At 43.1% G+C, this 144,179-nt stretch overlaps 1 protein-coding gene across 2 annotated transcripts; it reads right to left on the bottom strand.

Annotated features, from left to right (window-relative positions):
• Positions 1-25,768: 25,768 nt before the first annotated feature.
• FIP37 (FKBP12 interacting protein 37) lies at positions 25,769-120,528 on the bottom strand. 2 transcript variants are annotated; one of them, XM_086814533.1, is made up of 15 exons: positions 120,442-120,528; positions 120,273-120,324; positions 98,257-98,318; positions 89,305-89,372; positions 89,047-89,083; positions 88,240-88,327; positions 88,005-88,069; positions 87,206-87,283; positions 77,297-77,344; positions 58,944-58,997; positions 47,622-47,783; positions 44,310-44,379; positions 27,149-27,204; positions 26,486-26,703; positions 25,769-26,390 (listed from the first exon to the last, which is right to left on the bottom strand). In XM_086814533.1, the coding sequence occupies exons 1-14, from the start codon at positions 120,460-120,462 to the stop codon at positions 26,515-26,517; spliced, it is 1,050 nt and encodes a 349-aa protein (XP_086670659.1). In that variant the 5' UTR covers positions 120,463-120,528; the 3' UTR covers positions 25,769-26,390; positions 26,486-26,514. The 2 variants fall into 2 exon arrangements, with proteins under 2 accessions (XP_086670659.1, XP_086670658.1); XM_086814532.1 differs by having other exon boundaries at positions 120,273-120,467.
• Positions 120,529-144,179: the final 23,651 nt, after the last annotated feature.

Raw genomic sequence — 144,179 nt, 5'->3', positions numbered from 1 at the left:
TTGGCAAATAATAATGGGTGGCTTATAGATACCAAAGACAAAAGAGAGAAGAGCAGATTACCCATGCTTTAGAAGAAAAGGAAGCTAGGATGGTGGAGCTCCAACAAAGCCTATCGGAGACAAAGAAACTGATAATGCCCACAAAACCAAACGATGTAACAAAAAAGTTGATGGAAAGGGCAGCACTATTGATAGACCTTCTAATAACCCCTCAGGCCCCTCTTCTGAAAAACTTCACAATGTTTCTTGCTTCACTAAACCTCTGCTAATTTAACCTTAACACCACTGAGGAATCAACTTGGGGGGATATAGCATTAATAAAACAAAACACTACTAGATACACTAACCCCACTATTATAACAGACATATTCCATGGAGATTTAGGACTAAAAGAGCATGAGGCCATATACCATTACTCCCTCCATCCCATAGTATTAAATTTCAGATGGTTTGCATTCCACTAGTGAGCCTAGAGTGAATGCAAAGAGGGCTGGTATGATTCTTGGGATACACACCAACACCTTTTAATGCACAATAGCACTATATGTATAACATGTAGGGCATACTTAATCTATTCGATACCATTACTATGAATCTGAAAGCTCTAGGTACTATACTAGGATATTTCTAAAGAGGATGACGTGCATGCCATACATGATATATTTATCTCTACAAGACCACATGTAACCAAGATGAAGAGGGAGAAGATAAAGAGCCAAAAGAATAGACCTTTTAGTCTAATCATTTCCTTAAATCAAGAAAGCCTAGAAGCCAAGAAGGGGGAGAAGATAAAGATCCAAAAGAATACACCTACCCCCTCTTTAGGCCAATCATTTCCTTAACTCAAGAAAGCCTAGAAGCCAAGCAAGGGGAGGCTATTAATGAACAAAGAGATACTAAACCTTCTTCTTCTTCTTTCCCAACTTTTGATTTCCCCACTAACACTCTAGACCCCAAGGAGTTGCCCGAAAGCTATGCCAACCATTATGACTAATCCACAACAAGAGGAGGCTCCATCTAAAGATCCAACAACTGTCTAGGGAACCACATATGTCATACTTAACATGCCTACAAGTTATTATGAGCTAATGATCTAACCTAGGTGATCTTTTAGAAATGAAGGTCATGACATCTAGATGATTAAATATTGTTACAAAAGATGGCATAGAAAGTACCTTGTGGAGCATAGGGGAGGATATGAAGAGATAAAGCCAAATATTAATGATAAGTATATGGCAACACCTATGGTATTCAGCTAACATGGTGTATGCACTTGCTCAAAATATAGGAGCATTTACAAAAGATCACCACCACGAGCACTTCGAGTAGGTAGTCCAAGTAGATCCTCTGTACATACAAATAAAAAGGAGGTTGACTTAAGTAGAGTTTAAACCTCCTAGGGATAGAGATTCCCATTACTGCTTCAATTTTCCCTTCTTTGAACATAGAAGCTTTGTTACATTTTGAACCTACATAGGTTGACAATAGCCAAAGCTTGGTGAAACATACCAGATCTAGTAGTAGTCATTCATGATAGTAGTCAGATTCTTCAAGTTTCTAATCGTCCTAATCGATCAATAAGAGGATTACATATACACGTTTAATAGAGAACGTATGAAGTTTGATTTTAACAAAGGGCCATGAGAGGATGTTGTCATGTATTATTACCATAAGCCTAGATGTATGCCATCTTACATACATGCTACATTTGAAGACATGATCGACACAAGGTTTTAGATGCCTTTTTATTATCTTTGGTGAACCCTAAGGCAGATACCAACTCGAAGGTCCAAATACAAAGTCTTTTTAGGATTAGATATGTACCTTTAAGAAATAAAGATTCCAAGTATATAATCTACATCAGGTAGGGGAGGATGTTAACCCCATTTTGGGTTTTAACTCAATGTCTCTTCTCTATATATGAGAGGTTGCTTACAATAAGTGTCATGAACGACACTATAAAGGGTTGTATTATAAGAAAAGCTAGCCAATGACCAATTTTGTAATAATTTTTTAGTTGCCCAAGTGTGAATAAGGACCAGTTGTATATAAGTGACTTTTTCTCATAATTTAAGGATAATTCCCCTTTGTGCCAATTGAGTCTTGCTTGTCTAGTAGCTCTCTTGTATTCTAATCTTATAAGAGAGAGAGAGAGAGTAGAGTGTGGGATTTTGGGTGCATGTGCCTTATTTATTGTGTTAGAGTGACCAACAATGAGAGAAGTGAGAGTCCTTTTGTGGGTGCAAGCAGAGCTCCTTGTGTGATGAGACAAGAGGGAGAGGAATTCGAAGTAGAAGAATCTAGCACCAACTAGTGGATCTTGGACTCTTCAAGAGACAAGGGCTCAAGAATCGATAAGTCCCCACAACAAGTTCAGGTGAGCATAGCTTAGTCGTTTGAGAAATATTGAAAAGGGCTATGTACATAACAATGACCAAACTTTGGAGTGTAATTACACAACATCGGCACTGAGTATGTATTACTTATTATCCTTTCTTATTGAAAGAAACTTTTAGAATATTGACCTTTATTGTTGTCCTTTATCTTGATATCATACTGGTATGGGATGCTATAGATGGTAAAAAAATTCAAAAATAATGATTCATTGTGTTTTTTAAATTTCTATTATCATTCTAGTATGGGATTGGTAATGATGTTGAGGAATTCGACAATCGTGATGTTCAAATGGACAAATTCAACACTTGACCATAGTTCTCATGACTTTATTTCACTAAGACCAATTAGATATTTATAATTGAGAGTCAATACTCTCCATCCATACATTTGATTAAACCTTCTCTCTATACATTTTATTGCACCTTCACTCTAAATGATCTTTGGTGCATGTGTGAGCGGTTTTTTCACAGATTTCATTGGCTCATATAAGTAAACACACAACCGAGGTCAGTTACAACCTAAGTAAGAGCGATGTTAGATATTCCACTCTATGGTTGATTGGGGATGCATGAGATATCATTATACCATGTTGGTAGTTTTGGTATCATGGGTGATACCACACTAACATTGATGGTGGGCTAGTGTTATTGGTATATGCATTTGGGGCCAAACTAGTGTTATTGGTATTGTTGGTGATCATCGTGTATTCAATTCTAAGGTAACATATACTTTCAAGCAAATTCATGGGCTTTTATGTGTATCCAGTTCTTAGAAGCCTTCTGGATACAAGTCTTTGAAGAGATTTTTTCATTTGAGTTCATCCTCTTAGCCTATAACTTTGTGTTTTCACCCACAACAATGGAAAACCACTCCAACAGTCAAAGATACTACAACACTTTCACATGATGAGTTCATTACAAAGATAACCTAAAGATTCTATCATTGACAAATCCTAGTACCAAGGATAAAAGTAGGTATGAGAGGAAGGGGTAGTTGTTCAAACATTCCATACATTTGAAATCCCCACCTCTAGCCTGAGAGTATTTCACATGTATGGCTGCGGCCCTAATGATGTAATAAAAACCAGCTATAAGCCTTGTATATACGAGTAAAGATAGGCAATGGGCACCCACTTAAGTTGGGTGGTCTGGCAAAGCCCTTGTGTATATATACAACTTTTAAGAATGTAAAGAAGGAGAATTAGTCATTTCTTAAGTGCAAAGCTTTCTCCTTCTCTTGTGCTCTTACCTTTTCCTTGCTTATGGTGTGCATGCTTGTTGGTAGCTTGAGTGAGGGAGTGATTGGGCTATAGTGGAAAGGAGAGTGATTCAAGCTTTCTAGCTTATCCATTTCCTTTTAAAAGGATTACCTTAGAGGATTGAGCGTATATAAAGGGCTTAAATAAGAGGGATTGACACACCTCTTGGCCTCTTTTGCCTCTCCTATTGGGACTTCCATCCGGGATAAGTGGTTTAGCCACTATCACTATGATTTCTTGGTATCATTTCTTAAGTGCAAAGCTTTCTCCTTCTCTTGTGCTCTTACCTTTTCCTTGCTTGTGGTGTGCATGCTTGGTAGCTTGAGTGAGGGAGTGATTGGGCTATAGTGGAAAGGAGAGTGATTCAAGCTTTCTACCTTATCCATTTCCTTTTATTAAAAGGATTACCTTAGAGGATTGAGCGTATATAAAGGGCTTAAATAAGAGGGATTGAGCATATATAAAGGGCTTAAATAAGAGGGATTGACACACCTCTTGGCATTTTTTGCCTCTCCTATTGGGACTTCCATCCAGGATAAGTGGTTTAGCCACTATCACTATGATTCCTTGGTAAGAGAGTAAGAAGGTTCTTGACATGGACATAGAGCCTTTGCTCTCAAAGAGTTCCTTGTGTTCCTTGTTGTGATGCACAAAAAGTTAAGACCTTACTACCCACAAGTAAATGGCCAAGCTGAAAGCACAAACAAGACATTGTGCACCATTCTCACCAATATAAAAGAGGCATTAAGGAATGATTAGGATCAAAAGCTGTGCTCTAGTCGATGGGCCTACCACACCCCATATAAGTTGGCTATCAATATCACACCTTTTCATCTTGCATTTAGGCTTGACACAGTCATGTCAATGGAATACTTGTTTTCAAGCCTTTGAACTACAACAAGCATTTCAAGCCTTTGAATTACAATAAGTAATAACCTCAAGGGGAACCCTCTCACACCCACAGAGAGGTTAGTTGCCTTAGAGCAACTAAGCAAACAAAGATTTACAATTTGCATATGGATTGATGGGGTTGAAAAACTACGACACAAGTAGTGATTTGATAATAACTCAAGGATAAGTGCATGAAAGTAGGACACATGGTAGTTATATCCAATGTCAAGAATACCAAACAAAAACTCAAAGAGACTAGGGTCCCTCTCGAGTCGCCAAAATTTCTCCTCAAGGTGTAGTAAAGGTAGAGACCATGGATAGGGTTAAGATGGAAGGATATTTCAATGGTAGTAGGAAGATGAAAAACTACTATGGACCTCCCACCAAGGACCTGCTTTATCAAATCCATAAAGAAAAGGAGGAGAGATGAGACGCTAATAACAACAAATGGAGGGCACATATTAAACATTGGATTAAAAAACAACCAAAGATGCCACATGCCCCTAAGTGTACATATCTTTGTACATTAATTCAACCATCACATGATGGGGCTGAGACAAAGAACAATGATAAAACTTTCTCACCTTTAGCTAGAGTTCCCCTAGAAAGAAAACCTAGCTACATGGCCACCCTTGGGGCACATGGGGCTAGTCATAATGGTTTACCTTGAGAGACATGGACCACCTCATTAGGCCATCCGCCCCTCACACCATCCGTATAGCTCCCATCACTGTAAAATAATTTCCAATCTATAACCGTCACTCACAGCTGTTTTGAAGCTGAATTTTATATTAGAACTAAACTTGTACCTTGTAAGTTTTATGTGACCACCATAGGTACTATGAAAGAGAGCATCATCCTAAGAGGGCATGGATTATGACCAGTGATTGTGTAGTTAATTGGCAGAAAAGATCTGCAACAATCAAGATTCCTTATGTGGTGGGGTTATTGTACCCTTGGTGGTGGGTAAGGACACCATGAACCTATCAACATTCCAAGCCTTGTTGACTTTCAAATTCAGGTCATCACCTCAAGTCACCCCTAACACCCAATAATTCTCTTGCCTTGCCTCAATAAGTCATCATCACCCTTTCTAACCATAATGGAGATCCAAAATCTCACTGACAGAGATAAAGAGCATAGCCTCAACAAACCCTCAGGGGAGGTACTAAGAATAAGTGGGTACCCAAGAGTACCCTGGCTAGACAAGGTAGGTATGACACTATAGCAAAGACCTGGCATATCCACCTTTTGGTCTGAAGTTCACATTTGTGAGAAAAAATCTACCAAGTGGGATGATCCTCAAGAAAAGGTGTGGTAATTTTAACCTAAGTCCCTCAAGCAAAGGTGGGGTACTCTTAACTTAAGCCCTGATGGATCTTGCTGCTAGAAGGCTCAAGGCTTCTACAAGCAAAGATCCTAGTCAAGCTACTAGAAGCTCAAGGCTTCTACAAGGAAAAACCCTTTTGTGTGTGGGTCCCTAAAACTTATCATCTGAACCATAAACCCCTAAAGCCAAAAAGAGTTAAGTCGATAGCCCCAGTACCCAATGCCACCTCACGCACCTCAATAGGTAACACTTCGATGGGACACTTTAATGAATACTAACAAAGTTGTTTGGAACCTCAAGTCTTCTACAAAAAGGGAACCCCTACACTCGTGTGCCAAGATCAAAGAAAATTGTACTCAAAGTCTCTACAAACATAGCCTCAAACGTCAAATCTAAGCGGGTCTAGAGACCCAAAGCCATGCTTGTCATGCTTCCTATACCACCCCTAAAATTTAAGTAAGAGACAAGAGTAGTGGCTAGGCCCTCCTCCACTCACGTGTTGGAGCCCCTAGCTAAGCACTTAGAAGAATCCATGGATGTTTTACCAATTCCATACACACTAGTCACCCCCGCCGTTAATCAAAATTAAAGAGGAACCACCGTGGTACCTGAAAAGATGCAGGGGGGAAGAGAGCTTGAGATCTTGCAAGCACACACACACTCACACAAACCCTAGAAGAGAACACACAAGGTGAGAGGCTAAAAATTCTTCTTCTTCTTCACACAACAAAAGAGGTCTACAAAGAAGATAAAGTGACTAACACACATAATAGAGTATATACAAGTGGTCCATAATGTGAACACGCTAAGAGGAGTAGGCAGATGTGGACTAGTTATTAGTGTAGTCCAGCTATAGAATCTCTGGCAAAGATATGTCGGTGTCAGAGCTACCAAACCCGCCAGTGATGTAAATGTCGAACGGTCATGCAGGCGCCTCGCGAGTGTCAGCTCATGTTGAGCTTGACATCTCAACACTCCCTCAAGCTCAACTCCAGCTCATGAACTCCAAGCATATCTTGAAATCTACGGAGCTTCTTAGCTCCCAAGGCCTTCATGAAGATGTCAGCAACCTGATCTTGTGTGCTGATGTAGGCCAAGTCGATGTCGCCTATTATCATGACTCTCTCCTTGATGAAGTGGTAATGTACCTCAATGTGTTTCATCCGTGCATGGAAAACTGGGTTCCTGGCCAATTTTATACTGCTAACATTATCACAATATATGACAATTTTTCTCTCCAATGCAACCCCAAATCAGCAAAGTAGCTTGCGTAACCAAGCTACCTCACACGATGCCATCGCAGCTCCTTTGTACTCGACAAGGCAACTGTGGGCTGCTTCTTACTGCTCCATGTCACAGCAGCACTCCCCAATGAAAACATAAATCCACTGGTAGATCTCCTATCTAAGATGCTACCTGCTCAATCTGCATTTATATACCCATATAGCTCCAATGGTACGCCTGCTGCATAAAACAAAACAATGCATTGTTGATTATGCATAAAACAATGCATAATCAACAATGGCCCTCAAATACCGAAGCGTGCATTGCACACTGTCAAGATGTGGTTTGCACGGAACCTGCATAAACTGGGTCTCTAAGCTAACTTTGTAACTCAAATCCAGCCTCTTGATCGTGACATAGATCAAACTCCTCACAATCTTCATGTACATAGTGGGATCCTCCAACACATAACCTACATCCACACTAAGCTTGCCATTTTGATCTAATGGCACTAAGATTGGCTTACAATCAGCCATCCTATACTTGGGCAACATGTCCAATACATATTGTCTCTGCTCGACAATCAAATACCCTCGGGTGTGCGAATGATCTCAATTTCCAAAAAATAGCGCAGATCTCCCAAATCCTTCATCTCAAGCTTCCTTTTGAGAAGACTTTTCACATGCTCAATCTCATCCAAGTTGTCACTCCCAACAATAACATCATCTACATATATGGTGAAGATCACAATACCCTTATCACTCTTACGCACATAAAAAAGAGTGATCTGCATCTGCCATATGAAAACCAATAGTGACAAGATACTTAGCAATCTTGTCATGAAAACCAATAGTGACAAGATACTCAGCAATCTTGTCATGCCATGCTTGTGGAGCTTACTTCAGCCCATACAAAGCCTTACAAAGCTTACATACATACTATGGGTGACCTGTATCCTCAAAACCTGGTGGATGATTCATATACAACTCTTCTTACAAGTCACCATGCAAGAACGCATTTTTTACATCCATCTGATGTAAAAACCAGCCTTTAGCTGCAGCCACCGCAATCACAACTCTCACAATTACCATCTTTGGAACTGGAAAAATGTCTCCTCATAATCAATCCCTCGTGTTTGCGCATATCCTTTGGCTACCAATCTAGCCTTGTACGTGCTTATTCACCTTATACACCCACTTACACCAATAGATTTCTTGCTTTCAGGCAATGGCACCAAATCCCAAGTCTCATTTCCATACAATACATCCATCTCCTCATCCATAGCATTATCCCAACACACATTTCTAATAACTTCATCAAAACATGTGGGTTCTATAACCTACACAACTTCTGCCATATAAGCATACTGATGTGCCACATAACCATCATAAGTCAAACTCTACACAAGGTTTTTGACTCTTCCAGATCTTCGTAGCTTTACATTCATGGTTTCCATAGCCTTCTTCACACCAAGTGTCCTCATTGAATCCCAAGCTCCTCATCATCAAGGCTCATCTTCGAGTCACTAAGATCTCCATCAATAAGAGAATGCCCTAAAAAAATATCAGGCATACCAAGGGACTCAACCACTTTCTCTTTGCCTTTATGTGATGTACCAACTACATTTTTCAGAACCGATATTATGATGGAGCCTTTGCCACTCCATGGTCTATCAACAAAACTGTTGGATGCGGACTCTCCTGGTCCGGTCAATTACTGTGATTGCTGACTTGCATTTTGTGTGCAACCACATTTCCACTTACATCGGCCCTAACAACATCTTTTTCAGCAGCATACTAGCTACTCATCTTATCAAATACAACATCCCTGGTTACCCTCAATTCACCTTGTGTAGCAAGATTATAACATCTATATCCCTTTTGCTCAAGGGAATAATATGTTGGAAGTTCTAGCTCCTGCAAGGTTTCTTCCTCCCGTATATAATAACAATTGTACATTGCATGCAGGAGTGTTCAAGGTGGGAATACCCAATAAACACACATTTTTTTTGCTTTTGGATCCGGCTTAGTACGCAACTCATCTGGCACATACACATATGCAATACATCCAAAAACTTTCAAGTGAGATAAATCAGGTTTCTTGCCAGTAAACTTCTCCTCTGGTGTTACATCGTGTATGTGCAGTAGAAATCCTGTTCATGATATAAACTGTTGTAGACACAGCCTCGGTCCAATAGCTATGCAGCATATTCTTCTCTGCCATCAATGCTCGTGCTATCTCTGTAATGTGTATGCTTTTCCGCTCAGCAACTCCATTTTGTTGCGAAATGTATCTACATGTAAATTATCTCTGAATGCCATTCTTTTGCAAGAATTCAAAGAACTCATTGGAGAAGTATTCTCCCCCTCCATCTGACCTTAGGCACTTTACATATTTTCCTGTCTGTTTTTCAATCACTCTGAAATTCTAAAAATGAGTGAACACTTCACTCTTCTCCTTCATGAAATACACCTACACTTCCCTCGTGTGGTCATCAATGAATGTTACGTAGTACCTGTTGCCACCCATAGACATAGTCTTCATTGCAGGACCACACTTTCCTCATGTGGTCATGAATGAATGTTATGTAGTACATGCTGCCACCCATAGACATAGTCTTTGCAGAACCCCATACATCTCAATGCACAACATCTAGTACATTCATGCTCACATCTCTGTCATGTGGAAATACATGTTTTGTTTGCTTTCCAAATTGACATGCTTCACAAACTTTTTGCAGCCCTGTCACAATTTCTTTAGTCTCTACATAGACTTCATTTTTTGCACATTTACATGTCCAATTCTCTTATGCCAAATGTATGTATCTGTAAATGACTCCTAAACCATTTGTAGACATTGCAGCACTCACTTCAGGCATATTTACATTCAATGTAGACATTATTTTATCCCACTCTGTTGCCTTTTACAACCAACCTACACTTATCTTTAAAGTCTTCTACATAGTAGCCATTAGGATTAAACCAGACCTGCAAACCCTGCTCAATCATCTGACCAACAGAAACCAGATTCTTTGTAATGTTTGGAACATGAAGTATAGCTGCAAGGTACTTCACCTTAGCATCCTACATAGACAATGGCACATCTCCAACATGGGCAATCAGATGAGCAATGTCATCCTCTGTTTCAACAAAACCTGGTCTTTCAAGACTCTTCATTTCCTTGAACCACTCACCCCCATGACTTGTCATCATGTGGTTCGAAGAAGCACCTGAATTAATATACCATACATCATCCTTACATGCTACTACATCATTTCCAGACATAGCATTAACCACATGTTGCATAATAAACAACCTCTCATTATCCTCATTACTTCTACTAGAGGATGCATAGTTATTTTGTTGCACTTTTCCATTTTGCATCACTCTGCTTCTTATAGCAATCTTCCTGCACATGTCCAGGCTTACCACATTAAAAACAACCTTGTGTATCATTATGCTACCTTTGCCAATTACCATGACCTCTTTGATTCCCCCTGCCTCTAAAGTGGCCTCTTCCACTTGTGTGTTGTTGTTGTGAATCCTGGGACTATTTGTTGCTGGGCTACTGACCATAATTCTAATTACCTATTCGGCCACCACCTTGGCCACATCCATGACCTCTACCTCGTCCCCTACCTGCACTTGTGTAGTAGAAGGCCTGCTGCTTTAAATTGTTTTTGTTTTGTGAAGACTGTTGATCTTCACCCAAGTTCTTCTCTTCAATGATCTACATTGATACCAAATCTGTGAAAATGGGAATATTCTCCCGAGTCTAAATAAACGTCTTGAACACCTTGTATTGTGGCCTGAGACCACGTAGACACGCTTCCACCTTATCATCATCATCAACAAAAACACCAATTGATGCAAGGGATTCCACAATGCCCTTGATCTTCAAGGCATAATCATTCACAGACGTATTTTTCTTCTCTATAGTATGAAGCTCATTCTTTAACTGAATCTTTCGTACCTTGGTGTTGGTTTTATACAGCTTCACCAAGGTGTCCCATTGTAATGAAGCGGTGGACACATAATTGTGGATACAACTTGTACATATGAGCCCAAGGGCCAAGCATAAGTGTATTGGGTTAAAGGACCAAATGTAATTGAGGGGCATAGATTTATGATGGACCAAAGACCAAGTGGGGGTGGACACTAATAAGTGTGTGTGAAAAGGGGACCATGGTATATAGGCCAATGTGAATAGCTAATCACAATTAACTCATACTAATCAAATTTACAAGCTAATCAGCTTTCATGGCAATCTTACCCTTCTCCATACTCCTGGATGGTGCTCCTACACCCATGTTGTCACTCCATGCTTTGAGTGGCCATAGCTAGTTCTTTGCAGTGGTATCAGAGCTTTGTCTTTGAAACAAATTTCTTAAAATTTTTTAAAATTTGTGCATTTTCTTACTTTTCTTGATCTTCTTGGAGTTTCTTGGAAATTTTCTTGATTTTGCTTGATTTCTTGATCAAGGAATGGGGCATGGGGAGTGTGGGATGTGGAAATCTCCTTGAATTTTAAATTGATTAATGTTATGGGGGGGGGCTATGGATCACTGTGGAGTAAAAATTGGGACAGCTGCTCCAAAATTTGAGAGACATGACCAAAATTGGAGGAAATTTGAACTAATCATGATTATTGGACTAATCCAAAACATTTATGATTTTTCCTTCTTCTCCATATGTTTGATTCTGAGGGAAAATAGGGTTTCATCCTCTTGCCATTAAGCAGCATTGACTTAGGTTTTTGAAGGAGCATTTCTTGAACTTTCCAATGAGCTATCAATTTGGCATTTTCACATTTTCTTCCATGGAGGTTCATAGCCCTATTAGCGCACATTTTTCAAAGTATTAGCAGCCATTTACACTATTTCTGTTGTCACACAAATGCCATTTTTTGTTGTGTGTGGACGTGTGAAGAGGCCATGAAGGAAGGCGTTTCAGGCTGCGATTTCACATGATTGGGATCATCTTCTTCAAGCTTTCAACCATCCAGCAACTATGCATAGAGTAAGGTTTCATCTATGCATTTGAATGCCATGGATTAAAGCATTGTATGATGGCATTTCAAGCTAATTGAACACTATGGTTTCAAGCCTTTTGAAAACTTCTCTTCAAGCTATTTGAATACCATGGATTGAAGATTTGATTGCCAATGCTCCAAACATTTACATGCTACATGCAATGGTGGTATTCCCATGATATTTGGAAGCTTTTGCATGGCCATTATATCTACCATTGAGGTGAAATTGGAATGCATTGATTGGCATTGAAGGCATGAATCAATACTTGTAATGGCACATGGTATGCTTATGTGAATGCCTAATACACATGTACATGGCCATTATATTTACCATTGAGGTGAAATTGGAATGCATTGATTGGCATGAATCAATACTTGTAATGGCACATGGTATGCTTATGTGAATGCCTAATACACATGTACATGGAGGTGTTGATTGTCCATGTGTTTGACATGCCTATATAAGAGGCATACATGTGTTTTGATTGATACTTTTGGAGCCATATGGTGTTGTGGAAGACATTGGACATGAGGGGATTGATATTATGATATTGTGCATGAGTTCATGCAAAACATTGTACGTCATGCTACCCATACTTTTAAAGTTCAAATCACACCTCACATCACTTTGTACTCACATCTAAATTCTTAGTACTCAAGTGATGTGTGAGGGTACCTCGACAATTGGAGGAGAAGCCAAGGGGAGCATGTCTTGAATCTTCCTTGCCGTGAGTGCCGTGGTGGTAAAGTGGTAAGGAAGAGGATTAGGTACCCGGAGTAAAGAATTGGCCCCAACTCTTTCCATCGGACTCTAAACTTTGGTAAAAGGGTGGGAAGGCTTGGCTAGGAGATTAGCAAGCAAAGCTCTCCATCAACCAATCAATCTTCATCACATCAGCTCATGCCATTGGTCAATGCATTATGCAATGAAGATATGCCTTGATCCTATGCCAAGTGCCAACAGAACATTGGTTGTGGTTTGAGTATATCAGAAATTTGAGATTTTGGTCACTACTAATACAAAGGAGACCATGCAAAAAAAAAAATCAAAATTTACATGCATGGTTGGGATTGAGGAAAATTGTGGACATATAAGTTGCTTTTGGATGCCAAAGATGCTTAGAAACAAAGGGTAGTACATGTGGAACATGTGGAAGGCAAATGGGTACCAAAGGAGCTTTTGAAAAAGCAGATTCACAAAATCCTAATTCAGTAAAATTACATTAGGGCTAGAGTTTGGGTGATTATATAGGCTCTTAGTACTCCCTTATACCTTCCCAATAAGCCTTAAACATCTCCCTTCCAACATCATTTGGATCCCCAACTTGCCATTTTTCATTTGAGGTCAAACTTATGCCCAATCAAAAACAACAAGCTATTTGGGACAAATTACATCATAGGATGCATTAGGGCTTCCCAACAATCCATAGTACACCACCCGAATCCAATGTTGTTTGGGGGTCAACCCATATGGTTGACTTTGATCAAAAAGTCAAAACAAAGGATATCTGCACTTTGACTTTGTTCAAACCCTCTTAGGCATAGTTAGTTCTTGTCATCACAAGCCTACACATCAAATCTCATCCAAATCCAATGACTTTTGAGTACTCTATAGCCTAATTTTGATTTTCAATAGTGTTGTAAAAAACCTAAAACAAAGAATATTAAGGCTATTCAAAAAAAATTTGTTCTTGAATATTTGCACTCTATACATCAAGAGCTTTCAATAGAGCCCTAGATCATTCAATTCCAACATCATTCAAGCCTTCTACTAGCCAATTCCCATTTTCAGCCATTATGTCAAGGGGACGTCCATCTAAGCAAGCAATGGAGCTTCATGAGATAAGAGAAGATAGGGAAATGGTGAATGAGGATCGTGTAGAAGAGATTGGTGATGATGGTGTGAATCTACAAGATGACAACATTGCAAATGCGACACATAGAGTCAATCATGTGCAAATTGGGCCAAGTTTTACAAATGTGGTCAATGCATCAAATCATGTGGGAGAAGCAAATGCACAAGCAATGCCCACAATGACAAATGATATGTCACAAATGATGAGATGATGAGATGAGAAGCATGATGCAACCTCTTATGGAGGAAAACATGATGCAACCACATATGCAAGAGAGATAAGGGGCATGCGTGATGAGATGAAGACCAAGGATGAAGACAAGGGTGGATTGTCTCACAAGGTTTGACAAACTCATGTTGAGGACAAGGAGAACTACCACCCAAATTTTCATTCTACTCATGGTGCTATGCGCAACCCAATGTTTACACACTCACCCAATGATGCCAAAGGCAAAGGTCATGCATCTCCAAATTAAGGTTCAAGAGTCCCAAGGAGTTATTGTCTCACGTTCCATTCAAAGGGAATACTCATCGAGGTGGTGCTTCAAGACCTCATGTTAAGGAATATTTTTTTGGTGAGTTTGAGAGTTACAATCATTATGTGGTGACCATCATGGCAATGGAGATGAATTCAAAGGTGTGAAGGATAAGATCATCCCCTCAAAGTTTAGTGGTGATGGGCCTATGCATAGGCGTGGTGACCATCATGGCAATGGAGATGAATTCAAAGGTGTGAAGGATAAGATCATCCCCTCAAAGTTTAGTGGTGAAGGCACTAATAATGATGTCTTTGAGGAGTGGGTCAACAAATTGGATCTCTATTTTGAGATGAAACCTCGAAATGAAAAAGCTATGGTTTACTTCGCGACTTTACACTTGGAAGGGTATGCTCATGCATGGTGGAGGCATCTCCAATCACAAGGTTATGAGACCACAAGTTGGGATGCTTTCAAAGAAGATGATATGAGGGACACATTCACTTCCAAGATGCACAAGGACAAAATGGTTTGTGAATGGGATAATCTACAACAAAGATAGATGAGTGTGAAAGAGTATACACATAAGTTTCTCAAACTTATGCTTCATGTTGAAGGTATTAGTAAAGAATTCAAAATAGTCAAGTACATCAAGGGCTTAAAGAATGCAATTGGAGGACGAATGTGAAGGCACAAAGACCAACAAATGTCAAGGATGCAATGATCTTGGCTAAAGTAAATGAAGAAAAGTATGCAAATACTTGGGTGAATAGTCGGCCAGATTATGGGTCAAATCCTACCACTCCAAATGTACCCAGAACTATACAATGCAGGTGCTTTCAAGGGTGGAAATACTTCTCAAAAGCCTTCACAAAAGCGGGTGCAAAGCCAACTAATGATGGGGTCACCAAGATCAAATTTATGAAGGAAGACCGCATTAATGAGATGAGGGACAAAAACCTATGCTATAAATGTGGTGGGAAGTATAGCAAGGATCATTGGAAAAGGAGTGCAAAGCCCGCAATGTCAAGATAGATGACACTAATGACAAAGAATTGGAGCCATTTGAAGAGCCATGTGAGTTTGTGGATGCTGACTATTCTTTAGATCCGAATGGAGAGTTTACTTTTGACCTCGGTGGCTCTCTTGGTGATCTTCACAATTATGATGATGGCTTACCTCATACTTCGGGTGCTACAAATGCATATGAACACAATACTTCTCTTTTTTCCATATCCAATTAATCTTATGCCCGTTGCAAAGGAGCACATACATTGAGATTCACGGCTAAGGTCAAGGGAAGAGATGCATTTGTGTTGGTGGGACACCGGTAGCACACATAGTTTTGTGAACTACAAATCATTGGGAAATCTAAAATTATACCCAGATGCATTGGCAATGAAAAGAAAAGTTGAAGTAGCAAATAGGAATAGCATGGATTACACAATGATTTGTAGAAATGTGGAATTGATGCTCTCAAAAGAGTACACTTGTTGTGCAAAGCTAAATTGTTGGTGCTCGATATGGGACCCATTGATATGGTTTTGGGGTGTGATTGGCTATCAACTCTTGAAACCTTTTCCATGAATTTGAAGCAAGGATTTTTGAGGTTTATGCATGGGAAGAAGACCATTACATTGCATGGTTTTGGCACCTCAAAGTTAACCTTGATCCATAGCACACAACTCAAGAGGAAATTGAAGAAGAGTGGTTATATATGTATGTTTTACACCTTTGTAAGGATGAAGACAATGAAAAAGAGAGCAAAGTTACACATGAGAGCATGAAGAAGTTACTTTAAAGAGTATGAAGATGTGTTTCATATGCCCAAGTGCTTGCCACCAATGAGGGAGATTGATCATGCAATTGAGTTGGAGCCAAATGCAAGGCCGGTCAACAAACCTCCATACAGGTTGTCAAAAGTGAAAAAGGATGAAGTGGCAAAGCAAAGTTAAAGAGCTCATTGATATTGGTTGGGTGGAACCAAGTCAATCGCCATTTGTATTGCCTATTTCATTGGTGAAGAAGAAGGATGGGACTTTTAGAATGTGCATTGATTATCGAGATGTTAACAAAATCACCATCAAGAATAGGTACCCAATCCCAAGAATTGATGATCTTTTGGATGAATTGCAGGGTGCCAAGTTCTTCACCAAGATTGACTTACGGTCCCCACCAAATAAGAATGAAAAGTGGGAATGAGCACAAGATGGCATTTCATACCGAAAGAGGTCTCTATCATTTCATGGTGATGCCATTTGGTTTATGTAATGCATTGGCCACTTTTCAAGCATTGATGAACAAAGTGCTACAACCATTCCTCTTCAAGTTTGTGCTGGTGTTTTTCGATGATATCTTGGTGTATAGCAAAAGTGAAGAGGAGCACTTGGTTCATGGGAAGGAGATATTTGATGCTTTGAGAGCCAACCACTTATATGCCAAAGAAACCAAGTGTACATTCATGACAAAAGAGGTGGAATACCTTGGTCACATTGTGAGCATTGATGGCATAAGATGGACCCCAAAGAAGGTGGAATGTGTGAAGAATTCACCTACTCCTACCAATCTCACTCAAGTGAGGGGATTCTTAGGTCTCTCATCATTCTATTGCGGATTCATTGAGAGGTATACACATGTAGTGGCTCCTTTGATGGATAAGTTGAAGAAAGAGGCATTCTTTTGGGATGCAACATCACAAAAGAGTTTTGATGAGCTTAAAAGAATGCTTACTTCAGCACCTATCTTGGTATGCCCGGATTTCTCCAAGCCTTTCACTATTAGAGTAGATGCATGTGGAAGAGACATTAGTGCGGTGTTGTATCAAGATCATGGAGTCATTGCTTATGAAAGCCGTAAACTTGATGACAAAGAGATGGAGATGCATGTATATTATTAAGAGATGATTGCCATTTTGCACGCAATCAAGAAGTGGCGTCACTATCTTTATGGAAGCAAATTCTATGTGTGTGAAGTGACCATAGGGTTCTTCAATTCTTCCTATCTCAATCAAACCTCTCACCTAAGCAAAGAAGATGGTTGTGGGCATGCTCTCTATCAGCCACATCACAAAAGTGCATAATGATTGGGTTGAGAAGATTCAAGAGGAATATATACTTGATGATGAGGCTTCACAAATAGTGCAAAAATTACAGCATGGTGTTTGTGATGATTTATCTCATTTTCGATTGCACAATGGTCTCCTCTATTATAAGGAAAGGGTGTATCTTGTACCCCATTCTTCCTATCTCAATCAAACCTCTCACCTAAGCAAAGAAGATGGTTGGCTACCCTTCAACAATATGATTTTGAGATCATATCTACGAAGGGAAAGGAGAATGTAGTGGTAGATTCACTCTCTAGAATGTGGGCATGCTCTCTATCAGCCATCACAAAAGTGCATAATGATTGGGTTGAGAAGATTCAAGAGGAATATATACTTGATGATGAGGCTTCACAAATAGTGCAAAAATTACAGCATGGTGTTTGTGATGATTTATCTCATTTTCGATTGCACAATGGTCTCCTCTATTATAAGGAAAGGGTGTATCTTGTACCCCACTCATCCTTCAAGAAAAAGGTTATAGATGAGATGCATTCTACTCCCATGGTGGCATGACATTTGGGTTTGTTCAAAACCTATGATGCCATAAGAAAAAGTTTCCATTAGAAAGGCCTATGGAGGGAAGTCAAAGACTATGTTGCTAAGTGTATGCCTTGTCAACTCAACAAGGATCCCACACACAAGCCCGGTGGTTTGCTTCAGCCTTTACCCATTCCATAAAGAGTAAATGGATGCATATTACTATGGATTTCATTACCGGCTTGCCTTCTACCAAAGAAGGGATGGGATAGCATCTATGTGGTGGTTGACCGATTGACAAAAGCTGTCCATTTTGTACCAACAAAAGTGAAACACTTGGCATCTATGGTGGCACACCAATTCATGAAAAATGTGTTCAAGTTGCATGGTATGCCGCAGAGCAAATAGTGAGTGATCAAGATGTGAAGTTTATGGGCACATTTTGGCGTACATTATTTGATAGCATGGGCATTAAGTTGACTCCTAGTATGGCCTATCATCCAAAAATCGATGGTCAAACTGAAAGGATCAATAAGTGGCTTGAGACTTACTGGAGGCATTATTTCTATGAAACACAACATGCATGGGATGATTGGTTGCGTTTGGCAGAGTTTGCCTACAATAGCAGCTATCGAGTTTGCCTATAATAACACCTATCATAATAGTATTGGAATGTCGCCTTTTGAGGCTATGTATGGCTATAAGGTGCATTCACCGATTGTAGCATTCAAGCAAGAGAATGCAAATCCACATGCAAGAGATGAAGTGAAAAGAATGCAAACTCTTTTTCAAACATGCAAAGAGAACATCAAGAAGTCTCAAGAGAAGATGAAGCATTATGAAGATGTACATCGAAGGCCATTGGAATTCAAAGGAGGAGACTGTATTCTTGAGGATACCTAAGACTCGATATGGATCTCTCAAAGATAGTACTTATCAATTGCTACTTCCATCTACTATAAGAATACATGATGTCTTTCACGTATCACATTTGAAGGCATATGTTGGGCTTGAAATAATGCAAGTATTGGATGAGCTTCCACTCATAAGTGAAGATGACATGGTGGAGAATATACGCGAGAGAAGGTGTTGGAAGAAAGAGAGAAGGTGTTACGCAATCGCACTTTGCGTGAATACCTTGTCAACAAGCGGAAAGATTTACCTCAAGATGAAACAACATGGCAGCCCACCTCTATGTTGGAGGGGATGGAACACCTTTTTGATGCATCATCCGAGGTGCATTCTTGAGCCAAAACAGAAAAAACAGCTTGTTGTAATCTACTGTTATGATGCATAAAAGAGGCTCAAATGGATGCAATTGACATATATTCTTCTTACCCGTGATTAGAAATGTGTTGGGGAGCATTTTATGAAGTTTTAGAGGTCTCAAAGGCTCAAATGATGCTCTTTTGGACAGCTTTGGGTGGCAAAGAAGATTCATGTTAATGCTTATGCAAACCATCCATGCTATGGTTCTACTTTGACCATATTTCAAGAAGACGAAACATATTTGGGACGGGATGGTTTGTAATGAAGCAATAGACACATAATTGTGGATACAACTTCTACATATGAGCCCAGGGACCAATCATAAGTGTATTGGACCAAAGGGCCAATTGTAATTGAGGGCCATAGGTTTATGATGGACCAAAGGCCAAGTGGGGATGGACACTAATAAGTGTGTGTGAAAAGGGGACCATAGTATTATAGGCCATTGTGAATAGCTAATCACAATTAACTACTAATCAAATTTACAAGCTAATCAGCTTTCATGGCAATCTTACCCTTCTCCATACTCATGGATAGTGCTCCTACACCCATGTTGTCACTCCATGCTTTGAGTGGCCATAGCTAGTTCTTTGCACCCATGCCTCCTTAGGTGACTTGGCATCCTGTATATGCCTAATCATAGTGTCCTATTATATACTGATAGAAAGCCAATACATAAATTTCGTAGATCCTTGATTCCAATCCTTGAACTACATCTACAACAGTTGGATTAATCTCTGGTATCTCCGGTGCCTCCTCATGTTCACCTTCAATGTAGTCCCAGTAACCTTTTCCCATCAGAAAATTTGTCAATCTAAACCTCCAAGCATGGAAGTTATTCTTATCAAGCTTCTCTACAACAATTTGGTTAATTCCATCATTCGACATCTTTTTTGCAGCACACAAATTTACCAAAAACAACACTCTTGTTTGACCTGCACAAACTGATATATTCTCTGCAGGCGATACTATACTACACCCAAACTGTCACAACCAGTGACCTCAATTTACATACATACACCCAATGACAACTTTGAGACCTCTTTGCAGTACACACAGTGTCTGCATAACTAATCGCCCTTCCTACAGTTCCAAAAAACAGAGTTCTGCAAAGAATCAAAACTTACCCGTAGTGCCTGTGAACGCCTACGAACTGAAAAACGAAGATCCAAACACACCCAAAATGCATTTTCGACCTGAAATTTTCACCTAATGGATCTTATAGATGTCCTATAGCTTTGCTACCACGCAAAGAAAGATCCTCAATTGGAGTTCGTTTGCCGGTGCCTCCTGATAAAGAGCTCCCGCGACGACAAGGGTATAGTAGCCAACACAAAGGGAGAAGAGTAGATGAAGTTCTTACCCTCGTACCACTTCATGTACTTCTCTTACTTACCGCTCAGCCCTTAGCATGAAACATGCTCTGATACCATGAAAAGATGCAGGGGAGAAGAGAGCTTGAGCTCTTGCAAGCACACACACACTCACACAAACCCTAGAAGAGAACACACAAGGTGAGGCTAAAAATTCTTCTTCTTCTTCACACAACAAAAGAGGTCTACAAAGAAGATAAAGTGACTAACACACATAATAGAGTATATATAAGTGGTCTATAATGTGAACACGCCAAGAGGAGTGGGTAGATGTGGACTAGTTGATGTAGTCTAGCTGTAAAATCTCTAGCAAAGATATGTCGGTGCTAGCTACCAAACCCGCCAGTGATGTAAATGTCAAACGATCATGCAGGCGCCTCGTGAGTGTTAGCTCATGTTGAACTTGACATCTCAACTTAGCCGAGATGCATGTTAACTCTACTTAGCATCTCTTCTCAACTTATGAGAGACTTCTTAACAATTGCATGAATGACATTCTAAAATGTTGCATTATGAGAAAAGTTGGCCAACGACTAATCTTATGATAGGTTTTGGGGTGCCCATGTTAATAAGGATCAACTGAATATACGTGACTTTTTCTCATAATCTAAGGGCAATCCCCCTTTGTGCTAATTAAGTCTTGCTTGTCTACTTGCTCTCTTATATTCTATTATTGTGTGTGTGAGAGAGAGATTTAAGAGTAAAGTGTAGGATTCTTGTTGCATGGGCCTCTTGTTTATTGTGTGAGAGTGACCAAGAGTGGGAGAAGTGAGTCCTTAAGAGGAAAATGAGGACTTGAAGTAAGAGTATGATCATCGCCCTAAAGCAAAACATTTGAAACTATTCAAAAAAGTGGACAAGCTATTTGCTCAAAATATCCAGTTGTCCAAATAAGTGGAAGAGCGACAAGGAATAAAATCACCAACCACTCGCTCAAAGGAAATGGTAAGAAAAGGCACTAAGCAGTAGTAGATGAAGGCAAAATAGACACAATTACAACCTAAAACTTACAAGATCTCAAAACATTCAAATAAAACAATCAATACAAAAGAAGCTACAAAACATGCAGCAGATAGTGAAAACCTAAACCAAAGAAGCTGTTGACATATTTGGAAAATTGGAACAGGTCAAAAAATAGCTTAAATAAAGACAAGACAATTGCTAAAAGCAGTCTCGAAGGAGCTCATCCACATGCGCTAATAGATACTATTTTAAAAAAAAGGAACCAGGCAAAATAGCAATCACACAAACACACAGCTCCTTTTACGATGATAAGAAAGGGATTCGAAGGAAAAGAAGCTAGCACCAACTAGTAAAACCACACCAACTAGTGGAGCTTGGTGTCTTCAAGTGATACGAGCTCAGGAATCTACAAGTCCTTATGACAAGTTAAGATGAGCATAGCTTAGTATTTGAGAAATTTTGCAAAGAGTTCTGTAAGCTATAACCTTTTTGGCATCGTTGTTGCTACTGAAGAGGCAATCAATTCTTTTTTTACTCCTTTTTAAGTCTCCATTACCCTTAAGTCCCTTTTCCCAAAACATGGCTTCTTAAAGTTCATGTATGTGGTAAGAGAAGAGGATAAGGTTGGATAATAGGGGAGAAAAAGAAGAGAAAATCATTGTTTTTAGTATTTTTAATCGATGTTTTTTTTATTTGTATGCATTAAACAAGCAAAGAAAACCACCCAAAAAAAACTTCATTTTTGTTCATTTTTTCATTACAAGACCTACAAAATCATGTCACGATTATGTAGGAATCACGGTGTGTAGAGTTGATCTAAGGATTAATATTGAATTTTCTAACACAATCAGCTAATCATGTGATAGCATTATCTTATCTCATCCTAATCACTATGATTAGTGGATGTGATATCATATGATCACGGTCATGAATTACCGATCATGCCTATCAAAAATCAACTAGTAATAACAAAGACTAATAATGATACATATCCTTTTGACCCCAGCATAAGTGTGAGGAAGAGCTTCATTGCTTATAATTTTCTAATGAGTATGTCTGGTTCGAATTCATTTCCATATGATCCAAGTGGATGATATACGTTTATGCATCTACATATGGGATCAATGAATTTCCTTTTGACCTGGGCATTTTTTGTGGCTATCTTTCTTTAGTTGGGGGACGGTGTGGATTTAGGTTTGATCCGGAAATAAGACATTCCACATGATGAATGTGTTTGAGGGATCAAATGGTGATTAAAAACAGTGAAATGAATTTGTGAAAATCACTCTTTGGACAACCCCATACCTTTTAGTGTTGGATGCAAAATGTGTGAAAGCTTCACGATGTTCTAATGCCATTATGGAGAATGTGATATGGCTTGATTTGAGGACACTCGGTGCAGTTTACAGCCATATATATATGTTTTTTCGACTCTCAACATACATGGCTCACGCATGAGCATGGTACTTGACTGAGTCCTTGATAGTATTCTACATTCATGCGAGATTCTATATATACATACCTCAGGTTTCAAGAGCGAAACCTCTTGGGTGGAAATGGTTTGTAACAAAGTTAAAAGGGGCTTGAGTCAATTTAAACATAAGACTAAGGGACAAGGGTATGTGAAAGGTGCCAAGGGTTAGGACTAGTTTTGGGCATGCCCATGGACACTTAAGTGTAGTGTGAAAGAGCGACCTAGTAGAGAAGGCAATATGGATCCTAATCTGTTGTTAACACTTTACAAATGATCACCATGTCTTTCACTAATCATCTTAAGCTAGGCTAATCCATGCTAAGCCAAGTAATCTAGGCTAATTATGTAGCTAGCTTTCTTTCAGCTAAGCAAACTTTAATGGAAAATTGTGTCAAAAGGAAAAAATTCATGGTACAACAAGAAGCATGGTGCATCAATTTCTAGTATCACAAAAAATATTAAGGAAAAACAGGACCAAAAAATGCTACCTATACATGTTCTTATAATGTATGGTTTTGAGGATTTTGATCTATCAATGATGGTCAACCTCTTCATCGTTCTAGTCCAACAAATCGTCCACATCTTCATCTCTAACCACATCTAATGCTTCAACTTAGAAAGGTGCATCCACACCCATAAAATTTAGTCCAAATAAGTTGTTAAAACGCTTAAACAATAGTAAAATGGATTACCCATTCATGATAGAACCCGGGCAACCAATAAACAAACCATTAGTGAGGTTTATTATACATTAATGAATAATATTTTCCACAATGTAGAGCCTCGAACAATATGAGCAAGCAAAGGAGAATGCCCAATGGGAAGTTGCCATGTAGAAAGTGTTCTTGAAAACTAGTAGATGCACCAGACGGCAAGAACATCGTGGGTAGCCAAATGGATCTTTAATACCTAAAAACATGCAAACAATACACTTGATAACATACAAGCCATCTTGTAGCAAAGGAAAATGCACAAGAAGCGATTGATTATGGAGAAACTTATGCTCCTTCAACCAAGATGACAACCATCTAGACGCTTATATGCATTGTAGCTTATCATGGCTAGAAAATGTATCGAATGGATGTCAAAACTACATGCTTGATTGATGATCTCAAGGAAGAGGTCTACATGAAGCAATCACAAGGTTTTCAAGTTTTGGGGACAAAAAAAAAAAAAAAAGGTAAGGTATACACTTTATGGACACAAGCAAGCTCCAGGATCTTGGTACCAAAAGATGCATACTTTTTGTCGAAGGGATTCACCAATATCCCCATATATTGAGTCTACAAACTATGGGATTGTGCAATTATGGGGCTCATCATTCTTTATATGGATGGCGCTATTTTCTCTAGCAATAATGAAGAAAAAATTGCAATAACAAAGGACGATTTGTCTTCTATTTTTGAGATGACATATTTGGGTCTAATGCATTATTTCTTGCAAATTGAATTTTGGCAAACCAAGGAATGTATATTCATGTCCCAAACAAAGTATACGAAAGAAATATTTCTTAATCTCAACATGTAAAATTGCAAATCAATGGCAACACCTATAGAAATTGGTGTTAAAGCTTCATGAAGAAAAGATGAAAGCATTGGCAAATGCAACTCTTAAAAGGCAAAAGCTGTCAACAACCTTATTAATCTTTACAATACAAGGCCATACCTTTCCTATACAACTATGGCTTGCGTAGCCAACCCATGAGCAACCAAAGAGTCTCTTACTAAATAGCGATTAAGCGAGTTTTTAGGTATCGACAACGTACAATGCAGTATAATTAGCAAGACAAGAAGTGGATGATTTACATGTGCTTGCTTACTCAGATTTAGATTAGGTATGTGATATAGACACTAGAAGGTCTACAATTGGGTGATGTTTCTTACTAGGCTATGCTTGTGTTTCATGAATTAGAAAAAATCAACGCGCTCATCTCACAAAGCTAAATACCACATAACCACTATGACTCATACAAAAATGCATTTGGCTTCACAAGTTCATGCGTAACTTTGAGCATACATAGAAAGTAGTAATCCTAATTTTTTGTGATATAGTCAGGGTGCTAGGTTGTCATGCTAGAACCAAGCACATCTAAGCCCACTATTAGTACATCATAGAAAGGTTACAAGCAGATGATGACATCAACATTATTTATTATCCTACTGCACATCTTCACCAAAAACCTCTCTAAGAGTAATTTACTACTCTCAGATAAGCTTTGGATGTAGGGAAACCTAACGGGCAAGTTTTTAAGAGAATAGAATACATGAAAATTTGGCAGTTTTTATCCACATTTATATTAAGAGGAGAATAAAGAACATTCTAATGTAAATGTGGTTACGTGAACCCTACTAAACTACATTATTATGGCCACCCCAGTTAACGATAATCATAATAGGTTGGATTACAAACTCATCACCCAGGTTGGCAGCTTATGCTTAGCATGATATTTAAGCTAATTACATCAAAAATCTAGTGGGCTCATTGAACTCACCGCATAGTACTCAGTGAGTCTTGTTCAACTTCATTGATCCTTGTGCTGATTTGATTCAATACATTCTATTAGTGTGATTCCACACTTCCACCTTGTCACTTTCTTTGAAAGTGTAATGATCTTGTTGCAAGAAATGATTGAACTTGACGCTAGATGCACATAAACACTATGATTCCCACACCAGGTCCAATCAGCAATAGTGATTACATACATTAACTGCTCATAAGTCTCTACAAGTCAGAAGGTCCATCAGATGTAGGTACTCGCATCTCAAGCTTCATCTTGTCTCATCTTATCAAAATGACTATGCCACCTATTTTCATAATATCAAAGCTGTACTAGCTCTTATTAGAACAGCTCTGCTCCTTGTGTGCTTGATGCTTTCCTTGAGTAGCTAGACTCAACAGGAAGCTTTCACCACACACAAAGACGGAAATCCCGTATATAATGATGCAGAAATGACTGACTTTAAATTAAGCCCTCTCTGACAAGCACAAAAGAGTGCACAAATCGTGTCATGCCATGTATAATACAAAGTTTAACAATTGTGAAGATTTTTAGATTTAACCCCACCCCTTACTTAGGGGGTGGGAGGAAGGGGCTGGGCATTGAACTTATGGCCAATGGATAGAACACAAACACTCTATCCGCTAGGCTATCTTCCCCACCCTAAAGGGATTGTTTTGGGTTCAGCATACATACCTTTCTAATCCAAAAATTGTACACTTGGGTCCCGACAGCCCGTGCATCTTTGGACAATTTTCCATGAAAATTTCAGCTGTAAAGAATCCTTGCAATTGTCAGACCTCTTATCATGGGCAGCAACCAGACTAAACACAAAAGGTAGTTTCTTGGACGAAAGGAAATGCAAACCTAAAGATAACACCATGACATCCACGTAATTAATCACTCTGTTCAATTTTGCCTCCTGACTCATCATGTTCAGTGCCTTCAATTCCATCTTCTGGCTTTTGGCGTTTAGCTTCCACCATATTATCTTCTTTGTGGAAGACTTCTTTGCCATTAATCATCTCAAGCTGTTGTTGCAAAAGCTGCTCTTTTCGCTTGAGTTGCCTTTGGAGAATACTAACCTGCTAGTTAGCTTGTACTTAGCCTCTAAATGGAAGTATCAGCATAAAAAACCCTATACCCTTAGAAATCCATGCTCTAAGGGCTCTAAAACAAACAACATAAAGTTTTCTAGCTTGGCACCAAAATATTTTTTACATTTCCATTAAATATATTCTGTGAGATTTTCAAAAATAAGAGTGTTTTTCTAGGGTTTCATTTTAGTATGTAATGATTAATGCTTGAAAAAGTAAATGAAATGAGAACCCTCCATATGCTTTCTTAGAGGGAGGAGGTGGCCGTGGGAGAACTCATGCCTAAGGTTGTATTAATTAAATGCCACGTCAGTGGCATTTAATTACTACAGTACAAAAAATTTGTCTGAATATATTATAATATATATTATCATAAAGTTTTCTAGCTTAGCAGATATGAAAGGAAGTAGGAGTTTTCAGTCATAAAATATACCAACTCGTGTGATCGTTCTGCCTCTTCACTTACTTCTTCCACGTACTCATAAAGCTCTAAGCCAAACACAAAAAAAATAAAACAGACAACTTAAATAGTCAATACATTTTTTTGCCACAAAGCCAAGATAATCTGTACCATACTCAGGCGGTTGTTCTAGGATGCAGACACTAGCTATGCATAATCGTTTTAAGGTGTTACACAACCCTCGGGGATTTATTTTGTCAACTGGACCACCACACCTGGTGCATGGTGGTGTGGGCGATAAAAGTGGGTCTGGCGAGGAGGATAGCACAGGCCTGGCTCTTCATCTACCACAGGATACATCAGCAGATTTCCATCATAGTGTGCCCAGGCCTGGCTCCTCACTTGTCACATCAGCAGATATCTGTCATGGCGTCACACCAGGTTGCCTATCGCCCCTACTCCCCCTGACTCTCACTGGCAGTTCATCGCATGGAAGATCTGGAGAGCATGCTGCCACGAAGCCATCAAGGCAGTAAAACTCCCCACAGAGGCCCTCCGAGCTATCTAGACCAATCCTCATCCATAATCTCCAGGGCCACTGGAAGCACATGCATGGCAGCTCCCCAGCCATGCAGGAGAGGCAGTTCCTTTTTGAGCCCTGGCCTTTTTTTGTCCAGCAGCAAGGAAAGAATCTTTTGGCACTACCGAGCCCATTGTGGCTTCCCTTCCCTCCCTCTCTCGGATCATAGATGTAGTCTCCTACTCAGAGCGGCCAGCCATGGAAGACAACCCCCCCCCCACCCAAAAAAAAAAAAAAACCAAACCAAACCAGCCATTTCCCCACAAAAGGATTTTGTTTCCTTTTGACAACAAAAGATAAACAGCAATTTGTTTTGTCAATCCATTATCCTGCAAGCTGTAACTATAACACAATACACACCAGCCCGTACAGCCTGAAAGGAGAGACTGGCAGATGGCGAGATTAAAAACCTAAAAGGTTGTGCTTCTCTATATAGTTGCAGAATCAAAGAGATGCACTCAAAACCTGCTCCTCTACCTCCTGCACAACTTACATACCTATGTAATACAATCCATATTTCACAACTTAGTTTGTCCACGCAAGATTTGGAAGGCCTATGATCCCCTTTAACAGCAGCCCATGCATGAGCCTATGAGAACCTCTTTTTTAACTCACTCCTCACGCTGGCTGGCTATCATTTTGTGCAGTAGACCTCGCATCACTAGACTGGAGTTCAATAGAGATTGGTGCACGGATGGCTTGAACCAAGCAAACCCTCCATCCTCAGGCACATGATTCTGGAAGAGTTAGCACATGCATGACTCGGTTCAGCTACTTAAATACAAGAGACCACCCACTATACAGACACCAAACAACTACTTCCATGGCTGACCTCTTTGGACTTAGCATCAAGCGTGCAACATGCATGAGGAGATTCTTTGATACAAAACATACTATGAGATCAGAGGCCGTTACCATTGCCTCTTCAGATAGGGATATAGACCCACCTCCCTTGTACACAGCAACCCCTCCAGCCAGCACCACAACATTCTGCATAGTTTGCAGCCGGCCCACTCAACATACAAGCCTCATCTCAGCTCATGATATAAAAAAAAAAAGAGGTAAATCAGTAAAGAGAGACAGCATAGAGAAACCAACTGCTCCATGACTTCCTCTATCTTGATGCCCGCCCTTTGCAACATGGGATAGACAACTGCTGGTACGCACATGGCTTCTCTGAATATACACTAACAACATTTTTGTACTCCTTGCAGCCCCATGCATACCAAGGCAGGAATTGCACAAAGTTAGCTGACACAAACCCCTAATTTCTCAGGACATGTGGAGCATGTAAGACCTGAGCATGGAGGCCTTCAGGGAGCAGGAGAGGAGCCTACGGAGGAGTTTAGCGTCCCTCCAGAGACTCCAGGAGAGAGATCCTCTGAGTCCTTGGATCTCTGAGCAGATGGAGACAGCTCGCACTGAGATCAGATCCATCGAGGAGAGGCGGGTGGAGTTCCGATTCCATGCTCGGTCTTCTTTTTGGACTCAGGCTGGAGATAGAGTGACTCGGGATTTCTTTGAGGCGACTGGGCCTCGCTTCAGACGAGAGGGTCTCAGGCGGCTTCGTCAGGCTGATGGCCAGGTTGTGGTGGATCCCCCCAGGGTGCGGGCGATAGCCACAGATTTTTACAGGGTTCTTCTCTCTGCTGAGCCGGCAGACGACAGGGTGAGAGAGGCTAGGGAGGCAGTCTGGAGCTTCACGAGACCGGTTGTGCCGGCCCATCTACAGCACTCCCTTCTCTCCCCCTTCTCGGATACGGAGCTGGAGGAGGCTCTTCAGGCATTACCGCGGGGCAAATGCCCAGGAGAGGACGGTCTTTCAGTGGCTTTCTTCCAGAGGTACTGGGGCCTCCTTCATAGGGGCTTCAGATTGGCATTCCAGGAGATTATGGAGACGGGAGTCATGCCGGATAGCATTGCAGAGGGGTTGATTCACTTGATCCCCAAAGAGGGCGGAGACAGACTGGAGATTAGACAGTGGAGACCGATCACCTTGCTAGGCACGGCCTACAAGGTCCTAGCTAAGGCGATCAGCAGGCGGCTTCAGCCTCACCTTCCGGACATCATCCACTCCACGCAGACAGGCTTCATCCAGGATCGGAGCATTCTGGATAACATTTTCTCTTTCTGGGAGGCTACGGCCTTGGCTAGATTTCGGCAGGAGGATTTGGCGGTGCTCCTTCTCGACTTCGAGAAGGCATATGATCGGGTGGACTGGGCCTTCTTGGAAGGCACTATGGAGAGGATGGGCTTCCCCCCTCAGTGGATCCGTGGGGTATCTGCACTCTACACTTCGGCTCATAGCCAGGTGCTGATACAGGGTGTGTGCGGAGAGAGGTTCCAGCTTTCGCGCTCGGTGCGGCAGGGGTGCCCCTTGGCGCCCTTTCTTTTTCTTTTTGTGGCGGAGGCCATGAGCACCTTCTTGACGGCACAGGATACAGGTTTGAGGGGCCTCCAGCTTCCCATCCGGACCTCGGAGGAGCTCCTAGACTCGGAGTTTGCGGATGACACTGCTGTCTATCTTCAGGGAGGTGAGGAGAACCTCCGCCGCTTCGCCTCAGCCATGGACAGGTTTTGCAGAGCCTCGGGCGCTTTGATCAACTGGCACAAGTCGTGTGGGCTGTGGGTCAGTTCTATGCCCCCCCCGACTTGGAGGCCAGTTGATGGTTTTCAGTGGCTGCCCCCCAGCACTACAGTGCGTTATTTGGGCTGCTATGTGGGCATTGATATTTCTCCGGAGCAGCAGATAGCCCCCCTTCTTCTGAGCATTCGGAAGAAGCTTCTGTATTGGAGTACTGCTCGTTTATCTCTGGCTGGCCGCGTAGTGGTGGCCAACCAGGTTCTGCTCGCTACCATGTGGTACATCACTTCCTGCTGGGCCTTCTCTCGGGCGTGCATTGGCCAGGTGCAGAGGCTCATCAGGAACTTTCTTTGGTCCGGAGGCGATGGGCGACCCGCTAGGGCAAAGGTGGCATGGGCTGTGATCACTCAGCCGAGGGAGAGAGGCGGCCTGGGCATTGTAGATCCTATTTGCCAAAGCCGAGCTTTGCTTGGCAAGCTGGTAGTTCGTGGTCTCCTGCCAGGTGTTGAGCCGTGGAAGGAGCTTCTTGTTTCCAGGATGCTCAGCCGCACTCCGTCTCTTAGCGGCCCCTGGAACCCCAGCATCAGGTGGATCTTTACGGAGCAGCGCTCCAGAGGAGTGGGCCTTGGCTTCGAGGAGCGTTTTGCAGCCAGCCTTCTGAGGGCCTGGGCGCATCTGAGGCCGGCACTCTTCCAGACTCCCCCGGGCACCGATGAGGAGCGCCTGAGGCAGCCATTGATCTGGAACCCCTTGATTCGTCTCCCCAGTGGCCATATGGTTGGCTCGCGGTGTCACGTGTCGTGGGGCCCGTTGAGCTCCGGCCCAGCCCAATCCCTAGACGACTGGATATGTTTTCAGCAGCTGCCTCCAGAGGCTCAAGAGAGGAGACTCAGTGGGATGAGGGGCAGAGAGTTGATGAGACAGGATATTGAGGCGGCCATCCCCCGGGAGTGGAGGACCCCAGTACAGGACCCTTCACCTCCACAGTGGATGGGTGTCTTTACTCGGCATGAGATCCTCCTAGCGGTCTGCGGCACAGCGGAGAGAGTCGCCCCACTCACTTTCGAGGTGGGAGAGGGTGGCCAGCTTCAGAGGTCACGACTAGATTTGGATGGGTTCCAGGGTTGTATCCTTCAGAGGGTTCGGGTGGTCGGCTTTCATCAGAGACAGTGGTATGTAGACCCCTCACCGGCCTCGATAGGGGAGGATTGTTCTTGGAGACTCTGGGCTTGGGACAGCAAGCCTCTTGTTCGCCTTCAGTGGGACCCAGGGGAGTGGTTTTGGCGAGATCCCTACTCGGCCCCTACCAGCCCTGCCATTCCCTTTTTTCAGTACACAGCGAGGCTGGGGCGGCGGATTCAGAGACACAGGATAGAGAGCACCCCGGCAGCGGCCGAGCATTGGCGGCGACAGGGGCTCTCCCCTGCCTTTCTTAGGGACTTCTGGCAGCGCCTTTGGGCCAGCTTCCGTCCCCGGAAGGTGACACTTTTTCTCTGGCTCACAGCGCATAGAGGATTGGCTGTGGGGGCTTGGCTTGCTTTTGGTAGACACCCAGCGTCCTGCCCTCGGTGCGATCATGCACAGGAGTCACAGCGGCACTGCTTATGGGATTGCCCACAGGCACAGCAGGTCTGGCAGCGCGCTCTCAGGATGGTTTTTGCAGGTTCTCCAGGGGAGATGTTGGTGACATGGGGTGCGGTAGCTTGGGCCACGGATAGCGGCCCTGCACTTGGATATGAGGACGCTCCTGGCAGTGTGACCATCCAGGTCTCTGACAGGGCGATGGCGGTGGTTCCGACGCCAGACTTCTCCTCGGCAGCCTCTCAGGAGGGGGTCGGGCAGAGATGGGAGTTGATCAGCAGCATGACGGCCTGGCACATATGGAGAGCCCGATGCAGGGAGGCCATTGACCACCAGACGACTCCACCGGCGGAGGTCATACAGGCCCTCTGGGTGGACATCATCCACACCTTGAGAGGACACTGGGGGAAACTCCAGGGAGACTCGGATCGCATGAGAGGGCGCCGCAAGGCTTTCCTCCGCACTTGGCAGCCTGGCCCTTTCCTCACCGCGAGGGACGAGGATGTCATTTGGCACTATCGGCCGCCAGTTTGGCTTTTCTCACCTCCTTCATGTATTACTAGGTAGCCCCCCCCAGAGAGCGGCCAGCCACGGGGGGGAGCTCAGGTGTTCATTGTGTTTTATCCCTCCTTGCGAGGTGAGCTTTGTAGCCATATGGCGTTTTCTCATTAACTAATAGAAGGATCTTTTTTCCGGAAAAAAAAAATGTAAGACCTGAGCATGCGTATGGATCATACGGGCAACGCCCATATGGAGTCCAAGAGCATCCCATATGGAATCCAAGGGCATGGCAGGATATTTTTCGCTTTCGGGTGAAGCCCGTATGGATATCTAGTCTTGTGAAAGCGAGGTGATATCCATGTGAAAATTCCGGCCAGGTACACTCGGTGTACTCTGATGGCAGGCAGAATTGTTGTAAGTACAAGAAAGAAAATGGGTGATTCTCCAAGCTCACATGTGCATATGCAAACTTGTGCATGTTTTGACCTTTCTTTTTATTTCTGTGACATTGTTTAGCTGTCTGGATAATGCCTGGCATTAATGCTTGTGTTTGTCCATGGGGCCGAGGACTCCTAGGCACCTTGAGGACGCGGGTGTGCACAACTTGTTTGGCCTTAAAGCATTGTCTTATGGGTTTTGCAGGTGGCAAGTGCCCACAAAACTTAACTTACAGCTTTTGGTATTTTATTACTAAGATTTATGGTTGACAAGTCCACCCTTCATTAAAAGAGGCCAGACAACTTATAAAGTGTTCAACACTGGATCAGTTTTTTAAACACCTTAACAACTCATAGCGAGGGCGCCTGGACAAGTAGACACTGCATGAGGGGCCCCTCGAACCGTGCATGTAGCACATCTGGACACCCCGAAATTGATGAGGATCAAGGGTGCTTTTGGCACTTCTGACCTAGGCGCATGCGGAAGAGGAGAGCAAGGAGCTTGTCGAGCATTCAAAACATCTATGCGTTTTTGGTGGTGCCTTTGAAGTTTGGCCTCACTCACCAATGCCCCTGCCAACTTAACATATTGATGGACAATGTATTCAAGAAGCACTGAAAGTTCACAAACACTTTTTTTGATGACATAATAGTGTTCTCAAAAAATGAAGCCGAACACCATGAGCATCTTGCCATTGTTTTTGAAGAGCTCAAAAGGCATACGCTCTCTATCAATGGTAAAAAGAGAGTTCTTTCTTTCAGATAGATAACGTACCCCTGGATCTCACAAAGATCCAAGCCACATAGGATTGGCTAGAGTGCGAAGCTTCATTGGCTTATGCACTTATTACACATGATTTTGATAGGTGCAGCTTTATTCCACGACGATAAGCAGCACCTTTGCTGCTTATCGTGGATCCAAGTAAACCTTTTGTGGCTGGGATGGATGCCAACGATTTTGATAGGTGCAACTTTATTCCAAGATGAGAGACCCACGGCTTTTGAAAGCAAGAAACTTTTAGATGCACAGATGTGGCATCCTACTCAAGAAAAGGACTTCTGACAGTTGCTTCATGCACTGAAGATCTGGAGGCACTTTTTGGATGGTTGGACGGACCACCATTCGTTGAAGTATGTTTGTGATCTGCCTGACCTGAGGGGTTGGAAGGCCAAATGGATTGAACTCATGCAAGAGTTCAACTTTGAGATCCGTTACCAAACGGGGACAGCTAATCGGGTTGTGGATGCCCTTAGTAGGATTCCCTAGGTCAATGCTATTTCCTTCACGGAGGTATCGACTTGACTTTTATCTGTCTCTCAAAGGGCATTGCCAAGATGATTCCTACTTCGGTAGAATCTATCAATTGGTCCAAGCTAGTAGCAACCCATGCAATCTTAGCGTTCCGGATGCTCAAATGAGAGCTGCAGAGAGAGAGAGATCGACAAAGCCTTCCATTCGAGGTGGATTACTATTTAGGACTAGCAAGGTTTGTGTGCCCAACGATATGGACTTTTTAAACTAAGATATTGTTGTATGAGTGCCATGACGCACATAAAGCAAAGCACCCGGATATACAAAGAACCTTGGCCTTGGTTGGCCGGCATTTCTATTGGCCACATATGAAATCTCCTATAGAGAATTATGTGCGGAAGTGTGCCTAGTGCCAGCTCAATAAAGCAAAGAGGCTTAGTGCTGAGGGTATGTTGTATCCACTGCAAATTCGTGAGAACAAGTAGCAAAGTATCTTGATGGATTTTGTAGTGGGCTTACCTTAGACTAGTAGGGGCCATGATTCATTGTAGAGCGATTGATGGCTAGGTTTATCCTTATAAAGTCAAGGTAAAGGGCCACGAGTTGGCTCAGCTCTTTCTGAAATGGTTATATATGCTCTATGGGTTGCTTGAGGAGACTGCCAATGACCAAGATCCCAAATTCACTACACAATTCTGGCATCAGTGTTTTTTTAGTTGGAAAGGCGCTTGAGCATGTCATCCCAAGTCAAATAGTCGTACAGAAAGGACTAACAAAACTATGGAGGATATGTTGGGGCATATGTCTCCAAGAGACAGTTTGAGTGGGAGAAATATCTCCAACAAATTGAGTTTGCTTATAAAAGTAGTAACTTTGCGGCTACTGGTTTCAGCCCATTTATGCATATGTACGGTGATCATCCGAAGTCACCTATAGCCATAGGACTAAGGAAGACAAGTTGCAATCAGCATTGGATTTCTTGTAAGAGATGCAAGATATGCTTGCAAGGAAGAGTGAAGAGAGTACTCGAGATCGCGCTGAATATATATTACGTTAACCGACGATGGACGTTGAGTATCTTATAGGAGGGTATGTGGGTATACCTGAAAGTTCCAAAGAACTCTTAAGACAATGAGGACTTCTAAGTGTTACAAGTTGTCTTCTCAGTGTTGTGGTCCTTATAAATCACAAAGTAGATACGTGATGTAGCTTAACGGTTGGCACTACCTCCTAGAATCAAGATTCACCCTGTGTTTCATGTCAGCCGTTTGAAAGAACGTCTGGGTGAGAGTGATGAGATTGTGCCAATGGAGGAGATCCTTAACCTTGAGGACATGACTAGGTATATTACAATGGAACCTGGATCAACATACTAGATGGTCTTGGAATATCATATATCATGAGTACTTGATCAAGTGGAAAGACTGGTCTAAGAACGAGGCTATGTGGGAATCAATGCATAGTCTAAAGTGTGGTTTCCACATATTCATTAATGGTTCTTTAGGGGGAAAGTATGTTTCATCCCAAGGCCCTAGCGAGAATCATCAATGGTTTCCACATATTCATTGATGAGGATATCAATGGTTCTTTAGGGGGAAAGTATGTTACATCCCAAGACCCTAGCAAGGTTCACACGCTGAATTTCAAGTTAGGTTAACAAGGAATTAGGGGTTTGACATCTAACGGGGAGGTTAGGAGTATTTGTGAGACACGGGCTATTTATGGCTCTTGGTTTATAGGAGGCCTATATAAGTGACTTTTGGAATCATCTTGAGGGAAAGCTCCTTAGACCTAGACTCAAGGCTCATGAGACTGATCCATTAGTACACTGGAGGGGTGTGTCTTGGTGGGTATGGGACAACAGAGCTTTACACATGGAGCCATGTCTTTGATGCTTCTAACCTCCATGCTCAGGGGTGAGCTTGATTGGCTCTACAGTTGGGTGGTGCGCTAGATGCTAGTGCCTTTATGTTTCCTTTGAATTGCTTAACTGTGAGTGTCTGCTACAGAAGGGTCTTACAAGTATGGACTGATTTACAGGAGGGTACGGCTGTCCCCTCTTACTCTATAAGGGATGGCTATCTCATGATGTAGAATCACATCTGTGTGGTGAATATTGTCATATATGCTATGACTTATGCCACTTATGATATGAGTAGTGCCACATGTGAACATGGGCTAACCAAGGGCACTTTTCTCCCTTGGATATTAGGTGTGAAAGGACACCACACTTATTATGTGTATTTTGATATTGTGGAGTCAACTCACTTGCTCCACATCTTTGTATCCTATCTTCTTTGAGCATCTAATCAATCACCATCTCTCTCTCACTCTTGAGAGCTTGCTGCTGTGTACATCTCCTTGTGTTCTCTACTTCTCTGAAACCCTAACCCCAACAGTGGTATCAGAGCTTGGTTGCAGCCCGTGGAGTTCCCAACTTCCTGCGACCTTCCGTTCGTTGGCGCCTGCACAGTCCATCCAGCACACTGCATTTCCATCCGTCACTGTGAATTTCCGTCTGTCGCTGCCTACCGCCCGTTCTCTGCCCACCTGGCCCTTCCGCCGCCCATTTCAGCCTCCAAAAGGGGTAGACCGAGTTTCATCAGCTAACTGATTTTTTGTTGGATCTAGGGGCTTTTGTGAATTTATTGCTTTGTTGCAAAATTCAAGTGCAGGCAACAAGGCAGGCAACAAGGCAGGGCAACATTAGAGTGCAGGACATAGAGAAAATTTGGGGATTTGTCAGATTTTGGAGATTTTGAGAAAATTTGTGCTTAATTGCACAATTGCAGTTGCTTCCAAAATGTGTGTACCAATGAGCTTTAAGCACTGATTTTAAGAAAGCCCCAAAATTTTGTGTCATGCAATGCATTCTGTTTGGAGATATATCTGACGAATGGACTCTCCGTTGGTCAGTACGTCAAGGTTGTCCTCTCAGTGCATTGTTATATGCAATTGCTACACATCCGATGCTTCAATACATGGATCACCTTATTGCTACAAGTAGTTTACATGGCTTGGAGATACATGGAAGAAAGACTATGATTGCACAAGCTTATGCTGATGACTCTTGGTCTCATAGGTCATTATGGCCTTTTGAAGACGTTAATATAACATTTCATTTCATTTCATTTCTTCACACCCAAGAACATGGAAGAGGATCTTTCGCACCTCATGAATGCTTTATCGTTGTATGGTCTGGTAGCTGGCCTGCGAGTGAATTTTTCAGAAATCTAGGCTTCTGCCATTGCATGCGAAAGATTGGCATAACCTTCTCTAGCCTAGGGAGATTGTTCCACCTACGGAACTTGTGTGACATCTTGGTTTCCCTTTGGGGTGGACAGTCACTAGACGCCAGCACACGGAATGGGTGTTTACTAAGCTGAAAAAGAAATTGGAATATTCGAAGTTAGCCACTTGGCCATTGCATGTCCGATTGCGCATAGTCCAATCGATCTTGGTTGCATATATACAATTCTTTTTGCCTTTGATGATGTTCGGCAAGTACGACATAGCCCGCTTCATGTCTACTATTACAGAGACTTTCTGGCAGTTGCCGCAGCATGGCCGTAAGGGCCTTGGGTTACTTTCCATGGAGCACCTCTGTTCGCTGAAGATGCATGGGGGACTCAATATTCTCAATATCCACATTCACATTCTGGCATAGAAGGGGAAAATGATGCTTGAGTTCATGCAAGGTGATCAGCCCTGGGCTGTCATGATGCGCTATTTGCTCTCACATTTGACTGCTGATGTCATGATGCACTATTTGCTCTCACATTTGACTGCTGATGCCAACTTAATGGGATTTCCTTCTTGGACACATTGATGGCAAAGTTAAGGGATGCCCTTTTGTGACCCGTATGCTTTCTCACTAGAAACACATTCTCTCTCATCTTAAATGGACTGGACGGGACACTCTTGATGGGAACTCTCTGCGTGCTGAGAGCTCGCATTAGTCGAAGGTGTTTGCACTTCCACTGGCTTTGCAAGAGCCTAGATGTTCATATTTTATTCAGTCAAAAGGGATCCATACTATGGGTGATGTGCTTGATGATGCAAGGAATGCATTGTCTTTTCTAGCAGCAATCAGACAGTTTGGATTGGGCCTACACTATCGCTCCCTTTGGCATGCACTTTCACAGATGCTCCAGGACTTTCAGCCGATACCCCGTCTTGAGCTTACGCATCGACTCAAGGACTAGGCCCTCTACTCTGATGATCCGGGCTGCTGTCCATTGCTGTTAGCGGATGTTACGGTACAAGTTTTTGCTGCTAGCCCCTTGGATTTCAGATCATGTAAATCGCATTTGGTCTATGCCTCGTCATGCATGTTGGTGGTGAAGAAGATTGCGGCATCTCTGGGCTTGCAAACTGCCGCTTCACGAATGAGTTTTCTTATGGGTGGGTCATGCTTGGGGTTTTCCTAGTTGGACAGGTTTTGGTACGCAGAAACATTGGTCCATCAACTTGTCACAGATGTATGGCCCTGCGGGAGTCCATGGCCCATCTCTTCTGGCATGGCCCTGAGACTTGTGATTGCCTACAGTTTCTTCGGCAGCTTCTACATGCACGCTTCCCCAGTGCTTCCTGCAGCAAGCTTTACTGGCTATTTGGAGTTATCCCGGCTAGGCAGGGGTATGATCTTTTTTCACTTGAGTTCGCTACTGAGCTCTTCGGACTCTATGGAAAGACACAAACCATAGAGTATTTGGTGATCCACCTCTAGCTAAATACCACTTCTTTCGAGCGTCTCTACGACAATCGTTCTTCGACTGTCTGCATGCCCGTGATCTGGATTACCCTGCATACTTGTCATACATTGCTATCTTTTGATGTTGTAGCTGCATGTCCTCTTTCTGGGGACTGCTAACTGCAACATAAATATAGATAGATTTCACCAAAAAAAAATGTGTGTGTTGTGTGTGTGTGTGTGTGTGTGTGTGTGTGTGTGTGCGCGTGTGCGTGTGCGTGCGAGCGCGCGTGTGCGTGTGGCATGGAAGATCACCAGATGTTAGAAACACCATGCGCCTGGAAAGCATACATTGGAGTAGGCTGTTTCGTGCTCCGTTAGGCCTTCTTGAACCACGGAAAGCTTTCTTCCTATCACAAAAGAGTGTAAGTTTCGTGGCGCATGTGGTCAGTGATTAAGCATATGTTCTCTCCTTCCCAAAAGCAAGCCGGAGCTATGGGTTAGGCATAGGCCTCTGTGGCATCTCATACGCACCCTCTTGCAGCCTTTTCAGCCAGTGCCTCCACTGAATCATGACGAGCGTTTGAAGGACTGGCGGCTTGCTCCACCTCACGCTACAAGGTTACATAAACTAACAGCAGCTAAAAGGGTCGATATCAAAATGCTTGCTCCTCCTTGGATTGTGGATCATGCTAATGGGCTTTGGACAATGCACAAAACTGATAGATGGTGGGGTGGTTGTTTGAGGAGTAAATGGAAAAACGGTCTACCGTTGAAGGAAAGATTGTTCCTTTGGAGATGCATTGTGGGAGTTCTGCCTGTTTGTGTATTGGAAAAAAGGCACATTGCTATGGCAAGATGTCATCGTTGCATGCTACGCGATGAGACAATGCCTCATTTGTTATGGTATTGTGATTTCTCTCGTGCCCTACTGGACAGACTCTCAGGGCTTCTTTGTACCTGATTCCCAGGAGCTCATTTTGGGAAGACATTTTGGCTTTTCGCTCGGATTCCACAACAATATACCAACTTTGGCGTATTCTTTGTGTGGACTACTTTTTGGGCATTGTGGACAATATGGCAAAATAGAAATCAGATGCATTTTGGACACATTCCTCTGGATCAATACACCTACTTCCGACACTTGTTGAGACAGTCTCTTCAGGACTGTTGAAACTTGTAACAAATAGACGACCAGCTGGCAGCAATACATGGCCTTCTTTGACTGCTTCTAGGCAGTCAATGTCATGGGCCCTATATAGGGACCTCAATTGTATCATGATGTTTTGTTTGTGGGTTTTCACCTTGTAATGAGGTTTCCCACTGCTAATATAAGAATCACTGAAATCTCTACCATGAATGGAGAGTATAAACCCTATGCAAGACTTACTTTTGTGGCCCTATGCGAGACGTACTTCCGCCTCTAAAGGGGGTCCTTCGTCGACCACGAGATCTAGTCGTTCCTACTCTGAGTCTTTATGAGGATAGTCTCTTGGAACATTCAGGGTCTTGGGGGTTTTTTTCCGCGTCGACGGAAGCAAATTGTAAAAACCCAGCTTCATTGTGCAGTCACAGGTGGACCTATGAATATATTGCTCTTGCAAGAGCATAAACTGGATGCTAGTCAGTGTGGGAGATCAGGCAAGCTTCTCTCGGGACACACCTTTTGGTCACCGGCTGTTGGTACCAAGGGTGGTGTTTGTATCTCTGTTTCAGCTTTGATCTTGCCTTGCATCATTGGACATGGTGTCATTCTGCCTGCGAGAGCGCAGTGGATCCTTCTTATGCAGGGTACTACACGCATTGGTATTCTCAACCTCTATGCTCCTAACCATAGAGGTGAGAGGATTGCCTTTTGGAAATCTCTCACTACATTGATGCCTCTTGCCGACCATTGGATTATTGGTGGGGATTTTAACATGGTTGAAATGCCAACAGATAAAAGAGGTGGACATGAGGACTTGGTGCATCCTCTTGAAAGAGCGTCTTGGGAGAGGTTTATACTCTCCATTCATGGTAGAGATTGTTGGCATGAGGATGACATTTTGAGGAGTCCATCCACTCTTCTTTATTCATGGTCTAACAGGAGAAGAGATGTAGGATGTATCTATGCACGGTTAGACAGATTTTATGTGGATGATTGGATGCTTGACAGAGGTGGACATACTTTGATTGCTACAGGCACCTCCAAATCGGATCATTGCCCAGTGGTTTTATGTATTAGAAATCCGAATTGCCATGGATCAACACCCCATGTACGCATCCCTGATCATTTGTTTTCAGATGCAGAACTATCACATCGTATGCTTGATATTTGGAGATCTCATGACTTCTTACAGGCCTCTCAAAGCCTGGCCTCTGCTCTCTGTGATATTAGTGACTTTTATCACACATGTGCCCTGTCTAAGAGGCAAGAGGCCTTGGACTTAGAGAGGGCAATTAGACGTAGATTGGCTGCCTTGTAGAAAAAGCACGAGAAACATCCTCATGCTCAATGGGTTGCAGATTCTTTATGTACTATTAGAGCAGAACTTCATCACTCTCTTGAGCAGCGCGCGGGGTATCGTTTTCCATGCCCAGGAATCCTTTTGGACACAGATGGGTGGCAGATGTAACAAACATTTCTTTGCTTCTCACGGCCCATCTCATGCCAGAGATAGTGTCAGGCAGTTGCAGGATCCACATGGCACTCTTCACTCAAATCCTCTCATGGTTAGACAGATTGCCACCGATTTCTATTGCCAGCTTCTTAGTGTTGAGCCGCATTCTGATCTGAGACACAGGGCATAGAGGAAGGTTTGCTAGGTCTTTGGGACGAGGCTGACCGACAACCTATTATGTGGAACGAGTTCATTAGGGATGAGGATGGTCGGCCACTTGGTGCATCTCATTATATGCAATGGTCAGGATGGGAGAGATGCGCATACACAATTCTTGCTTGGAAGACCTTTAAGAGTCTTCCGGAGGATCGGAGAGTTGCATTCACTCAGCATCTTAGGGGCTCTCACATTCGTATTGATCAAATTGATGCAGCTATTCCGCATGAGTGGTTTTCTGGGACCTTTCACGGAGACTATCATCCGAGTTGGCTGGGAGTTTTTTCGAGGATAGGCATACCTCTGCATGTCATTGCTCTGTCAGGCCAAGAGGATACAGATTTCCTCATGTATTCTATCATGCCTGGTGGGAGATTGAGGAGATGTAGTATGGAGGAGATCATACCAAACACTAGAATTAGTCCAGTGAGGATTGTTGGTCGCTCGGGGAAGCACTGGTTCATTGACCCTTCTCAGATAGTGACTCATGGCTCTTGGTGTTTGTGGCTATATGGTGGCACTCCTATAAGATATCTTCAGTGGGATCCAGGAGAGTGGGAGTGGATTGATGCCTTCGATCCTTTGAAAAGCCTTCCTTTTTTCAGTTTCACCATTCGGAATGTCAGGCTTCTTCTCACTCGACAGATGCATAGGATCCCTACTCTCAGGCCTCATTGGGAGAGCTATGATATTTCTCCAATGATACAGCGCAGATATTGGCATAGACTTTGGCACTCATACAGAAGGAGCTAGATCTCTCATTTCTTTTAGTTATTCTTACATGGTGGTCTCCCCCCAATCAGTGGAGATCAGTTTTCGGTGTAGCACCTTCCTGTCCTAGATGTGCGGCAGATTCTAAGTCCGTACAACATTGTCTATGGGGGTGCAGCATTGCACAGCAGATTTGGGGTCCTATAGCCCAACTTATGGGCAAATTGAGTGGCCGAGCCATGCATGTGACTTGGGGGGCAGTTGCTTGGCTCTCCCAGTCCAGTCCGCAACTTTTTTATGAGGGTAGTGGTACAGATTCTGTTTTTTTCATTCGTAGAGGTATTGCCCAGCATGGTTTATTGCAGGATGTTCCTCACTCTGATTATACACCCCCTAGACAGAGGATTGACACCAGTTGGGAGATTATTGCCAGTATTACAGCATGGCAGATCTGGAGAGCTAGATGCACGGAGGCTATTGACGGTGTCCATATTTTTGGGTCTTAGTGCATTAGTACTATATGGGGTGATATCATCCACACTCTTATGGCTACTTGGGCTCGCATTCAGGGGCCCTCTCGTTCTGCGCAGGCGAAGCGTGTGATATTTATGCGGGAATGGGACCATGGCATCTTCTTTTCCTCTAGTACCACAGGTCTTACATGGCATCATGATGCTCCTCAGTGGTTGACAATCACCTTACATATTGGGGTGATTCTATTCTCTTCCGGCTTATAGCTGTGATTGTTGTATGTTTTTCTCATACTTAATAGAAGTCTCTTTCTGAAAAAAAAAAAATGTGTGTGTGTATACATATATATACATATATAGAAGACAAACCCCTTCACTCTTTTCAGAGAATTTCCTCTCCTAGTCCACTTCCGGGGGTGTCTTGAGTCTCAACTTTTTTCCTCTCCACATCTTCTAGGCTTGTGATCATCTGCAAGACACAGGAAGCCCACATGTCTGCAATTCTGATGCCAAAAGAGTGTTGTTTTGGACTGGTCGCATTGTATACTGGCTGGACAGCAGACTTGTGTGCATTTCTGTAGGTGGGTACCTGTGACAAGACTTGTGCAGAGTGGATATACCTGTGAATACTCTTGATTGTCAAGAGTATCTTTTGGCTTGGTGATTTGTGGTCACAGGATTTCTTTTGGCCTGGTGATTTGTGGTCACATGAATTCTATTATTTGCTATGTATTCACCTATGATGTGCTTGGAGAAATCAGCTGTCGGCTGGAGGTGAATCCCCGGGCACCCATGATCATGTACTTGGATGCAGACTCCTTTTGGTAATCTAACCTAGAGGAGGAGGAGGGACTCAGGAGGACGGTTAGCCCATCTTCGGCCACTGTGTGATTTTTCTGTGTGGCAGCGTTTTGTCATTTCAAGTGCTCATAATCTTGATTAAGGTTAATTCAATTCCAAAACGTGCACCCGCCCGTTACATCACCACCACCATACCTAGCAGTATTACAGCGTTAGGACATGAATACAGCCAGACGTTCCCATCCAGTTTATCAAAACACCACAATACCCAAGGACCCCTATGTCAAGGACTCCAACTCTTGAGTTTTGGTCCCGACCTCTAAACAGTTCACTAGACATCCTCCCGACAGCAAGCATGACATGTCAAAGGCCCAAAGCTCAATAGAGAAGACTGCCTATCCGCTCTCCCCAACAATGACAAACCTTGAGACAGATTTCTTTCCAGACAATAGACTTTTGGATCTCAGCTTCCCATGAGTATTTCTCCCTCCCATGTCCTCAGGTGCATCAGGTCCTTGCAAATCTCTCTATCCCCATCACGCTATCACTCATGGCACTACCATTGGCCATCACTGGTCATTAATAATACATGACAATTTCACACTTTTCACTATGTTTAGCTAAGGATTAAGGGGTTGCCCAATGGATCTTCCACCACAGTACCTATGCTTACTCTATTATCATCCGTCTCAAGGGCCATGTTGGTCCCCCAAGACATTAGTAAACCTGCATGCACATACAAATAAGCAGAGATAAGAAATGTTAAACCTTGATATCCTCGCTTCAATTCTGCATTCAAAGATCTCTGCATTGCTAGCTTAGTTCCAAGCTCATGAATCTGCCATCATACAAGAATCCTTGAGGAGTCTACACAGTCCAAATTTTTAAAAAGGTCTTGCAACAAAAATGCCTGTAAATGCGCTCACAAAGGGTGCACCCCCCCCCCCAAACAAACAAACAAACCACACACATACTGTTGTGAGACTGATGTGTATGGTATAGAGCGTTAGCAATCCTATGAATAGGAAAGTGTTTAAAAGGGATGCACACTACACAGAATCGATAGAATGCTCAAAATTCCTAGCATTACCAAAGTTATTCCTTAAATCAACTTCTTGCATCTTATAAGATTGCTCAAGAAGTCAAGCAGCTTTCTATCAGCTCAGGACATTGGGTTTCATGGATTGTGTCTCCCCATCCATGCACAGGAGGAGCGGCCAGACTCCGAGTTCGCAGATGACACAGCAGCATACTTATCAGGAGACGAGGGGAACCTTCAGAGATTTGCAAAGGCAATAGAGATCTTCTGTCATGCATCTGGAGCGTAGATCAATCGGTACAAGTCGTGTGGATTCTGGGTTGGCTCATCCCCCGCCCTCACTTGGCGTCTAGTCGATGCTTTCCAGTGGATCCTGAGGGGCACTCTAGTCCATTATCTTGGATGCCAGGTGGGCATCGATATCTCCCAGAGCAGCAATTAGCCCCTCTTCTTTTGAGCATTCAAAAGAAGCTACTATACTGGAGTTCAGCAAGGCTTTCCTTAGCCGGTTGGGTAATGGTGGCGAACTAGGTTCTTCTTGCCACCATGTGGTATATCACTTCTTGCTGAGCCTTTTCACGGGCCCGCATTGGTCAGGTTCAATGGTTCATCCGCAACTTTTTGTGGGCTAGGAGCGATAGGAGGCCTGCCTGGGCCAAGGTGGCCTGGAGAGTGATCATTTAGCCGCGCCTCAAAGGGGGCCTGGGCATGATCGACCCCGCCATACAGAGTCATGCCCTTCTAGGCAAGCTGATTGTTAGAGGCCTTCTTCCAACAAGCGGCGAGCCTTGGAAGGATTTCCTCTTGGCCAGGATTTCAGCCCATACACCAAGTCTTGGGGGCCCTTGGCCGCAAAGCACTAGATGGATCTTCACGGAGATACGGGTTCATGGCTTTAGCCCAACTTTTGAGGACAGATTTGCAGCCTATTTATTACGAGCTTGGGATCATCTCAAGCCAGCCCTTCAACATTCTATTCCAGTAGCCTCTGAGGAGCGTCTCCGACATCCCTTCATCTAGTACCCCCTAATCCGTCTACCTAGCAGTCACATGTTAAGGGCTCGCCCACACGTATCCTGGGGAGCTTTGAGCAAGGGCCCTGCTAGGTCCCTTGGAGATTTGTTTACATTCAGAGAGCTGTCCCAATGGCCCACGAGAGGAGCCTGTCAGGGATCCCGGGCAAGGACAAACTTAGCCTCGACATCGACTCTGCCATTCCTTTGGAGTGGCTCACCCCGATCCCGACCCTATTCCCACGCAGTGGCTAGGAGTGTTCACCAGGCATGATATTCTCCTGGCAGTTCATGACATGGATGAGAGCTCCACCTTGCTCACCTTTTTGATTGGACCTCATGGCAGATTAGTGAGAGCAAAGCCCCCCTTGGAGGACTTCAGGGGATGCACATTGCAGAGGGTGAGGGTGATCGGATTCCATGCACATGAGTAGCACATTGACCCACCGCTGGCCAAGGTTATGGGTTTGGGAGAGCCGGCACATCACACGCCCCCAGTGGGACCCGGGGAAGTGGACTTGGTATGATCCTGCAAACAGGGAGGAGACTCTGGGTACCCATTTTTTGCACACACCGCACGGCTTGGCCGTAGGATCAAGATGCCTGTGATCAAGGGCACTCCAGCAATAGAGGGACACTGGTAGTCCCAGGGCCTCTCACCGCGCTCTCTCAGATTTCTGGAAGAGGCTATGGGACAGTTTTTGACTTCGGAAGATCACTCTCTTTTTGTCGTTGCTAGCACATAGGAGTTTGGAGGTAAGCACGTGGTTGGCCATTAAAGGTGGACCAGCTGCATGTCTGAAATGTGTCATCCCCAAGCAACATTGTCTTTGGGATTGCCCAAAGGCTCAATAGGTTTGATAGCGGATCCTCTTCACTATGGACTAGCCTCTTCCCATACTATTACATGGAACACTATTGCTTGGGCCACTAAGGCCGAGGTCGTCATGCCCTACGAGGAGGAAGGTGGGGGAGCCCATCAGGTCTCTCACCTTCGCATCTCAATAGTGCGAATCCCAACCCCATCTACTGCTCACTAGAGTCCTGGTTCGAGCCAGAGATGGGAGATTTGTAGCAGCAGTGCCGCATGGCACATCCAGCAAGGATATGCAGCGAAGCCATTGAAGACACCCACACCCCACCTACAGAGTCCATCAATAGCATCTGGCTCGACATCATTCATACCCTCCACGGCCAGTGGGGGAAACTTCAGGGTGGTGCTGACCGTATGCGGAAGCGTCGGAAAGCCTTCCTGAGGCTCTCGCAACCTAGTCCTTTTCTCACACATAGTGGTGGTGAGCCCACTTGGCACTATAGAGACCACCTGTGTGGTTATCTCCCCCCCCCCCCATACCCATTGTATGAGATAGCCTTCTCCTCATAGAGCGGCCAGCCAGAGGAGAAGTGCATCCTTCCCCCTTTTTTGTTCTTTGATCCTCACTCTATACATGGAGGTGAGTTTGTACTTAGCCTTTTAAGGTTGTTTTTGGTAACTAATAGAAGGATCTTGTTTCCGGGGGAAAAAAAAAAAAAGATTGCTCAAGAAGTCTGAAAAGACTTAGTACGGTCGAAATCCAAGCCAGCTGATAGTTTAAATAACCTAACGATTTGATTTTAGAAGCTGGGTCGGAAATCCAAATATCTGGACGTTTTTTATGAACCTCAAGAAACTCTGAACAGCATTTCAAATGGTACATGAGTATGAGCAGTCTGACCACATGGCAGATCTGGCAGGACAATTGTCACTGACCATTGAGGGGTCAGCAACTCCTGCCAAAGTTATTTGTCCCATATGGACGGACCTTGTCCATACCTCCTCAACAGCTCCAGGGAAGCTTTTCCCCTGGACCATTCTTATCTGGAAGTGAGGACGGGATCACTTGCTGATGAAGGCACCCAAAGTGGCTCATCCCCCTTTTCACACGCACACACCCGACCCCCCCCCCCCCCACAAATAATAATAATAATTCTACACACCACAAAATGAAAGAAGAATCAATATCCTCAATAAAAGCTTTCCATGCAGACCTTCCCTTCCGATGCTTCACGCCCAATCTCCTCATTCTCTTCTTGCAGAGTGCGACACTTTGCCATCAACATCTTGCCGTTCTTGCTGTGGGGAGTGAACTGAACAGCTCCAAGATCGTCTTGCAGCTCTTTAACTTTCTTCTCAGCACTTTCCAGCTCCTTCTGCAGAAACAAAGGAATTACACTTCATGAATCATTACACACTAAACTTCAAGCAAAATCTTCTCTTCATTCAAAAATCAAAATAGAAGCTACAACAAGAACATTCCATATATCAAAAAGAGCCTTCAATCTGTCAAGTCTTTGCCAATGAGGAAAGAATGTACACACTCAACATTTGACATGTAAAAACCATAGTCATGGGAAATGGGGAACTTGAATGGAAACAAAACCAAAACAGAAACATAATTTTTCAGAGAGCCAAAATGGGGAAATGCAGATGCAAGCAAGGGAGAGAAGGGGAGTCTCACTGGAACAGCAAAACGGCATGGAAATGTAAGAAACTAGGAGAGGGAAGGAAAGAGACTAGGAGAAAGGAAATAGAAGAAAAAAAAGAACAAAAAGATAGTTGATGGGGAGTTCAATACGTGGAAGGGTAGGTGTGTTGTTGGGTAAATAGATGAAACGGCAATAAAGACCTGCTGAATTTGCGGAAATTTGCCATTTATATCTCATTGTTGCCGAGGCTATGAGCATCTTTCTTTGCTCCACTGCTGGAGTTTCTGCCCTTGCACAGTGAGGATCAGCTTTTGGACTCTAAGCTTGCTGACGATATTGGTGTCAAGTTGGAATCGATATTTCACCTACACATCAGTTTGTGTACCAGTACTCATGAGCATTAGGAAGAAACTTCTTCATTGAAGCTCTAGAAGATTGGATCTATCCTCCAGAGCCTTGGTGGTTAACCAAGTACTGCTTGTTGTGCTTGGTTCATTGCCTCTTCTTGGTGCTTCTCTCGTGGATGCATTGGCCACTTGCAGAGATTGGTCCGTAAATTTCTCTAGTCAAGTTTGAATGGTACACTAGACACTCGGGCTAGAGTGGCTTGGGGGACTGCTGAAACCGGCCTCTGGTAGAAACCAAAGTGCGGTAGACTAGCAGTCACCCTTCCAATTGTAGTCCAATAAATAACAAGATTAACTGGAGCTAGAATGCCCCAAAACTGAAATGAAATCGACACCTGTTGGCCCCAAAGCTTGGCGCCCCTTTCGGTATTTCTTTATTCAAATTCAATGAAATGTATAGCTGAGTACAACAAAGCCAGTCCAGGAAAAGTAACCCTACATGTCCAATCTGGCAGCCCTCAAGACCTCTTAGCACAGAGGATTCACACACAGATCTGTGTCCCACAAAAGCAACACACTGTGCTTCCCTCTAATCAACCAAGACAATTCAGCAGGGCAGCCTTGAGCACACATTTGGCATATTCCATGAACATGGTTTCACAACTCAGTTCAAATATACATCCACTGTCCAGTCTCTGTTTCCACCCTTCAAACTGCCATACCCCTCCTCTCACAAGGGGCCAGATGACACAACTCTGCAACAGACAAGCCAATGGAAAGAATAATACCAATTTCAATGCATGGTTTTGCACCAAAGAGACTGACCGTACCAGTCTGTACTGCACCACCTGCAATCTGTTCAGGGACAGTACGGAAGCCGCCTGTACCTGTCCGTATAGTTTTGTACGTGCAGCTTCCGCCACCAGTACCTGCTGGACAGGACTGTCCTTGACAGCCTGCACCTGTCCGTACAGGTCTGCGCTGTTTGTGTCAGCTTGTACCTGTCCGTACAGGTCTGCGCTGTCCTTGTCAGCTGCACCTGTCCATACAGTCCTTCGCCTGCAGCTACTGTCTGTACCAGCCGCAGCCAATCTGCTCAGTGTTCGCCTGTACCTGTAGCACCTGTACCACCGCCTGCTCTGTACGGGCAACATCCACCAGCACTGTACGGCTTGCAAACACCTGGTCTGTACGGCTAGGTTCTGTACGGCCTGCTCTTCACACAGAAAAATCCAGCAGCTAGTCGACAGCGTTTCCCTTCTCCTCCACGCACGTAGCTTGCACGCCTTCCCAAAAAGCAAGAGAGAGAGAGATGAGAGAGGCGTGTAACTCCTAAAAGTGGAGTTGCTCCCCCCTTTCAATAATATCCTAGTGCCCCTTACTAAAGTTTATCAACTTCCTAGGGGCCACTTATGCCTAGGGGCCACCCAAGGTTAAAACATTAAAAATATTAATGTCCTTGGTCCCCCTTCACATTTGAAGATATCCACCATATTTCTATTTGTCCAGGCACCCCAAATATGAATCATTTAATATTTATTTTGCTCAGCAACCACCATGCCCACACTTGTGCTGTTCCATTTTCACAAGGTCATGACATACCCCCCTCTTGAAAAATGGCAAGCGTCCTCAATTGCAATCTGGTGATACAGCAAAATATCCAAAGTGAAATGTACAATATGGCAAGATCAGCGTCCCAATCTCTCTAAGCCATGCATATGTAACAACATTCACTGCAAACCAATGGTGTAGTAGTAGTCCAAGTTGTATACCACTGTGAACCATACACAACCACAACATCCAATGTGACTAGTACACATATATCATAGAAGTCCCATAAACAGATGTACTGTCAGCCATCAGTACCTTCGGGTGAGAGAAAAACTGCACCAAGCGACCTCTAGATGTCATCTGAGCCTGTCTGTATCAAGGGAGTGGAGGTGCTACCCCCCTCTTGAGCATCAGGCAATGCTCCAGACCCATGCTCTGCTGAACCTGAATGAGCCGTAACAAGAGTCGGCTCCAACTCAAAGGCATCAAGATAAAGCTGCAAAACCTGAGGTGAATCTGTTAAGTCACCGACTCACCTTTCTCCATCCACTTCGCATCCATCGGTGAATAGTTCTTGAACTTCACAAGATAGCGACGAGAAACTTTAGCTCGTACCTTTCTTTCCTTATGTGCCAGTATTTGCTCTGGAATAAGAACCTCATCAAGTTCTTCAACTTCCGGCTTAGCCTCATCTGATACATCCTCAGGCACATCCCCACCGAAAGGTCTAAGTAGACTCACATGAAATGCATTGTGAATCCGCCAGTGATCTGGTAGCTTCAAGCGATAGGCCACCTCACCAATCTTTTCCAATACCTGAAAAGGTCCATAATAGCGCATGCTCAACTTAGGGAATAAGCGCTCTTTACCCTTCACCTTCTTGAGCCTAGCTTTTTCAAATCGCAAAAGAACCCAATCACCCAATGCAAACTCTAATGCACATCTGTGACGGTCTGCTGCTTTCTTTTGCTTTTGCTGAGTTTTCTGGAGTGCCAACTTAACTCTCCGATAAGCTTCATCCATGTTTTCCACATACTGATCAGCGTCAAAGATCTTATCCTTTGTGTGCAAAACGGGTGGTACCTTCTTCCCTCCTTCCACAATCTCAAAAGGCGCCTTGCCCGTCGAGGTATGGACAGTGTTGTTATATGCAAACTCCACCAAAGGAAGATACTTTTCCCACTGTTGCTTGTGCTCTGACACAACACTTGAGAAGATCTAACACTGTAGAATTAGCCTCTTCCGATTGACCATCTGTTTGTGGATGAAATGAAAATGAAAACTTGAGAGTTGTTCCCATGTTGTCAAACAACCCTCTCCAGAATAAACTCGTCATCCGTGGATCACGGTCACTAATGATAGACGAAGGCAAGCCATGATACTTGAAGATGTTCGCCATGAACGACTTCACCATATGATCAACTTTGATCGTCTTACGCACGGGAATGAAATGAGCCTGCTTACTGAACCTGCATATGATAGTACAAATACCATCATTCCCCGTTTGTGTACGTGGAAGATCAAATATAAAATCCATGGCAATGCTCTCCCATGGTCTATCTGGAATAGATAAAGGCTGTAGTAACCCTGGTGTCTTTTGACGGTCAAACTTTATCTTCTGACATACGATGCATTGCCTAACAAAAGCATCAACATCTCTTCTCAAGGTTGGCCAATAAAAGAAAGTCTCAACTGCTTTTACCGTGGCATCAATTCCTCTATGACCTGCATACGGTGGAGCATGACTTTCAATCATAACCTTGAGTCGCAATTGCCTAGTAACACACAGTCTACCATGGATCAATAAAAACCCATCTCTGAGAGTATAATGATCATGCCGCTGACCCTCAGACACCTGATCATACAACCTTTCAAAGTCCTCATCATGGGCATACTGCTCTTTCATTTCATCAAGCTCATAATGATAAGCAAGTGAAACTGCTGAGACCTGTGGCTTGCGTGACAAAGCATCGGCCACAACATTCTTTTTGCCTTCCACATGCACAATCTGGAAGTGGAACATAGACAAAAAGTTGGCCCATCGCATATGCTTCTCTGAAAGCTTAGTTTGTGTGAGGAAATAACGCAAGGTCTGATGATCTGTCTACACAGTGAAATCAGCCCCAAGCAAATAGTGTTTCCATGTGGAATTACAGCCAACATCTCTTTCTCATAAACCTGTAAATGCTTCTCGGCATTCTGCAATATTCGACTCTCATAGGCTATCACATGTCCTTCCGAAATGAGAACTGCCCCAATGCTGTTTCCACATGCATCACATTGGACAACAAAAGCCTTTCGGAGATCCGGTAATACCAATACGGGATCCGAAGTAAGCTTTTTGAAGGCTGTAATTTCCTGATCAGCCCATCTAAACGGAGTTGCCTTCTTTGTTAAGGCATGAAGGGGCGAAGCAATTTCAGCAAAGTACCGTATGTATCGCCTGTAATAGGAACACAATCCCAAAAAGCTGCGTACATCATGCACGGTCCTTAAATCTGGCCAATTAAGAATTGCTTCCACCTTCAATGGATCCATACGGACTCCATGCTTAGACACAATATGCCCCAAGAAGTGTATCTCTTGCAAGAAGAACTCACTCTTCTTGCCATTAATGACCAACCTATGCTTCCGGAGTTCGTCAAACACAATGACCAAATGCCTTCTGTGCTCCTCCTCAGTGTGTAAATGCACAATCATATCATCAAAGAATGTGCCCACAAACGCTCTATGAGGCCGGAAAATCCTGTCCATCATTCTGTTAAATGTGGCAGGTGCATTTGTCAAACCAAAGGACATAACCAAGAACTCATATAACCCAAAAGTGGTTCGAAGTGCTGTCTTATGCACATCCTCGGGTCTAATACGTATCTGATGATACCCGCTTTTCAAGTCAATCCGACTAAAGATTGTGGAGCCCTATAAGCGGTCCAAAATGTCATCGATCCTCGGAATGGAGAATCGATTCTTGATGGTATTCTTGTTCAGCGCCCTGTAATCAATACACATGCGCCAAGAACCATCTTTCTTTTGCACTAAGAGTACAGGTGAGCAAAAGGGTGATGAGCTAGGCTGTATCAACCCTTTATTCAACAGCTCCTGTACCTGACTCATAATTTCTTCTTGTTGAGCTGCACTAACACGGTACGGCGGTCTATTTGGTGGAGTACTCCCCAGGATTAGATCAATAGCATGATCTTCTAGCCTTTCCGGAGGAAGTTCTCTAGGCAATGACTCGGAAAAACAATGTTGGAACTCACATAAGAAATCAGTCCTGTCCTTATCTAACGTAGACAAATTAGATTTAGACTCATCATCTCTTGCATCCTTTACATAAATCAAGTACGCAGAAAGATGCTTTTTCATTACTGATGAAATTGCTGAAGCTGATACAATAGGAACAGATTCCCCTTTAAGCTTTACATCCAAAACATGTTCTTTCCCTCTATGAGTCGAAGTAATCTTCCTATTGTATGTATCCACCACCGCATGTACTCTATGGCACCATGGCATACCCAACAAAACATCACATCCATCAAGTGGCATGATGAAAAACTCTTCGCTGTCCACATAACCCTGCAAATGAAGCCTAAGCTTCCCAATAATAGGAGTGACGGGTTTTGCATACCCAGGACAAGCCATGTTAGCCTCATATAAAGGCCCCATCTCCTCTGCACGGATCCCCAATCGGCCAGCCAAATCCGGTGAAATAAAGTTGGCTCCAGCACCCGTGTCAAAGAAAATCAAGGCATTTTAATCTCTCACTTTGCCCCATGCCCTGCACAACTCAGTCTCTTCACCACCTGGCTGTTCCCCAACAAGATCAGGAACTAACCTTGCAGAAGGTTTTGGTTTCTTTGACTTGGGCTCCCCTTTAGTGTCAGAGTCCTTTTGGGACTTACGCTTGGGACAATTAAAAGACATATGTCCCTCTTCTGTACAGTAAAACATTTTCGAGCATCCATCAAAGCCTGTCTCTCCTCAGGAGTTCTCTTGGGCATTGGTAACTTCCTATACCGCTTCTCTGTAGACCCTTTTGCATCACGCGAAGCATGCCCTGACTTTTCAGATTTCTTGCTTGAGCTTTTACTTCCTTTAAATCCAGATGAGACCCCAGTAAGTAACGCATTTGCTGTCATAGCATTCTCTATCATCTGTGACATATTTGTTACTCGAGTCTTTATGCAATAGTCACGCACTTCCTTGGGCAGCCCACAACAATACTTCTCCACCTGCTCAGACAAAGGCACTGCACGATAAGAAGTAACTGGGAGTAAAGCTTCTCAAAACTTCTTATTATAATCCTCAAGATTTTCACACTTTGATGCATCCAATTTGTGCCATGCTGTCATTACATCCACCTCAAAAGTAGATGTGAGCCATACAGAGGAGAACACCTGTTTAAACTGTACCCAAGTAGATGGTGCTATGCCCTGTAGAAGAAGAGTGGACCACCACTGCAATGCATTGCCCTTGAGAAAAGTCGCAGCTTTTCTCACTTTAGAGGACTCCGTGTAATTACCACCAGAAAAAGCAGCATCAAACTGCTGTAAAAAGGTAAGTGCCTTTAGCTTATCTTTGGCCCCACTGAATGTGTCAAATTTCACAGCAACTCCCCCGTCCTTCGCCTTACCCATAGGCATTAGATTATCGTAAGGAAGTGGCTTCAAAAGATTGCTACCCCCAGCATTCATGCCCATCATAGGGTCAACATTACCAATTCCCACACCTCGCATGCCATACATTCCAGCCATGTTTCCAAACATACCATTATGCATACCGGGCTGCATGCCCCCATACATATTTCCTTGCATTCCAGGTTGCATGCCCCCAAACATGTTTCCTTGCATTCTGGACTGCATACCACCATACATATTTCCTTGCATACCATGCTGAAAATTAGCTCCAAAATTCCCTGGAATACCCATGCCTCCCTGAGGGTAACCCCCAGTCATGGATTGGCACACAGAGCCACCACCAAAATAACCTGGATGCATAGACTACTGAGGAATAGATGGCTGTCCGAAAAAGGAACTCTGTGAGTTGGCACCAAAAGTATGTTGCATGTTCGGAAACTGTCCAAAAGATGGATCCTGTGGGAAGGCACCACTATGGCCCTGAGGTAGGTTCTTAGAACGCACCTTCTTTTTCTTTTCAGGCTCAGAACGGGATCTCATAAATTCAGCAAACTTCTCACTTTGTGTGAGCTGCATAAACACATCCATTACACCTGCCAAACGATTTTTAAACTGAGCATCATCTTCCTCTTTACTAGGCATATCTTCTGGCTATGTTACATCCTCATATTGTGCATCATCTGCAGCCTGTTCTCCTGCAAGAATATCCTCAGATTCATTTCTCTCAAGACAAGTCTCTTACTCTTCCTCTTCATTATAAAAATATTCGTCTTCTGTGTCTGACATGTTGCTGAATTTTTCAGCAATGACTATCCTCGAGTCAACCACGAGCTCACCCCCTTAAGAAAGTTGATGATGGGTCCCAGCAACGAAACCTTGAAACCGGCCTCTGGTAGAAACCAAAGTGCGGTAGACTAGCAGTCACCCTTCCAATTGTAGTCCAATAAATAACAAGATTAACTGGAGCTAGAATGCCCCAAAACTGAAATGAAATCGACACCTGTTGGCCCCAAAGCTTGGCGCCCCTTTCGGTATTTCTTTATTCAAATTCAATGAAATGTATAACTGAGTACAACAAAGCCACTCCAGGAAAAGTAAGCCTGCATGTCCAATCTAGCAACCCTCAAGATCTCTTAGCACAGAGGATTCACACACAAATCTGTGTCCCACAAAAGCAACACACTGTGCTGTGCATCGACATTAATTGCTTAAAAAACTTTTAAAAGTATCCCTAAGGATCGGAGACTTGCACCTACCCTACACCTCAAAGGGAGTCTTAGACAGATCGATCAAATTGATGCAGCTATACCTCATGAGTGGATTACTGGCACAATTCACGATCAACATCATCCCAGGTGGTTGGGAATTTTCTCCCCAAGACAAGAGTGCCATTACAAGTGTTAGCCTTGTTGGATCGAGATGAGAAGGGAGATCATGTTGATCAACATCATCCCAGGTGGTTGGGAATTTTCTCCAAGACGAGTGCCATTACAAGTGTTAGCCTTGTTGGATCGAGATGAGAAGGGAGATCATGTTTTTTATTCTATCCAGCCAGGATAGAAATTGTTGAAATGCACATGCAGATATGCACTAACACGTGCATGGTTACACATGCTTCTCATGCATGTCTCTCTCTATAAATATGTGCACACATGTTCATGCATGACAGCACTGGCAAGTTGACCCGGTTGGAATTTGGGTGGGAAGCCAAGTCCTAGGAGGTCACCCATCCTAGTTGTGCTCACGCCAATGCGTGCTCAACTAGAGGATTCCACAAGTTGGTCTAACCATCTAAGCCCCAAAACCTTACGGTGATGGAGGACCTCCGGTCTATCCATTTTGTGGAAATCTCCTAATGTTACGTTTGGTACCACTTTGTCTCAAAACTCCCCCCCTTGGTGCCAACTTGTCCACTTTTTCTTAGCTCCAAGGTTGAACTTGTCCATGTTTTCTTGGCTTAGAGGCTCAACTTGGCTTCTCTCGCGGCTCAAAGGTTACACTTCAACCCATGGCTCTGATACCATGTTGGAATTTGGGTGGAGGACCGAGTCGCGGGAGGTCACCCATCCCAGTTGTGTTCACACCAATGCGCGCTTAACTGGAGGTTTCCACAAATTGGTCTAGCCATCCAGACCCCAAAACCTTAAGATGATGGAGGACTTCTGGTCTATACATTTTGTGGAAATCTCCTAGTGCTATGCTTGGCACTGCTTTTTCTCAACAAACCCTCTGCTTGATATTGTGACTAATGGATCTTGGTGCTCATGGTTGTATGGTGGATGTCCTATCAGATATATTCATTGGGATCCAAGTCAGTGGGAATGGATTGCTGCAGCCAATCTTATGAAGAGTCTACCTTTTTTCAGCTACATTGTCTATAATGCCAGGTTCCTGAGGACTCCCACACTCAGGCCAGGAGAGCTAATGACATCACCCCATTGATTCAAAAGAGATTTTGGCACAGACTTTGGCATCATACAGGAGGAGCCAAATCTCCTACTTCTTGTGGTTCTTCTCACATGGTGGCCTTCCCATTAATCAATGGAGGGCTATTTTTGGAGTAGATCCCGCCAGCCCTAGATGCCTGGTAGCTTCTGAGATAGTGCAACATTGCATGTCACTTGGGGAGCTATTGCTTGGCTCACTCAGTCTAGTCCACAAATATTTTATGAGGGCAGGGATCTGGACACTGCCATAATGATATATAGAGGTGTGGCCCAACGTTGAGACAGTGCAACATTGCATGTCACTTGGGGAGCTATTGCTTGGCTCACTCAGTCTGGTCCACAAATATTTTATGAGGGCAGGGATCTGGACACCGCCATAAATGATATATAGAGGTGTGGCCCAACGTTGGCATGCTATAGGATAATCCTCATACACAGTATAGACCACCTCTGCACAGGATTGATACTACTTGGAGCTCATTGCCAGTATCACAGCTTGGCAGATTTGGAGGGGCTATTGAGGGCACCCAAATATACGACACTCACTGCATTTGTACTATATGGGGAGATATCATTCACAATCTTATGGCCACATGGGTTCATATGCAGGGACCATGCAGATCTGTGCATGCAAAGCGCACTGTTTTCATTAGGGAGTAGGATTAATGGATCTTTTTCTTAACAACCCCCACAGGACTCTCTTGGCACCTTTGTGCCCCATATTGGTTTAGATCACCCTACATTTTGGGATGAGGTCTTGTTTTGTTCTGGCTTCCTGTCATGATTTTGTATGGTCTATTCACACTTAATATAAGTCTCCTTTTTGCAACAACCAAAAAAAAAAGGACGGAAATGGTTGAACAGCTGAAAAGGCATTCATACTCTTGGGCCCCCTGAACAGACGAAACGGCCCAAATCCCCCGTGTTTCAGGCGTTTCCCATAACCATGGAAAAAAAAGGCATTGCAGCTCATCCAGGACATTCACATTAGCATAGCATTACAAAAATCAACTCCTTCCTAGTTATTCAAAGATAAACCAGAGTGGGAATGGGTGTTAGCATGCATGTTTATAAAGAGATGCCTATTTACATGCCAAAAGTTAATCTAAGCCTATTGCCGTGAGTGAGGACACTTCCAGGTAACATGGTGAAGTAGCACATCCAAGGTCACCCATTCTTACATAATCCTAACCTCCAACTAAAAACTAAACAATAGTACCAGGCTAGCAATCGATTGGCAGCCTGATTTTAACTTCTCCTGTGCTACTTTTTGTGTTCGTGGTGAAGGCTATACCAGGCTTCACAACGGCGATCACAGGTTCATGAGGGGCTTATGGCTGAGTGGAAGACAAGTAATTAGAGGGACCTAAAGCCATCTAGCCCTCAACCAGCAGATCATGCGATTGCAATAGGCAAGCAGCACTTGTAAGGCATCAATTATACAAAAAAGTTACATGAAAGTAGTGCTGCTAGGGATGACACATGCATGACAGGGGATAGGGATGAAGAGAGCATGCACCAAGCATCAAAACGACCAACCAAACCAGCAAACATAACCAGGGATAGGGATGAAAAGTGCATGCGCCACTAACCAAACCAAGGACCCTTTGTATTTAAACAGAAATTGTACTGGCCCTCTTCTCAGGCCCAATAAGCCTATGAGACCCAATCAAAACATATATGTCTATGCATAAAGAAGTAATGGGAGCCATAAAAGTTACTTTCTTATTGAATGTGAGTGTGGTTCCATATCAGATGATATGTGAAGAATGCAGAAGAGCAAAATTATATTCAGTCAACTAGCACCATCTACGCTACTAACAAGGAGTAAACAAGTGATTTATTTATTTATCTACAAATTAATAAGGAGCCATTAGGAGCAACGAAGCAAAGCTGGCTTACCTTCATGCGTGTAAACTCTGCATGTATGGCAGGATCAAGCAGCAGTCGTCGAGCCTGGGTAATCAGAGAGCACATCAAATAAAATGCCCACCAGATGAGAAAGCAACTTGCTCCATGCATGACAAAGAACGAAAAGTTTTTGCAAGAATAATTAAAAATGAAAAATTAGGCTAAAAGGCGATCGTTTGTAGCATAAGACATTGAACCCAACCAATGATACAAAGCTAGAACTGGAGTTGCTTGTCATCCATGTCCCCCTAATCACATTTACATTTTTGTCTCTGATCCTCGGCAACATACAAAGCCTATTATAGAATAGACCTCTACTCCCCTTTTTGTATCTGGTGCTTTTGGCAGAGCTAACTTTGAATTAAGTGAAGGGGAGGTAATATACATACATACATGTTAGGTTTAGGGTAAGCAATGAAGCACACAAAGAACAGTCGACTTGAAGAAGGAGAGAGAATGACACAACACGATGCACACTATAATGAGATCAAGGTGCATGTACAAAAGTGAGTGACTTAATAAGTCACTTCACACACTCTGAAAGAGTGTGTTTCGTGTTCACACACGAGGGAAAAAACCCTTCAGTGTGAAGGTACAAACTGCCCCGGTGTCCCTAGTTTACATGTCACTACTATAAATCTCACAATCCCCCCCTCCTTAGTGATGATGTCAACAGGTACAGAGATCTAACAGATAAATCTCCAAAAGATAGTAAGCCTAAAGCGTTTCCGAAAGCTTCAATCTTTGTAGGCATATGCTCTCTTATGGTAGTGCTATGTGTGAACAAGGCTTAACCAAGGGCACTTTTTCCCATGTGGTTTTTCCCCTTGGACATCAAGTGTGAAAGGACACATATAATATTTTGTAGTTCTATATTATATGGATGTGGCACACATGCAAGGGTTGACTTGCATTTTGTGGATACCACACTTTTGGCTCTCTCTCTCTCTCTCTCACTTCTGTGTGTGAGCTTCTCTACCCTGCACCTAACCCTAATGTGCAGGTTTGTGTGTGTGAGTGTGTGAGTCCAACACCCAACATTTGGTATCAGAGCTGGGAGCTGGCCCTGGAGTGGTGGCTGTGCAGAATCTGCAGAAAAAACTGTGAAATTCCGTCGACGCTGTGTTTTTTCCGTCGACTGCGAATTTCCGTCGACGTCCGTGGCTTCCGTCCGCCAGTTTCGTCCAGTTGCTCCACCGTCCGGCCGCCAGAGACGGGCGGCACTAGTGGGGAGCCCACCACCTCCGCCCAGCCTCGCGGCGGCGCCTCTTCTGCAGCCGGCGACCCAGCACCAGCGCTGCCCAGGTGCGCCTCCGACCGCCGGCCCACCCTTGTACCAGCAGCCAGCCCACCGTGTGTCGACCCGCCGTTCCGTCCAGGCCCTTTGCGCTACGTCGACGATCCATACCTCCCGCCGTTCTGCTTTTCCGTCTGCTCCGTCTTGACCGGCACCCGTTGCCATTCCTGCTCCGGCCGTCCTACGCCGGCGACTCCAGCTGCGCCCAGTCCTCCACGCGCGCTAGCCCACGACTGACTCGTGGCCTTCGTTCGCCAACAGTCGACTCCAAGAGCCCGCACGTTGTCCGTTCCGCTGCCGTAGGGTCTCCAGCGCCGCCTCGCCTGCGCCGCCTGGCTTGGCAGTTGCGTGCGCCTCTTCCACACCTGCTGCCTCTGCTGGTCCGCCATTGCTAGCGACTCCAGTTCGCCTAGCCGACTCCAGCACGCTTGCTCGCCTAGCCGACTCCAGCGCTTAGCAGCCTTCGCTCAGCAGTCCGCTTCTGGCTCGCCCGACACCAACGCCCATCAGCTCCGTAAGCTTCAGCCCCAACTCCCCGTTGGCTGCCCACAGCCATCCGCCTTCTCCACCTGCAACGACTCCCTCCAACGACTCCCTCCAACGTCTCCACCTGCAACGACTGGCCACCTGCAACGACTTCCTCCATTGCCCAAGTTCTTTTTCAATTTGTCTGCTCCAAGCCTGCTGCCCTTGCCTAAAGGTATTTCTCTGCCAAATTTTTTTATCAAACCCAAATACAAAATCTGCAACCATTGCAGTGCAGGTCATGTGCCGATTTTGCAGACAATGAATGCTGTGCAAGTCAGATTGAAAGGAAAATTGCAGATGAAATTTGGGGGTTTTTGAAATTGAGGTCAAAATCAGCAAATTGAACCTCTCTAATTTGCAGAAATTTGGGGGTTTTCAAAATTGAGGTCAAAATTGGCAAATTGAACCTCTTACATTTGCAGAAATTTGGGGCTTTTGTGAAAATTGGCCAATTAGATGCACATTGAAGCGATTGGAGTGCATAAAAATTGGGGATTTTCAGATTGGAGCATGTAATTGGGCATTACAGCTGTGAATTGTCGCGTATGTATACACATTGGGTGTAATTGGACAATTTGGTGCAGGTTTACACTTGCTTTGGTTTGCAGGCATACATTTGCACAGGACATTTGGTTGCCTGGCAGTGCACATTGGTGCTTGGTTTGCTTGCAGATATATTTTGTTGACATGGCACAGAATGCTACATATGTATTTGGTGTGCTCACCCAGGAGGACAAGCTGGATGGATCTAACTACTCCCTCTGGAGTTTCATGATCCGTAATTTGCTGGTAGCCAAAGGGCTTTGGGGCATCGTGTGTGGTGATGACACACGCCCACTTACCATACAGCCAGCCACGCCTCAAAGGGGAGGTGTGCTCAAAGAGCTCCTGATGTAGATCCTGCTCCCACACAAGAGCAGAAGAGATGGGACTCTAGAGATGCACAGGCCATGTCATTGATAGCCCTTTCAGTGAAAAGGACTATTATTCCGCACATTCGTTCATGCAAGACATCGAAGCTTGCATGGGACACATTGGAAGCAATGTATCAAGTACGCAACGAGGCAAGAGTTGCCTACTTGAAGAGGCAATTGGATCTTCTTTCTATGGATGAGGGTGACTCCATGGCAGATCATCTCACCAAAGTGAAAGATTTGCAGGAACAATTGCTCAACATTGATGAGGTTATCCCAGACAGACAGATGGTCACCAACACTCTTCATTCTTTACCGCCTTCCTACTTGGGCTTTCACACCTCTCTCAACCTCTCAATGAGAGGAGGTGGTGATCCCGTCACTTTTGAAGAGCTCGTGGGTTTACTCTTGCAGGAAGAGCAAACAAGAGCAAACTTATCGAGCAACCGTGGTGGAGAAAAGGCATTTACAGCCAAGGATAAGGGTAAAGCAAAGAGCTTTAAGCATGGGGGACAACAGTCTAGCAAGGCTGGTCATGGACAGCCCTCTTCTAGTGGTGAAAAGTCTGACAAAGGGGATGCAAACAAGCCCAAAAAGAAGGGCAAATGTCACTACTGCCATAAGCCTGGACACTACATCAGTGAATGTAGAAAAAGGATTGCAAAAGAGAAAAAGAAAGAAGCAGGCAATGCAGTAGCAGACTCTTCGGATGACAAAGCACAGCAGTCAGCTAATGTAATCCAGGAAGAGTATACTTTTTTGGTCACATGCACTAGTGACACACCAAGTGCTTCAGACACTGATATGTCTTGCATTGCATCTGACAGACAGAATGCATCATGGTATTTTGGTAGTGGTGCTTCGAGCCACATCACTTCATGCAAAGATGTATTTCAGCACTTGGTTTATGCTTCAAATGGCCGCACTGTATCATGTGCAGATCATACCACATATCCAGTAAAGGGAATTAGTAATGTCATACTTATTGCAGTCAATGGTGCCAATATATGTATGAAAAATGTATTGTATGTTCCAGGAATAAAGAAAAATCTGTTCTCCGTCTCAGCCATAAACGACCAAGGTTTAAAGGTTGAATTTGAAGATGGGAAGTGTTTGGTAAAAGACCCATCAAAGGGTTATGAAATAGTCACTTCTGGAACACGATACAAAGGCTTGTATAAGCTGGACAGCTATGACAAGCGCACTTATGATGCAAATACAGTGGCTGCCCACACTCCTGCTATGCATGATGCAGAGCTATGGCATGCTCGTTTTGGGCATGTAAATTTTCAGAGTTTGATGCTTTTGCAGAAGCATCATATGGTTGATAATATGCCGCCTCTTGAGTCTCCACCAAGACATGTATGTGAGGGGTGTATTTTGGGAAAGATGCAGCGAAAACCATTCCCCAAAGATGGAGCTGTTAGAGCTGAAAGTAAATTACAGCTCATACATAGTGATGTATGTGGTCCAATGCGGACACCATCCATAGGGGGGCATCTTTACTTCGTCACATTCATTGATGACAACTCCAGGTTTGCTTGGGCTTACCCTTTGAAAGCAAAAGCAGATGTGTTTACATGCTTTCGACACTTTGTAGCAATGACTGAAAATATGTGTGCATGTAAAGTCCAAACACTCCGCTCAGATAGAGGTGGAGAATACATGTCAAATGCATTCAAGGATTATATGCTTCAAAAGGGCATCAAACACCAATGTACTGTGCCTTATACACCGCAACAGAATGGTGTAGCTGAAAGAAAAAATAGATCTCTCATGGAGATGGCAAGATGCATGGTGAAAGCACAAAAGTTGCCTCACAAATTTTGGATGGAAGCTATAATGTGTGCAACTCATGTGTTGAACAGGTGTCCAACAAAAGCTTTGAAAACCATAACACCATTTGAGGCTTGGTATAGCCGAAAGCCAACAGTGGATTATATGCGTACATTTGGGTGTTTGGCATATGCACATGTGCCAGAACAACTCCGAACAAAGCTTGATGACAAAGCAATTAAATGCATTTTTGTGGGCTACAGCAATGAAAGCAAAGGATACCGTCTTTATAATCCAACTACACGAAGGATTTTTGTGAGTAGAGATGTGGTATTTGCTGAAAATTCAGAACAGCCCATGGTCAGCTTGTATAAAAGCAATGATACAGGCTTACAGGACATGTTTGATGGACTTTTACCCATTGCAATAAGGGGGGATTCAGATCAGCCAGCCCCTACACAAGAAAATCCACATGTAGAACATGTGGAACAGCCAGCCATTCAGCCCCCTTCTATGGAAGAAGTGGAAGATCTTGTCAGGGAAGAGCAAACAGCCATAGACACAGCCAAGTCAGTGCCAAGATGGTTGCTGAAAACTTTGCAAGAAAGCAAACTTGCAGCTCCACTCACAGGTAGAACAAGGGCTAGTCCAGCCATGCTTTGAATGTACATTGTGGGGAGTCTGCATTCGCAATGGGTGGTCTCTTTGATTCACAAGAGCCTTCTTCTTATGAAGAAGCACATGAGAATGAGCATTGGTTGCAAGCTATGCAAGCTGAAATTTCTTCTATCATGAAGAATAATACATGGGATCTTGTGGAATTGCCTAAAGGCAAGCATGTAATTGGAACAAAGTGGGTGTACAAACTCAAAAGAAAGTCTGATGGTACTATTGACAGGTACAAAGCAAGACTTGTGGCTAAAGGCTACTCCCAGAAAAAGGGAATAGATTATGAAGAGACTTTTGCTCCTACTTCGAGAATGACCACAATAAGATCTGTGATTGCATTGGCTGCCCATAAAGGATGGAAAGTGCATCAATTGGATATCAAAACTGCATTCTTAAATGGGGATTTACAGGAGGAAGTATATGTAAATCAGCCCATTGGTTTTGTCGTTCCTGGTGAGGAACATAAAGTATGTAGGTTGCACATAGCATTGTATGGGTTAAAACAAGCTCCAAGAGCTTGGTATGATAAGATACATGCTCATCTAACCAGCCAAGGTTATGAGAATAGTCCAGCTGAAAGCACATTGTATGTGAAGAAAACCGATGCCGATATTCTCATAGTCATCTTGTATGTAGATGACATGCTCATTACAGGTACAAGCAAAGCACAAATTTCAGATTTCAAAGCTGATTTGAAAGCTGAATTTGATATGTCAGATTTGGGGCCTTTACACTACTATCTCGGCATACAGTTTATGCATACAGATGATGGCATTGTTATGCAGCAAACTAAGTACATAAAAAGTTTGCTAAAAAGGTTTCACATGGATGAATGTAAGCCCATTTCTACTCCGGTAGAACCAGGTGTACGGCTTACTATGCATGATATTGGAGAGCCTTTTGAGGCCGGCATTTACAGCCAGGCAATGGGATGCCTCATTTACTTGTGTAACACGAGGCCAGACATATCTTTTGGGGTGTCTTTGTTGAGCAAATTCATGCACAGCCCAGGCACAAAGCATTGGCAAGCAGTCAAACGCATTTTTCGATATCTTAAGGGTACCCTGGATCTTGGTTTGTTCTATCCCAGGGGGGGCAGCTTGCAGCTTTATGCATACAGTAATTCAGATTGGGCTGGTGATTACGATACCAGGCAATCCACCAGTGGGAATTGTTTTTTTCTTGGCAGCTCATGCATATCTTGGTTGAGTAAAAAGCAACCCACTATTGCTACATCTACTTGTGAGGCTGAGTACAGGGCAGTCTTTACAGCTACAGTAGATTGTGTATGGTTGAGGAGACTATTGGCTGATCTTCGTGAGTGTCAGCAGACACCCACCACCATTCTCACTGATAGCCAGAGTGCTATGGCCGTGGCACGAAATCCAGTGTTTCATGCACGTACCAAGCACATAGAGATTCATTATCACTATGTCAGAGAGAGGCTACATGCAGGGGAGATCAGTTTATCTTATTGCCCTACACAGGATAATGTTGCAGATCTATTCACAAAGGCTTTACCTCGAGAAAAGTTTGAAGCTTTCCGCAAAGCTTTGGGCTTACTCTCATACAGAGAGTGATCTGCTACCTTGTACAGGTTCACACTTCCACTACAGGGGAGATTTGTAGGCATATGCTCACTTATGGTAGTGCTATGTGTGAACAGGGCTTAACCAAGGGCACTTTTTCCCATGTGGTTTTTCCCCTTGGACATCAAGTGTGAAAGGACACAATATATATTTTGTAGTTCTATATTATATGGATGTGGCACACATGCAAGGGGACTTGCATTTTGTGGATACCACATGCTCACTTATGGTAGTGCTATGTGTGAACAGGGCTTAATCAAGGGCACTTTTTCCCATGTGGTTTTTCCCCTTGGACATCAAGTGTGAAAGGACACATATAATATTTTGTAGTTCTATATTATATGGATGTGGCACACATGCAAGGGTTGACTTGCCTTTTGTGGATACCACACTTTTGGCTCTCTCTCTCTCTCTCTCATTTCTGTGTGTGAGCTTCTCTACCCTGCACCTAACCCTAATGTGCAGGTTTGTGTGTGTGAGTGTGTGAGTCCAACACCCAACAATCTTCTCCCTAAGCAGTGCCTTGGTGAACACATTGCAATGTTGTCATCTTGTGTAGAGAGTCAAGACATAAGCAAGGCTGATCTCCCCTACATGTAGCCTCTCTCTGACATAATAGTAGTGCACCTCAATGTGCTTAGTACGAGCATACCACGGCGATAGCACTCTGATTTTATCAATGAGACTGGGTGTGGCAGATTGTGATCCCACACGAAGATATACCAAGTCTTTTGAGCCATACACACTCAAACGTTGCTATAAATGCTACTCTATACTCAACTTCACAAGATGAAGTGGCCACTGATGGTTGCTAGGGCTATGGTCAGCCCCAAGAGGTTGACCTTGGCCCTTCTATATATCTTCTATTGAATACTAGATGGATGAATGATGAACTAATGACTTGCTTTATGCTGAAAATTCTGAGATGCTTATATGTGAGAAGTTGCTGGTCGGCCATCCGCCCTGCTGTCGGCCAGCTTGCTGGGACAAAAACAATACATAAATGCTGCGCTTTACATGATGTGATGCCACCTTGTCCTGGCCACCTTTAGGGTTTCAACCGCCTGCTACAGGAGTACCAGAAGGCTACCGACAGCACTGTAGAGGCTGCCGACAGGGTACTCATGCCTCCCAATGATGATTATGTTGATGCTGCTGTTGATGATGATGATCATAGTGATGCTGATGAGGATGATCCTGATGCTGAGCAAGATGCTTGTGATGGTGACCTAAATGCTTATCTTAACTCCTGCACTAATCATCATGGATTAAGCCAGTTCATGCTGAAGATTAGCCATGGCACAGGCGTGCACGTGACACTTCCCCTCAACCACACCATTTTGCTGAGGTGTTTATGGCACCGTGCATTGATGCTTTATGCCTCTATCCAACAAATAAGCATTGAAAACATGTGACATGTACCCCCCCCCCCCCCCCCCCCCCAGTGGCGCCGCGGGGATCTCTAAGTAGGATCTGAATTTTGAGATTTGTCTAATTCTCAGCCATAGCCACAAAGTGTTGAAAGCATATGAACACATCAAACTTTGCCTTTAGCGAAAAAACCCAAGCAAATCTAGAAAAGTCAATCTTAGGCCAGCCGTGTCTTAGAACACATGGGTGTCCAGTGAAGAGTATGATTTGTCGAGCTGCATTTAGAGCTCCCCCCATCTGCGGACTTGCCATCCCTTGCCATCGCCTCTCCTCACCCTTCGTGCTTCCCATCCTTCGCCGTCCGCGCCCTACCCCCCCCCCCCCCCCCGCTGCCTCCCTCCTCACTACATGTGTGCACCCCCCAACCTTCTGCCTTCTTCCTTCTCGCTGCCTATGGAGCCCCTGCTCGCACCCCAACCTTCCAACCTCTCAGCCTTTTGCCCGTCTATTTCTTGATGGCCTCACGTTCACACTACTCCCGCCTCCATCCCTTCGTTGTCGCCTCAATTTGTCCACCCGTCCTTCACCTATGCTTCCATATTATGGAGTTTTTCCCATCAGAAAGCTATCCCTCTTCTCTGCCAGCCCCACCCTCCTTGTCCTCTTCACCATTCTACCCGTCTTCAGCTCCCCCCCCCCCCCCCCCCCCCCCCCCCCCCGCGCGGGCGGGTCACCCAAACCCTAACGTCTTCAGCCTCTTCTTGTCAGGTGTTCTCACATTTCAGGCCATTTCTTCGGTGGCGAGTTCCAGTGTCTTCTGGCCTTCTCTCCTCCAAGAGGACTCCATGGCAGTCGCTCCATCATCCCCAGCCAAGGTGGCCGTCCCTTGCCTTTCCTTCTCAGAAGCGGACTTCCATCTCCTTGCTCCGACAGTTGCCTCCCTGGAGGCCTCCACCTTGGTCTGCAAGATTGTGGATAGCCACCGGGCGCGTGAACAGCTCATGGATTTTTTGCAAGCAAGCCTAGAGAGATCACTGATCTTCATCCTTTGGGGCGTGGATACTACCAAGTCGAGTTTGGTTTGCCTACAGCATGAGCATCAGACAAAGTCATGTAGCTGAGCCCTGTCATACTACGCATGGCCCAGGCCTTCTTTGCGAGGTGGCACCACAACTTTGACCCAATGTCCAACGTTGGCGTCTCATGCTTTCCCATGAGACAGTTTGCTTTCCTAGTCTCACGCAAGAATACCTTCCCCTCCTCCCACTGATAGGTGGTGAGTGATGGAATCCCCCCAAAGTTCTAGCTCAAATGGCAAGGATGCCATCTCTTCGTACTTGCATAGCCTCTCCAAAGTCAATTCCTCATGTCACATCGCTTCCTTGCCTCGTGGAGCTCCTATTTTACAGAGAGTTCAGTACTCTCAGCTCTAGCCTCCCCTGCCAATGCTTCATTTCCCGGCAAATGGGACATCTTGCTAAAGACTGTCTATGCGGTCAATCCATGACAGTACCCCCCCCCCCAACTCATCTCCTCAAGGAGGAGGGGGGGAGGGGGGGGTGGTGGGAATCCCAGCCCCTAGGATTCAGAGTACCAAGTCCTAGCCCCTAAGGATCCCAGTGCAAGAAAGTGTAGACTAGTGAGACCACCAATCTGAGGCAGAACTATCGTCGGACTTTCAAAGCAAGGCAGTGCCACCAGGCGTGCGCATCTCACAGGCCCCAGAAGGGTACGGTTTTGTCAGAGAAGCGTTAATTTGCACTTTATCAGCGACCCCTTCTCAATAATGCACCCCCAAACACCCCCCCCCTATTCTCTGCTCGTACCCATAGTTGTTTCTCGTACCGGTACGAACCCATTCGTACCGTACGGTACGTTGCCGTACGGTATCGTACAGTACGAGTCCCCCCCCCCCCCCCAAAAAAAAAAAATTTCCTTGAGAAAAAAAAATTCCAAATGCTTTAAAAAAATATAGAAACCCTGCTTAACGAAGATCCCAAATGCTCGCAATACTTCACAACTTTCGTGTCCACTCAATATTCCATATGGGGTTGTTGAGAGACCTAAAAAATCTGGCAAGGTAGACTGGTAGTGTACACTTGATTGGTAGGATGAGAGAATCTTGCTACATCACTTGGAGATCCCTGGTATAGGTAGGCTAGACAATTAGATTCTCAAGTTATGTACGAGGGAGAAGATTTGGACATGGCCATTTTGATCTAGAGAGGAGTCCCTAAACCTATCACCCTAGATGCACTGCTACGGTCCCTTAGTCATAAACGCTACACTGGGAGACCTTTGGTATTGCATTACCCATCCAGGTTCTACAATCGGGAGATCCAACTAGGAGAGACACATATCCATGTTTTGGTTCCTCAAGCACTGTAGACTCCCCCCTCCCAACCTTCCCTCACATTCAAGCTTGAAGCTCACCGACGTGCTCACTCACTTCTGGCGATTGGCACAGATGGAAGCGGGTGGCTCCAAGAGGTAGGCCACCAGGTTGTTCGAGATGTGGCCATCCCAAGGAGCCCCAGCATCAGTATATTTGGGACTGTCTGCCCGAAGACTCAGCAAGTTTGACAACAGATTCTCTGCATTTACACTATGGACCGGGCCCCATCCTGCACAGTTAATTGGGGCACGATTGCTTGGGCCACTGAGAACTAATAAAACGATCTATTTCTCGGAAAAAAAAATCCTAGAAAAGTCATCAATGAATGTGACAAAGTACATGTGTACTCCCAAAGATGGTGTCCTCATGGGACCACAAACATCAGAATGTATGAGCTGTGATTTCTGTACAGCCCTGGCTGAAGCATCCTCTAGAAATGGTTTCGATGCATTTTACCCAATATACACCGCTCACAAACATGTTTGACACGTGTTCTCTAAATGTGGCATCTCTGAAACCATCTAATGCCACATCTTGCAAAGTGATTGTCCCACCATTTGCAGCACTAAGCACTATCTTTCCAACACCCTTCACAGGATGAAAAGAGTTGTTGGCACATGAAACACTTCTACCTTGGGGTGCAGGTCCAAGAGAATTAAACAAGTATTTCCTCGTCATAATGTTACTTTGACAGAGGCACCACTATCGAAGTACCACACATGATCCTCTCTAGCAGTAAAACAAGAGTCCTCTTCAGAAGAATCATAATTGCATGTGATCAAAAAATCCTAATCATCCCGCACAAAGTTTGCAAATTGGTTTTCATTCTTGGCATTTTGAGCTGAAGCATCACTTACTATATGGCTCTCTCGAATCACATTTCAGCTGATAACCACCCTGTGAAGATGCCTTACCCTTGGCAAACGCTTGATCACCACCACACATATCTGACATGTTTATCCTGGTTTGTTCTTCCTTCAACAGTAGACCCACCAGCTCCTCAAATGTGAGAGGATTTGGGTTTCCTCTCATAGACAAATTGAGGTAGGTGTGGAAACCAAGAAAGATGGAGGCAATGAATTCAAACTAGTAGTAATCAGCTAGTTGTTTAGGATCACCTCATCAATGTTGAGCCAATTGCTCTCTAAGGTCCTTGAATTTAGTCAAGTGATCTATCATAGCATCACCCTCTTCCATTTTGAGAATCTCAAGCTGCCTCTTCAAATATGCAACTCTAGCCTCATTCCTTGTCTGATACATGGCTTCAAGAGTATCCCATGCAAGTTTGGCAAGTCTTACAAGACCTGATGTGAGGTATTATTGACCTCTTCACTGACAATGCAATGGAAGACATGGTCTATGCATCTCTCGCATCCCATCTCCTTTGCTCCTGTGTTGGAGTTGGTGTAGCAGATTGCTCTTGCTCTTGTAGAAAAACTCTACCACCACCCCTTGCAGGCGTTCCTCTTTGACTCCATTCACAAGGCCCAACATGCCTTTGGCTACCAAGAGATTTCGGATCATGAAGCTCCATGAGGAGTAATTAGTCCCGGCAAGCTTATCTTCCTGTGCCAATATACCGAATACATCTTGTCCTTGCTAAGCCATTGCTTATGCAAAATATCAGATACACAAAATGCACACTGCTCTGCTAAAATCCTCTACAAGTCATGATGCCCAAGCTCTCTACATGAGCTGAATATGCACCAGAGACTGGATACATGCATGAACTATATTGAAAAGTTAGGCACAGTGTCGCTGAATTTGTTGAATGGATGTTTGTAGACGAAAAGCCCCAAATTTTTGTTGATGCAAAAAGCCCAATTTTGATGTATAAGGCTGATTTATACACAAATTAGGGTTTCGACACAGATTAGGAGAGAATCTGCAAAGTTGAAGCTCTTGGACGCTTTGAAATTTGGAGCTTTTGCCCTACAGAAATGCTTCAGCAGGTACAAGCAGGTGCTGCAAGTACAGGTGCGTACACACATGTATGAGCAGGTACAATCAGGTGACAGTACAGCTGCAAGTGCAATCGGGTACAATGGAGTGAAATAGGTAGAACAAGCGGTTATACGGACAGAAGTGTCCACACAGTAGCTCTATGGACAGAGACACAACCTGTACAGACAGAGACGCACAGGTCCAAAGGCTGTGTAGGCTGTACGGATGCCACATACACTGTACAGACAGAGGAGGAAACCCTAATATGATGTGCCGGTGGTGTTGTAGCTGTATCGAAACCCTAATATGTTGAGTGTGTGCAATGGACAGAAACCCTAAAATGGTGGAATGGTGGGCAAAGGCAGGTGTACAAGGGTGGCACAACCAATGCTCTGATACCACTATTAGGTTTAGGGTTAGCAATGAAGCACACAAAGCACAGTCAACTTGCAGAAGGAGAGAGAGTGAAACAACATGATGCACACTGTAATGAGATGAGGATTCAAGTAAAAAAGTGAGTGACTTAATAAGTTGCTTACACACTCTAAAAGCGTGTGTTCACACACAGGGGAAAGAACACTTTAGTGTGAAGGTAGAAAGTGCCCGGGTGTCCCTAGTTCACATGGTCACTATTTATATTTATATTTATATTTATGTGCGTGCGTGCGTGCGTGCGTGCGTGCGTGCGTGCTCTGCACTGGATATTACCAAAAAAAGTGTGTCGTGCATGCGTGCATGCATGCGTGCGTGTGTGTGTGTGTGTGTATATGTATGTATGTATGTATGTATATGCTTTTGGCATTTTTGAATCAAAAACAGCCATGGGCTGTTATGTTGGCAGACATGTGTCATAGTATTATCACTCGTGCTTATGGTAATTGGCATGTCTCTCACTGGGAGATTGTTACGGGCAGATTCACAGGTAAAATTCCAGGTTGCCGATATGCCACTTCCTTATTGCGAGATTGGAAAGAAGCTCTTTCTTCTCTTCAGTGGAAAGGCCGTGATGCATTGATTGGTAGTTCTCTCAGGCTTGAAAGTATACATTGGTCCATGGTATTTATGCAGCCTCTTGCAATGAGAGAGTCACATAGGGCCTACTTTCTTTCGTCCATAGGGATCAACAGTGTTGATGATGTTGTGAATGATGAGGGATATGTTCTAACATTTCCCCAAGCTTGTCGAAGGCATGGTTTAGGTCTTCATCACCAAGAGGTGTGGAAAACTATAAGGACTTTATTACAACAGTATGAACCTGTTCCACAACTGAATGATGAAGACAAACTCAAAGATTGGCAGCTTACTGGTCATCAGTGTCATTATACATTACGTGACATTGCAGCCAAACAGGTCTATAAATGTTTGCTTCCAGCACCCTGGATCAAGACTCATGCTGAATTGCTTTGGGGCATAACTGAGAGCTTGTTTCCAAAGACTTCAAACAATATGGCGCAGTAAGTTACCTCTCAAGCAACGTCTCTACTTGTGGAGATGCCTTGTGGGTGTGCTTCCTATTTCCATGATACCTGCTAAACGCAATATTTCCAGTGATAGATGTTGTAGATGTGGAAGACATGCCAAAACAGTTCCACATCTTCTTTGGTTTTGTAGAATTTCACACTCAATCATAACATTCAAGGCCGTTTTCCTTCCTTTGAAGGAGGGAAACTTTTCTGGATATTTGAAGTTATTCCTCCTTGCCTCAATGGTTCTGATTGCTTTGTTCATTGGATGCAATACTGGGCATTATGGACCATGTGGAAGGCTCAAACCTCTATCATGTTCGATCAGCCCTCCCTTGATGAGCATGTTTTTTTCCGAGCTAATCTCCGACAGTCTCTCTATGATTGTTGGCATCTGCAGGACATTGATGACCGACAATTCGAGGTCTTTTCCACTGTTTCTAGCATTCTCTATATGGATGACTTCACCTTGAAGGCCATCCATCTCATGTACATTGCTTTTTGATAATAGAGCAGTTGGTTTTTTTAAACCAAAAAAAAAAAATGTATGTATGTATGTATATGCACATATATATATATATATATATATATATATAAGATTGGAATACATCCAACCTTACAAATTACGGGAATAATATATATATATATATATATAAGATTGGAATACATCCAACCTTACAAATTAAGAGAATAATTGCAATTATTTTAACTAGCAAACACAAACTAGGAAACACAAGAAAAAGTTTCACAAAGAGTACAAGGATATTCAAAAAATTTACAAATATCCAAAAATTTAAAGTTCAATTAATATACTAGCTACTAAGACATCAGACAAAAGCAAATGAAGATAAAATCCGGCTCATTAAGGTGGAGGCTAGATTGGCACTGTACAAACCCCAAACACCTGCTGAAGTGTACGAATTGGATGCAAACAAAATGGAGGAATGGGAAGAGCATGCAACAAAGGAACTAAAGGGGGTGTGGGCGGATTATATACAGAAATTGAAAGACGTCATGGAAGCACCCACACCCACCTGCAGCCAGATAATCCCTTATAAGAAGGAAGACAAGAATCCAGAGGGGGGTGCTAGGCAGCCAGAAGAGGGCGCTGACGCAGGCCGGGAAACCGAAAAAGTGGGTCAACCACATGAAAGCACCAGAGAGGAAATGGCAAAAAGAAGTGGGGTGACCTCCGGAGAAACCTAGGAGCAGCTGAAAGCACAGAATAAAGAACTAAAGCAGGAAGAAAGCCACAGTAGAATAGGACAAAGGGAGCAAAGGCAAGGAGTTGGTGTTGTGGACCCGCACTGCAATGGACACGATACCTGCTAATGAACACAGGTAGCATGTGCTGGGCACCACCAAGCATCTAGAGGATCAGACAAATGAAGAGACTGCACTCAATCAAGGCGCACATCGAAGAGCTGGCAGGGCTGGTGGAAGAATTCAAGGAGCAACAAAAGAAGGATAAGGAGGCCATAAAAGAGCTCAAGAAGCAGGCAAACAATAACCTAAGGAGAATCCACAAAGGAGCTAAAGAACAGAACGCCTTAGACGAGCTCAATGAAGCCCTCAACTCCTCTAGAACGGAGCTGGAAATAATGCAGAGGGACATCCAAGAAAGGGAGGAGAGGCATAAGAAAGACCTGGAGACTGCACAATCCAGGACTTCCAGAATTAGGGCCTAAGACAGAACAAGGCTAGGAAAGCTTTAACTCAGCATAAGATCCAGCTGTTGATCGAGCTCTTCAAGGCTAAAGAAGACTCAGAAAAGGAGCTGAAGAAGGCACAGCAGTTCCTGTGCGACCTGGCAGACCACGTCAGGCACAGCCGAATAAGGTCTCAGAAATCCGGTAATTCATAGACCAACCAGACAAAGACCTGCCATAGCAGCCTCAAGAAGAGAGCAGGACAGAGTCACAACTGGCAAGTACTGTGCCCAAGGAGACCCATGCAACCAGCTCCAGGTCTGTGAGATGATGTGGAGCGGTCTCCTGACTAGCAGCCGATGCAGAGGGCGACACCGAAAAACGGATCAGGCTGGCCGAAAAGGAAAGAAGAGAAGCAAGGAGAACCCCTTTCCATGCTTCTGGAAAACTTCCAGACGGATGGGCTTGGATCACTGGCAGAAAAATCAGAACCGGAGAGCTTATTATGATGATGCTATTCCCCAAGAATATTCAGAGCCCCATGCTTTTGCTGCACAAATGGCTATGACAATCATGCAAAGGGAACAAATCAAGTTTCCAGACGCCAAAATAATAGAGGTGGAACACACAAGACCGGAAGAAAAAATAGGCTTAGGACATGCCCCAATCAGCAAACACGAGAGATTACGAGCCAAGACAGTGTGCCATGGCAGTTTGTGCTCATAGTGCCTCGCACTGCACATAAAGTGCATATTTGGGTTGCACATAGGATATTTGTGCCTCTTGTCAGCTATTGTGAGTTGGGCACAGAATGCAACAAATGTATTTGGTGTTTTGTCTCAGGAGGACAAAATGTGATGGGAGCAATTACTCCTCGTGGAGTTTTATGGTCAGGGACTTGCTGGTTTTGCCAAGGGTATGTGCGAGTATATCAATGGTGATGAGCCCCGTCCTACAGACATTCTACCTGCCACTTCTAGCAGATGTTCTTAATAGGCTACAGCACCTACTCCTGCCACTCAGGAACAGAGAAGATGAGATGGATGTGATGCCCAAGCCATAGCTTTGATCTCTTTATTTATCAAAAGGTCAATTATTCCACGTATCCAGTCATGCAAGACTTCACAGCGTGCATGGGATGTACTGGAAACTATGAATTAAGCAAAAGATAAGCCTAGCGTAGCCTATCTTGAGAAAGAACTTGAGAACCTGCATATGCATGAAGGTGACAATATTGCAGATTCTCTTACGAAGATTCATGATCTTCAGGAGAAACTACTTAATATTGATGAGGTCATTCCTAAAAAGGAACTTGTATCCAAGACATTACAGTCATTGCCAAAGTCCATACCTTAATTTCCATACTTCTCTTACTTTGTCTCTTAGGGGTAACCCACCCTATGGTTTGAGGAGTTGATGGGTCTGTCGTTGCAAGAGGAACAAACAAGGAAGAATCGCATCAAGTTGTTAGAACCAAAGACTGCCATGCAAAAAACACATTCCATGCAAGCACTTTTACCTAAAACCATAATATCTACAGAAGAACTTGAGGGTTACTTGTTACTTCAGTCAAATGAGCTGCCTTGGTCTTTGCCTTGGGACAACTCGCCTTTATATGGCCCTTTTGACCGCAAGAGAACACTTGCCCTTCCTAATTTTTTGGAGGATCTACTCATGCTTCTGATATTTCTTCAGACTGGGTTCACCCGTAGACTGGGTTTGATCTTGTGGATCCTTCTCAAACTTAAACTTTCGAAAGTTTACGCCTAGAAGCTTGCTGAGAGGTTCCTGTGGTTCAAGGTTTCTTAGAGACGTTATTCTGCATTTGGCCAGCCATTGTCTCTTCATAAATCCTAGCATACCAGATGGCATCCTCCAATGTTTGCTATGATTGTTCTTAACCTCGAGTTTGCAAATTCAGATTCGGATGTAGAGGACACTTTGGATGCAGATTCCAAGCACCAGATGCGGAAGTAGCGGAGCCAGGAGCCGGATTTTTCAAAATCTCGCAGTTTCTTAGCTAAGGGACGAAACCTTTCGAAACAAAACCCCAAAAACCTCGAAACGAAAAAAACCTCGAAACGTTTCTTGTGACTATGGCAGGGACTCGTGGGAGTGGAACCTTAGCCACTGGCTCGGGGGAGGGTTGCGGACACGCACCGGTGGTGAGCTTGCCTGCACCCCTTTTATTTGGTTTCTCTAATCTTGTTTATGCCTGTGTATTAGATGATCCTTGGGAGGATTCCCCCACTACCATACTCACTGACAGCCAAAGTGCTATAGCTGTGGCACGGAATCCAGTTTTCCATGCACGTACCGAACACATAGAGATTCATTATCATTGTGTCAGGGAGAGGCAAGAGAAGTTTGAAGCTTTCCGCAAAGCTTGAGGCTTACTCTCCTAAAGAGAGTGATATGCATCCTTGTACAGGTTCACATCCAAACAATGAAAGAGATCCCAACCGAATGTTGTCCAAAAACATGGAGCCAGAGGTCTGTGTTAATTGAGTCTTGGCTTTCAAATTATAAAAGGGTTATGTCAATGTCATATACTTAAATTCCATAGAGCAATTCTTCAATTTTTTCCTTGTTCTCTTGAGATTCAAGTGCATAATCCTTTTGAACTTAAAAATGCATTAGAAGCTTTCTTAGAACAAAACAAAAAATAGGAACAATACCCTCTCAATGCATACAACAAGTTTCTCCAAAACAAGGGAAAGCAAAACATGTCTTAAAGAACAATACTAACCTGAACTGCTGGTGGCTTCATCATCAGCTTTAGATCATGCACCATTGTCTGCATATCCAAGCATCCATTAAAGAAACGTATCAAGACAAAATCACAAAGAAGCTTTGCCAGAATGCAACCAATAAGGAACACTTTTTCAAGGTCAAGGCTTTAGACCCATAGTTTCTTCCAACTCATTGCACTCCAATAAGGCTGGTCTTAAAAAAACAGAATTCAAACTTGTTCTCTCACATTTTCAAGTACCTCTATAAATCTAAAAGTTTAAAAGGTTTTCTTGATCTTTTTTTGGGGTTAGTAGGACAAAAATAACAGCTTGAGGTTTGATACGGTTTGGATAAATGAAGTATGTATATACGTATATGAATCAATAATAACATTGGATCACAAAATAAGTGGGACTAAAGCATGAATGATGAGAGGGGTACTTCTCTTAAGGAGACCTTGATATACAGTTATCATGTGATTGCTAAAGGCGGATGATAGAGCAAGCCTTGCATATTGATAGAAGCATAGTCTATTCTATGAAAGAACTTTTATTACAAAAGCTTTGATACAAAAAGTCCTAAGCCACAATGCAAAATGTGCTCAAAAGACTTGTTTGATACAAGTATAACCTGAGCAAAATTGCACACAAAGATAACACAAGAGGATGACTAGGAGAACAGAAGCCTAAGGTTGTTGCAAGCAAGTAGCAAGCCTTTTTTGTGGGATACTGTTGAAAGGATCTCCTTGACCAATCAAAGTAGCCTAACTTTTGACCTTCAGCTAGGGACACCTGCCTTGCTTATGAAATTCCCCCGTCCAATCTTGTCACACTTAAACTGTTAATTCAATCCCTCTTCAATAATAGTATATTATTAAGGAGTATTTTAGGCACCTCCTCTTTCTCACAACTAACTGCAGATTTCAGCCTATGTGAGGTCGCTCCATGGGGGTTCAAATGAGGCAGCTTATTGAAGAGAAGTTCACCCTCCTTGCCTTCCAATACTTCCCCATTTCTGAAAAGAAAAGAGTAAGCCGTCTCTCTTGGTTTCAGCCCTAGCTCATGGGCCCTAGACTCAAAGTGGCATCATCCACCCATGCAGCATGTTTCTTTGTACTCAACACTTGCTTCACACGAGGATCGCATGCAAATACTTAGGCTCCCACAGACTCTCTCCTCCTCCCGGTCATCGGCAGGAGCAACATATGCAGCGGCACACCCCACACATGCAAGCATAGTAGGGCTGTTCCGTACAGCTCACATGTGTTGCTGACAGCACTGCTACGGCCTGTGTGTGACTGTACGACAACAACACAGGCACGTACAGTTGGCGGAGAATGGTGTGGCAGGTTCAACAAGTGCAGCAGGTACAGAAACAGGTGATGTCTGCAATGTACAGCAAGTGCAGGAGCGGGTGCAGGGCGCTATACGGCCAAGACAGGGTGTACGTAGTTCTTCTTCATTGCATGAATTTTTTCTACAACCACCAGCCACATGGCTCTCCTCTTGTTTTTAGTGAGTGTGGAGTGCCCAAAGAGGGTGCCCACCCACACCTCTTGTCCCTACTCCAGTAAATGGGGCACCCTTTCCTTGCCTTGGTCAGCCATCATTAAATAAGTCTAATCTCATTATAAAGTGTCCGCCCAAGTATTAATGAGTGTGTACCTACAAGACAAGTTATGACATATTAAAGGCTTACAAAATAAACGAAGTGTTCAAAAGCCCACAAGCTACATCAACAAATAGTTCACGAGCGAGCATCCCAAATGTTACAACCACACAGACCACCTAAACGCAAAACACGAGTGATTAGTATTGACCCCCTAAGAGAGGTGCAGGCTGGCTCACCACCCAACCGTAGGGTTCTATGCTTCGAGCCACCCTCGAGCCAGAGGCTAAGGCTCCAATCCCACGCGCCACGAACCATGCCACTCAGCACTGGTATACCACCACTGTCTACTTGCTAAGGCCTTCAGCATGACCGTCCGTGATCCGTCAAATCCAATCATGTTCTCGACAGCAATCCTGGTCCATCACAGACCACAAAGTGAATAACTCTTTGTGAACAATAATAACCCAAGTCTCACTTATATAGTAGCTACTATTGCTATAAATAATTGTCTGGTCATAAATAGCCAGTATACTTGGTATTATTAACCATGAGCCTTAGCCACTTGTATTAGCTTGATTCCTCTAACCCTGATTCCCAAGGCTCCCCTAACCCTACTAGATTAGACCACTAATCTGAAAGATTAGTACTAGGTACGTAACATAATTCCCCTTCTAAAACATTTCCACTCTTGGAAACAAAATCTGTCTAAGAAAGAAAACTAGAGAACCTATGTTGTAAATAGCAACTAGCTCCCAAGTCGAAGACATTCCTAGTCTTGGAAATAAGAGAGGAAACTCAAACTACATTGACAACTGACTCCATAATTTGGTTCACCATTCATGCCCTTTCCACTCATAACTCTACCATAAGAACTGGCTAAATTTGCAGCCACTGTCCCTACAAATCTCACTGAAACTAAAAATAGACCAACTCGAACCAGAGTCGTGTGAGTAACACAACAAACCCTCAATCCAACTCCCGAGGAATCGGGTAACCTATCATCATAGTGACAGTTGTCATAGCCAATCAAATTACCTATCTTATCATGATTGGGTAATTCCTCGTACCCAGGGGATAAAAATACCTTCCCTCTCTGAGAACCACAGAACTATCAGATATCTAAACACTCTCGTCATAAATAACCACTTAAAGTGTTCCCATCAAGACCGTGTCTAAACCAAAACACCCATGATATAACTCTCCTACTGTACCATATCCTCTGCCAAATGCACAACTGTGAAATTGGTTGTACAGTAGGTCAATTCTTTCTAGGACTACACCTTATCTCTCGATGTTGAACATATGCAATGTTCCACCGGAACTAACGTATCCTTCTTGATGCCTAGACTCAGAACAATCATCATGAGTAGGAACCTATCTCAATCAAACTTTGACTCCCTAAAGTATCCAGAAACTTCAATCCCAACTCAGCCTATTGTGTCAAGGTAATCAAGATGCAAGCGAAATCTGCCAACATTAACACTCTCTATTTGAACTCGGTCAAACTAGTATAATCCAACCAATCAATACCTCACTACACAGCTCTGGATAACAGCCATAAAGCTGATAACCTAGACATTTGCCTTGTCAGAAGAATGGCCCCTAAACCGTACATTTGCCACGTCAAAGGTCTAGCTAATGAGCTGGACATCTGCCATATCAGAGGCAAGTGCACTCACCCCATAAACTAGGCATCCAGCAATCTTAAAAGCTAAAACATCTTCCTCAACGAAACCTTGTAAACCTGCACATCTGATAAATCCTAGCATCCCATACCACCAAAACATACCCCATACAAGTCTTACAATCCATCACTCCTCAGCTTGCAAGTCTTCCGGAAGATTTTCTAAGGTTGCTAGCAATCTCTTGCGGCGTACAAACTGACTCTTCTCGGGAGAGTAAAACTATCCAAGAAACCTACGGATTTCAATATCACCAAAATCTAGTCTGAATCTAGATCTCTACAAAATATATGTGCGCACATCAAGATCCTTCAGAACTCTCTCTGTGAAACAAAGAAGCTTCAACAAGCGTCTAGCAAAGCATACCCACTTTACCCGCATTTGGTGGTAAGAATAACCACTTTACCCAAAACATAGACCCAATCATAGCTGCAAATACCAAGAAACTACACAACACTCTCTCTGATCATCTGCAATCCACAATCACATTCTTCCTTCCGTCCTGTAATTGATTTCCCCAATCAGCTACCGCTTCCCGTCGGTCCAAAAATCCACCAAATAGGAAATGTAGATGTATCGAGAAATCCTGCATGTAGCATATCCGAGCATCCCATACCTACCACCAAGATACACTCCATACAAGACCGCCCTTTAGACATAAGATTAAGTCGAAGTGATCAATTCCTTCTCGATCCTGCCTTGACACAACCAGACTCTCACCTGAAGGACACTAACTTTCAAGTTAGCCCACCACATCAATCTGCCCTATATGATATACCCTCTTACTTCCTCCCATAATTCTAGGGCTACCATAGATACGGCAATCTTGCCCCAAATACAGATCATGAGGTTGTCATAAATGTAGAACACCCATCCACAACAATCTTGCCTCAAGCAATACTGTGTCTATAGCAACTCATTGGCCCAAATCATACCTACATAAGGCTGGCCAGATCGTGATTGTGCTACCACATGTAAACCCTATGAACCAAAGTTCAAAACTACGGAGGATAGTCGCAAGGAATGCTACCTTTACCCAAAAGAGTATCATTTCTCCAAAAAAAAAAAAAAAAAAAACTCAACCTGATTGGCATCTATCTATCCAAGGCTACCCAATGTTATTCTTGGATGCACGAAGGAACTATCGATCATGACAACTCTATCGGCAAAATAAATTAGATAAGTGCATAGTTTACATAGCACTATCGAAGTCATGCTATCAATCCTTTGCATCCTCTCCTAGTTCACACCAGGTAGCCTGCAATCACTAGGATCCCCACAAAAGATGTGGATCCCCACTTTGACAACACACCAATCACAGAATAAACACCAAATTACAAGAGTTCATCTAAACAAACTCAAGCTTACCTTGGCAAGACCGATCAAAGAAGGCTTTTTGGTCCCCCAAGTCAGTGCTCTTTACAACAAATTCTTCTCTAGAGATCAGGGTTGTTTCCTAGAATAAAATCACCCTTCTACAATTGGACCCACTCAAATATCTAGAGCAATAATCAGTCAAATATCGCGTACCAGTTGGGACACCAAAGTATATGTCTCCAAGGTGTGTATCTCCATTTGAACCTCCCAAGAGATCACCCTCCCACAAATCACTCGTGCAATGGTCCAGATCTACTCCTTCAGATAGGTCTACCATGAATCCGCGTAATCAAGGAGAATTCTGGTCCAAGAAGTTCAACTAAGGCATAACGAGCGCATACAAATCAAGAAGCTATGAAAAATCTGCTTGCCAGTACTTACTCCCTCCACCTATATCTGCTCCACATGGGTGTGAAGCCCACGGAAAAGCTTACTGAGAACTTCACCCGTGCAAGTGCCCATCACTTCCCAAGAGTCTCCCTGCTTGATTCTTCACTGAAAACACCAGCGGCAGTTACAAGACTTCTTCTTCTTCACCTCGAGGCTTCGATAATACCCTTCTCTTGTGGTTTCATGCTAGAAAGGGGCAAAATCAGGTTCAGCAAGCAGTCTGGCAACAATGCAGAGCTCCCACGCATAGCAAATGTATAGAGAAATGGCTGGAATTGCTGGTTGTACAGCTCTATTGCTGCCACACAGCTTTGGGTTGCTTCAAAAGGGCTGAAAACAGGTCGTACAGCAGTAGCTATGCCAGGAGGCGGCTGAAATCATGTTGTTCAGCTATTGAGGCGCCAAAAAGGGGCTGAAAACAGGGCACCTGCTGAGAGGAGTGCCAGGAGAGGGCTGAAGTAGGGCGCCCAACTCTAGGCATCAAGTAGGCGTGAGGAAAAGTGGAATGAGCTAGCTTCTCTTAGTGGGTAGGTGCTCTTTTATAGACTTGGATGGGGGAGATAGCTTTACATGCTAGAGGATGAGATTACATGCAAAAAGGTGAGGTTGCATGAGCTTGCATTGCTTGCATGGGCTTGCATGAACTTGCATGGAGGTAGGTAGGCATGTATGTGACATGCATGCATGTAACACGCATGCATGTAGGTAGCTTTGCATGTTGCATGCATGCATGTAGATAACTTTGCATGTAGCATGCATGCATGTACGTAGCTTTGTATGTTGCATGCATACACGTGGATAACTTTGCATGGAGCATGCATGCATGTAGGTAGGGAGCTAGACTCTTGCTTTCTAGGGGTGCCCTTAGTATGCAAATTTTCAGCTATCATGGCTGACTCCATCATATGGAGTAAAGTGCTGTTAAGATAGAGTTTAAGGCTCATCCTAACAATGGGTTGTAAACCAAACTCAAACTTCCGCATCTTTCTTCGTTAGAAATCTTCATAAAAGAAGTTACCTTACACAAAACAGCCCAGAACTTGTCCACATAAGCAAACATGTTTCATGCTCTTCTGAGACAACCAATCCCATTCTTTCTTCACATCCTCTCAAAATTAGGAGGGAGAAATCGCTCACGTCTCTCCTCTCAAGTATCTTAGCTAGCATTATATGATTCGAACTTGATATCCTTATCCCCACCGTTGAAAGTCTTCAATTTGTTCAAGGGTTTTCCAAGGGAAGAAGGAGAACGGGCTTTGGCTTTAACATGGCTTTAAGAATGGTGATGTGAATGGCTTCTATGAGTAGAAGAACTACAACTGGGTGAGCGGGAATGATTTCGAGTACGGGTATGAGCATGAGAATGAGAACGAGAGTGAGTGGAAGAACTGCCACTTGATGAGGAAGAATGATTTCGGGTACGGGTATGGGCATGAATGAGAACGAAATGAGACCGAGAAGAAACCTCCTTAGATGCATGAGGAGCTCGCTCGATGTGCCTCTTTTTCAAAGATTCCAGAGCATGCTGAATTTCTAGAATGGCCAAGATGGACTTCAATTCAGCCACGTCCTCCCTTAGTTGCTGAATTTCAGCTCCACTTTGGGATGGGGGAGTGCCAATGATGATTGTATCACCAATACCCAACTGCTTCAAATTGCTTTCGGGTTGCCCTTCTCATTGCAGAGCAAGGGAACAAAACCCAAAATAATTCTAAAATGCTGTCCGTGGGTTCTCCAGAATCACCTTCCTCTTGAGAGAGAGAAAGAAGCCTCGCTCTCATACCACTGTCACAATACGGAAGTGTGCTTACACCCCCCCCCCCCTCTCTCTCCCTCTCAAGGTAAATTCTATTGCCTTAAGGGAGTTATCTTATACAAGTACATTTAATGGATAGCCTGGCCCAGCCATGCACCACCGTTTCTTCCCAAAACTTTGAATGAAAAAAATCAATCAATCAGCTAGCTTGCAAGTGGCCTACCTACCACAAGCAACAAGGTGCCCAGCACTACCCTCAAAGATTGCCCAGCAATCCTCAAGAGAGCTTCCCAAGATCCAACTATCCAATGGCTGATTACCACCTTAGGCAAGTGCCCAGCACTTCCCATGAGTCTCCCCGCTTGATTCTTCACGGAAAACACAAGCAGTAGTTACAGGACTTCTTCTTCTTCACCTCGAGGCTTCGATAATACCCTTCTCTTGTGGTTTCATGCTAGAAAGGGGAAAAAACAGGTTCAGCAGCGGTCTGACAGCAATACAGAGCTCTCACGCATAGCAAATGTGGAGAGAAATGGCTGGAATTTCTGGTTGTACAGCTCTATTGCTGCCACACAGGTTTGGGCTGCCTCAAAAGGGCTGAAAACAGGTCTTACAGCAGTAGCTATGCCAGTAGGCGGCTGAAATCATGTTGTACAGTTACTGAGGTGCCAAAAAGGGGCTGAAAACAGAGCGCCTAGCTGAGAGGAGTGCCAGGAGAGGGCTGAAGTAGGGCACCCAGCTGTAGGCATCATGTAAGCGTGAGGAAAAGTGGAGTGAGCAAGCTTCTCTTAGCAGATAGGTGCTCTTTTATAGACTTGGATGGGGAAGATAGCTTTACATGCTAGTGGATGAGATTACATGCAAAAAGGTGAGCTTGCATTGCTTGTATGGTTGCATGGGCTTGCATGAACTTGCATGGAGGTAGGTAGGCTTGCATGTGACATGCATGCATGAAGGATAACTTTGCATGTAGCATGCATCTATGTAGGTAGCTTTGCATGTTGCATGCATGCATGTAGATAACTTTGCATGTAGCATGCATGCATGTAAGTAGCTTTGCATGTTGCATGCATGCAGTAGGTAGGTATGCACATGCATGAGCAAAGAGTGAAAAGCCTTGAAAGTAGAGAGTGGACAGCCCCTTCTCCTCTAATCTGCACAAGTTCTTCTGATGGCTCATATGCTTCATAGAAGAGGGCGACCAACTCCATGAAGGGTCCCACACTTCAACAAAGGTGCCTGGCCTTCTTTTAATGAGTGTGAATGCCCGGCCTCATTATTAATGAATGTGAACACCTTTGGTTATAACTCTTCATTGGCCTTCAAATACCCATTTCTTCTGCACTACACGTGAACAGAAGATAGTTTGTGCAGCACATTGGCCCACGGGTGCAATCCAGGCGTCCCTAGATCCATGGGCCCCGCATGCAATGAAATCCAAGAATTGTCTAGGCATAGAAAACCGTACACACAAATTAAAATGAACCATGCAAACAATGTATGCATCTTAATACATATTTTGGAAGAAACCCCATCTATTCAACCATGTACTCGAAATCCTTACAGAATATGGCATTTGGCTCTCCAAGATCCATCACATGTCCATAGCCGCTTTCACATGCACCTTTGTGGCCAGGGTCTCCAAGATGCAACTGGCACTCACTCAGGTGGCCGCGTTGACATACTCCTTCATTGCCACGGTCTCCAAGATTCAATTGGCACTCTCTAGGAAAGCATGGCCAAGACATGCCATGGTTACATGTGGTGCCTACACCCATGTCCATGCATGTAAAAAGATTAGTGATATAATCCCGAAAAATTATGAGGCAATTACACGGTGATACCAAGTGTTACAACCCCACGGATCTCCTAAACACAAAACACGAGTGATTAGTACAAGCCCCCTAAGAGGGGTGCAAACTAGCTCACCACCCAACCGTAGATTCTATGCTTTGAACCACCCCGAGCGAGAAGCTAAGGCTCCAATTCCACAAACCATGCCAATCAGCACTGGTATACCACCAACGTGTGCCTGTTGAGGCCTTTGGCATGATCGTCCGTGATCCGTTGAATCCACTCATGTTCCCAACGGTAATCTTGGTCCATCACAAACCACAAACAGCAGTGGGTACTGCTGCTATAAATAATTGTCCGGTCATAAATAGCGAGTATACTTGGTATTATTAACCATGAGCCTTAGCCACCTGTATCAGCCTGCTTCATCTCATCCTAGGGCTCCCCTAACCCTACTAGATTAGACCACTAATCCTAAAGATTAGTACTAGGTATATAACACCAAACACGTGAACTGGACACACAAACCAAGCATGCAAACTAAAACAATACATGCGAAAGCATTTCCAAGGCATTCAAACATGTTGTACAGTGCACATCTTGTTATGGACAATCTCCCATTCATGTAGCTTGTATCCAACGACCATTTTGGGCTTAGACAACAAGTCCCCAGGCCTACCAGAATGTCGTGTCCTGAATCTAGGCGCAGACCAAGTCCCATGCCTCACAATCCAGACTCTGTTCCTGGGCATAAGAAAAAGCCCACAGCCAAACAGGCACCAGTCCAGAGCCCGAAGGTTCAAAGCACAGGAGGCCATTTGGGCCCCCAAATGGTGACAGCTTACCTTATCACTTAAATCATATGACCTACATCATTGTTGTGTCAAATAAACTGATCTGTCAGGTTGACTAGGAAAAATAGCACAGTGTGTGATGGCTAGTCATCATAATCACTGTCAGATCAAATAAAGTTATACGTCAAGATCAAATAAAGTTATATGCCATGTTGACTGCACATGATAAGCATCACATGTTCAGTATTACTGAAAAATGGGTAAACAGAAATGCGAAAGCTTTCTCTTGTATTTGCTTGTCAATAAAGCCATCTCTTGTCCAGATATGCCTTGATGTCCAAAAATGGCCCAGCCACATCAGTCCCTTAGAGATGGCCAGTGGAAAATTTCTCAAGACATGGCATTAGTGACACTCACACTAAGGAGGTAAATTACATGGTTTTGTCAACATTTTTCTCAAAATAATATTGTATTGAATATCAACATTTTAAAAAAAAAATAAGAGATAGTATAAATATAACCTTCAGCTCGACAATCTGTTGCTCTTTGTTTGCAAGTTTGACAAGCATTGCACCCTCCCTCCTTTTTGCATTGAAAATCTAAAATAGAAGATATAAAGGTGAATGAGAAGCCAATCTGTAAACAATGTTTTGATTTGATGTAAAGATCACTTCATAATGTTGAGACACGTCTTTGACGTCCATGGATGTGTAGCCTTGTGGTGGAGGGTTTTGCCTCTCAGGCTATGAACCAGGGTTTTATACCCGCCAGTCTGCACCCTTGGACCGTATATATGTATTGTACACAAAAACATGCACACATGCACACACTACATGCATGTATACATATAAAATATATACATGTTTTTATATGTATATATACTACATGCATGTATACATATATATCTGTGTGCGGCACCCATTTGCGCTCACATGCATTTGTGGGTGCATGCATGTGTATGTGAACATGTGTCTGTATATATTTATTTCTGTATTTACTCGGGGGGGGGGGGGGGGGGGGGGGGGGGGGGGGGGGGGGGGGAGATGGTGGTGGTGGTGGTGATGGATGATGTGGGAGGTGGGGGGGTGCTTCAAGAGGAGCATTGGCTGTGGGTGGTGAGCTTACAAGATGGCCTCTGCTAACTTTATGTACTTGTGTGCAGAGTTTTGAGGTTCAGGGATTGAGTACAAACGTACAGGTGGGGGTTCAGTCTACCCTGACAGAGATAAGTGGTTTATTGGCACCTGACTACCCTAACCTTGAACCAGATTAAAATCTAAGCCTGCCTGCCATGAAGCACTACCATGTCAACAAACTCACCTGATCCTTCAACTGTCCTTCTGAAGCCTGGGATTTTTGCAAAACTTGCAAAACCACTTCTGGATCTGCATAAACATCAAAACCACCAAAAAAAAAAACCCAAAAAAAAAAGCTTGGCAAAAGGCGTAGACAATAATACTAATTAAAGCAAGTTGATCCTCAAAATATACAAATAACTTCCTCCTTTGCAATTATTTCAAAAAACTATTTCAGGGTAAAATCAACAAAAAGTTACCCGGAATTGTGCCAGAAGGAAGAATTGAATCATTTTGAAAAGCTTTCCTCCACCTCTCTAGCTCCAAGTTTGCCAGTTCAACTTGGGCCTACAATGGTATGCAAAGAACGGTCATTTCCCATGATGTATGCAGGCACAACTATCAAACTGCACCAAAAGAAAAGGATTACTGAGCTAGATTTTTTATTAGCACTAAAACTCCCTTAAAAGTGCCTTGTGGAGGCACTTTTCCCAGAAAAAGGTGACCAGCAGTAGCCCGGGGCATTCTTAGTAAATTTACGGGATGCCACCTATGCGCATGTCCACTTGAGAGATACCCTGATATACGTGACAAATTTGGAGTTGCTATACCCTCTTGTGCACACAAACCCTCAAATAATACCCCCTTATTTATTATGATACAAGGGTTTTTGCACATATATGCACCATTCTTCCAAGCTCAATCCCTGTGTGTTAGACATGCATTCTATGATTGAACTCCCCTTGGCAATAGCCCAAAGCCCTGGGGAAAAGAGCCAACCCAAGCACTTTTCCTAACATCAAGGGCCTTGGTAGCCTTTGTCAATTTCAGGAACAGTGTCCAAGTCGCTGATTAATAAACCCCAATGGAATTCTGCAGAGAGCTCAACTTGATTGTAGCCATGGTGCTGCCTCCTCATTTTCTGCATTACCATACATGGAAGGTAAATGACAGATGACCAGGTTTTGCAGGTCATATCTGTCGGTGGATCAGGGAAAGAGGCAGACCCAGGCACTTGACATTTATAAAATGCATACAGAATGTCAATAGGGCAAAACTGGGCCAACCTGAAGAGAAGATATCTTGTCATCCCGCTCTTCTAGACTACAATAACAATAAAGCCATGTTATCATGATCAATGGAAATAAAAGTACCATAACATGTGAGGAGAAAACATAAAGAGCATTGATAGCTGCAGCATGTGCCATGTTAACAAGATTGTGCACACGCGCATGTCTTATTGATCAAAATAAAACTGGGAATGCCAATGCCTAGTCTTCCATGCATTGGCGAGACTCCAAATGAGACTGCATCAAGTTTAGTACCTCGCTCTTAGATTTATGATTGTCGTAGTGGCATGGTCAACACCTCCTGTAAGTGTAGCTCCATAAATCTGATAAATGAAACAAAACTTATCAGGCAACCCTTTTCAGATCGTTTCCATTGCATTTTCAAAAGTGTGTGTGTTTGACATACACACATGCGCACACACAAGAGGAAATGTATACTCAAAGACATCTGTTCACCAAAAAAAAAAAAACTACCACCACACGAGTGTTTTTTACATGGTTACCACGGAACGTCGTTCCGCCTTCCTGGAACGCCGGAACGCCGTTCCGGGCGAAGGCACGTTCCCGGAACGCCGGAACGTTCCGCAATTTTTTTTATTTTTTTATTTTTTTTTTTTGCGGAACGTTTGTTTTGCTTGCAGAAATGTATGTTCATGTCTTGGGGGAGCAAATATTAGGAAGCATATTTGGCTATCCGTATACAAAAAGTTACATTTTTTTGTGTCATATGCTGACATGTCATATGACGTGGCGTTCCGCGACGTTCCCGACCCGCTCCCGTTCTAGCATCCGACGTTCCCGGAACGTTCCCGTTCCGTGGTAACTATGGTTTTTTAACAAGGTCAAAGACAATGTCCCGCACCTAGCAACAATTTTTAAGGAGCGTTGAGCTTGTTGTCACTAGATAGCAGAGACTACTGCTGGCAATGAAGAAGTTTCTGATCCTTCTCACTCGGCTATGAGATTCATCTATTTCCATAGACTCCCCAAGGAAGAACATAAGCAACCTCACAGCTTGAAAGTTGATGCCCACTGTCACAATGTTAGTTACAAATCACTCACCAAAAATCCACCAAATTAAGTGCCATAAGTATGGATCTTAGTCACACCCTGCAACAGCACTAACAGCGCCTTGATGGTGATTAACAGCCATCTCAAGGTGGGGAGAGGTCCCTCTTGATGCTGTATGCGGAAGCCAAAGCAGACTGGGAACAACCCGATGAACAGTAACCTTTTTCAGATGTTGCATTAACGCACATAGGATAGGAGTTGGAATCTGAGTCTAGATCCAAGTTCATTGTTGTATATAATCACCTTTTGGCAATATGCAGCCTCTTGTTTAGTTTGAGTGATTAGCGTTAATTAGGGGGCTGAATCTTGTTTTAAGAACTCCTCCTGATCCTCAACTCACCCTTGCGGCCTCGGGGTACTAGCGCTGCAATCTAGCACAGAATGCCCTCGTGTGACCCCTCAGCCGCTCATTTATTGTTTCCTTTTAGGGCTGGTTGGTTCATCTAGGGTTAGTCAGCTGGCTGCCAATTGTGGCAACTGGCTTTACACTGGAGCGCCTGGTCTAAGGATGTCCGGACAGCTCCTGGGCCTTCTGCATGGTTACTATCCGACCTCTAATCTTGCCTCTAAGCCGGCTGACCATGTCCACGTGGCGTCTCTCTCTAAGACATTAAGGGCCCCTTCTTTAAAGTATATACTAATCAATGCTTGCTGGGTTATACCTCATGCAGTTCTTCCCCCCTCTCCCTCTGATGTAATCTCTATACTCCCTGTAAGGCAGGCAGCCATGGGATTGGAAATAATAGCCACAGGCTAATAATAATAACTAGGGGCTAATAATGGCTATAAGCTTATACATAAGGCAAGAGCGCTTTATAAATAAAAGTAGGCCACTTATAGCCACGTTACTACTATATAAGTTACTTGGGGTCACTTATTAGACACGAGATCAAGTAGAGCCATGCGGTAGCCTGGGTTACCAATGAGCGTGCAAGATTTCTCGGCCATGGAGCTGTCAGCAGGTGATTCGGCTTGGTGGTATGGGATGCCAAGTTGGGGTCATCAGTGACTAGTGACCAGCAGGCTCGTGGCAATCTGACCTCAGGCTCGCAGGTGGTTCGAGGTACTGAACCTACAGATGGGTGGTGAGTCACTAGCCACAATCCATCGCGGTCATGTAATGTTCTTGACCTTGGTCCTCAAGAGGTTTCTATGTCGGATGTTTCTTGGGCACGGTCTGTGTGTGTCACATGCACCTTGTACCAAAGTGCTATGTGACACACTGGCTCTACATCAATGCAATATGAATACAACAGGATTACCTTTCTTAGGAATGTTTTGTCGTATGCCATGACCCCATTGTGAGCCCCACTCCAAGACATTTCAGGCACGAGCTACGTAGGTCAGTCTCCACAGCCATACAGAGTATGCATGTGTCAGTCCTCTTACCCACTTGGAGAATTTATTAGATAGGTTTATGTAGAAGTCAACCTTAGCTTTAGAAAGTGCATTAGCAAGCATGTAGAGGCTAGTTGCAGATTAAGCATGCCTATGGGCCAGCCAAAGGCCAGCCCATGCCCATGAGGCATAGTAGGCAACATGACCAGCCCTTAGAAAGGGTTTATGTCCAGTCTTGGCAGCCCTCAGCAGCTGGCCGCGACAGCATAAGAAGTAAACATGCTTCAGCATAAACTGCTTACAGGCTACAATCCGGTATGCTCCTACAGTCGGCCAAACATGATGAACGGCATCTGAAACATGCACAGCATTAAATGCTAGCCAAAAAGCATTATTTGTCCAAACAACACAGGCCGACAGCATGTAGTGAACCGACCAGCAGCATCAGTCCATATATAAGCAGTCGCCTAGTTCTCGAATCTCAGCATAAACCAACATTCATAAAATCATCTACAAGCAGTGAAGAGCAATATGTGTGCCTAGAGCCCTCCGGCCTTGTACACACATTTAGCAAAGCAGCACTTTAGTGTGATACAGTTCACAAGGCCTCCGCGAAGAGCATTCAGCCAGCATATGTGCATCCCTCAGTTTTGGGTTCGCATAGCAGTCATCGAAGAGCTATTCAAAGGAGCTGGGACACCATATGGTTCAGCCTACGTTCGGTCTACTCCATCCTTGCGTTTGGTAGACCTCAGTCATTTTTCATACTCATTGTACAAAGTTCTCCAAAGAAATATAAGCAAATACTCCTGCTTGCAAGGCTGGCGGGCTTGACCTGTGCGCCTACTCTTGCAAAAAAAATTGGAGCCACTGATGTACCCATTACTGGAGCATGGCGAGTAGGCAGAGATAAAACCAGGGCGAAGATATTGATCATCAGGTTTGGTGACTTGGAGAAGAAGGCGGCCTTCCTCTCCAAAAGGATGGCCCTTAAGGGGGAAAAGATTTATTTGGATGAGGACCTTACACCGGCACAGATAGCACACCGGAAGGAACACATGCCGCGTGTGCTTGAGGCAAGGAAAGAGGGGAAATGGGCGGTATACAAAGATGGCCGAGTCATCGTTATGGAGAGGAGGCCCGCTTGACGGTGCGCGGCCTATGAGACCTTGTGATTCACGGTGTGGAATTGCAACGGAGCCCTTAGAAAAGATGCAGGATACTTTGAGGATACTTTCAGACACAGTGATATTGCTATGTATACGGAGACCCATCAGGGCACAAACAAGAGGCTTCCTGACGTCCAGGGTTATAGATGGGAATCAGTTTTCTGCCCTCAGCCACGCACAATGGGAGGTACCAAAGGATCTCGAGGAGTGGCAATACTTTACAGGGAGGAGCTTCGTGGCAAAATACATGTGGTACATAGAGATGCAGATGCGAGGTACATGTGGATCCGAATATGTAGAGAGGGGCTCCGCGAGCTATATGTGGCGGTATGCTACTTTCCCCCAGCCCACTCTAGGTTTGCACCATCAGGAGAGTCGCCCTATATACCACTATATGATGATATCATGAGGTTTGCCAGCATGGGAGACATATTACTGTTGGGAGACTTTAATGCACGTACACGCACAGAGTAGACATAGTTGTATGATACTCAAGAGGCTATGTACAGGGAGATCACAGCAGAGGATGTAGGGTTGCAGAGATCAGCACAAGATGAGGGGGAGATTACAGATTATGGCACTCGGGAGTGCACATGGGTTGGTCATATACAATGGCTTATCGAGATGGCAAGGATCAGATGCTCTCACACACTGGAACTCTAAAGGGGGAGCGAGCACAGTGGACTACTTGATGGGATCTCCTTCATTGATACCTGATGTGCGGGGTTTCACGATTTGCAGTAGGCCCATTGGCATAGCAGCCGATCATGCATACCTGAGTTTCACACTAGTAGGTAGATCCCCAAGAGATGGGCCAGCCACTCATCTACCTAGGTACCCGAGATATCAGTTTACACGTGAGAGTTGGGGTTTATCGAGATGCAGTATCTGATGGCTTGTTCGCTTTAGACCCGCATAGCCAAAAACCAAGGGTCTTCATGCAATAGAGATGGTACAACAGGTTCAGCTCTCCATTCAGCCCGTACAGTAGGTACAGCGGCTGGTACAGCTGGTACAAGGGCTAGTACAGCCAATACAGTGGCTAGTACAGTAGGTACAGCGAGTACAAGGGCTGGTACAGCCAGTACAAGGGCTGGTACAGTAGGTACAAGGGCTTGTACAGCCAATACAGTGGCTGGTATGGCAAGTACAAGGACTGGTACAACAAGTACAATGGCTAGAAATCATAATAAATGATTAAATACCCTTGCCATCAGTATTTCTTCACGATGGAAGCCTCCAAAACAGTCCCCAACAGCCGGTATTCTTCATGGGAAGCCTTCAAGAGAGAGAGAAAGAGAGTAGCCATCATTAGGGCAGCTTGTAACGGTGGCAGAGGCTAGTGTGTAGCAAGAAAGCCTCTCTTAATGAAGAGAGAGGGCTCCAATTTGTAGATTTGGGGCTCCCATGAGTGAAAATGGAAAGAGAAGGCTATGATGACAAGTGGAGAGCCACACAATAGCTGAAATGACAAGTGTGAGGCTACTTGTCTCACTTTGTAGTGATACCATTCGGCCTCACCAATGCACCGGCGGTGACATTTAACAAGATGATATCTCCGGTCATTATGGAGCTCTTGAAAAGTGCATGTTCATCTTATACTCATCTTTTCTGCTATTGCAGAGTAGCATGAGCAGGATCTTGAAAAGGTCTTGCAACATTTGCGAGACAATGCGCTCTACATCAATGCAAAAAAGAGTGAATTTGGAGTAAAAGAAATTCATCATCTCGGATATGTTATCAATGCAGACGGGATTAGCTCAACCCTGAAAAGATAAGGGCAATTCTCAAATTGGATGTTCCCAAAAATGCTCAAGAGATCCGCTCTTTTGTAGGTCTCTGCCAAGCATACAGTTCCCATATGGACAAGTTTTCCAACCTTGCGACACCTCTTACAGATCTGCTCAAGGGCATGAAGACAAGTCACTTCAAATTTTTGGAGAGCATTATTCGATACATGTGTCAATCCTCTTACCCACTTGGAGAATTTATCAGATAAGTTCATGTAGAAGTCAGCCTTAGCTTTAGAAAGTGCATTAGCAAGCAAGTAGAGGCAAGATGCAGATTAAGCATGCCTATGGGCCAGCCAAAGGCCAGCCGCAAAGGCCAGCCCATGCCCATGCGGCATGCTAGGCAACATGACCAGCCATTAGAAAAGGTTTGTGTCCAATCGTCAGCCCTCAGCAGCTGAGCGACAGCATAAGAAGCAAACATGCTTCAGTCGGCCAGCATAAACTGCTTACAGGCTACAGTCGGGTATGCCCCTAGAGTCGGCCAAACATAATGGACAGCATCGAAAACATGCACAGCATTAAATGCTAGCCAAAAGGCATTATTTGTCCAAACAAAATAGGCTAACAGTATGTAGTGAACCGACCAACAGCATCAGTCCATATATAAGCAGTTGCCTAGTTCTCAGCATAAACCATCATTCATAAAATCATCTACAAGCAGTGAAGAGCAATATGTGTGCCTAGAGCCCTCTGGCCTTGTGCATACATTCAGCAAAGCAGCACTTTAGTGTGCTACAGTTCCCAAGGCCTCCGTGAAGAGCATTCTTCAGCATTCAGCCAGTGTATGTGCATCCTTTGGTTTTGGGTTTGCATAGTGGTCATCGAAGAGCTATTCAAAGGAGCTTGGAATAGAGCAAATGGTTCACCCTAAGTTCGGTCTACTCCGTCCTTGCGTTTGGCAGAACTCAATCATCTTTCATACTCATTGTACAAAGTTTTCCAAAGAAATATAAGCAAATACTCCTTGTAAGAGGAGGGGGGGGGGGGGGGGGGGGGGGGGTGTTGGGCCTTAAGTGGGTAATTGGGACCCAATACTGTGTCAACTATCTATCTTCTCTCTCTCTTTCTTCTCTTCTCTCTCAAGGTGGAATTGCATGAACTCACGGGTATAAAGAAGGCTTTGTTGTGCGTTCAAACAATCAACCTATTGCATGCTACAATGTGAAGACCTTACACTGGTATCAGAGCTTGAGTCTGACAAGGAGAGAACCCATGGACCTGGGAATTGAGGAGATGACATGGGAAGTGCAGAAGAAAGTGCTTTTGCCTGCCACTTTTGGCACGAAAGCCATGGAGCTTTGCATGGATGTGCTAAGGATAGAGATAAGGAGAAAAGCACTCTTGTCATAACCTTACCCATGCTAGCTTTTGGGGATGTCCTGAATTTGCCCTTAATGTTGGTAGACTGGATAACTAGAAATAAAGCATGTAGGCGTGGAGGAAAAGTTGGTATGAGCACAAGGAAAAAGGGACTGTATGCAGGCTGGTTAGCGCACAACGGAGGGGTTGGTTTAAACTTTAAACCCATGTGTGTGCACAGCAAAACATTTTAATACGCGACTACTTCAATAAAAACCCATTTTTGATGTCAAATAAAGGGTATCATGACACAACAGAGTAAAATTGAACCCAAGCCTCAACAACTTTTTGTTTGTTATACGGTTTTGTAGGGATATGATTAAGCCCTTTGTTAAATTCTCTCTTTAGTGCCATATTTTTTGAAACTTCTCTGTCTAGGACTAAGTGTCTAAGACCAGGTTGCGTATTCAAGATTCAGGATCGCTCAACAGTGGATGTAACCCCACATATTAGGTTATACTTCCTTGTTTGCTTTTGGAAGTAGGGCCTCTACATGAGTACATGTTCATTCCCAATTTAGGGGAGTCAAAGAACCAGTGGTATGATAAACTATTCGAGTTACACAAAGAGTAATGGATATCCGCAACGGTTATGTTCCAAGGGATAACAAGCTAATCATGGATTAATGGGCATCTGGAATGATTATCTTCCACGGGATGGCTCAAAGCATGATAGATGACTCCTAAGAGTTTGGATTTATGATCTCTATTTAGTCTAGATGAGGATTGGATAGGGGAGATTTTGTGATTGGAATATTGTACTAGAGGTACATGACACTTGGACTTGGTGGTGCATTAAGTGGACTAGTATTTGCCGACAACTAATGCAAGATACCATTTGGTATGACAGACATGTTGTCCTTGGATGGTTCTGGTGAAATTGTCACGTTTGCAATTGCATGTTCCTCGTGGTGTACTATGAAGTAAGCAATTGAATCTTTATAGCAAGTTGTGCAAGGGGAGTCTTACACTAGCTTGGATAAGAGTCAGTAGACTTGAGTAGATGCTATGATGGGTGTTCGGATCTAAAGGTTTTCTTACAAAAATCTTATTCTCTTAATGCATTCGCGAGGACACAAATTAAATTAAGGGGGGAACTATGTTACGTCCCGACCGGCCTAGGGCTAGGGTGGGGAACACCTAGACTAACCCAAGATTAGGGTTAGGATTAAGTTTTAACCTATGATTTGGATCCAAGGACGTGGGGACCTGGAGGGTTCACACGTAGGCTAAGGGCGCTAGCAAGAGGAGGTTTGGATTGGCCGTGGGATTGGAAATAATAGCTACGGGCAAATAATAATATCTAGGAGCTAATAATGGCTAGAAGCTTATAAATAAAGCAAGAAAGCTTTATAAAAGCAGGCCACTTATAGCTAGGTTATTACTATATAAGTGACTTGGGGTCACTTATTAGACACGAGATCAAGTAGCCACGCCATAGCCTTGGGTTACCAAGGAGTGTGCAGGATCTCTCGGCCATGGAGCTGTCAACGAAGGATTCAGCTTGGTGGTATGGGACATCAGGTTGAGGTCATCGGTTACTGGCAAGTTCATGGCAATCTGACCTCAGGCTCGAGGGTGGTTCGAGGTACTGAACCTACGGATGAGTGGTGAGTCCCTAGCCACAATCCATCGCGGTCATGCGATGTTCTTGACCCTGGTCCTCAAGGGGTTTCTATGTCAAACGTTTCTTGGGCACGGTCTATGTGAAGACTTACAAAAAGACTTGGCAAGATCCATGCCAAAAAGACTTTCAGTTTACAAGAAGATTGAACTTTTCTTCAAAAACAGAATAGAAGCTTCAAAATGTATTCACCTGTGTTCAATTCCTCCAAGCATATTGAGCCTGCTCATAGAACAAAACACTCTGTTGCAAACCTCATCACTATCACATGACTCTAGACTGCTATTTTGGACCTTTGTTTAGAATTGGCACATCTTATTATTTGCAATTCCTATGATTCTCTTACTGGTCTGTTGAATTGCGTAAACTTCTATTTTGAGTTGATCATGTGTTTGCTGGCTGCTAAGTCAAACAACTAGGCAGAATCAAGTTGAAAACTTCAATGAGAAATGCCGGCTCAAAGCTCATTTCAATCAGATCGGGTGGGCCCTTGCCCAAGTGGCTATTGCACCACAATCCCCAGGTCAACCGCGACTTCGAAACCTAGCACATGATATGATATTCTACTGTCCCCCAACAAAAATCACTTCATTCATATTGATTTCTCTTTGTAATGTTCCTATTTAATGAGAATATAGAAACCACATTATCTTCCATGTAACCTACCTCAATGTCATTAGCCCCAACCATGAATTCTATGACTGGTCACTAGACACAGTGAGGGAAAAAGCCTTTAAACTCTTTTACCCATCATTAAGGTTGCAATGATACACATCAATACAAAAAGTAGACTCCATTAAGTGCATTTAAAGTGAACTTTGCAACTTGAAATGGCGAGGACATATAGTGTGGACCTTTTTTGGAGGAAACAATTCTTCATCATCGTCCTCGAGGTCACCAAAGATCCGTTTAGCAGCTGTCACCAACCCCCAAAACAACATGAAATCCCCCATTATATGCTTACAAACGCATTGTATAAACCATTCAGAATCTAAATCCAGTATGCTCCAAACACTAACTACAAGTAAACCCAAAAGGCATATTAAACAAAATGGGTGTCTTCCAGAGCTAGAGACAAGATGAAGGCCACCTTACATTTTGGTCAAGTTGAAGCCCCTTCACACTTGCTTAGCACCATTAGCATTTACATATGTAGCGTCTTTGTTTCTCTACTGACTCCTTAGTTCATCACATCTATGCTAGCCAAGCCCTCACTAAAAGGCCTTCATGTGTGATAAAGAACATGGAGCCCTTCACTAAACTACTTGGGCTTTGTGTTATCAAAAAGAGAGAAGAGGGCAGCGGAATCCAAACACAAGCACACTCACAAATAGACCTAAATCCTACTCTACATTTCATATACAAAAATGTTACAACTAAATGTTCAACTACAAAATGCAACCCAAAGTAAAGATCTCCCGATCTCACCTCACCATTGTTGTTAGATGACAGTGCTCAGCCAGATGTTATCCACTTACAAATCACTTCCAAGTTCTCCAAATCGCTTGTTGCGTTGCCCTCACCATTGCCCTCAGATTGGTGAGCTCTAAAAATTGTGAGATGGAGAACAATATTCCCTTTTATAGCAGTTCAAGAGAACTGTCATGTGCATACTCTCATGAGTGTGACGTGGACATGCTTCTACCTATTGGCCAACTCAGAGGTCGAGTACATGGCCTGATTCATGTGTTTGTAAGGGCTATTGTGCCAATTCAGTGTAATATTGTCCAAGCGTCCAATGAGCAACCAAGCGTGGACAAAGTTACTAGGTTATTGTGTTAACACATTTAGTTGGACACTTTATTAGGGTTGGTAGACTTGGTAGCCAACTTACCAATATTAGACATTATAAATAGGAGTCTAGGCCTTAGTCATATTCATTCATTGATCAGTCAGTCATCATTGGGCCATTGAGAGCTCATGAGCACTGCTACCATTGAGTATCTCTATTCAGCATTGTATATACTTCATGTTAGTATGACATGGTAGATTAGGTCATCTCTCTCTCTCCTGTGTATTGAGAATGAAAAAGAAGAAGTTTGTTGTGCATGGGTTTAAGTCTCTAATTAGGAGCTAATCACAATTAATCAATTCATAAACACGCTTCTGCAAGCACCCCTGTCACATTGGTATCAGAGCATCGGGTTTCGACGGAAGAAAGGCTGAAATTTTTTTCTCATAAGGGCATGGAGATCCATCGTGAAGAACCCCATCGTCATCAATGTTTTCACTCACTCAAGTTTGCGTGTTTTTTTTTTCATCAAGGCTGCATTTTGCAAATTTTGTACTAGATAGCCCTTGTGTGTGCAAGGGGCACTCAGCCAAAGGCGAGAAAGAGGACCAAATGCATCAAGTAGAGGGCGGAGAGAGCAAGCAACCAAGGCGGCAAGAGTTTACATACCTGGGTATGTAGGCTTCCTTGCCTAAGCTAATTGGCTACACCCATACTTCCTCCATCGTGCAGGGATGAATCATACCTTCGCCTAGTCCTTAACCATACGTATGTGACATATACATGTGTAGACATGGAGTTTCCGTAGAGTCAAAGTGCTCTTGGTTTCTTGGGAGAAAACATGGTCCACCAACATCAATCTCTGCAAGAGCATAGTGGAACCATATAGGATAGAGAGGGATGAGGAGATTATTCAGCCATTGAAGAGCCAGTTGGCAGCTTGCCGACAAAAGATCCAAGCAGGAAAGGCAGCACATACAGTGGTAAGTCCATCCATAGAGGATGCTCAACAGGAGGGGGGGTCCAAAGATGCTGGAAAGCTTTCAAGAAAGGAAGTGGTACTGCTGACAGAGTTCCCAAGTAAGGAGAAAATTCTGGAGGATGAGCCCAAGAAGCACACACTACCCGGCTTGGAGGTGATCCAAACAGATGGAGAACAACCCCTTACCTAATCAAGGATTAGCCTAGAAAACAACCATGTCCATGTGTGCACATGACAACCCCTCTTGCTAAATTTGATGACGGGATTCCAACCTTTGATATTAAATGACTGTCATCATCCCTATGTCTAATCATGGACTCTCAAACTTTTCATCTTTGCTTCTTCGCAACCTTTTCACTAAAAACCTTGCCATGTCTCTCACTCCACTCCAGATCTAGCGTTGAGATCCGTGCATCTATTCCACTTTGTCCCCTTGCCTTCATGCCCTGTACATTGGTCTCCTTCCCGAAGTTGATAATGGCATCCTCACTCCACCCCCTTGGAACCGTTTTCCTGAGAGCCTTCCTTGGTGTGCCCCAAATAGCATCCGACCCTCGGGGCTGCCATTCCCTTGGGTTCTGCTCACACCAACTAGCCCCATGGGATGTCTACCCTAGCTGTGTTACTCTCCTTGGACCTATGCACCTTCCTGGGACACTTTCAGCACTTAACCTTGTTGAGCCCGATGCTCTGATACCAATGTCACGGGCCCTACCAAGGATGGTGTATTTGCTTTATTGAATGTGTAGAAAAAGACTGACTTGGGCTGGAAATACCAGGACTCAAGTGATCTTCTACTAAGATGATCTTGGCTGAGTGTTACCTCTGCCCTTGACCTACTTCAACCACCTTGCAAAGAGCAATACCTTGGCTGTCCTGGCCTAGAGACTCTAGCACTTGTAGAAGAATAAGGTAACCATGCCTTAGGCTGCCTATCGTTTAAATAGTACTCACATGGTCGTTTTGCTCTAGTGGCTGTCAGGCTGTTTCTGCTGCTCCACGACTTCAATAAACACCAATAAAGCAGGCGCCTTTTGACACATGTGGCTCATTGGCTGACCGACTGGCCTGATGCTGGCCAACTGGGGTTGTGTGCCCCTTACAGGCTGCCAACTTGCTGCCAAGCCCTCCTATGGGCTGGTTGCTTGGGCATGGGGACTTGCATGGCCCCTAGGGTAGCCCTTCCTTGTAGGCAAGGCCTTCAAGCCTTATGGGGTGGCCCATAGAGCCTCCCCTTTGCCTAGATGCCCTCATACATGCAACAAGACTCTGACTCCTAGATCTAGTGTCCCAGGCAAGGCCCGGTACACCTCTACAACATTCCAAAGGGCGACCCTAAGTGCGGGACATGGACACCTTACCATGAACATGTACGGGACTTGTACACCTGACCATGGCCTCTCAAATGGATCCCTGGTTGACTCATCCCGGAATAGGGCTCACAAGGGGCTAGTAACCATTCTAGGCCCTACACTACTGTAGAAATATGCCACGTGGCATCCAAGTGCAGGATGCATGTGACATCACCTTCTGCTTAACTTGACGGAAGTTGCATAGCCTCCAAATAGTCCGTCAATAATGCTAGATAATTTTTAAAGAAAATCTTGTCAAGCCAAATTGCTTCATACATCCCTCTATCCCGAAACTCCACGAGAAATTGACACTCTTCGCAACTGGTGCCGCGCTTGAAGCGGCGCAAAAGGATCTGTTCTGAAACCATCACTTCGGCTTCGTCGATATGATATCAAGTTCTAGTTCATCTCGAACATCTATGGAAAGAGGTTTAGCATAGTGCTTCAACCAAGCAACATGAAACACATCATGCATGGTCCAACTGGAAGGTAACTTCAGCACAGACACCTCATTGATCTTCTTCAAAATGGGAAAAGGTCTGAAACTCCGAAATGATAACTTTGGCATCGCTTGCCCACCAGTTTCAATCTTTGTTTCATAATCCTGAGATAAACCCAATCGAATTTCTCGTCCCTTTTGCCTTGTTGGCCTGCCAAGAATAAGCCTCCTGCGCTTTGGCCAACTTGTCTTTCATAGACTCCAAAATCTCTCGGTAAGTCTCCGTCACGCGGTTAGCGTCGAACGTTGAAGACAATGTCCTAGTCGATAAAGGCTGGAACGGTCTTCCAACGCTCTCATATGGAGTCCTGCCAAGAGCTGAAGAAAAGAGGCATTCAAAACAGCTTGAACCAAAGGCAAAAATTGTTCCCACTCACCCTGGATCATGGACATAACACTTCGACACGTCGAGTGCCAATTGATTGTAAATCTTCGTCTAGCCATTCGTCTGTGGGTGGAACGCACTAGAAAAAATTTAATTCGTAACAAAATTATCAAACAATGCCCTCCAAAAATGACTGGTAAACCTGGCAACGCAATCTAATACAATGGTCCTAAGTATGCCACCTATAGGGTACCAATGCCAGATATACAGCTTGGCAACGTCTTCAGCAATTACATTAGCCTTGCATAAAATAAGCATAACAAATTTGCTCAAACAATCAATAACCGTCAAACATTGTGTGTGTCGCTTACCCAAACTAGGAGGCAGATTTGTTAGATATCTTGGAAAGAGTCATCAGGGATAGGTAGTGCTTGTAGCAAATCCACTTTCTTCCCATGTGACGCTTTCACCTTTTTTGACAAATAGGACAATGTAACACATAAGTGAACACGTCCAGCCTCATTTTGGGCCAATAAAATTGCCTCTCGATTTTCTCCAACGTTGAGTTCATGCCCCTATGCCACCAGTAATGGTGCCATGGACATCTTGGAGAATTGTTGCCCGAAACTGCTTCAAGACACAGAGTTGCCTTTTGTATAACAGCCAACCATCTCATATCAAGAAATGGCATGGTCCTCTGGCTTGTTCCCACTAAGTACCGAATTCATCAAAATCCGTGTTCTTGTGCTTCATTTCGCCCAATCTTGCACCAGCGAGCTCCATCCGAGTGGATTGGATGTAGGAAATTGTTCCTTTCCTGGAAGGACCTTGCCTGGAAGATACTCAATCATGCCACTAAACTGCTGGAAAATTTGACTCCCGCGGTGCTGTCAGTCACTCCATTGAGCACTCGGCATCGTCTAAAGCCAGCACATAGCCTAATGATCCATGTGAAACTCAAAGTCGTGGCCATAAAGAAAAAATTTCCAATGCTTTAGGGCTTGGATTACAGCTAAGAGTTCCCAATCATAGACCAAGTAATTCTTTTCTATAGGAATAATCTTACGTGACATGTAAGCAACTGGATGACCATTCTGTTGTAACACAACTCCAATAGTGTTGTTACGTGCATCAGTGATTACCTGGAATGTATCATCCCACGAGGCAAGAGCTAAACAAGGGGCCTCAGATAAAGCAACCTTGACGTCCTTGAAAGCCTCATTCCACGGGGATCATGCAGATGCATTGCCTACTGGTCTCGACTCCTTTGAGCAAATCTATGAGAGCTTCAGAGAGGTTGGAGAACTTGTCAATGTGGGTGGAATATGCCTGGCAAATCCCCACAAACAACCATACATCGTACGCTATTTCTGGAATCTCCCAATTCAGAATTTCTACCTTGCCATTCTCTCACACTCTACACCCTTGTGTTCTTGTCATTGAGCATTGTGTGTGCATGAGTCTAGCTCTCCATCTTGCCAAATCCAATACTTCATAGTAGCACTTTGGCGGGATCTTGTTGGATGTCTTCGGCACTTATCATATACCCAAGGTAATGTACCTCCAATAAATAAAACTCTGATTTCTTTTCATTGACATAAAGACTGTTGCTTGCCAGCAACTTCATCACTTTTTCGACGTCAATGTCGTGTTGCTCGACTGTAGCAAGAAAAACTAGTATGCCATCCAAGAAAATGAAGACACTTTCTGATCAAGTCCTTGAACGCATGCATCATCCTATGCGATTAAATGTTGCGGTGCGTTTGTCAATCCCAAGGACATGACCACACAAACTCGTAGTCGGCCCGTTTAGTGCAAAAGGTTCTCTTGGGAATGTCCCCTTTCACGATCCATACGTAATAGTATCCAAACGTTAGGTCAAGCTTTGAAAACGCCTTGGCTCCATTCAACCTCTCTAGAATATAGTCAGTCAGAGGTATCGGGAACTTGCTCTTCACTGTCAACTTGTTCTGAGCACGATAATCCACAAAGTCTAAAAGATGCATCCTTTTTCTTGACAAAAAGGATCGGTGCTACAAACAGAAACACACTAGAGCATATGAACCCCGATTGCAACAATTCATGGAGTTGGCGGTCCAACTCGATTACATAGCCTTGCTCAGGTGATATGGAAACTTACTCGATGGATACGAGCCTCGGAGGAGATCAACCTTCCAATCCTCCGGTCTAGACAGGAGGAGCTTGGAAGGGAGATTGTCTCGAAAGAAAATCTTATGGAATCGGTCAAGGAGAGCCTGGCACTTCTCTGAAGCACTCGTAATAGTCTGGGCGGTCTGAGCATAGATTGTGGGTCTTTCCTCAATTCTCATTTAGCCTGCATGTGGCTAATGAGAGGAAAGTTAGGGATGCCTGGTTCACACTTGATGATAACCTGGGCTTTGAACACGTTCTGGAAAATCCAAAAAGTGTGCTCTTCCCAGTCATTATCAGGGTGAAATTTATGAAACCAAAGAATCCCTAAGATTATGTATGCTCCTATAAGAAGGGCAACCATAACATCTCGCACAAATTATGTACCCTAGATAACTAACTTAGCACTATGAACCTCAAACTTGATGTTCATGGTCATTCCTGTGCCAAAATCCTCAACATGTTTGTCTACAAAAGTTAGTGGGAAGCAGGCCCACTGAGCCGCATGTTCCGTGATCACATCCTCTGTGCTGCCACTATCAAACAAGACAACGACCCTCTTGCCACCTATGTAGCCAAAGGTCTTAATCAACTCATTGTGCTCATACTCCTGGTTTTGGGTACCCTTCTCCTTATCTTCGAGCTCTCGGCTAACAATGGTGCCAACCGTGGGATTTGAAGAACTCGGGACATCCTGGGGAGTCGGTGTGGGAGCATGACTCACCATGGATGCGATCAAGGTTGGTGGTGTGGTTTGGGCAAGGGTTATCTTCACGCACGCCCTAGAAGTATGCCTTGTTGTATGACAATAAAAGTATCACCCCTCCTTGTATTGGTTCTCCTCATCTTGGCTGAGCTTACCACCTGTCTTGCTTGCTTGCACTTTCTAGTCTAGAGTAAATTTTGGCGCATTAATTGAGTTCTTGGAGCCAGAGGCTCCCATGTCCTGTCCTAGGGAAGACCCCGTTTGGTTGTGGCCCTTACCGCACCAACCAGGTGCTACCTTGGGGCGCTATGAGCTAGGAGGTCTTGGGCTTTCCACCATTGTACTTCATCTTGGCACTTTGCGTGAGGGCTAGTACCCGTTCGAAGGTCGGTGGTTCAAACATAAGCACATCCCATTGGATTTGCATATCTAAACCATACAAGAATTGCCCTTTATTGTCCTCTTCTGATTTTGGCAACTATAAAGTCAGGTGAGTGACTACTAGCAAATTGGAGGACCGGTTGCATGCTCTAGCGCAATCCCCCTAAACTCATCCTCGAGCCGCTAAAGATAGTGAGGTGGTAGAAACCGCTTCTTGAGATCAGTGACAAAATGGTCCCATTCGTAGTGGGCAGCAACCCGAAATTGGGAATTTTCTTGGGCCCAATGTGTCAACCAAGATATAGCTTCCCCCTCTATGTAGAGGCTACTTAACACAACTTTTTCCACATCAGACTTGCTACCAGTAGCAAAATAAGCCTCAGAAAGATGAATCCATGAGTACAAAGATGTGGGATCAAGTTTACCATTATAGTCACTAAAATTCACCTTCTCGTGGAGATGAGTCAAGGAAGCATCCGGTACCATCCTTGGCATCGAGAGCTGTAAGAAAGCATTCATACTCCACATGTTGTCTTTGTTCCTCCTCTCTGACAACAACGCGAGCTGCCGCCTGCATCTAAAGCTTTAACTCCCGTACTTGTAAGTCATGTAAAGCACGGGACTATTGTGTTAACTTCGCAATGGAGCTAGCTGAGGGCAAAGATATGGGAAGGGATCTCGATGAGAATTGGTGAGGGGGAAGGGGGGGGGGGGGGGGGGGGGGGGGGGGGTTGCGATGGGGGGTGAATTGTCCTGAAAAGGTGGCCGCTTCTCCAAGGCCTGAATCATAGCCTTGTACTCGAGCATTTGGTTTTCTTGTTGCGTCATGACACACATAAATTCCTGCAACATGGCTTGCATTTCTCAAATGGGAGCTTGGCTTCTTGATGCGGTCATTGTAGAAAGAAACCATTTCTTCAGGGGTGTGGTGTTTTCTCTCATCGTTAGAGTTCGTGATAGTGGGAGTGCTCAAGTTTTCCTCTGACCGCAAATAAACCATCCAAATGTGTGTGGGAGACGTTTTCGGTCGCTTCAGGAGGCTATAAACCAACTACTCTTCAAGAGACATGAGTCACACCCGAATGGAGAGTGCTATCGGCGTCTATAAACCAACCACACAAGCGAAAAAGAAATTTCTTTCTTTTTTTTCTTGGCTGAATTTCTTCACCAAAAGGCAAAGCTCTAATACCATTGTGACATGTGGAGAAGCTCTATGTATCTTCTTTCAGCCCTACAAATCACCAACAAAGACAAAGAAAGAGAGAGAGTGTCTCCTCGGGCTCTGAGTGTCTCTGCTCTCTATAGAGTAATTCCCTGCTGTGTAGGGGCTAGGAGTGGGGTGGATCTCTGAAAAAATGTAGTAATCTGTGTCTGTCGTCCCCCCTCTGGAGCTGTCTAAGCCTGTAATGATGTCTCTCTGTGACGCTGTATGTCTAGAAGGAATCTCCCCAGTATGCGCTGGTCTGCTGCCTCAAAGATCTGGCGTAGGGAATGTGGCTCTCTAAATAAAATGGGATATCTCTCTCTGATGGCTGTATATGCTCTGTATTTGCATACATAATGCTCTTCACTCTCCACCTCCTCTCTGCACAATCTGCATACCCTCTCCTCTCGGGGGATCCGTGCTGCTCTGCCAATCTCGATCTCCAATCGATGTGATGAGACTCTAAGCTGACCAATAGCTACTCGGGAGCCGTGTGGTAAAAAGCCCTCCATGTATCTAGGCCTCTCTATAAATCCATCATCAGTGATACTCATGAAGTGATCTCTGTAGTATACCATCTTCGGTGGAAGAGGCTGTGCAGGCGATATCCATGTCTCTCGTGTATAGAGCTGCCATAGGTCCTATCTCAATACTCTGTTCCTCTCACTATGAGAGAGACGGATATGTGGTGCATCCCTGTCATACTGGAATGGTGGTAGATGATCCATGTCTAGGCCATGCTGTGAGAACCAATGTGTGACCTGTGCATACCATAATCCTCTGTCTCCTGCCTCAGCCAGCTGTCTAGATGCCTCAAAAGCTCTGTATGACAATCTGTCCTGTGGCATCTCTCTGAATCTGTCTGGCAGGCATATAGTCTGGAATATGGCCTCTACCATCATAGGAGGCGCAGCAAACTCTGCTCGGATAATGTCTGAGGTACTGACGGTTTGTTGCGTATCATGCGTGCCATCATGAGGACCTGTGGTCTCTCTATCTGTGTCCACCAATGGGTAGCAAGGCCTGGCGCCCATACCGCTGCTCCATACATCAGTGCCGGTGTGACTAATGTGTCAAATAGCCACCCCTTCGTCCGGGGCTCCTGAAAATGCGCCTGGTGGCACTGTCTCTCTAGCATAGCCAATGCTGCATATCCCCGTGTCAATCTAGCTCTGGCTGCTGAACCCATGGTGAAGCGCGTGGTTGCTGCAGAGAAGGTAACCCCTAGGTTCACGTATGATGTCACCACCTCCACCTGGCGTCCTGCGAGAGTGAATGTCAGCTGACTACTGTCCTGTCTCGATGTATGAAAGACCATAACCTTGGTTTTCCCAAGGTTCACAGTAAGACCCCTCTGTGTGCAAAAATCATCGAGTGCATGTAGATGTTGTTGTAGACCTCCTGAAGACTCAGACACTAATACAATATCATCAGCATAAAGCATAATATGTACTGAGGTACCTGCTAAATCAACTTCATCTCCGCCTCCCCGTGTAATGAAGCCAGCCACCTCATCAATGTATAACCCGAATAGCGTGGTAGAAAGTGGGCATCCTTGCTTCACACCAATGATGCTAGCAATAGTCTCGGACATACCTCCTGGGCATCTGACTCGCCCAAAAACCTGCTCATATAATGCATAGATCCCCCATGTCATATCTGCTGGTATGCCAAGAGACTGCAGGCGCTGAAAGAGCGTCTCTCCTGGTACTGTGTCAAATGCCTTGCGGAAATCCACAAAGTAGCAATAGAGCTTTCTCTTCCTCACTCTGGCCTGATCAATCATACATCTCAAAGTGAATACATGGTCAGTGGTAGAGAAAGCTCTCCTGAACCCTGCCTGCCCTGATGAGCGTAAACCTGCTCGCTCAGCATATAAGCTAAGCTCTTGCTCCAACACTGCACCATAGAGTTTGGCCAACACGTGGCCAACCATAACCGTCCTGTAGTTGCTCGGATCAAGCATATCCCCTGTTTTGTGGATCGGCACAATGGTGTGCACCATCCACTCCGCAGGCAAACCCTCTGCTAGTGCTCTGTTAAACAGATGTGCAAGAAAAGGAGCCAAAGAATCTACTGCATATATGAGATGCTCACCCTGTAGACCCATATGGTCGACGGCCCGTCCATGCTGTAGGTGGCGGATAGCTTCCTTTACCATCGAGTGAGTAAAGAAGCTAGCTGTGGTAGGTCGAGGCTCCTGTGGCTGAGGTATAGGTGGCTGCTGTGGAGCGTGGTATAGGCCCTCTGCATATGTGTGCCATGTCTGTGGGTCTGCCAACGGGTGTCGGTGTCCGGGGCTCTATGAAGTGGCGCCATGAGATAGGGCTATCTCTAGCTCCTGTATCTCTGCGAAGGCCCGCCTTTTGCGGCGAGTAAGTCTCCTCATCTCTCTCCTCGACTCCTACTCTGTGATGGCTCCCAAGACTCTCTGTATGCGGAGCCGTGAGTATAGGGCTCTGCACTCGTCATCATACCATCTATTCTGGGGCATAGTCCTAGATCTCGTAGGCTCTCCTGAGTGGACACGATGTGGGAAGCTCTGTAATGCAGCCGTGTGTAGGAGTGATGCCAGCTGGGCTGTAATGGTATCCATAGGTGCCAGGGGATCCATGAGTAGGAGCCCATCCTCTACTCTGCCAATGTATATGTCTGCCATGTCATGTGTGAAGTAGATGGTAGTGTGTGGCGTCGATATGTGGGGGCCTGGTGATACTGGTGATCCGGCTAGTGAAAATGCCAAGTATGTATGATCTGCCCCAATAGGACGAGGTGGGATGGAGAACGAGGTGACAAGCTGTGATGCCTCCAAAGACCCCATAATGTAGTCTACCACCGTGCCTCCGGTCCGTGTATGACCTCCATGTGGGAAGCATGTCAGCCCTCCTGATCCCGGCCACTGTAGCATCCCGTTATAAATAACGAGACGATGCCTGGCTCCCAACTCTAGTAAGTGGTCCCCATTATGTCCTCTATCTGGTCCAGTGTCCTCTAATACCCGACTAGCCCCTATCTCCTCTGGATCCACAGGGTGGAGGATCTCCATGTCATCATAGTCATACACCTCACACTGTCTGCTCTGTGTGTGGGCATTGAAGTCACCCGTAAGAAATACTTCCCCTAGTGTAGAATAATGCATAATCTCCTCTAACAGACAAGTGTATGGCGAGGCTCCTGTCTCCTCCTCCTGTGGCATCTCCTCTGTAATGACATAGGAGGATCCTGATGGAGAAAAGTAACATAGGGCTATGTATATAACCCTGTCCTGTGAGAGCTGTAAGCTGATCCACATGTATCTGGCCTCTGGATCCTATGCTACCACTCTCAGTCTCCCCTATAGCTCCCATCTGAATAGAACTGCTACTCCTCCCGACCCTCTCGAGGTACCCTGGCATGTGGTCCTCCTGTATGCTGACTCCCACTGGAATCCCTCTACTCGAGGTAGCCCTCTCTCTGGGCTCTGATGTGTCTCAGTCAGAAGTATGATGTCTCTCCCCACCATAACATGCTCCAGTCGTCCAAACTGCACCCATAGTGAACCATTACAGTTCCATACTGCCATGTGTATCTCTGTCAATGGCCTGGTCTGTGTCCCATAGGCCCCAAACCGCTAATCCATGGGCCGGCCATCAATGATGACCCGACCATCTCGATAGAAGGCCTTCTTGCCTTCTCTCCTCGCGTGTAAGACTCGTGGCATGCAAGCTCTCCTATGCTCTAGCTGCAACCTCGTGAGATCATCATCCAAGAAAATAGGAGCTCCCTCTAAGCCTCGTAGTATGGCCCTCTTCCTCACGAAGGTGACCCTCTCCGTCTCTCCTGCAAACTGTAGGATGAGGGCTCGCTTGCGTGTTGAGTCTTTCCCGGCTCTCCATGCTTTGGTGAAGGGGAGAGGGTCCTCTTCCCTATAGCCTAGCTTCATGTATAGAAGCTGTCCATCTTTCTCGGGAGAGTTGTATTAACGTCTACAAAAGGCCAAAATGACCTATAAGACCAAAAGGTTACATCATGTCCAAATAAAAATCAAACAAAGTAATAAGAGCTGAAATGTCATATTTGATCCCAAAACAAAAAGTGTCCAGCTCTCATATCACCCTAAAATATCCCGCATAGGTATTAGGTCCCGAATACCATCTGTAGGGCCCCCACCACGAATGGTGTATATGCTTTACTAGAATGATGTACAATAACGTAAATCTGTAGATCTGATGATCTGTTCTTGACCTTTCACCTTCAACTTGGCTGCAGCACTCCCCTTGGCTGTCCTGGCCCTTGGAAGACAGCAACCCTTTGTAAATGTTCAGATGCATGACTGAATTCTATGCTTGGCTACTTATAGCCCCTACTGATGCTGGTCAGTTTGCTCTAACAGCAGTCAGCCTTCATGACCTGTTCTTAATGCATTTAAATGCCCTTTTTCAGGCGCCTTTTCACACTACTGCTCTGGCCACCCTGTGCACTGCTGTCCAGCCACTGCTGGGGCTGTCTAGCCTACGCAAGCTGTCCAGCCATGCTGGCTGGCTCGCCATGGGCTAGCCCACAGCCTGGCCAAGCCTTGGGGCTGGCCGACTGGACTGCCCATGCCTCCTAAGCTGGCTGACAGGCTGGCCACCTTGCTGTCCAGGCCCCCACAGCACTGGCCGACAGCATGCCCTAGCCTCCTAAGGCTGGCCAACAAGGCCAATGGGCCTCTTGGGTCCTTGGGGTGGCCTAAGGCCTACCCCGTGCGAATCAGGGATACAACACCCCTTTCTGAGGTAGCCCAATGGGCTGGCCCCCCTTCTACATGCTTCTACCCAGATGCCTGGCATCTGGTTGCAAACCAAACACTCAGAACACCTGACATCATTCTAGAGAGGGAGACTCAAAGTACGGACTGGCACTGCTTCATGTGCAAGACAATAAACACCTGACCAAGACCGTGTATGGGACTCGTACGCCTGACCTTGGATACAACTATTTGGCCCTCTTAGAACTATTCACATGATGGAACCTTGGCTCGGACACTGGACAAGTAGAAGGCGGCATGGGGACACGGACCAGGTAGCCATGGGGACAGGGACCACGTATTGGACCAGCTAGGTAGCCACCGTATCGCACTGCTCGTTTCTGCCTGATCAGCTGGCTGCTGCTGCCTGTGCACCTTTGCCAGCTGCCAGCTGTCCTACGCTGTTGCCACCAAGCCACCACAAACTGGCCAGCACCGCTTGTCTGTGCGTTGCCTGCCTGGCTGCCACCACCAGCCTTCTGAGCACCGCCGACAAAAGTTGCAGCCGCCATCACCTGATGAGCACCGTCTAGCTGCTACAACAGATCCTCACCATACAGTTATCGTTTTGTCACAAGGAACTGCATCGGTTCATGCTTCTTTGAACGACCCTTTGAGGGTTGTCTCTACTCCAAATTGGGCAGCAGAGTTTACAGCTGGTCATCATAAGCTTCGTCTTTTCCTCATATCTCGTGTACTTTGTCTAAAAGCCAAGGGTTCCTTGAAGTTGGATTTGAACTTGGATTTGGACTTGGATTTGGACTGGGTTTTGGATCTGGTACTAGTCCGGTGAGAGATTCTTGTGGGTCATCCTCGTGGTGTGCTTGGCATTAGGATCTCATGCCCCGACATCAACATCGACTTGCTGAAAATCACCGGCACTCTGATACCATGATAGAATGTGCAGCGGAAGAAGGGAAAGAGGCAACACAGGAGAGAGAGTGAGAACACAGGTGAGAACCTGCTCTCAATATCATCACCAAAAGGAAAACATGTCCCGAGCAAGAGGGGAGAACCTCGTAAGTGAGGGACTGCAGCTAGACAAGCTAGGCAAGCAATGCTAAGCAGTGAAATATGAGGGAGGCATGCCGGCTATATATACTACTACATGTAGGCAGCCGACTGGAGCAAAAGAACCTCCACGACTGGGAAAAATACCCAGGACCATAAATGGGGAATAAATATGGGTAAAATATAAGTGAGGGGTGACCAGCCCCTCATACTAACATGGTCAGCCCTAGAGGCTAAAATAGGACACCAAATAGGAAGCCACCAAGTAGGGGATGATGTCTAACACTGCTTACCACGAATGCAAGAACTACAGCGTCCCTGCCTACTGCCAACATCTGGCAAGCCATCCACCATCTAGTCCCGGAAAGCCCGCCGCAACAAATCCACATTCAAGAACCAAAAGTGCCACAAATCACCGATCTGAGTGCCTGTCAGAGAGGAGAGTGCTGAGAGTTTGTAGATACCGTTCTCCACTCCGCCTTCCCATACAACCTAGCCTCTTTCTCTATCCCGTAGAGCAACAAAGTGCTCCTCAAACTCCACCCGGAAGCCAGTCTTGCAGACCTCATGCACTGACAATAGATAAAAACCAAGTGCGGGGACGTAAAGAACATGAGAGGAATGCTTCCCCCCTCAGCCATCGGGAATAATCTCCATCCTGCCGTCACTATGAATCGGTATGGTGGAATTGTTGCAAATGAAAATTCGACCTAACTGCCGTTTGAGATCCTCCAAGAACTCACGGGAAGGAGTCATGTGCCTATGATCAAAGAGGAGTAAAATGCTGAGTACTGAGACGGCAAATGGGACAACAACGTGATGGCCATGTCCTTTGAAGATATCTCTTTCCCTGCCTGAAGAACCTCCTGCTGAAGAGCCTGCAACTTGTTGATGTGCTCCCGCATCGTCGACGACTTTGCAGGATTCATCACCTGCATCTGCACTTCCAAGGAGATCCGCTTCATGGGTGATACCCTATTATACAGAGAAGCCAAATGCTGCCAAATCCCTCTGGCCCGCGTCATATGCTTAATATGATTAATCACCTGTGGTGTGCAATTTAGGAAGATGAAAGAACGCAAACATTGACACGATCCCATAATTGTGCCTAAGCCTCCCGTTCTTTCCGTATAGAGGGCAACTCCCCGTCTTCCAACTCCGGCCGTGGAACACCAACAACAATGAAATCAACCAAGTCATAAGACTCCAAAACGGACTTCATCATTACCTTCCATATGCCGTAGTTGTTCCCATCCAACTGTCAGTCCACCGGGAACGTGGGGAGTGTAGGGATCTTCACGTGCTTCTCAACCATCTCAAGCAAGTCTACCATCTCAAGGGTTCACAAGGTCTTGTGAAGGGAGGGTGGGTGAGAAAAAAGAAGAAGAGGCTGCAAATAATATGCAAGGTGGCTGTCCAACGATGATGGCCGCCTTCTACCCGATCTCCAAGTCCCGAACAGCCCAAGCAATCTCCAATCAGCACCTCAAATCAACAAACCCTCAAGGTCCCACTTTCTCCAAGCTTCAAGCCACCTGGGGCTCTGATACCATGTCAGAATGCACATTGGAAATGAAGACAACTGCTATAGAGAGCAAAACGCAAGTGAGAGAGGGAGAGAGAAGCTATATAAACTCTATATATACACTAGAGAAATCCCGAAATGATACAATGGCAAGTGTGGGGGACAGGGGCCATTTTATATGGCCCTAGGCTGCAGGTCGGTCAGCCCAAAACAAGCCGACAACAGTCAGATGCTCACGACCAGCAATAAGCCAGTCGACCAAGTAACCAACCGTCGACTAGTGCTGCACTGTAGGTCGGGTAGCAAAGGGATCAGTCGACCAACACCTGATACAACCGACATGCCTCCCACACCCAGAAAAAATGGGAAAAATACATGGAAAGTGAGGAAAAATGGGGTAACACCAAAACTGGGCGGGCACACCCACAACAGAGGCCCTGGTGTAATGTACAGACAGGAGATGACTGCTAACAGGTTCCACATCCATGAGCTGAGAGGGGGTGTTAGCAATCACCTCCTGTCTGTACCTTCTTACACTGTAGGGAGTCAGGGCCAGTGATGTGGTGTGCCTGCCCACATGAGGAGTCTCCATTTTTTGTCCATGTTTTCCAAGTTTTTTCTAGTTTGGGGGGGGGGGGGGGGGGGGGGCTGTTCTTTTTTCCTCTCTTCTGTCGGCTTGTAGGAGGTGGCCAACTTGGGGCTGGCCGACCAGCCCATGGGGCATATAGAGGGGCTGTCAGCCTGTTTTCCACTGGCCAACTGGCAGCCCCAGCCCATATATATACCACTTCATCACCCCCCCCCCCCACAGTACCGGATCTTGTGTATATAGCAAAGTGTATATAGCACTTCTCTCTCCAGCACTTCTACGTTTTTCTTCTCTCAGTTTTCTATCTCATTTCCGCTGCACATTCCAACATGTTCTTGGTTCTACTTTCTCTTCCTTCAGAATGCACTAAAGTTGGTGCAAGCACGTATTGTGATCAAATGAGTCAATGCATTAGTGACTAGAGTGTGGATAGCACAATTTTGCTATGCCATTTCTTTGGGGTGTTCTTCCCATGAGCTACCAAAGAATACTCAGTGGCTTGCAATGTTTTTTTCTTGGATGGTTGGACAAACGGAAAGTACTGGATCAAACAGAAGTTGGTCATCCGCATGTTTCTTTGAAGATCTTTGTGTTGACGCAACGAAGACGGAATGTGAACGAGGGCACTTTATGTGAACATCATATAGCTGAGGACAGCTGCAATGCAAGTGGGGGAGAATGTGACATCTCACCCATACATACACGTGGACAGCAACCAAGACCGTGGGCAGGTGATGATGTAGCAAATCAGCCACCGACAGTGATAAAACAAACCAACTAGCAATGATAGAACCTATATAAGTGCACATAGGAAAATCGTCATATTCATCTACATTCACTTTATCGCTAGAGTCCTCATAGTGTTTCGGTCTTCTCTTGTACTCGAATTTCAATTCTATTGTACATAATACAAATCAGTAGTTTAGGACTATTGTGTGTGTTGTATGTGTGATTCTGCCCCACCTTTAAAAACATTAGCACATAGGCACAAGTGTTCTACACAAAACCTCTTGGAAACCTCCATTGTCCACTAACTCGGCCTTGTCCTCATTTCACAATGTCACCATCTCGCAATGTCACCACCTCAGACCCATGGTGCCTAAAACTAGATGCATTTTCCAATGGCTTAATAACTCCAACTGAAGTTCTAGATGATGTTGAACAGACCACTCTTCTATGGAGCAAGCTCGGTAACAACTTCCCAAAACTGCTTTAGTAATTTTCTTTCAGTTTTCAGCCTTGGCCACCCTTGGCAGTGAGATTAGTTAAGTAGACCCACCTTATTCCATGTAAATCAAATGCACATGCTCATGAGATGGTAGATAGACTATTCATCCCTATGATCTTTAGGCTTCATGGAAAGCCTTGTTCTATGGCCTAGGGACTAAGTTGCAGTTCACTTACTAGTCCTCATTCTATGGCCTAGGACTAAGTTGCAATTCAGTTACTATTCCTCGTTCAATGGCCTAGGGACTAAGGTGCCTCTCACCGTAGATGGAACAGCCAGAGAGTGAACAAAAGCTTGTGGTGTCGCATGCACTCTGCATTCAGTGCATGGTGACAAACTGGCTCATCATCAGCAGTGCAACATTTGTACATTATTAGAACCCAGGAGGATGATATTTGTCGTATGCCGTGACCCCATTGTACATCCTCAGTCCAGGATTATTTAGGCACAAGCTACGTAGGTTATTCCTCAGCCTTAGCAGGTCAGTCAATCAGTCAAGTCCCTTAACCCACTTGGAGAGAATCATTCATGCATGTAGAGTCAGTAGAAGCCTTAGGGTTTGCATCAGAAAGCACTCTACATTTTGCATAATGTGCATTCATATGCCTGCGCATCATTTAGAACAATCACAGAAGCCTTAGGAAATTTACTAGGATTTATCTGGTATTTTTTCAATATTTTATGGTATTTTATTGGTATTTTATTGGCATTTAATGTCATTTATAAACATAAATTTCATTAAATTATGACCAGCCAACTTGACCAACCCCTATCTAGTATAAATAGGCTTGCATAGGGCTTAGTCTTCCATTCAGTCTCCAGTGAGCTAGGCGCCTTCATCCTCAGCACCAGGAGCATTCCCCGCCTTCAGCCTAGACTGGTCCTTGCCTATGGAGCTTGTGTTTGTGCTTTCAGCCTTCCTTGCAGCTTACGCAGCAATGCAGTCCATTCAGTAGCCAGCAGTTACACAGTCTCTAACGCAGCAGTTCAGTCCATCTGTACCCTAAACGCAGCAATTCAGACCATCAGCCCTTAGGCGCCTGCATACAGTACCCTGCGAGGTCCCAGGACAGCAGTTTACCCTCTGCGTTTGAGCACATATCACCACCAGCAGCCATTCAGTCCACTCCAGTCCTGCGTTTGCAGATCTACAGCAGTTTCCAGCATTGCGTTTCAGTCCTTCAGCAGTAACCCGCCTTATGTGCATCATCCATACATGCAACAGTCATCTGGTGAAGGTAACATATCATTCATAAGCATTTATAGCATAGTTACATAGCTTAGAACGGTCCACCGCAGTCCTTTCTCAGCCTCAGGTGTGCAGCCCTTCCTCATGCCCTTGGGAAGAGTGCATAGGCTCGAGATCAGTTCATTGAGGTGTTTCTACAGCCGTGTACAATTCAGCCAGGCTTCCGATCCTCCGAGATCTTGCGTTTGGTTTATCTACAATCCACAGTCATTCTCTCTAAAGTAATAAAGCAAATACTATCTCGGTAACGGGATAGGGGGCCCTTCACTGGGTAATTTGGGACCCAATCTGGTGTACAGTTCTCATCTCTCTCTCTCATATCTCTCTAAAGTTTGAAGTATTAAAGTGGATTGCTAAACTCACGAAACTCAGGATACAGAAGACGGTGTGAGAATTTGTGTGACACGATCTTCCAATACGAAGACTTCCGCTGCATATTACATGTGGTGTCACTTAGAAGCACTAGACTCTTTAACAGGAGTTTCTAACCCTTGTTGAGCATGCCATCAACGACAAGGTATCGACAAGGAGGATTCCATTTGAGATATGGTCATCCAGTTATGAACCCAGTGACCAGAGCATGAAAGGCTTCCACTTGTCGTTATGGGGCAGACCAAATGGTACAAGATTTTGATCAACCATTAAGGCACATTGTGAAGGGAAGCACAGAAGGGATGCCCAGTTCAAGGAAATCTTAAGATCTAGAAGTCGAGTTCCATCTTATGCTACTAGTGCATATAGATTGTAGCTGTCGTACTTGCTGTAGAACAATATACATTGTTTATTGTTTCAGCAATGCACTGAGTAGTTTTGGTATTTTCTATTGAGTTGAGCAAGTACCGTTGTTAACTCGTTCATGTCCCACATCCACCTTGGCTTTTACTATCTTGTGCAATGTGTCTATAGTGGTGAGTGAAAGATGTATGTCAATGTGCAAACCAAGCTGGGAAAACTTGATTTCTCTCCTCCAAAGTTGATTACCTCTAAACGATGAATCCCCTATAGATCCCCTAGTGTGTTGCTAAGTTCTCGGACTCATTTAAATCTATAGAGTGCATAAAGCTCTCTTGCTTGGTTGCATCTTGGCTCCTTGTACTATGATGTTACACAAAGATCAATCTTGCATTCATCCTTTGAAACTAGACCACCACCCTCAAAAAGTTGATATTGTGCCTCAAAGAAGTATTATAGGTGAAAATGAATATTGTTCCCAAGTAGGAGATTTTGTTTAGGCATCTCTTCACATGTGGAACAACTAGCTTGTAGAAGCTAACAACTAAGGAAGCTTGGCTAAAGCCTAAAAGTACTTGAAAATAATTGGTCCCTTAGTTTTTTTTTTTTTTGGGGGGGGGGGGGAGGGGGGGAGGGTTTGCTTTTTGCCTTGGATGAAAAATGATTGATTTTATAATGGTTTATATGACGATTTTGCAGCTTGAGAGCTAGCATTTGTGCTTGACAATTATTGGAAAAGCATTTGCTTAATGCTCCACACTCGTGATGTTTTTGCGGGTGACGGATGTGCTCTATTTTGTAAGGCCCCCTTTATGAGGAGTAGCCGTTGTGGTGCGCACTCAAGCACAACAATTCCTAGTTTAGACACTAGCTGGTGGCCAAATGGTTAGGAGACGCCTTATGTAGACTTGGCACTCTGCCAAGTAGGATGTATGCTTGTGCGGACTAAGTGACCGCATTATGTAGGCGTTGGCCAGCAAATCGAGGACACACTGTTCTCGAGTTGTAGAGAGTTCATAGTTCATATATCACATCGACAGATACACGTGATCGGAGGTAGGGTCAAATGACCGACCTACCATATGGGGTACTATATATGGGAGAATTTGGAACTTCATAATCTTCGAGTTCATTGTGTTCAAGCACTCTTGTAAGCAAGGCATCCTCCGTCCACAGTCTCTCTAGATCGCCATCAAAGCTCCTTACCCGGAGCACATGGGTGGACGGATGCCATCACTTTGTAATCAAGTTTTTGCAAGCAGTAATATTGCCTTGGATCACATGTCTTTAGGAGAGACGTGATGCATGTGAGACTAGACCCTCTTCACTCTAAATAAAAATTGAAAATTTTTGGCAATTTGAAAAAAAAAACTTCTAAAATAGCCCAACACTTTTTTGAAGACCTCTAAAAAAAGTTATTGGGCTATTAACAGCCCCTATTTTTCCCCTTGTGAAGTGCATCTCTCTCAATGGCTTCTAGACTTTAAATCCTCCTAAAGCTAGGGTAGCAACCTTTCATGTTTCGTGCCCACACTATCATAGTTCTTGGCCAATAGTATGCATACCAAGTCCGTCCAAAGAGCTTGATTGAAAGAACAAGAGGTGTCCTTTACCAGGAGGAACTCTTGGTGATGTGGAGATCAATCGTAAGCTGAGAGCCATGTCACCAAGAGTTCCAACTGGAAAGGACACCTCTTGTCCTTTCCCGACTGTCGTGGTCAGGGGGAGTGGAATTTATTTCTGCTTGCGGATGTGTCAAGTTCTGATCAGCCCTCTGGTTTTTTATTTTTACATTCTATGTGCTCACTGCTGATGTGTCAAGTTTTGATTAGCCCTCTAATTTTTTGACATTCTCTCTGCTGATGTGTCCTTAATTCATTTGTTTTTATATGAGTAATATTCTTAGTGTTGATTTGTCAACATCTTGTGTTAATATGAGATGGATTCCTTATAAATAAAGCTTGGTCAGGATTCGGAATCTAACCACCCCTGACCATGACGGAATAAGCATAGCATGTTGACACAGCAGTCTAACCTGGAATTCCTAGCATTGATCTATCAGACGAAGGATGGGACGGTTATCGCCATCACCTCTGTCACATCATGCTGAGTTTTCTGCTTATAGCTGCCTCCTATGATGTGGTCCGCCATTCACCTTGGGAAATGGGTCGCTGCTGACGCAGTTCCCGGGAATGGCCTTCCAAAAGCCATTCCCTAATTCATCCCTACCAAGCAAGTTTGTGTATTCTATCTCTCTGCTGTGATATGCTAAAGATAATGAGCCCTTGTTAACTATATTAACCATTGATAACTTAGCTGTGTATGTACTAAGGGCTGGCTAGATTAAAGTGATTTGTACCCTTTTTTGCGAAAAAGCAACCAAAAAGCACTTTCTTTCTTCTTCTTTTTTAAGCAGAATGCTATGTCAAGAAGTACCTCCTACGGGTTTGGGGTCTTCTGCTTCATCACCGCCGAAATCGAACTCATCCTGCGCAGGATTCAAATACCAAAACAAATGATCAAGCTCTGATGTTTGCAACATTTGCAACGAAGAATGGCGATCACACAGAAGCACGAAAGGGAAAAAAATAAAAAATAAAAATACGTCTTCGAACATCGGCGCCATTGCCTGTAGCTTGCCTCCCAAGTGTTGTGTATCTATATAAAATGTATAATTGTGTATCTGTATAAAATATATATTAATTTAAGAAGATAAAAATTTTCTATAAAGAGCCGAATTACATATTAATTTAATAGGAGAAAAAAGAAATGTAAAAAGAGCCTCAATATAAAACTGTCTGGTTAATATTACAATAATAATGTGCATCGTATAATATATGAATCTAACTATTCCATGTACATGATTATTAATTTATTTTATAATAATTAGAATTCATTATGTATATGAGAATTTGTTACCGTCAAAGATTAAGAAAATTTTATACAATCAATTTTTTGTTTATTACAATATTTCAAATAATAAAATATAGCTGCTTTACTAATAATATATATTATTAAATAGTATTCATAACTTTTACTTTTTCTTAATTTCTTAAATATATGAAGGAGAATCTCTATATCTCCCCTCTACCTATACAACAAGAAAACAAGTCACTAAAGTGGTAACTTCGTGTACTCAAAGATTGTATACTAGTCCTAAAGTCTAAACCATGCCTAGAGATCGAGATTCAAAGTCAAGAAGGAACCTCTAGCTTACAACAAGAAAACACCTCGCTAAAGTTGTAACTTCGTGTACTCAAAGATTATATAAACCATGCCTAGAGATCGAAATTCAATGTGAGAAGGAAACCATCATAAAGGTCAAGGATGTCAAGGATGACATGAGTGGTTGGAGGGATGGTGCAAGGCTGTAAAAGGAGGATACAATGTGCGATGTATGCATACAACACTCACAATATTCACATGACAAAACTGTAAACTCAAATTGCACGTTAATAAAGATAGGAAACAAATAGTATCATTGATGTCATACGATAGATACAACTTTGAATGCGTGGAAAACAGAAATTTGTCAAAGCCATACTTGATTAAGAGGATTGATTAGCATTAATAATAAGTACGGCAAGCATAAGACAAGCAAAAACAAGGCTATTATCTCATTGCAAATCAAGTCTTAAAATGAGCTTTGATGTTACATCAATTAGGAGCTTGCCTTCCACCTTGCCCACTGGCCTATGGAGTCCATATTAACTCACATATGTAACCAAAGTTCTCTTTTTCGTTACACACACACACACACACACACACACAGAGACTCACTCACTCACACGCAATTGAATACCGAGTTCACACGCAATTGAATACCGAGTTCACACATGCATTCCACTAATAAACACACACACACACACACAATTGAATACCGAGCTCACACATGCACTCCACTAATAAACATTTCTAATAATAATAAAAGCAATACGGTTATTTATTCCATACTTAAATCTGAATAAATATTATAAGTTTGAGAATCATCCCAAATACATCATCACAAAATGCTACATATCACTGTGAAAACCCACCAAGGAATCTCCGTGCACCACAAATGTGATCCTCAAGGGAGGTATGCACCACTAAGCTCAAACACTCCCAAACCACTGTGCTAACCAGAGGAGCCCTCACAAGTCTCACATCCAACTTAAACACCCATGTATCCAGGAGAGTCCTCATCTAGTGGTTCTGTGCAACCACATTTCCACTCACATCAGCCCCAACAGCTTCTTTTTCAGTAGCATACTAGCTGCTCATCTCATCAAAAACAACATCCCTGCTTACCCTCAACTCACGTGTAGCAGGGTTATAACACCTGTATCCCTTTTGCTCAAGATATTCCCTTTTGCTCAAGGGAATACCCAATAAACACACATTTTTCAGCTTTTGGATCTAGCTTAGTTCTCAGCTCATCTGGCACATACACATATGCAATGCATCCAAAGACTTTTAGATGAGACAAATCAGGTTTTTTGCCAGTAAACCTCTCCTCTGGAGTTACATCATGTATGGCTGCAGTTGGAGTCTTGTTCATGATGTAAACTGTTGTAGAAACAGCCTTAGCCCAATAGCTATGCGGCATATTCTTCTCTCCCATCAATGCTCGCGCAATCTCAGCAATGTGCCTGTTTTTCCGCTCAGCAACTCCATTTTGAGGTGGAGTGTATCTGCATGTAAACTGTCTTTGAATACCATTCTTCTATAAAATTCAAAGAACTCATTGAAGAAGTACTCTCCCCCTCCATCTGACCTTAGGCACTTTACATGTTTCCCTGTTTGCTTTTCAACCATAACTCTGAAATTCTAAAAATGAGTGAACACCTCACTCTTCTCCTTCATGAAGTATACCCACACTTTCCTTGTGTGGTTATCAATAAATGTCACATAATACCTGCAGCCTCCCATAGACATGGTCTTCGTAGGACCCCATACATCTGAATGCACAACATCTAGTGCGTTTCTGCTCACATTTCTGTCACATGGAAATACATGCTTTGTTTGCTTTCCAAATTGGCTTGCGTCACATATTTTCTGCATACCTTCAACTTTAAACTTTGGCAGCCTTGTCACAATTCCTTTAGTCTGCATAGACTTCATTCTCTACACATTCACATGTCCAATTCTTTTATGCCAAATGTCTATGTCAGCAACAATTCTTGAACCATTTGCAAACATTGCAACACTCACTTCATGCATATTTACATTCAATGTAAACATTCTGCCCACTCTGTTGCCTTTTGCAACCAACCTGCACTTGTCTTTAAAGTCTTCAACATGACAACCATCAGGGTTAAATCGAACCTGCAAACCCTGCTCAATCATGTGGCCAACTAAAACTAGATTCTTTGTTATGTTCAGAACATGAAGTACATCTGCAAGGTACTTCACTTTGCCATCCTGCATAGACAATGGCACATCTCCAACATGGGCAATTGGATGAGCAGTGTCATCCCTTGTTTCCACAAAACCTGGTCTTTCAAGGTTTTTCATCTCCTTGAACCACTCCCCATGACTTGTCATGTGGTTCGAAGCACCTGAATCAACGTACCATACATCATCTTTATGTGCTGCTTCAGCATTTTCAGACATCGCATTAACGACATGCTGCATAACAAACAACCTTTCATGTGGATCGAAGCACCTAAATCAACGTACCATACATCATCTTTATGTGCTGCTTCAACATTTTCAGACATGGCATTAACGACATGCTGCATAACAAACAACCTTTCATTATCCTCATTGTTTCTGCTCGAGGATGCATAGTTGTTTTGCTGCAATTTCCCATTTTGCATGTCAGCCTGCTTCTTACAACAATCTACCTGCACATGTCCAGGCTTACCACAATAAAAGCATCCACGTGTATCATTATACTACCTTTGCCAATTTCCACAACCTCTTTGACTCCCCCTGCCTCTGAATTGGCCTTTTCCACTTGCGTGTTGTTGTTGTTGTGAATTCTGGGACTGTTGTTGTTGCTGCTCTGCTGGCCATAATTCTGATTACCTGTTCGGCCACCTCCTTGGCCGTGTCCACGGCCTCCTCCACCTCGTCCTCTTCCTGAACTTGTGTAGAAGGCCTGTTGCTCTGAACTATTTTTGTTTTGTGAAGACTGTTGGTCTTCACTCTTCTCTTCTATAATCAACATAGACACCAAATCTGTGAAATTGGGAATGTTTTCTCGAGTTTCAATAGACGTCTTGAACGCCTTGTATTGTGGTTCGAGACCACGTAGACAGACTTCTACCTTATCATCATCATCTACTGAAACACCAATAGATGCAAGGGATTCCACAATACCCTTGATCTTCAATGCATAGTCATTCACAGACATACTCTTTTTCTCCACAGTATGAAGTTCATTCTTCAACTGTATCTTTCGTGCCTTGGTATTTGTTTCATAGAGTTTTACCAAGGTGTCCCACGCCTCCTTGGGGGACTTGGCATCCTGTATGTGCCCAATCATGGTGTCCTATATACTGATACAGAGCCAATACATAACTTTTTTGACTCCTTGGTTCTAATCCTTAAACTCTTTCACATCTGTAGTCGGATTGATCTCTGGTATCTCCGGTGCCTCTTCATGCTCACCTTCTATGTAGTCCCAGTAACCCTTTCCCATTAGGAAATTTGTCAACCTGAACCTCCAAGCATGGAAGTTGTTCTTGTCAAGCTTCTCAGCAATAATCTGGTTTATGCTATCATTTGACATCTTGCCAGACACACAAATTTACCAGAAACAACACTTTGGTTTGTCCTGCACAAACTGTTGTATTTTCTGCAGCGGTACTTTACTACACTCAAATGTCACAACCAATGACTTCAATGTGCATACATACACCCAATGGCAACTGTTTGACCTCCTTGTAGCACACACAATGTCTACACAACCAATCTGTCTTCGTGCAGTTCTTAAAACAGAGTTCTACATAGCATCGATGACTTGCTCGTAGTGCTCGAAATCGCCTACTTTCCGAAAAACGGAGGTCCTAACACGCCCGAAACGCGTTTTTGGCCCGATAGGACAGTATAGTTGCCCTATAGCTTTACTCCCGCGAAGAAAGCTCCTCAATCAGAGATCGTTTGCCGGTGCCTCTTGTAGTTCTCCTGACAAGGGTGTAGTCGCCAACACAAATAGGGAAGAGTAGATGAAGCTCTTACCCTCGTACCGCTTCCTGTGCTTCTCTTGCTTTTGCAGCTCAGCCCTTAGCATGAACCAGGCTCTGATACCATGAAAAGATGCAACTGCGCAGCGTATGCCCTGTTGTACCGTCGTCTGTCCCTGTGCAGTGTACTTGCTGTAGTACAGCCGGAGAAGAGAGATTGAGCTCTTGCAAGCACACACACACTCACAAAACCCTAAAAGAGAACACACAAGGTGAGAGGCTGAAAATCTTCTCTTTCTTTATACAACATTCAACACACCATATACAAAGATAAGAGTACACACAATATGAAAAGGTACTCAACCATATACATACTAGGGTTATCTATAGTGTGAACCCAACTAAATGAGCTGGCGCTATAACTATGCCAGTCTCTAGAATGGCTGTCACACAGCCTGTCATCCCACTGGCCGCATATCACCCATGATCTCACCAACCATGCCAGTGGTGTAAGTGTGGGGCCTATCCCCCAGGCGGGTCATCATTGTCCACCGCCTCACTAGATGAGCTCGATATCTCACTAATTTATACATGAAAATAATGATTGGGAGCCTTTACATGTGGGTGCATGGTCTACATGGGTGGCTTCCAAGCCATACCTTCATGCATTGCATGCAAACCATAGATTTTTGGGACCAAAGTCCACTTCTAAATTTAATGCATGCACTTAATCCTTTTTGAAATAATCAAGAGTGCACTGCTCTAGTTTTGCATGAGCCTTAAACCACATTCCACTAAATAAATAACAGGGGTAATTTTACCACTACCCACCAACCAAAATCCACCTAGTTTTAGGTAAACCATGGTTTTATGAACCTTATAAAATTTAACCTTTTTACCTTATAAATTAAACTAATGTGCACCTACACACAATAGACCTTATTAATTTTTATTTCCATAGGAGCCCTTACAATTTTGGCCTCAATATTTTTAATTAAATATTGGCACTAACCCAGTTAATTTTTATTTTCTTTTTAAATTTTAATTTTTTTCTTTGACCTGAATTGATTGCAAGTGTACACACATGTGCACAAATTTAAAGCATATGAACCTTATTAATTTGAAATGGGAAACCGCGGACCTCAAGAAGCGTGCGGAATAGAAAATACAGACACGAGAGAGAAACACCAGATTAGGTCCCAACAACTGCCCCCCCAAGCGTGTTCCAAAAGCATTCCCGCTTGAGTGTTTATAGATTTTATTACTTTAAAAATAAGTTACATGGCTATTTTAGCCCTTGCTTGCTCCACAAGCTTTTCTTTTACAAAAATTGGATGGTAAAATATCTGAAAATTCTCACTCCCCTGATAGTCCTCCCGATTGAGAAGACAACCGTCCTCATCAGCGCACACGGGTGATTAAACACATTAATCATTCCCATGTGTAAGCCATAGGTGTCCCTATTCAACCAAAGAGGTTATGACTAACATACTCTCTTGTCAGCGCACACAGCTGATGAACACACAGTTAATCCTGACAACATTATACTAGTGCACACAACTGGTTAACACATAGTTAATCCTAGTTCAAACTAAAATATATCAGCGCACATAGCCGATTAACATGCAATTAATCCTGATGAAATTATACCAGCGCACATAGCTGGTTGATGCACAGTTAAGCCTGGTTTAAGCCAAAATATGGCATGGTTTATGAAGTAAACTCAGATGTCCGAACATGACTCAAAGGATCATTAGGCATGGATCAGAGGTTCTCATAGACATGAAATACCTCGAACAGACTCAGAGTTCAATATGGCAACACCCGAATCCAATGGTATAAATCCAAAATTCACTTTGTTTCTACAAAATAAATTGCAACAATAAGATCAAAATGCTAATAAGTTAGTTCAAATCCATCATGAATTGCGAATTTGGAATATAAATTTTGTTTTCCCAAGGTTCTGGCAAAATAACTTAAGACTAGAAAAAACATATATAAATCTATATATTATTTGTAAGCTTAATGTCAAACTAGGTGATGAAAAATAGATAACATGTGCATTTGAAACTTTTTAGAGGTGCTACAAAAATAAACTTAAATAAAAAATATTAAATAAAACTTGACGGCGTAAAATAGAATCCAAAAGTAAGAAAGTGTTACCTTGATGTATTGTTGGCTACAAAATGAGAAAGTTAAGAAAATGAGAGATTTAAAACAATTCATAAATAACTAAAAATATAATCATTCGACAAAGATGAGGACTTATCATGCGTAAGTCGAGTTGATAATTGTCAGAAAATCAACACGGCACCATGGTAGAGATCATTAGTATAACCTACACATAATGCTTACACCACATGTAACAACATGCCTACCCTCATTCACAAACTCGAGTCTATAAACTTGTAAAGTGAAATAACCATACAACCTAGAATATCGTTGGCCTTGAGTTAGGCGCATAATTTGAAAATTTACCAGAGTCATGAATCCATGCATATCCATTGGCACATCTAAAGTCATTAAGTCCAAAGTCTAAACGATTTTGGTCATGAGAGTATAACAATAATTGCTTTTTTTAAAATAATTATTTCTTTCTTTCTTTTCTTGTTTTTCTTCTTCTCTTTCTTTTTCGCTTCTTCTTCTTCTTCTTCTTCTTTCTCTTCTCCTTCTTTTTCTTCTTCTTCTTCTTCCTTTTCTTTTTTATCCCTCTTCTTCTTCTTCTTTTCCTTCTCTCTCCTCCTCCTCCTCTTCTTCTTTTCCTTCTCTCTCCTCTTCTACTTCTTCTTCTTCATCATCTTTCACACATTGACATGCAGTCGTGCTTTGATCCCACATGGTGTTGTGTTGGTCGGCAAAGTGGGTGTAAAGGAAGAACGAGTTGCCTATGGTATTTGTCTCTTAAGGAGACGTGTGTGTAGCGCACGCTCTCTCCTATCGTGTGCAGGTTCATGCTTGTTCATCGATGTCGGTTCTAATGCTTGTTGCCTACAACGCTTGCTGTAGACAGTGTGGGGATCTCTAGGTTCTATCGCTATTGCCGGCCGTCCTGCTTGCCGCGCTACTCTGACATGTCAATGTCCGCATTGGGCTTCATGCGGCTGTTCCTCACCTTCACACAGAGCCCATGTTGGTCATGGGCTGTCTGAGTGTCCCAAACACACACCTTTTGATGGGACGAAGCGTAGCTAAGCTCTTATACCACTAAAATGAGAAACCGTAGACCTCGAGAAGTGTGCCGAACAAACACTAGATTGGGTCCCAAATACCCCTCTAAGCATGTGCCAAAAGCATCCTGCTTGAGTATTACTTCAAAAATAGGTTACATGGCTATTTTAGCCCTTACTTACTCCACAAGCTTTTCTTTTACAAAAATTGGATAGTAAAATATATGAAAAATCTCACTCCCATGATATAATTTAACTCAAAAAGACTTTTTCTAATTTATTTATTAGTTTTATATATAAATTTTACACACGTAATTTAATATATAATAGGTAAGAGGGATCTTACATCATCGACTACATGCAACATAATAGGAACCATGTGTTACACTTTTGGAAGGATGTAGCAGACGTGAGAGGTGGGAGACATGTCATTACTTTTTGCTATCTTCTTAGAGAGTCAATACTACTATTCGTCATGCTCTCTACATACTTTAAGTTGTGTGTTCTTGTATATAGTATCGAACATTTGGCTATGCATCTTGTGGGTTGATCCAAATAAGAGGAGTAAGCTAAGGAATCTAAGTAGTGCTTCTCTAGAAGATGCAAAATTTGAATATTATTGAGAAGTGGGTATACCATAGATTCTCTCTCTCTCTCTCTCTCTCTCTCTCTCTCTCTCTCTCTCTCTCTCTCTCTCTCTCTCTCTCGCACGCATCCACACACCCACACACTTAAGCAATGAAAGTATCTCTCTAGTAAATACACTAGCAAAAATCTAATGAAGGAAGATAATATAAAAGATAAAACCCTAATGACATTTAGGGTGAACTAAGATTCTACACTAGTTGGCTTGGATACCAACTTAAAATGTGTGGAAGTGGAACACTAAATCTAGAGATGATCATAGAAGATGATCAAATGCATACTTGATTAAGAGGATTGATTAACATAAATAAAAATTAAGGCAAACAAGATGAGCGTAATCTAATCTTCTTCTCTAATGCATGCTAGTGAGCGTGTGTGAGTAGGGTGAGGACTCCACAGGAGGCAGTGATGGAAATGGCTAACCAAGGAAGCGCGGAGCTTTTGAGGTGATGTGCTTGAGCTCGGCCATTAGAAAGATCCCTTGATGGAGAGGCCGACGCAGGCAATAAAATTTTTGGCATCACATGCCGAGGAGAAATTCTTTGCCTTTTTCCATTGTTTGCTCTTTAAATCTACAAATAACCCATTGCCCATATTCTTTAGTAGTGGATTCGCATAAAAAAGAGTTGGTTTGGTGGATATTTGTGGTGAATTTGGTTGTTTTTTCTCTTTTTGGTTTTGAAAATAATATATTTAAACTTAAATATTAGCTTTTTTTTGTTATGTGTAGATTGATTTAAATGGTTCATTTAGCATCCACATAGGTAAATCTAGGTTTAGAATCCATCATTTGCATTACATTAAGCATTAAGAATTACATTAAGCATTACTTAGGCTTTAGGTGCTAAATTTTGCACTTCCAACAATGAGTTTTTTATTGTATTTGAGTAGGTTAAGGTGTGAGGATATATTTTAGTTAGCTTAATCATCAAAGAAAATCCAAAAAACCATTTTAAAACTCTTAATTTTCATTAAATTCACTAATTGGACTGGTTTTTTACATTAGGAAAGTGATTAATGAAGAAAAAGAGTGAGGTTTTAGTGGTTATTGGTTTGATATTAGCTTAATAAAAGAGACTAGGAAGGCATAGAGTACATGTTGATGCATTAATGCACTAAATCAATACATAAAGCTCACAAGATTAAGAACTCTAGATCTCTTTTGTATAAGAGAAGAGCCCATTATTAGGAGATTAATTAATCTTTAATTATTTATTAATCCGCACATTAGGCAATGTAAATACCTTAGCAATTCAATGCTCAATCCAATGATGTACATAATTGTATGAATTAATTAGTGATTAGTGGTTAATCATGGTTATTAATCAAACCAAAAGGGGGGAGAATTAGTGAAAGAGTTAGTCTTTGATTAATCTCTAATTACTTTTTCCTACAATTCATTAGCGGGCTAGAATAATCCACTTTTGAGGTTATTTATAACATGTGTAAGAGGTGTGCAAGAGGGTGTCATAAAGTGTTGATCTTTGCCTCTCACTTACCTTTTTAGCAAAAAAACATCTTATACCTCCTAATTTAATTTAAAAACCACTCCCTTCACACATGCCTGAGAGATTACAGCCAGAAAAATCACACTCGTTGTCGACAACATAATCACACCAGAAAATCACGACCGTGACTGTATAATCATGTCTGAAAATCGTGCTAAAAAAATCATGTCAAAAAATCACAGCCTTATGACTACATAATGATGCATGAAAATCACAACGAAAAATATCCATCATGAATGGAAAAATCCTATCATGGTCGAGAAAAACACACTTGAAAATTATGATCGTAACTACATAATCACGCCTAAAAGAGCACGTCAAAAAAACGTGACCACGACAAAAAAAATATGCTCATGTCACTAAATACAGATTAGTTTGGGAAAAATCGATCACGAAAAAAAAATAAGCTGAAAATTTATGCTCGTGATTGTATAAATCTACCAAAAAATCATGACCATGACTACATCAAAAAATCACGACCATGACTGCATAGAAAAATCATGTTGGAAAATCATGACCATGATAGCATAATCACACTTTTAAAAACCTTGGGGACTAGATCTACCCCATGTTGGAAAATCATGACCATGATAGCATAATCACACTTTTAAAAACCTTGGGGACTAGATCTACCCCATGTTTTGCAAGAGTTTATACCTCAAGGATGCCATTACCAAATGGAGTGTGATCATGGCCTACATAAACAGGTGTGAAAAAGTCGAAAAAAGAGAGTATAAAAAGTAGCCATGTTTACAGGCTTGTATCTCCCAAACTATGAGGCCGGTGAGCATGTTCTAGTGCTCATCTTTGAGATCTTTCCAGGCTCTTTAAATCTTTCCTTGAGCAGACCAAGCTGATTTTCACTTTTTTGGCATCCAACCAACCGTTCACAAAGTCGATTGGCAAATCAAGGCAAAAAAACGTGCTAAAAACAATGAAATCAAGCTTATGGATCACTTTCAGACAACTATTTGAGTTACCAAATGCGAGAATTTTAATAGGGTGAAGGGAACAAAGTTGTAGTACTCCCAAAATACTACAACTCTCTCATGGAACTTGTTTCTAGATTTTTTTTGTTGCATGTTCAAAAAAGAGCTATAAAAAATAAAAATTTTATTTTGACATTTTCTTTAAAAAAACACCCATGATTTAAAAGATGAAAAATAGGTTTTGAGACCTTCTCTACCATTTGGGAAACTACCGACGTAATATTACTTAAAAGAGGGTGTCCACATGCCCTAGCGCCTAAAGGGAAATCCATGCAAACGGAAGCATACAAAGGTCATTTCGGGGGGCTACAAGGAAATCGAAAACATTAAAAAAATCCAAAGAACCAAAAAAGGAGATTGGTGGCCATAATAATGGCCACCAATCCCAATCTAGGAGGCTTAAACGTGCTAGTGTCGAAACTTAATCAATTTAATCCAACAACGAAAACCTATCAGCCCTTCAGGACCAAGCCTTAAGTACACCTCCCAATTAGATCTCCTATGCATTGGACTAATCTTATGACTCAAACCCTTGGTGATACTAATCTGGATTTATACCAAATGCAACGATGGGTGTGAATTTTTTGCCCAAAGATGGTACCCCACAAACCTTGTAACCCCTTGATGCCCAAACTTTGGCAATATTAAACAATCTAGGAAAGGGGATTGCATGAGGATTGCATGGTGTTTTATCCAAAGGACCTACACATGACCCAAAGCAATCTAGAGTCATGTCCACATTAATTCCCAAGCTCATGGGCAAATATTATAGATCTACCAATCCTATTCAATTTATGCAAATGTTTAAGCACGATGTGAAGCATTTGGAAATTCGGATTGCCCTACCAAAGTGTGCATACTCAATCTACTCATTACGTTGATGCTTGCAAATAAGGTAAATTTTAAGACTTTGAAGACTAACTTTATAGGATTCTCGAGAAGGTCATAGGCGGAGAGCTGCAACAAAGTTGTACATGACAGAGTGGAGACCTAAGGAAACCATACGAAATTTCATCTTACACATAAAAACCATGAACTCACAATGTGAGCACTAGGAGAAACTCAATGATGCACAAAGGAACCGATTTTTCCTCATGGGGTTAAAGAAAAACACTATACATAAACTCATATAGTCTTAGATCTATATTCTTTTGATCAATGTTGCAACAAAGAAGCAATCTGTTTAGATAACAACATGATCAACCATGCCATTGATATGAACTCTTCCTTGTCTAAACCAGTGAAGGAAAGGAGCAAGGAGACATTGATATTTGAGATGTCGATTGCAAAATCCTGCAATGCCTTACTTGAAAACTTAGAAAGTCATTACTACAAGAAAGGAGATGAGCTAAATTTCCAGAAGCCCTTACAATCCCTTTCTCTTATAAAACTAATGTGTTGTGCACATTACACGCACCACCATCTTAATCCACATTACATGTACCCTAAGCCAGTCTTCCTATAGACCTAATCTGTTGTGCACATTATGCGCACCACCACCTTTCTCTTATAGACCTAATGTGTTAGACACATTACATGCACCACAGTCTTAATCCACATTGGCCCTAGGCACACCTGTCCTTAACTCAAACAAAAACAAAACCAAGGATAGAAACTGGGAAAGAATTAGATAAGTAGTGCAGTACCTCTATCATCATGGGCTACACAAGGTTGCAAACTAACACCACACAACTGATGTGTGGACGATATGCCGTCAATCACCTGTTCAGTGGAGTAAACACAAATACTCACCCACTAGTGGAAAGATGCAACTTCTAATTACTCAAGCAACTACTCAGTGAAGTAAACACAAATACTCACCCACTGGCGGAAAAATGCAAGTTTGTATTCACCATAGCCTCATCATTCCATGGTAATTCTCACTCTAAGAGTATGTGACAACAAGCTAGAATAGACTCCCTGTGAATGTAGTTCACGCATATATTATGAGATTAAGCATTATATACGCAATAGGCCAATTATGAGCGTTGGATGCCCTTTTAGCCATAGTTTAAGTGTGTGTGAACACTTTGGCCTTGTATAAAAGTCATTTTTCTCTCATAATGCAATATACTCTCACATTATGTAATTGACTCTTGCTCTTGTTCATCCTCTCACATTATGCAGTTGAGTCTTGCTCTTGCTAATACTCTCTCTAATCTTCTTCTCTAATGCATGCTGAGTGTGTGTGAGTGATGTGAGGTGAGAGAAGGGATGAGGACTCAAATGCAACTATGTGATAATGCTCACGGGAGACTGTGACAAAAACGTCCAAGGAGGTGTGGAGCTTTTGAGGTGATGTGCTTGAGCTTGCAGCCATTAGAAAGGCCCCCATGATGGTTATAGCTTGCTAAGGTAATCTCTTGTGAATGTGTTTCTAGGAGAGGCCGAAGCGGGCACCTTACATTCAACCAAATGCTTTAAATTTCTCCCTTGAATTCTTTTCTTGAGAGATGTCAAACCTCAATCTCCAAATAATATTCTTTTCTTGAGAGATGTCAAAGGGATGGTGACTCTCCAAATAATTATCTCAAACTCTACAGTAAATATATATGTTATGTTTTTAATATCCTTTGTTAATGATAGACAAGTTCATCTACATAGAGAAGAATAACCATCTACATGTCCTCCTCACAAAGACATACAAGTTTACATCTAAAGGACTATAAAAGCATTAATCCATTGGTGCCACACTTGTGGAGCTAGTTTTAATCTGCAGGGTTTGTAGCCTATAAACCTTGCTTTCAAAATTGGGAACCACAAATGCCTATGGTGGTTACTTCATAATAAACCTCCTTCTTGAGTTTCTTTTTGAGAAAAGTGGATTTTACATCCATTTGGTAGGCAAGGATAGTGTGGATTAATCTGGCATTATGAGAAAAAGTCTCTTAAAAATCCTTCGACTTATGTAAAACGTTTAGCAAACAACTATGCCTTGTACTTCTCCAAAGCAGCATCAGATGCATATTTTTCTATTGATTATCTTGTATTTTGAATGGAGATCCATAAGATCTCAATTATAAGTTTTAAGGATATTCTTATCACATTACTACTATCCAATTCTTCAACAAAGGTAGACTCTTAAAACTTATGTACCTCTAACATAAAAGCATGTCTCACAAAGTTCTCCTCCTCTATTCTTTTGGATCTGTTTTTATGCATCCTTGATTGTTAAATATTTTTATCTACCTATACCACTTAAGAAATGGCTTACTCTTTTTCAATAGAACATGCTCTGGGTCTTTCTTTATGAAATCCAAGTGATATAGGTTGCTCCCCATTGAAATGTAAAAGGAATCCATGCTACTTCCAAGTGGAGATTGAATTACTTTATTGCATGATGAAGAAGAGGGAATCTCCTCCTTTATCTAACATGCTTATTCTTGGAATATCACATCTTGGCTCACCATGATATACTTTGTCTTACAATCACAAAGTGTCACCATCCCTTTGACACCATGATCTACTAATCATAGAGAGTCACCATCCCTTTGACACCATGCTATAACCCAATATGGTTGTTTTATAAGGAGACCACATCTTGGCTCACCATCATCTTCTTTGTCGTATGATCATAAAATCACTATTTGTCATGTAGCTTGTAACTGGCTACATAGGGCTTGACTGGATATGGAGAGCGATCGACGATGGTATCTAGGGACCATGGGCGACCAAGCGAGTGTGGGAAGCCAAGCCACTTCATAAGCACGGCAGTGTAGATTCTTATCAACACTCTTCTAGGCTAGGTGGCGAATAAGAGCCCTCCTCTGCTCCCTTATCTTGGTGCTTCCTATGGGCAATGCAACATTGGTATTAGAGCCGCATTTGAAAAGGCATTCAGACTCAAATCACTCCATGTGTGACCTTGCTCCAAAATGAGATAAGGTTTTTGTGGTGGAAGGGTTTAGATCTCATCGGTTTTTTTAATCTCTGCTACTGTGCAGAGATAAGTACACAAAAAAACAAAGAAGGAAGAATTTTTTGGGGAGGAAAAGCGTGTTTTTTTCTTTCTTTCTCTTGAACAAATTATGTGTGTGTCTTTGTGGCCTAAACAAAGACAACACAAATTTGTTGGAGTCTAGTCATAAAAAAATATAGTAGAAGACAAAGCACTTCAACCAACTGTAAGTCCATAGGGCAGCAGTGTTTGCTAATGCCATGGAAAGGTTGGCCAACATGACGGAACCACGTTCGAAATAAAAAATAAAAATAAAAATAAAAGGTACAACAATCACTCAAAAAAATCCCCACATTGTTTACTAACTTCATCATTTCCTTACCTTCCTTCTCCATTTCTTCTAGAGGAACAATGACATTGAACATCCATGCAACATCATAAGCATCAACAACAACTTCTCAAACCTCTCCACAAAAAAGTATTCTATTCCATCATGAGGACTTGATCGACAAAAACAAGAAGGGACGACGTTAACCCATTTTGGGGTTTATAGGGTTTGTCATCATAATTCTGCATCAAATAGCAAATATAGAGACACCAAAAGCATGTATAATCAATCTATGAAGCAACGGTATCCAAATCTACAACTTGGACGAGCACGTGAAAATGGATTGACAAAGTATTTATGGCAATTCCCACTCTAAGAGCGTGTGACAACAAGCTAGAATAGACTTCCTGTGAATGTAGTTTGCACATATATTATGAGATTAAGCATTATATTAGCAATAGGCCAATTATGAGCCTTGGATGCCATGTTAGCCATAGTTTAAGTGTGTACACTTATGGCCTTGTATATAAGTCATTTTTCTCTCATAATGTAATATACTCTCACATTATGTAATTGATTCTTGCTCTTGGTAATCCTCTCACATTATGCAGTTGAGTCTTGCTCTTGATAATACTCTCTCTAATCTTGTCTCTAATGCATGCTAGTGAGTGTGTGTGAGTGGTGTGAGGTGAGAGGAGAGATGAGGACTCAAATGCGACTCTGTGACAGTGCTCACCACGGGAGGTTGCGACGAAAACGTCCAAGGAGGTGTGGAGCTCTTGAGGTAATGTGCTTGAGCTTGGCCATTAGAAAGATCCCCATGATGGTTATAGCTTGCTAAGGTAATCTCTTGTGAATGTGTTTCTAGGAGAGGCCGAAGCGGGCACCTTACATTTCAAGCATCCCAAATTCTTTAAGTGTCTCCCTGAATTCTTTTCTTAAGAGATGTCAAAACTTAATCTCCAAATAATATTGTATAAGCCTAAGATTAATTGTCTCAAACTCTACGTTAAATATATATGTTCTGTTTTTAATATCCTTTTTTGATGATAGACAAGTTCATCTACATAAAGAAGAATAACCATCTACATGTCCTCCTCACAAAGACATACAAGTTTACATCTAAAGGACTATAAAAGCATTAATATATTGGTGCCACACTCATGGAGCTAGTTTTAATCTGCAGGGTTTGTAGACTATAAACCTTGCTTTCAAAATTGGGAACCACAAATGCCTATGGTGATTACTTCATATATAAACCTCCTTCTTGAGATTATTTTTGAGAAAAGTGGATTTTATAATTATTTTATAGGCAAGGAAATTGTGTATTAATCTGGCACTATGAGCAAAAGTCTCTTAAAAATCCTTTGACTTATGTAAAACGTTTAGCAAACAACCATGCCTTATACTTCTCCAAAGTAGCATCAGATGTGTATTTTTCTATTGATTATCTTGTATTTTGAAGGGTGATCAAGATCTCAATTATAAGTTTTGAGGATATTCTTATTACATTACTACTATCCAATTCTTCAATAAAGGTAGACTCTTGAAACTTATGTACCTCTAACATAAAAGCATGGCTCACAAGGTTCTCCTCCTCTATTCTTTTGGATATGTTATTGTGCATCCTTGATGGTTAAAAAGGTTGATTCTAAGAAGAGAGAAGGGAAAAGCCTTTCGATCATGGCATAACATCCATTTATCACTTCAAACAATCATAAACATTAGAAAAACATAAAATCAATAAAGAAAAATACAAGAATCTCTACTTACATAATTTCTTGGAGCTTTCCTTTGGCTTGATGGTTTGAGGGTTCAACTCTTGTTTGTAACAAGAGTGGCCACCAATCTTTGGAAGAGGGAAATGTCAAAAACTAGTGAATTATTAATAAATTCACAGTTCTTGGCTTGGGAGGAGCAGAGTAACAGTGCATAAAATACTATTAAGTTTCAACAAAGGGGAGGGCTTCTATTTATAGGAAAAAGTGAGCCTCTAACCAGGCCAACTGATTCTAGAATTTTTCAGATCAGTTTGGTCAAATTTTGACCATTTTTGGGTCAGTTTTGGTCACTTTTTGGATCTAGTTGAAACAGGAGAGAGGAGAGGTGAAAATATCTCATTGTTTGGGAGTTTAAAACTCATTCAAGCATGTGAAATAGGCGCCCTCTTCATGAGGGAAATTCCCCCATGCAGAGGTGTCAAAAATGCATCATTTCACCTAAATATCTCTCTTTTTTAACTATTAACCTTGTCCTTAGTCAACTCTTCATCTTATGTGAGTATTTACTCATTTTTGAGAGATTTTCCTTTTATTCTTCTATTTATCTCCTCCCTACATTTGGATGAATCTTATTGGTCCATAGAAACCTTAATTTAAAATTTTGAAAAAATCTTCACCCCCAGGATAATGCCTCTTGAACAGATTATACTTAATTTCTAATGCACCTTCTGAAAATCTTTTTGACCTTCTGTTTTGGGGGAGCTTATTTTAATAAGATGAGGTATTTTTCTATCCAAAAATATTTAAAATCTGAATATTTTCTCTCTCTAGGCCAAAACAGGTAGAAACAAGATGTTTTATATTTCTGAAGAGGGGAATGAATTACAGGGGAAGATACTGGACATCATGAGGGCTGGGGGGAGGAATCTTACATTCTACCCCACTTAAAAAATGCGAGATGTCCTCATCTCGCAAGTGGAGTATGATCTTTTTCATCATCTTCTTCTTCTTCAATCACTTCCAGCTTTGGAAGTGGACGGCCGATTTGGGAACAACTCTCTTTGACTTCCCCTATTCTGAGGTGGAGGTCTTGCATTACTTTGGGTTGAAACTGCAGGTTGGATAGAGGGTCTACCTCTGGGACTTCCCTGATTTTGGTGGATAGAACCGTGATTACTCTGGATGGAAGGGGCTGGAGTCTGGAATCTTGATCCCTGATATTCTTGCCCTGAAAACCTTGATCCAAAAGGAGTTGGGTAATCCATGCTGCGATGTCCAAATCCTTGACAGTTATAGCATTTCACTCTCTTGCTCAAGGGTGGAACTTCTGAAGTTGAATTCCAGGGGATTGAGTTTCGGGAAAAGGACATTTCTTCTATTTTGAAACTTCCCATATCTTGGGTTTGACCCTGATATCTCTTAGGTGGAGGAAGGCTGGAATCACCTTCTGGAAATAAAAATCTTTTGAAAGGTGATGGTGCTGGCTTTGGCGAAATCCTTCACCATCCGAACTGCTTCGGCCATGGAAATAGGTTTGGCATTCTTGACTAAAGTATCTAATGGCTCGTTCATTCCCCGAATGAACCTGGCCATGAGCTGCTCTTCATCCAATTGAGGGGAATATTTAAGGAGAAGGGCAAAAGCCTAATGGTACTCTTCAATTTTTCGGGTTTCCTGCTTTAGTTCCACAACTCATTCATCTTAATTTCAAGAAAGCCTGGGGGACAAAACCTCTTTCTGAGGTAAGCCTTGAGATCGGTCCAAGTTTGGGTATTTTGGTCGAGACGGTTTGTCTCGCAATGGTTTCTCCATGCCACTCTGCCACTCTAGTTGTCTCCACTATCTTTAGCCTTGCAAGAGCCATTTTGCTCTTCTCATTGTACCCGGTGACATCGAAGTATTCTTCCATTGATTCGATCCACTTCTCCACAGTCTCGCCCAAGTTTTCCCCTTCACCCTTGAAAGGTCCAGGCTGCAAACTATGAAGAGTTTTACGAACATCCAGGTCGAGCTCTTCTTCATCGAGTTGGGGGTTAACATTTCTACCACGACGACCTCGGTCCATGTTCCTATCAATACGAAAATTCTTGTTAAGTCTCTTTATTTATGATTCAATCCGAATTTCGATTCAACTGATTCTGGGGTTCTCTAAATAGGTCGGCTCCCCACAGAATCAAGGGATAAAGATACTCATATAGAACGCATTATCAGATAACAAATCATTCAGAATATCTCATTAATATCTATATCATAATAATAGTCCATTAGACTAAAATTTTCCATATGAACAGTCCTCCATGGGGATTTCAATTTTTCAAATTTTTAATTTATCATCCCTTAACTTGATCCACTGATCAAAAGTTAACAGTAGCAATCTGCCAGCACAATTCACTAATCTCATAGTGATTGGCTGAAGTCATTAACGTCATTCCAGCTACAAACATTATCATAGGGACTCGTCCCATTCATCCTCATTGCGGTTTCGCTCAGCTTATTACATTTCAACCAATTTTCAAGGATCATCATTTTTCAATCAGAATCCAAATCAACTCATCAGTTCTCAACCAGAATTTAAAAATCATATCAACCACATTCTAATTCATCAACTGGATAGCATTAATGCTTATAATTTCAAGTCTTAGATTTACTCGTATATATACAGCCAGTAAAGAGCTACAGTTATACCCTCGGTATATACGGGTAGTCATGGTTCTTGGAACTATAAGGTAAATACCATCATGTCTAGGCCTCAAGCAAGTCAGGGATTCCATACAATTGCGGTACTTCCGTCTCTGAAGACCCAATTACCAATTTATGAATTTCAGTTTGAATATCAAATTGTATGAATTTTATCACACAATTACAACCTTTTAGTGCCTCTTGATAAATTTTTGACATAATTGGCTTCTCGGTTGATCCTCACTAGCCAAATAGCTCTGATACCAACTGTGAGATCCCTGTCTCCACCGTGCAACAGATTCGAGGGTGCTAGCAGCGGAAGTAGCACTTCTTGTGTGAGGTAGGGTCCCACACTCAGGGCCTCGCCCACGGATATCCGGACTAGAGACTAATCCATCGGTTTTTCCAAAACCGAACCCGAAAATCTTCCTTTGCCCGGAAAGCACAGGCGATTCCACTAGCATAACTTTTTCCTAACGTAGTCAAAATACTTAACTAACTGAACTGATCTGACCAAACTCGTAAGTTCCATAGTCAGATCAAAGGGACAGATTGCACTTGGATCATAGAGACCAACGCTTTTTTCCTCATTGAGAGGCACAGCCGTTGATCCTTTTTCCATAGAACAATTTTTGTCCGGGATTTACTTCATCTATCGAACTAAACAGAAATTGAGTCTCGATTTAAGGATCCATCAGTCCAGTCTAACCCCATCCAGTCCCATGGGTTAGCCAACCGCCCAACCACTATAGTGATGGGATCCAATTAGGAATTTGGTTAGGTTTTGTCCCGGGTACCAGGGAAAAGAGTTCCCAGGCCCCCTAGCCGGAAGTTCATGCAAACATAAAACTAGTCACACCACTTACACACCCAATATGAAATTGCCTTTTTCTCAGCATCAGCTAACTTTAAAACAATCCTTTAATGAAACCATTATGTCACTGATGACAATCCTCAAAATCTCTGGTTGAATCCATATTTCCAATCACACATTCATCGATGCACTTATGGTATCATTGGCAACCAGAACGCTCACCACCTGTTCACTCAGGGGCCTTTTCAATAGTTCCTAGCTCATAGTACCCGACAATATTTTCACATATAAAAATCAAGATGGAATCCTCGTTGAAGATCAGCAAGATCAATCAACAGATCCATATAAGAGAGCCATGGACTCATCCGTTGAGGACCAGCAAGGTCAATCAACCAGATCCATGCCCGGTTTCAGAAAAAAACTCTTACTCCGTGTTCCAATATCTTCCACAACGCACGTGTGGGTATCTTCGGCGACCCAGAGCCCGAGCACCGTATGGTCAGCACTCTCTAGGATCCTTCGCAGGTCACCTAACGCTTCACTCATAGGCCGCTTCCTTGGTCCCTCATCCACCGTACTGGAAGCTCACCATTTAAATCGAACCGAGGCTGGTCAAGACCTCGGCTGACCTTGCTACGCGAGACATCCTCCATTGACTCTCCGTCAACAGTTGTAACTTTATCAGTTAGGTCTCCACGACCTTAATCACAAGATGGTCAAAATGCTTCCCCAGCATTCTTAACATAAAACAGTCATTTACAAACAGGTCATAAATACAGTTTCTATATTGAACTCTCGTCTTTCCACATTAATCTATATTATTTAATCCAATTCCAATTCATGTGTATCCATTCTTGACTAGATACATCATTTTCTATCCCATCACATAGGATTCATTCACCTCACATAACATCCATTCCTATCTTTCTTAATTTACATTACGTCTCCTCACATCCATTTCTCATTATATCTCATTCGTTCAGATCTTATATTATTCATTCACATTCTGATTCACATGACATCTCATCTCATCCATTCGCTCATATCGACTTCATATCCATTCACATTCATATTTGCATTCATTATTCCACACACACATCCACATTCGTACATCCACATTCGCATCTACATTTATACATCCATTTTCACATCCACATTCATACATCCACATCCACATCTACATTCATACATCCACATTCACATTCATTCACATCCATACATCCATATCCACATTCCACATCCTCATTCACATTCACATACATCCACATCCACATTCCATATCTACATCCATATCCCCATTCACACATCCACATTCATATTCACATACATCCACATTCACATTCCATATCTACATCCATATCCCCATTCACACATCCACATTCACATTCACATACATCCATATTCACATTCACATTCTCATCCATGCATCCATATCCACATTCCACATCTACATCATTTCTTTCACATACATATAACTACATCTATTCTTTCACATACATACATCTCCATCTATTCCTCGTTCATTTTCATCAAACTGATTCGTTTCACATCCTCATATCTATTTATAGAATACAAGAGAATTCTTATTTTCGATATAAGATTTCTTTACGCATTTATTTATGCATAAATTCCAATTTAAGGAGACTAACACTTTCGAAATAAAAATCAATCTTTTATGCATCTTCCTATGCATAAATTCATTTTAAATGAGAATGACACTTTTGAATAGAAAAACAAATCTTTAATGCATCTTCCTATGCATAAAATCAAAATTGACAAAAATAACTCTTTTGAACTAAAAATAGATTTCTTTATGCATCTTTTCATGCATAAATCCAATTTAGTAGAAATTACACTTTTAGAATAAAAGAATTTTTCTTATGCATCCTATTTATGCATAAAATCAAATATGATAAAAGTAACACTTTTATAATAAAATAATAATCTTTTATACATACCTCTATGCATGAAAATCAAATATGATAAAAGTAACACTTTTACAATAAAATAATAATCTTTTATGCATACCTCTATGCATGAAAATCAATTATAATAAAAGTAACACTTTTACAATAAAATAATAATCTTTTATGTACATACCTCTATGCATGAAAATCAATTTTGGTAAAAGTAATATTTTTATAATAAAATAATAATCTTTTATGCATACCTCTATGCATGAAAATCAAATATGATAAAAGTAACACTTTTACAATAAAATAATAATCTTTTATGCATACCTCTATGCATGAAAATCAAACATGATAAAAGTAACACTTTTACAATAAAATGATAATCTTTTATGCATACCTCTATGCATGAAAATCAATTATGATAAAAGTAACACTTTTACAATAAAATGATAATCTTTTATGCATACCTCTATGCATGAAAATCAATTATGATAAAAGTAACACTTTTACAATAAAATGATAATCTTTTATGCATACCTCTATACATGAAAATCAATTATGATAAAAGTAACACTTTTACAATAAAATGATAATCTTTTATGCATACCTCTATGCATGAAAATCAATTATGATAAAAGTAACACTTTTACAATAAAATGATAATCTTTTATGCATTCCTCTATGCATGAAAATCAATTATGATAAAAGTAACACTTTTACAATAAAATGATAATCTTTTATGCATACCTCTATGCATGAAAATCAAATATGATAAAAGTAACAATTTTACAATAAAATAATAATCTTTTATGCCTAAAAATCCATTTTGATGAAAGTAACACTTTCATAATAAAAAAAAATTATTTCTTTATGCATAAAAATCTATTTTGATAAAAGTAACACTTTCATAATAAAAGAAAATTATTCCTCAATAATGTCCATTAGACCGATATTTCCATCCGAACAATCCTCCATGGGAATTTCAATTATAGAGATTTTTAATTTGTCATCCTTTAACTTAATCCACTGGGTCAAGTGTTAACAGGAGAAATCTGTCAACACAATCCACTAATCTCATAGTGATTTGCTGAAGTCATTATCATTACGAACATCATCACAGGGACTCGTCCCATTCATCCTCATTGTGGTTTTGCTCAGCTTATCGCTTTTCAACCAAAATTTAGGAATCATCAATTTTCAATCAGAATCCCAAATCAACTTATCAGTTCTCAACCAGAGTTTTAAAATCATATCAACCACATTCAAATTCATCATCTGGATAGCATTTTTGCTTATAATTTCAAGATCTTAGATTTACTCGTTGCATCTTCTATGCATGAAAATGACACTTTTAGAGTATAGAATTGATAGGAATTACTCTTTTAGCATAATAAAAGATAATTCTTATTTCTAAAAATTTTGCCATAACCTCCTTTGTATGGCTTACCATTTTTTAAATTTTCCTACTTAATTTTGTCTTAAAAATTAACTCTAGTTGATTTAAAGTAATCTATACTAATCAAAATTCACTTATAAAAGAGAAAACATTATAAAAAGTTTAATTCCATT

Source organism: Cibotium barometz, chromosome 20, assembly GCF_041138505.1.
Source record: "Cibotium barometz isolate CiBa-2024 chromosome 20, ASM4113850v1, whole genome shotgun sequence".
Taxonomy (NCBI): domain Eukaryota; kingdom Viridiplantae; phylum Streptophyta; class Polypodiopsida; order Cyatheales; family Cibotiaceae; genus Cibotium; species Cibotium barometz.
This window is presented reverse-complemented; position numbering and strand designations above follow the sequence as displayed.

Excerpts from the sequence above, each read along its gene's own strand:
- FIP37 (XM_086814532.1), bottom strand. The coding sequence starts at position 120,462 with ATGGCGCCGATGTTCGAAGACGTATTTTTATTTTTTATTTTTTTCCCT. Across the intron at positions 89,373-98,256 it reads AATTGTTTCCTCCAAAAAAG|ATTTATGGAGCTACACTTAC; the intron begins GTCCACACTATA and ends TTCATTTATCAG. Across the intron at positions 88,070-88,239 it reads TCCTTCTGGCACAATTCCGG|ATCCAGAAGTGGTTTTGCAA; the intron begins GTAACTTTTTGT and ends ATGTTTATGCAG.